The 144,179-nt window shown below is 38.2% G+C and overlaps 1 protein-coding gene across 5 annotated transcripts; it reads right to left on the bottom strand.

The window, feature by feature from the left end:
• Positions 1–46,394: 46,394 nt before the first annotated feature.
• Positions 46,395–127,834, bottom strand: HEPH (hephaestin). Of its 5 annotated transcripts, none has more exons than XM_081041660.1 (21): positions 127,767–127,834; positions 118,948–119,153; positions 117,058–117,302; positions 115,248–115,460; positions 113,950–114,132; positions 112,595–112,849; positions 110,225–110,393; positions 108,803–108,939; positions 94,285–94,416; positions 91,381–91,592; positions 90,276–90,426; positions 87,669–87,881; positions 80,245–80,458; positions 78,511–78,650; positions 77,587–77,718; positions 57,458–57,564; positions 56,112–56,337; positions 53,510–53,649; positions 52,331–52,493; positions 49,354–49,398; positions 46,395–47,327 (listed from the first exon to the last, which is right to left on the bottom strand). In XM_081041660.1, exons 2-21 carry the CDS (start codon positions 119,121–119,123, stop codon positions 47,095–47,097), a joined length of 3,486 nt encoding a protein of 1,161 aa, XP_080897786.1. In that variant the 5' UTR covers positions 119,124–119,153; positions 127,767–127,834; the 3' UTR covers positions 46,395–47,094. The 5 variants fall into 5 exon arrangements, with proteins under 5 accessions (XP_080897786.1, XP_080897784.1, XP_080897785.1 ...); XM_081041658.1 differs by having other exon boundaries at positions 118,948–119,127; positions 127,767–127,829; XM_081041659.1 differs by lacking the exon at positions 127,767–127,834 and adding an exon at positions 126,174–126,409.
• Positions 127,835–144,179: the final 16,345 nt, after the last annotated feature.

Below are 144,179 nucleotides of genomic sequence, written 5' to 3'. Positions count from 1 at the left end.
AATTTGGGGAACGTATTCAATAATGTTGTAAAGATTTTGTTGGGTATCCGATGGACATGGGTCCTATTTGGGAGACCACCTCAGAGATACTGTGGATGCCTGATCATGGCACTGTACACCAGAAGCTAAACATTAATGAATGCCAACTATAATTTTATATATATAATGTGATGGCTCAGTGCGAGGTCGGAGAGATAGTGGATAGGGGGAGGGGAGTTCACAGTGTGAGGGATATAAAGGATGAACGTCTAAGTATTACCTTGTCTTGTACACCTGAAAATAATAAATTAAAAAAAAATAAAAATAAAAGAATACTATGAAGGACTATATGCCACCAAATTTAATAACCTAGAAGAAATGGACAAGTTCCTAGAAACATATAGCCTTCCTAGGCTGAACCACGAAGAACTGGAAAATCTAAACAGACTGATCACCAGTAAGGAAATTGAATCAGTCACCCGAAAACTTCCCAAAAGCAAAAGTCCGGGACCAGATGGCTTTACTAGTGAATTCTACCAAACATTCAAAGAGGATCAATACCTGTCCTACTCAAACTCTTCCAAAACATTTAAGAACAGAAAATACTAACTCGTTTTATGAGGCCAATATTACCCTGATACCAAAACCTGGTAAGGACAACACAAAAAAGAAAACTACAGACCAATATCTCTGATGAATACAAATGCATAAATCCTAAATAAATTCTAACAAACCATATGCAACAATGTATTAAAAAGATTACACATCATGACCAAGTGGGGTTCATCCCACGGGCACAAGGATGTTTCACCATACACAAATCGATCAATGTGATACACCACATAAAAAAAGGACAAAAATCATATCATTATATCAATAGATGCAGAAAAAGCATTTGATAAGATACATCATCCATTTATGATTCAAACACTTAATAAAACGGGTATAGAAGGACAATACCTGAATGTAATAAAGGCCATATATAACAAACCCTTAGCTAATATCATAATTAACGGTGAAAAACTGAAGCCCTTTGCTCTATGTTCGGGAACATGGCAGGGCTGTTCCCTATCACCTCTGCTTTTCAACATAGTATTAGAAGTTCTAGCTAGAGCAATCAGGCAAGAGAAAGAAATAAAAGGCATCTAAACTGGGAATGAAGAAGTTAAACTGTCACTTTTTGCAGATGACATGATACTATATATAGAAAACCCTAAAGACTCCACCAAACAACTATTAGAAACAATAACAAATACAGTAAACTTGCTGGCTACAAAATCAATGTGCAAAAGTCCATTGCATTCCTATATACTAACAATGAAATCTCAGAAAAAGAAATAAAAAAACAATTCCTTTTGCAATTTCAAGAAAAAGAATAACATACCTACATACTGAAGTATGTGAAAGATCTATATACTGAAAACTATAAGACATTTTAAAAAGTAATTGAAGAAGACATAAAGAAATGAAAGACATTACATGTTCATGCGTTGAAAGAATCAACATAGTTAAAATGACCATATTACCCAAATCAATATACAGATTTAATGCAATCCCCATCAAAATCCCAATGGCATATTTTAATGAAATAGAAGAAAAAAATCATCACATTTGTATGGAAGCACAAAAGACCCCGAATAGCCAAAGGAATTCTAAGAAAAAAGAACAATGCTGGAAGTATCACATTTTCTGACTTCAGCTTGTACTACAGGGCAATAATTATCAAAACAGCAGGTATTGGCAGAAAAACAGACACACGGACCAATGGAATAGAACTGAGAACCCAGAAATAAACCCAAATAAATATGGACAGAGAAGTTTTCACGAAGATACCAAAAACACACAATGGAGAAAAGACAGCTTCTTCAATAAATGGTGCTGGGAGAATTGGAAAGCCAAGTGCAAAAAAGTGAAACTAGAGTGCTATCGGTTACCATGTACCAAATTTAACACAGAATGGATCAAAGACCTAAAGATGAGACCTGAATCAGTAAACTGCATAGAAAAAAACATAGGTACTAGACTGATGGACCTTGGGTTCAAAGAGCAATTTATGAATTTCACTCCAAAGGCAAGGGAAGTAAAATCTAACATAAATGAATGGACTATATCAAACTAAAAAGCTTCTGCACAGTGGGGGTGGATGAATTGTTCAGTTGGTTAGAGCCCAAGTTCTGGGCAGCAGGGCTGCCTGTTCGATTCCCACATGCACTGGCGAGCTGCACCCTCTGCAACTAGAATGAAGTTAACGAGCTGCTGCCTCAGCTCCCAGTTGGCCAGATGGCTCAGTTGGTTGGAGCACATCCTCTCAAACATAAGGTTGCCAGTTTGACTCCTGCAAGAAATGGTGGGCTGTGCCCCCTGCAACTAACAACGGGGACTTGGCCTGGATCTGGGCCCTCCACAACTAAGACTGAAAGGACAACAACTTGACTTGGAAAAGTCTAGGAAGTATACACTGTTCCCCAATAAAGTCCTGTTCCCCTTCCACAATAAAATTTAAAAACAAAGTAACTAAAAAAAGAAAATCTTCTGCACAGCAAAAGAAACCATCAACAAAACAAAAAGGCAACCAACCGAATGAGAGAAGATTTCTGCAAACAACGCCTCTGATAAGGGGCTAATATGTAAAACATGTAAGATACTCATACAACTCACCACCAACAACAACAAAAAAAGAAACTAATCCAATTAAAAAATGGGCAGAGGACCTGAATAGACATTTCTCCAAAGAGGACACACAAATGGCCAATAGACATATGAAAAAATGCTCAAAATCACTAATCATCAGAGAAATGCAAATACAAACCACAATGAGATATCACCTCACCCGAGTCAGAATGACTATCATCAATAAGACAATAGTAACAAGTGTTGGAGAGACTGTGGAGAAAAAGGAACCTTCATACACTGTTGGTGGGAACGCAGATTGGTGCAGCTGCTATGGAAGGTAGTGTGGAGGTTCCTCAAAAAATTAAGAATAGAATTACCATATGACCCAGCAATTTCCCTCCTGGGTATCTACCCAAAAAATCTGAAAACATTTATCCATAAAGCCATATGTGCTCCAATGTTTATTGCAGCTTTATTTCCAGTGGCCAAGATATGGAAGCAACCAAATTGTCCTTTGATAGGTGAATGGATAAAGAAGTTGTGGTATATATATACTCAGTGGAATACTATTCTGCCATAAGAAAAGATGAAATAGTACCATTTGCGACAACATGGATGGATCTTGAGATTATAATGCTAAGCGAAATAAATTAACCACAAAAAGTCGAGAGCCATATGATTTCACTTACATGTGGTATATGAAACTGAAAACAAAAAAGGAAGAAGACAAACAAATGAGAAACAAAAACTCATAGACACAGCCAATAGTTTAGTTGTTACCAGAGGGTAAGGAGTGTGAGGGTGGGAGATGAGGATAAGGGGGATCAAATATATGGTGATGGAAGGAGAACTGACTCTGGGTGGTGAACATACAATGGGATTTATAGATGATGTAATACAGAATTGTACACCTGAAATCTATGTAATTTTACTAACAATTGTCACCCCAATAAATAAATTAAATAAATAAATAAATAAATAAGTAAATAAACAAAACAAAAAGTCGTCCTACTGAACAGGAGAAGATATTTGCCAGTGATACATCTGATAAGGGGTTAATATCCAAAATTTATAAAAAACTCATACAACTCAACACCAAAAAAACAAACAACCCAATTAAAAAATGGGCAGAGGACATGAAGAGACATTTTTCTATAGAGGACATATAGATGACCAACAGACATATGAAAAAATGCTCAATGTCACTAATCATTAGAGAAATGCAAATAAAAACCACAATGAGATACCACCTCACTCCTGTCAGAACAGTTGTCATCAATAAATCAACAAACAACAAGTGTTGGCGAGGATATGGAGAAGTGGTGGTCTTTCTTTAGAGAATATCTGATGTCCCAAATTCCCCTTTGACCATCCACTGCTCCTATGAAACAAAGAGGCTAAATCTCACCTAGTTGTCATGGACATTGATCTAGCAATTCCCTCTCTCTTTGAGATGTTATCAATATTTCCTTCTTTATTAGATCATTCTCATCAGCATATCCAAGTATCTCTCATTTTAATATATAAATATTTATTCATATGCATATATGTATATAAAATGCACATATGTAAATGTACATGTGAATATATTTATATATTTAAGCACATGTAAATATATGTATAGTAAAAGATACTTTATATATATATATATATATATATATATATATATATATATATATATATATATATATATATATATATAGTACAGTATATATATACTGTACTATACTCCCACATTTTTTATCTCCAGCCTGGACATTTCCAATGAACTCTGTGCTTATCACCAACTGCATATTCTACATATCCCATTAGATATTTAATAGACATCTTAAACTTGCCATGTCAAAGAATAAAGTCTTAATATCCTCACCACCTCTTCCAATTGCCCTCATCTCAGTTAGGAATAATTCTAGCCTTTTAGTTACTTAGGGCAGAAATCTTAGAGTCATCTTTCACTTGTGTCTTTCTGTCACTCCTTATACCACAAACATTAAAAAAAATCAACAAATTCTGTCATCTCCACCTTCAAAATATCCCTCAAATTATATAACTTCTCCCTACTTTTACCAGTATCATCATCATGCCTAAGATATTATCAACTTTTTTGGACTACTGTAATACCCACCTTTCTGATCTAATTGCTTCAATACTTGCCTATATAATCTTCCTCCACATATGCACAGTCTCATTTTCTCATCATCTTTTATCTATGCTTAATTTTGTTATAAATTCTTTTTAAATTAGTTTCAGGTATACAAAACAACGTATTGATTAGACATTTATATACCTCACAAAGTGATAACCCCAACAAGTCCACTAACCATCTGACACTGTACATAGCTATTACAATACCATTGACTATATTCCCTATGCTGCACTTTACATCATATATATACATATATCTATCATATTTGACATACAATATTTTATATTAGTTGCAGATGTACAGCCTAGTTGTTAGGCATTTTTATAATTTATGAAGTGATCCCCCCTGATAAGTCTAGTACTCATCTGACACCCTATATAGTTTTTACAGTATTATTGACTATATTCCCCATACTGTATTTCGTATCCTCATGACTATTTTTAACTACCAATTCGTACTTCCTTATCCCTTCACCTTTCTCATCCATCCCCCCAAGCCCCCTCTTCCCATCTAGTAACCACAGGTTTGTTCTCTATATCTATGAGTATATTTCTGTTCTGTTTGTTCATTTATGCTGTTCTTTAGATTCCACATATGAGTGAGATCATATAGTATTCTTGCCTCATAAGAGAGGATTTCCATAACAACCCAATACCAAATAGTATCACCCAGTCACTCTCTATCTGTTTACCCTACTCTATGTTTCTCCAGTAGCACTTAATATCACCTAGCATAGTATATTTAGAAGAATATAAGCTCCAAGAGGGCAAGAACTTTGTTTCTTGCCTGTTTGTTTTCGTTTTTTTTTCACATCCTGCATCTGGAGAGTTCGGGACAGTGCCTAGTTCAGAGTGTTACCCACTCAGTTTTATGCTTTGTCTCTAGTTGCTACTGTGCAGGAGAAGGAGGAATTGCATTTTTCATAGGAGCTTAGGAGAGGTGGTTTCTTAAATTAACTGAATACATGTGAAAAATATATTGCTAAATGGATTTTATATTTCTCTTTTACATATTGAGCCTTGCCATTTCCCAGCTTCATTTGCACTGAAATAAATGAACTATTGACCAGAGGCCAATATTTCCCTGATACACAAACCTGGTAACGGTAACACAAAAAAAGAAAATTACTGACCAACAGCTCTGATGAATATAGATGCAAAAATCCTAAACAAAATTCTAGTAAATCAAGTACAACAATACATTAAAATGATTATACATCACGATCAAGTGGGGTTCATTCCAGGGGCAAAAAGATGGCTCAATATATGCACATTGATCAATGTGATACACCACGTAAACAACATAAAAGATAAAAATCATATGATTATATAAATAGATGCAGAAAAAGCATTCTACAAGATACAACATCCATTTATGATTAAAACAATGAATAAAATGGGCATAGGACCTTAACATAATAAAGGCCATATATGACAAACCCTCAGCTAATATCATAATTAATGGTGAAAAACTGAAGCCTTTTCCTCCATATTCAGGAACAAGACAAGGTTGATCCCTATAACAATGGTTATTCAACATAGTATTGGAAGTCTTAGCCATAGCAATCAAGCAAGAGAAAGAAATAAAAGACATCTGAATTGAGAATGAAGAAGTTAAATTGTCACTTTCTGCAGATTACATGATTCTTTGCATAGAAAACCCTAAAGACCCACACCTGTTAGAAAAAAAGCTATCAGAAACAATAAACCAATACAGTAAAGTTGCTGCTACAAAAGTCAACAAAAAGTCATACAAAAAACCATAGCTTTCCTGTACACTAACAATGAAATTTCAGAAAAAGAAATGAAGGAAACAATTCTTTTTGCAGTTGCAACAAAAAATAAATAAAATACCTAAGAATAAATTTAACAAAGTATGTCGATGAGCTATACACTGAAAACTACAAGACACTTTTGAAAAAAAAGTTGAAGAATACATAAAGAAATGGAAAGACATTCCATGCTCATGGATTGGAAGAATCAACATAGTTAAAATGGCCATACTACCCAAAGCAACATACAGATTTAATGCAATCCCCATCAAAATCCCAATGGCATTTTTTAAAGGAATAGAACCCAAAAAAAACAAAAAACTGTCAGATTTGTATGGAATCACAAAACACCTCGAATAGCCAGAGCAATCCTAAGAAAAAAGAACAAGGCTGGAGATAGCACAATCCCTGACTTCAATTTATACTACAAAGTGACAATAATCAAAACAGCTTGGTATTGGCAGAAAAACAGACACACAGACCAATGGAATAGAATTGAAAATCCAGAAATGAACCTGCATATATATGGACAAATAATTGTCGACAAAGGAAGCAAAAACATAAAATGGAGAAAAAATCCTGTTCAATAAATGGTACTGGGAACATTGGAAAGCCACATGCAAAAGAATGAAACTAGACCGCTGTCACCATATACCAAAATTAACTCAAAACAAATCAAAGAACTAAACATAAGACCTGAAACAATAAACTGCATAGAAGAAAGCATAGGTACTAAACTAATGGATCTTGGGGTCAAAGAGGATTTTATGAATTTTATCACCATATGTTTGATCCTTTGTACCCTCGTCTACCACCTCCCTTCCCCTTTACCCTCTGGTAACCACTGAACTATTGTCTGTGTCTATGAATTTTTGTTTCTTCATTTGTTTGTCTTGTTTCTTTGTTGTTTTCAGTTTTATATACCACATATCAGTGAAATTGTGGTTCTCAACTTTTTCTGTCTGATTTATTTCACTTAGCATAACAATCTCAAGTTCCATCCATGTTGTCTCAACTGACACTTTTCTAATTTCATCTCTTCTTATGGCAGAATAGTATTCCATTGTGTACATATACCACATCTTCTTTATCCAATATCACCTCACACCTGTTAGAATAGCTATCATCCAGAGAAATAATAAGTGTTGGACAGGCTGTGGAGAAAAAGAACCCTCATACACTGCTGGTGGGAACATAAATTGGTACAGCCACTATCGAGGAGGTTCCTCGAAAAATTAATAATAGAATTACCATATGACCCAGCAATCTCTATCCTGGGTATCTACACCAAAAAATCTGAAAATGTTATCTGTAAAGACATATGTCCTCTGATGTTAATTGCAGCATTATTTACAGTGGCCAAGACATGGAAACAACCAAAGTGTCCTTCAATACATGACTGGATAAAGAAGATGTGGTATATGTACACAATGGAATACTACTCTGCCATAAGAAAAGATTAAGTACTGTCATTTGCGACATGGATGGATCTTGAGATTATTATGGTAAGCAAAATAAGTCAAACAGAAAAAGTTGAGAACCATATTACTTTACTCATTTGGGATATAAAACTGAAAGCAACAATGGAACAAGACAAACAAAAAACTACTACTATTCACTAGTAAGGAGGATATTCAATTCCTCAGACATTTTTGAATTCCCACTCTGGGCCAGACCTTGTGATGAGCCCTAAGTGGAGAAAGAGGAGAAACTCCTGGTTACTTACAATATGCTGGGAGGAAAAAAAATGAGGTCACATAAGTTTAGCCATGAAAAGCACTTAAAGATGTAGTGACAAAGTTGTGGAATGAGGGAGAATGGTGATGTCATCTCAGTGCTGGGATGGTGTGGGGTTGGTAAGGAGATTTCAGGGATTGTTTTGCTACACACATGCCTGATGATGAAGGCAGGAGGGCAGTGCAAGCAAAGAGAACAGAAAGTGCAAAGGAGCTGATGCTGAAAAGTGGAAGCAGAAAATGCCATTGCCAGAACAAGTAGAATTTGAATATTACTGAAACATAGTGTCTGTGACAAAGAGTAATAGGTGAAACTGGAAATGTTGGTTGGGCCTGGTTTTGAATGGTTATAATGCCCAGCTGAATAATTTGGGCTTTATTCTATAGAAAATTCGATATTGTCTCTCACACGGCCTGAGATATTATATCTTATCATTTGATGAAAGGCAGTGGACCTGACCTTACTTGGACATGACCACCTGTCCATTTTGCTATTAGAAATGATGCTCATTGGAAGTTGTGAGCACTTTCCAAGCTGTTCTGAATTCTGTACCCAATGCTTAGTCCTAGACTGGTTTCACAACTTGCCTCGCTCCACTTCACAACTCTTGATAGCCATGTACTTGAAATATAGAGACTATGTGTAGAAAACATAATATATATGGAAGATCATAAACATTGAAGCCAGATATCCCTGTATTCAAACCTTGGTTCTGTCACTCACTAGCTATCACTTAGATAAATTACTTAACATCTTCAAATTTTATTTTTCATTTTTTTTTTAATTTGAAGGACAGCGTGAGAATGAAATATTATAGTGGATACAAAGCACATAAAAGAATGCCTGGCACATATTTGTCACTTCAGTGAATAGTTTCCTGATACCAGGGCCCAGCCCACACCGTTCTATTCTTCCCTCTGCTCCCTCACACTCCTTTGTCCTACAAACTAACAGTGGCAGTTAAACAGAAGGGGTTTTTTTGGATTTTTTTTAATGATAAAGAAGACTCATGCGATTGAAAAGTAAGATATTGTAAATTTATCCTCATTATAAATTTATAGTTTATCACAGGAAAAATGTACAATTCAGCAACAGTATTAAAGTAGAATGTGCATCAAATAAAAAGACGTCTCACATAATAGGTCTGTTGTGCCGGCTTCTATTGTCCTATCTCTGTAGGGATCCTGACTGCATTTCTCAGACCATGAGCCACTGACATATGCGATGAAACAGTGATCCAAAAATGATTAAGATTTTAAAATACTTTACTCATCACTTAGTTCTATTCGTGCTACATATACAGTCCCAATAGCAGAGGTCTCCTAGAATCTTGCCAAGACCAGGTGCAAATCATAAATATCACTCACCAATAAACAATACTGACAAGCTGGTACGAACTATACTGATACTGTTTGGGTCGTGGTTACAAAGCAACACTGTTGCTCAATATGTTTCATGCCTTGATACGGTGTCAGTGCCATGCAAGAACTTCAGAAAATAGCTCAAGTTACTTCCAAGCCTGCTGGAATTAATCTTCACAGTAACACTCTGAAACTCATTAGCATTAGTTTTGAGGATCTGAAAAGAGAGTAAAAAACAAGCAAATCCATTGTGCATGACTAACCCTTCTGAGCTCTGTGAGCCATCAGTTATTCTCCTCAGAGTGAGGAATGAAATGATTCCCATCAAATATCCCAGGAAGCAGAATCTGTACCTACTCTTTCTTCTTCCGTGGAGCCCCAGGCCACCTGCCACCTCCAACACTTCTTTCCTGTCCCTCTCTCACTTTTTTTTTTGTCATGGCTCTTCATTTCCCATACCTTTAAAGTCATTTTAGGTGCTAGGAGACATAAGACAGCTTGAAATTAGCCTTACATCTGAGAAATTTCCAACCTTTTCAAGGAGTAAGCCTTGAAGCCCTCTCCTTTCTTTAGGCCAGGGCAAATAAACTAAACCAGCCCAGCATAGCTGCCATTGGACTTTACAAGAACTTTGCTAAACTATTTATATGTTTCTCCTTTGCCCAGGGCTAGAGAACACTTCCCCAATCTTTTCTCCATCCATAGGGCACTTGAATTTACACTTTTACCAAAATGAGAAAGAGAATATCCTAAGGGTAGAAGTTAGAGTGTTCAGTCCAGTCCAGCACTAGACTGGAACACAGGCAATTTGCTGCACAATAGAAGTCACCACAGAAGGGTTTTCTCTAGACTTCTTGAGATTTGCTCCTAGTCAACAGGCTGAGGCTGGTTTGGCTCAGGGGAAAATAAAAGATGTGAGTACACTTTTCTCTCTTGTGCATGATTGTACCTGCACAGACCACTAATTTAGGAGTCAGGAGATATGGGGATATAATTAAACTCTATCATTTCCTGGTTGTGTGACTAGTTTCAGGGCCTGTGTGTTTCAGCAGCTCTGTTTACCCCTTCACAGATCTGCCCCGATAGGTAGGTGGCAAGGGCGGACTGTGTTGTGAGTGGTGGATCTGAGCAATGGCGGCAACCACCAGCACAGGCAGTCCTGCAACCAAGGTTCCCTCCCTTTTGCCAGAACTACTTGGGCTGTGAGTCCATAGCTGAGAGCAAAACAGCAAATATTCCGATCTTTTTATCTAACACTGCTGCAGTTCAGCTTCTAACACAGGAAAGGTCGGAGTGGGGTGCACTCTGGGAGGGTAGGGAGGAGGGGCTAGTCTCAGTGCCCATGGATTCCGTTCTCTGCTCAGCAGGAGGGCTTAAACCACCGGTTTCAGCCTTCTTCCCTCAGTCTTTCCTCCGAGGTCTCTGCTGTGAGCATTTGGTTCATCTGTGTTATATACTGAGCTTGCAGCTATGAGCTCTGGCCTGTGTCTGTCCTGTGGTCCGTTCTCTGCTTGCATCTGTGCAATTCACCCTCCCCTTATCACCCACCCCCACTCACCCAATTTGCCCAACTTTAGATGATTTCAGTTGTGTGTCTCTTACTCTTTCCTGTCTGCTGTAAAGGGAGTCTTTTTGTGGAATTATAGCTGTTCAATTTGTTGTAATTTCCAGGGCAGATTTCAAGAGTCTCACGTCACACTGCCATTTCTATGATGTAATCACCTAGTCTACGTGTCTTTTGATCTCTCCTCTAATTTTTTTCTTTGAGTCAGTCTTTTTAAAAGAATGTTTTTTTTTGTTGCTGCTTTTTTTGCACATAAACCAATATGTACCAATGTTTATTTTTTTTAAATTTATTGGGGTGACAATTGTTAATGAAATTACATAATTTCAGGTGTACAATGCTGTATTAGATCATCTTTAAATCCCATTGTGTGTTTATCACCCAGAGTCAGTTCTCCTTCCATTACCATATATTTCATCCCCCTTACCTTCATCTCCCTCCCCCCACCCCCTTTACCCTCTGGTAACCACTAAACTATTATCTGTGTCTATGAGTTTTTGTTTCTCATTTGTTTGTCTTGTTCTTTTGTTGTTTTAGGTTTATACACCACATATGAGTGAAATCATACAGTTCTCAGCTTTTTCTCTCTGACTTATTTCTTTTAGCATTATACTCTCAAGATCCATCCATGTTGTCACAAATGTTCCTATATCATCTTTTCTTACTGCCGAATAGTATTCCATTGTGTATATATACCACAACTTCTTTATTGATTCATCTATCGAAGGACATTTTGGTTGTTTCCATGTCTTGGCCACTGTAAACAAAGCTGCAATGAACAATGGAGCACACGTGTCTTTATGCATAAATGATTTCAAATTATTTGGGTAGATACCCAGGAGAGGGATTGCTGGGTCATATGGTAATTCTATTTGTAATTTTTTGAGGAACCTCCACAATGCCTTCCATAATGGCTGCACCAGTCTGCATTCCCACCAACAGTGTATGAGGGTTCCTTTTGCTCCACAGCCTCTCCAACACTTGTTGCTATTTGTCTTGGTGATAGCCATTCTTACTGGGGTGAGGTGATATCGCATTGTGGTTTTTATTTGCATTTCTCTGATGATTAGTGATGTTGAGCATTTTTTCATATGTCTATTTGACATTTGTAAGTCCTCTTTGAAGAAATGTCTCTTCAGGTCCTCTGCCCATTTTTCAATTGGGTTGTTTGTTTTTTTGTTGTTGAGTTTCATGAGTCCCTTGTGTATTTTGGATATTAGACCCTTATCAGAGGAACTGTTTGCAAAAATCTTCTCCCATTTGGTCGGTTGCCTCTTTATTTTGTCGATGGTTTCTTTTGCTGTGCAGAGACTTTTAAGTTTCATATAGTCCCATTTGTTGATTTTAGCTTTTACTTCCATTGCCTTTGGAGTTGAGTTCATAAAATGCTCTTTGAACCCAAGGTCCATAAGTTTAGTACCTATGTTTTCTTCTATGCAGTTTATTGTGTCAGGTCTTTGATCCATTTTGAATTAATTTTGGTACATGGTGACAGATAACTGTCCAGTTTCATTCTTTTGCACGTGGCTATCCAATTCTCCCAGCACCATTTATTGAAGAGGCTGAAAAGACTGCTTTTTAATGTCGACATATTTGTGGGTTTTCTTGCTTTCTTTTGGCAGTTAATGTCCAATTTTAAAGCTTTGTGATCAGAGAAAATGCTAGATATGATTTCAATATTCTTAAATTTGCTTAGGCTTGTTTTATGTTCCAATATATAGTCTATCCTTGAGAATGTTCCATGTACACTAGAAAAGAATGTATAGTCTGATGTTGTAGGATGAAGTGCTCTCTAAATATCAATTATGTCCCTGTCATCTAATATGTCATTTAGGGCTGATATTTCTTCATTTATTTTCTGTTTGGATGATCCATCCATAGCTTTTAATGATGTATTTAGGTACCCTACTATAATTGCATTTTGGTCAATTTCTCCCTTTAGATCTGATAGTAGTTGCTTTGTATATTTTCATGCGTCCTCCTTGGGGGTATATATATTGATGACTATTATATCTTCTTATTGTACTGTCCCCTTTATCATTATGAAATGTCCATCTTTTTCTCTTGTTAACCAAGGTATCATTTTCTGTTACCTTGCTTAATCATAGCAATTAATGAATTATTATTTCATTTCCTGTGCATCGACAGGAGTGGTTTCTGCAGCTCCTTGATATGAAGAAGTCTTTCATTTGCTTTCCAGTAGCTGTTGTTGTAATGCTTTATTTTCTTTCCCTCTGCAGCCTTTTACTTTCTCTGCACTGTAGTGTTTTATTATTTCTTGCACTGCTGTGGCTTCTCACTTGATGGGAGGTTATCTGGAAAGTGGGCTTCTCCTCAATGTTCAGGTCATCTGGTTCTCAGGGCACGCCCCCATGGGAGGATGTGTTGGTCAATGGAGATCTGAGCTTCTGAAACCCCAATGATGCTCCTGCAGCCTGACGCAGACTCTGAATCTCAGCAGCTCTGGTTGCCCCCACAGGGACACACAGAGAAATGTCTGGGCAGAGTGGGCTTTGAGTGGTTGCTGCTGTGTTTGTGGCTCCAAGAAATGGGGACTTCCAGCCCACAGCTCTCTGGCCTCTATAGTTCTTTTCCAATCCCTGGAACTCATCACATTGTGTGTCTGCAGCTGCTGGACTCTCTCTCCAGTTCTCAGGGCTCTAGATATTCTGTTCTTTAATCTGACACTGATACCATTTGTTCTGGGACCTGCTTCTAACACAGGGAGGGTGAGGAAGTGGGTGAGCTCTGGAAGGGTGGTGGGGAGTCGTCCAGGCTCAGTGTCTTTCTTTTTTGTTTTCTGCCTGGCAGTGATGGCTTAAACCACAGATCTCACCCTTCTGTATTCAGTCTTTGCTGAACAGACCAATCAACAGTAATGAAATTGAATCAGTCATCCAAAACCTTCCCAAAAGCAAAAGTCCTGGACCAGATGGCTTCACTAGTGAATTCTACCAAACCTTCAAACAGGATCTAATACCAATCGTGCTCAAACTCTTCCAAAAAATTTAAGAAGAGACAGTCCTCCCTAATTCATTTTATGAAGCCAACATTACCCTGATACCAAAACCTGGTAAGGACAACACAAAAAAAGAGAACTACAGATCAATATCTGTGATGAATATAGATGAAAAAATCCTAAACAAAATTCTAGCATATCGAATGCAACAATGCATTAAAAAGATTATTCATCATGACCAAGTGGGGTTCATCCCACAGGCACAAGGATGGTACAACAATTGCAAATCCATCAATGTGATACATCACATAAACAAAATAAAGGACAAAAATCATATGATTATATCAATTGATGCGAAAAAAGCATTTGACAAGATACAACATCCATTTATGATTAAAACACTTAATAAAATAGGTATAGAAGGAAAACACCTTAACATAATAAAAGCCATATATGACAAGCCCTCAGCTAATCTCATAATTAACCATGAAAAACTGAAGCCCTTTGCTTTACATTCAGGAACATGACAAGTCTGTCTCCTATCACCTCTGCCTTTTAACATAGTGTTGGAAGTCCTCACCAGAGCAATCAGGCAAGATAAAGAAATAAAAGGCATCCAAATTGGGAATGAAGAAGTTAAATTATCACTCTTTGCAGATGCCATGATGCTGTATATAGAAAACCCTAAAGACTTCACTAAAAAGCTATTAGAAACAGTCAACGAATACAAGTAATGTGGCAGGCTACACAATTAACGTACAAAAGTCCATTGCATTCCTATATACTACCAATGAAATCTCAGAAAAAGAAATAAAAAAACACAATTCTTTTTGCAATTGCAGCAAAAAGAATAAAATACCTAGGAATAAACTTAACCAAGGATGTGAAAGACATATTTGCTGAAAAATACAAGACATTTTTAAAAGTAATTGAAAACAAAAAATAAAAAATGGAAAATTATTCCATGCTCATGAATTGGAAGAATCAACATAGTTAAAATGGCCATATTACCCAAAGCAATATACAGATTTAATGCAATCTCCATCAAAATCCCAATGGCATTTTTTAAAGAAATAGAACAAAAAATCATCAGATTTGTTTGAAACCACAAAAGACCCCGAATAGCCAAAGCAATCTTAAGAAAAAAGAACAATGCTGGAGGTATCACACTCCCTGTCTTTAGCTTGTACTACAGGGCAACAATAATCAAAACAGCATGGTATTGGCAGAAAAACAGACACATAGACCAACGAAATAGAATTGAGAACCAATAAATAAACCCCCATAAATATGGACAGATGATTTTTGACAAAGAAGCAAAAAAAACATACAATGGAGGAAAGACAGCCTCTTCAATAAATGGTGCTGGCAGAGTTGGAAAGCCAAGTGCAAAAGAATGAAACTGGACTGCTATCTGTCACCATGTACCAAAATTAATTCAAAATGGATCAAAGACTTAAGCATAAGACTTGCCACAATAAACTGCATAGAAGAAAACATAGGTCCTAAACTTATGGGCCTTGGGTTCAAAGAACATTTTATGAATTCGACTCCAAAGGCAAGGGAAGTAAAACCTAAAATAAATGAATAGGACTATGTGAAACTTAAAAGCTTCTGCACAGCAAAAGAAAGCATCGACAAAATAAAGAGGCAACCAAGTCAATGGGAGAAGATTTTTGCAAACAGTGCCTCCCTCAATAAGGGGCTAATATCCGAAATATACAAAGAACTCGTGAAACTCAACGACAAAAAAAAAAACAAAACAAAACAAAAAAACAACCCAATTGACAAATGGGCAGAGGAACTGAAGAGACATTTCTCCAAAGAGGACATATAAATGGCAATTAGACATGAAAACATGCTTAACATCACTAATCATCAGAGAAATGCAAACGAAAACCACAATGAGGTGTCACCTCACCCCAGTCAGAATGGATATCATCAACAAGACAAATAGTAACAAGTGTTGGAGAGGCTGTGGAGCAAAAGGAACCCTCATAAACTGTTGGTGGCAATGCAGACTGGTGCAGCCAGTATGGAAAGAAGTATGGAGATTCCTCAATAAATTATGAGTAGAATTACCATATGCCCCAGCAATCCCTCTCCTGGGTATCTACCCAAAAAATCTGGAAGCATTTATGCATAAAGACACGTGTGGTCCAATGTTCATTGCAGCTTTATTTACGGTGGCCAAGACATGGAAACAACCAAAATGTCCGTTGATAGATTAATGGATAAAGAAGTTGTGGTATATATACACAACGGAATACTATTCGGCTGTAAGAAATAGGACCATTTGTGATAACATGGATGGATCTTGAGATTATAATGCTAAACGAAATATGTCAGACAGAATAAAAGCAGAGAACCATGTTATTTCACTGATATGTGGTATAGAAAACAAAAATTACAAAAGAACAAGACAAACAAATGAGAAGCAAAAACTCATAGACACAGACAATAGTTTAGTGGTTACCAGAGGGTAAGGGGGAAGGGTGTGGGAGGTGAGGGTAAGGGGGATGAAATATATGGTAATGGAAGGAGAACTGACTCTGGGTGGTGAACACACAATGGGATTTATAGATGACAGAATTGTACACCTGAAATCTGTGTAATTTTACTAACAATTGTCACCCCATTAAACTTTAAAAAAAGAAACTTGTCAGATTTTTTTTTGATGTGTCTGCCTTGATACTAAGCGAGACAGAGTTGAGTGCCACTAACTTAGACCTTTAAAATAGATGGTATCACCTATTCAAGAACCAGACATCCTCCACCTACCTTGAAATGCTGGAGTGGCGATAGGAGTGAAGAAATATACAACTTCAAACTCCAAGTGTCTTAAATCGTGAGCCTGTCCTGGGCCAAGTTAGGGGATAATATGAGATGTAAAATGGATATGAAATTATATTTTAAATTGCTGTTCACTTGCTATTAGCATCTTCAGGTAACCAGAACACTGTGGCAGTCACCTGAGATGTCGTCAAGGGACAGGAAAGGAGAATTCAAGAGAACATAGTTGAAAGTAGTGATTAAAGGGAAAAAAGAAATGAACCTCAAACATTTTATACTGACACTCCCACTGTTTAGACTGCTCAATAATCCAGTTTCACCTATAAAATAAAGACCAAACACCTTTAAAAAGCCAACAGGAGAGAGATCCATAATGGCACAGTAGATCAGTGCTGTGCTATCTACCTTCTGGAAACACATTAAAATTACAACTAAATTATAGAACAGTCAACTTGGAAAACCACCTGCAGTCTAGTTAAACTAGAGATATTAGGAAGAAGCCATGTTGAGACTTGTAGAATGGTCAGAGACGTGAAACAGTCCAGCCCCACACCTGCATATGGCAGTTGAGAATCAGGAGGGATATCTTGGCCGTAATTGTCACCCCAATAATTTTTTTTTTAAATCTGTAATTCTATATGAACTTTGAACAAATAGGATACCCTTCCTGAGCCTCAGTTTCCCAATCAATAAAATAAGGATGCTGTTATTAAACTGTTCACATTAGCTAGAAAGGATAAAAAAAAGAAAGTGCTGGTGAAACTGTCTTTCACCATTACTGCCTCAAAGTAACTGCTCAACAAAGGTTTAAGAAAATAGTAAAGACCAGTTTCTACTTCCTTAGCCAGTTTAGAAGCCCCTGTAAATCAGATTGACATTTTAAATTTCCCTTTTCCTCCAGCCTCAAAGCCCTCTAAAACACATAAACAATATCTAGTATGACGTTTATTACAACTCTAGATGACACTTGACTTGACAGGAGCAGCCTCTGTGAAAAATTTGTTAAGAGATTTGAGTGGCCTGCAATCTCCGGTTGAGTCATCAGTGAAAAGGGACTGCCATAAAAGCTAATATGATCTTATGTTGTATTAATAGAAGCCTAATGCCTTCAGCAGAGAAGAGATATCAGAGAGAGGCTTGCAAGCTGCTTCAGGCAGGAATACACATGGTAGCAAGAGATGGGGCTTGGCTTCCCATGGCTCCAAATTCAATTTCAACAGTTCACTCCAAGTTGAACAATCACAGAGGCACTGAGTCATGTTTACCAACGTCACTGGCACTGAGTGCAGAAAGCATAGCCAACTTATTAATGGACCCTGGGAGACATGGCTGGCTCAGCCCCTCATATGGGTCATTTATTCACAGTGCTCTGTCCTAAGGAAGAGTCTGCTCAGAAGAGAAAACTCCAGTTAGGGAAGACTGCTAGGAAAGTAAAGCATTAAGGAATAGGGGTTTGGAAACACTTATGGATAATTTTTCCAAAGCTCAAATATCTGAGTGAATGATGGTCACCAATTTTAAGGAGTTTTCTTTTTCTGTGTTACAAGTCAAGAGTAGATTCAGTAGCCTTTCAATCTGATCAGAGCCAGAGTCATGATGCACATTCTTTTGTCTTCTCTTTCTCTGTCCTCCACAAAGAATTCCTCTCCTTTCCCTCTGTTGCAACAACACAATAGTTACTATAGCCAAGTTTCAACACAACTGAATAGTGTTTCTGAACATCTTTTTTGGCTGAGGAGTAATTTGGACAGCAGGGATAGAAAGTCTGCCTCTGACTCCCAATTCTACCAGTTGGTGTTGATGGGGGAACTGATCTAAAATAGTGTCCCGAGTGAAAAGGGAAGTCCCTAAGCCCCAGCCCACATCCACATAACCTCCACCCCCAAGCCACATCCTGAGCCAATCACCAGACGACACCTACCCATTCCCTGACTCAAGGAAATCCCCAACCCATAAAAACCTGCTCAAAACCTTGCTAGGGGCTCAGTATTTGGGAAAGATCCCACTGAGCCCGCCGGCGTAATAAAGCTGACCTTCCTAACTCTCTGAGTGCCGCTTGGGTTCTTTCTGGTCCTTGTATCCTTAACAGTGTGACCTTGGGCAGGTAAGTGATCTGATGTATCTGAAACTCAGTTTTCTAATCCACCAAATAGGATTAACAATCCATGGCTTGCTTCTCCCTTATCATTGGAGTTAAAATCAAATCAATTAAAACATGGGAAGAAAAAAGATCTATCTAAGGACGTTATCGAAATGGTGGAGTGAGGTGAGCCTCTGTAAAACTCCTCTGGAATTTACAACAAATCGGACAACAATAACTCCACAAAGGACTCCCTGCACAGCAAACAGGCAAGACAAAGAGGCCCAATACTGAATTCACCTAAAGGTGGGAGAATCGCGTGAGCGAGAGAGGAGGGAAGGGAGAACTGCAGAGATGGAGCCGCTTGGGCGCAGGACACAGACCTAGCTCAGTGCTCTGAGTTCGCTGCATCCCTGAACTACTGCATCTGCGGGAGAGGGAAGAACTTGGAATGCTAGGTCTCCACTTGCGGCCCAAGGGCTGAGGGGGCAGCATATAACACGGCTGAACGCAACGCTCAAGGCAGAGACCTCGGAGAAAAGACTGAGGGAAGTAGGCTGAAAACGGTGGTTTAAGCCCCCACTGCCGAGCAGAGAACGGAAGCCTTAGGCACTGAGACTAGCCGCACCCTCTCTACCCTGCCAGAGCTCGCCCTGCCCCCACCTGCCCGGTGCTAGAAGAGGAACAGTAGCAGTGTCAGATCAAAAGAACAGAAAATTTGCTGTTCTGAGAACTGTGGACCACAGACACAGATTTGTAGCCCAACTAGTTCCGGCAAAGGGGAGGGAGCTGTGGAAGCGAGACTGGTTGTGGTGGTGGTCACCTCCATTGCTCTGAGCAACCTCTCACAACTCACCCCGCCCCTGGACCCACCTATCTGGGCGGATCCCTGCAGGAGTAAACAGAACTGCTGAAACATACATGCTCTGAATCTGGTGCAGAAAGAGCTTTGGAACTTCAAAAAATCTCCGCATAACCAGAGGGACGTGGTGCCCTATGAACCAGGCAAACTGTTAACACAGAGGAAGCCAATCTTCCAGGGAATCCCCCCATTGTGTGAGAAGCTGGAATAGTGCAGAGAAAACATAGCACTACTGTGTGAGAGAGAAAAAAAAAGGCTTCAGAAGGAGAGCAAATAAAACATTCTACCAAAAAGTATTGGAAAACAAAGAAAGAACACTTCTTATCAACCTGTTGCAGAAGCCACTCCTGTAGATATCTAGTATGAGAAATAATAAATCAGTAATTGCCATGAATAACCAAGGAAACAAGACTGCTCAGAAAGAAAGTGAAAAGTCTCCAGAAAAGGAACTTAAACATATGGAAATATGTGACTTAAATGACAGAGAATTCAAGATTGCAGATCTGAAAAACATCAACGAGATGCAAGAAAACACAGAAAGTCAGTTTAATGAACTCAGAAATGCAATCAAAGAACAACATGCGCATTTTATGAAAGAGATTGAAATTTTAAAAAAGAACCAAATGGAATTTCTGGAGATTAAGACCTCAATAGAAGAAATTAAGTATGAAATAACTAGCTTAGGTAGTAGAGTTGACCAGATGGAGGAAAGAATCAGTGACATAGAAGATAGAAAGCTGGAAATTACAGAGATGGAAGAAGAAAGAGACTTGAGACTTAAAAGAAATGAAAGAACTCTACAAGAACTTTCTGACTCTATCTGAAAGAGCAATATAAGAATAATGGGCATACCAGAAGGAGAAGAAAGAGAGAAGGGAACTGAGAATATATTCAAACAAATTGTGGATGAGAACTTCCCAAACTTCTGGACAGAACTGGATCCTCGAATCCAAGAAGTAAATAGAACACCTAATTACCTCAATCCCAACAGGCCTTCACCAAGGCATATTGTATTGAAGCTGTATAAAATTAACACTAAAGAAAGAATCCTCAAGGCAGCCTGGGAAAAGAAGACAGTAACCTACAAAGGAAAGCCCATTAGATTATCATCAGATTTTTCAGCAGAAACTCTACAAGCCAGGAGGCAGTGGAACCAAATATTCAAACTTTTGAAAGAGAGAAATTATGAGCCAAGAATAATATATCCATCAAAGATATCCTTTAGATATGAAGGAGGAATAAAGACCTTTGCAGACATACAGAAGCTGACAGAATTTTCTAATACACGACTTGCACTACAAGAAATACTAAAGGAGGCTATTCGACCACCATCAACAGGGACAATTTGTGGCAACATAAAAAGGGGGAGAGTAATGGCCTGAACCAGAATATGGGAATGGAGAAAGTAAGCATGCTGAAGAAAACGGAATACTCTAAATATCAAACTTTCTTTTACATAAACTTAAAGGTAACTACTCAAAAAAATCCAGAACTGAAATATGTACTGTAATAAAAGAAGAAACAGAGGGAAACATCATAGAATACCACCATACAGAAATAATAGACAACAACAAAAAGGCAAAGAAACAATGGAGACACAGCCTTACCAGAAACCTAAAGATACAATGACAGGAAATTCTCACGTAGCAATAATCACACTAAATGTAAATGGACTGAACTCACCAATAAAAAGGCACAGAGTAGCAGATTGGATCAGAAAACTAAACCCAACCATATGCTGTCTGCAAGAGACACATCTCAGCTACAAGGACAAGCATAGACTTCAAGTGAAAAGATGGAAATTGACACTCCAAGCAAATGGTACCCAGAGAAATCAGGTGTAGCCATAATGATATCAGATGAAACAGACTTCAGGGTGAAAAAGGTAACAAGAGACAAAGATGGACATTTCATCAAGAAATACAACAAGAAGACATAACAGTCATCAATATTTATGCCCCCAATCAGGGAGCACCAAAATATACCAAGCAACTACTAACAGAACTAAAGGGAGAAATTGACGAAAACACAATTATACTAGGGGACTTAAATACATCATTGACAGCTATGGACAGATCATCCAAACAGAAAATAAATAACAAAATAGCAGCCCTAAATGACACATTAGATGAAATGGACATCATTGACATACATAGAGAACTTCATCCTAAAACATCAGACAATACATTCTTTTTGAGTGTACATGGAACATTCTCAAGGATAGACCATATATTGGGACATAAAAGCAGCCTCAGCAAATTTAAGAAGATTGAAATCATACCAAGCATATTCTCTGATCACAAGGCTTTGAAATTGGATATTAACTGTGAAAAGAAAGCAAGAAAAAACACAAACACGTGGAGATTCTACAACATACTTTTAAAGAACGACTTGGTCAAAGAAGTAATTAGAGGACAGATCAAAAGATACATAGAAACAAATGACAATGAAAATACATCTTACGAAAAATTTTGCGATGCAGCGAAAGCAGTTTTAAGAGGGAAATTCATATCATTACAGGCCTATCTCAAGAAACAAGAAAAATCCCAAACACATAACCTCATGTTACACCTTAAAGAACTAGGAAAAGAATAACAAGTGAAACCCAAGGTCAGCAGACGAAAGGAAATAACAAAAATCAGAGCAGAACTAAATGAAATAGAGAACAAAAAGACAATAAAAAAATTAATGTGACAAAGAGCTTGTTCTTTGAAAAGATTAACAAATTTGACAAACCCTTGTCTAGACTCACTAAGATAAAAAGAGAGAAGACACTAATTAACAAAGTCAGAAATGAAAAAGGGGAAGTTATCACGGACACCACAGAAATACAAAGGATCATTCAAGAATACTATGAAGGACTATATGCCACCAAATTCAATAACCTAGAAGAAATGGACAAGTTCTTAGAAACATATAGTCTTCCAAGGCTGAACCATGAAGAACTGGAAAATCTAAACAGACAGATCACCAGTAAAGAAATTTTGTTGGGTGTCCGATGGACATGTGTCCTGTTTGGGAGACCACCTCAGGGATGCTGTGGATGCCTGGTCATGGCATTGTACACCAGAGGCTGGACATTAATGAATGCCAACTATAATTTTATGTGTATAATGTGATGGCTCGGTGTGAGGTCTGGGTGGTGGTGGATGGGGGGAGGGGGTTTCACGGTGTGAAGGATGTAAAAATAAAATAAAAATAAATAAATAAATAAATTAAAAAATAAAGAATATAGTGAATAATGTTATAATAACTATGCATTGTGCCAGGTGGGTACTAGACTTATCTGGGGAATCACTTCGTAAATTGTATAAATGTCTAACCACTATGCTGTACACCTGAAATTAATGTAATATTGAATGTCAACTGTAATTGAAAATAAAATAAAATTTTTAAAAGAAAAAAAAAAGGAAATTGAATCAGTCATCTAAAGCCTTCCCAAAAGCAAAAGTCGGGGACCAGATGGCTTCACTAGTGATTTCTACCAAACTTTCAAACAGGATCTAATACCAATCCTGCTCAAACTCTTCCAAAATATTGAAGAAGAGATAGTACTCCTTATCTCATTTTCTGAGGCCAACATTACCCTGATACCATAACCTGGTAAGGACAACACAAAAAAGAAAACTACAGACCTATATCTCTGATGAATACTGATGCAAAAATCCTAAACAAAATTTTAGCAAATCGAATACAACAATGCCTTAAAAAGATTATCCATCACGACCAATTGGGGTTCATCCCCGGGGCACAAGGATGGTTCTACATCCCCAAAACTATCAATGTGATACATCACATAAACAAAATAAAGGACAAAAATCATATGATTATATCAATTGATGCAGAAAAAGCATTTGACAAGATACAACATCCATTTATGTTTAAAACACTTAATAAAATTGGTATAGAAGGAAAATACTTCAACATAATAAAGGCCAGATATGACAAGCCCTCAGATAATCTTATAATCAACCATGAAAAACTGAAGCCTTTTACTCTATGTTCAGAAATACGACAGGGCTGTCCCCTATCACCTCTTCTTTTCAACCTAGTGTTGGAAGTCCTTGCCAGAGCAATCAGGCAAGATAAAGAAATAAAAGGCATCCAAATTGGGAAAGAAGAAGTTAAATTATCACTCTTTGCAGATGTCATGATGCTATATATAGAATACACTAAAGACTCCACCAAAAAGCTATTAGAAACAATCAATGAATACAGTAAAGTTGCTGGCTACAAAATCAACGTACAGAAGTCCATTGCATTCCTATATAGTAACAATGAAATCTCAGAAAAAGAAATGCAAAAAACAATTCCCTTTGCACTTGCAGCAAAAAGAATAAAATACCTAGGAATAAACTCAACCAAGGATGTGAAGACCATATATACTGAAAATTGTAAGACATATTTGAAAGAAATTGAAGAAGACACAAAGAAGTGGAAAGACATTCGGTGTTCATGGATTGGAAGAATCAACATAGTTAAAATGGCCATATTACCCAAAGCAATATACAGATTTAATGCAATCTCCATCAAAATCCCAATGGCATTTTTTAAAGAAATAGAACAAAAAATCATCAGATTTGTTTGGAACCACAAAAGACTTCGAATAGCCAAAGCAATCATAAGAAAAAAGAACAATACTGGAGGTATCGCACTCTCTGACTTTAGCATGTACTACAGAGCTACAATAATCAAAACAGCATGGTATTGGCTGAAAAACACACACATAGACCAATGGAATAGAATTGAGAACCCAGAAATAAAACCACATAAATATGGACAGACAATTTTTGACAAAGAAGCTAAAAACATACAATGGAGGAAAGACAGCCTCTTCAATGAATGGTGCTGGGAGAATTGGATAGCCACATGCAGAAACATGAAACTGGACTGCTATCTGTCACCATATACCAAAATTAATTAAAAATGGATCAGAGTCTTAAGCATAAGACCTGACACAATAAACTGCATAGAAGAAAACATAGGTACTAATCTTATGGACCTTCGGTTCAAAGAGCACTTTATGAATTTGACTCCAAAGGCAATGGAAGTTAAAGCTAAAATATACGAATGGGACTACATGAAACTTAAAAGCTTCTGCACAGGAAAAGAAACCATCGACAAAATAAAGAGGCAACTGACTGAATGGGAGAAGATTTTTGCAAACAGTGCCTCCAAAAAAGGGCTAATATCCAAAATATACAAGGAACTGATGAAGCTCAACAACAGAAAAAACAAACAACCCAATAGAAAAATGGGCAGAGGAACTGAAGAGACATTTCTCAGAGAACATAGAAATGGCAAATAGACATATGAAAAAATGCTCAACATCACTAATCATCAGAGAAATGCAAATAAATACCACAATGAGATATCACCTCACCTCAATCAGAATGGCTATCATCAACAAGACAAATAGCAACAAGTGTTGGAGAGGCTGTGGAGAAAAAGGAACCCTCATACACTGTTGGTGGGAATGCAGACTGGTGCAGCCGTTATGGAAGGCAGTGTGGAGGTTCCTCAAAAAATTACGAATAGAATTACCATAACACCCAGCAATCCCTCTCCTGGGTATCTACCCCAAAAATTTGAAAACATTTATACATAAAGACACGTGTGCTCCAATGTTCATTACAGCTTTGTTTACGGTGGCCAAGACATGGAAACAACCAAAATGTCCTTTAATAGATGAATGGATAAGGAAGTGGTGGTATATATACACAATGGAATACTATTCGGCGGTAAGGAAAGATGATATAGGAACATTTGTGACAACATGTATGGATCTTGAGAGTATAATGCTAAGCGAATTAAGTCAGACAGAAAAAGCAGAGAACCCTATGATTTCACTGATATGTGGTATATAAAGCAAAAACAACAAAGGAACAAGACAAACAAATGAGAAACAAAAACTCATAGACACAGATAATAGTGGTTACCAGAGGGTAAGGGGGTTGGGGGGAGGGAGATGAGGGTAAGGGATCAAATATATGGTGGTGGAAGGAGAACTGACTCTGGGTGGTGAACACATAATGGGATTTATAGATGACGTAATGCAGAATTGTACACCTGAAATTTATGTAATTTCACTAACAATTTTCACCCCAATAAATTAAAAAAAAAAACATGGGTAAAGTCCTTGTTAACTATGACAGCTTGTGCCCGTGTAAGACACTGTTACTCTTGTCATTTTTATAAAGATCTGTAAGTTACATTCCTTGTGTCTATACCCAAGGCCCTTTTATTCATTTTTTGAAAACATATTTATTGAGTTCATACTATGTGTCAGGCGTTATGCTAATCACTGGAAATATAGCAGTGAACAAACAAAACAAAAATCTCTGCCTTTGAAGGGTTTTGTTAAGGAGTAGATAATGAATGAAACAAATCCATGTGAATGAGGCAATTTCATATTGCGATGAGTTCTATGATTGAAAATAAATGAGGAATTATGATGAAGAATATGTGTGTCAATGTAAGAAGTGTTCAAATCCTCAGAAAATTTTTATGAGAGTCCATTTGAACCAAACTAATGTCATGCTGGGAAGCAAGATCTCAAATGCTCAGTGGAATGACCACTTTGCAATTTCTTTAGTCTTTTATATATTTGGAATTTAGGAGGGAACATAAAAATGATCACATAAAGGTGGGGAATTTGTATGACTAAATTATAGGAGATTTAACAAGATTGTGTGCTCTCCTGAGGGTGGTTATACCTCTGATGGGTCTGGAAAAAGAGGAATGCTTCTGGCATTTTAAAGGTGTGTTAAACTAGATGCACAAGAACAATGGATAGGGCTTGCTTAAGACAAAGGTAAACCTTTTATAAGTCTGGGACATGACTACCCACCAGGAACTGTATAGTGAGGAATTTATGAGCAGGTCACCCTGAGGTTTCTTTCAGTTACTAATCTTGTCAAATTGATTGCATAGCCTCTTTTTTGTTCACATGTGGAATGTGGAAACTAATTTATATTGGGAGGTCAGGAAAGAATTCAGTAAAATAGCATGCAATATAAGACCTGACTGACAAGAAGGAGTCAGACAGTTAAAGGTCAAAAGAGAAAGTTTGTTCCAATAGTCAACAGCAACTGCAAACACCTTGAGTAGGGTATGAGATTAGCATGTCTGATGACTAGAAAAAAAGTTAGTGAAGTCAGCAATTAAAAAACAAAAAGCAAAAAACTGCTGATACAAATGGCAACATCGATAAATTTCAAAAGCACTACATTGAGGGAAAGATCTCTTACACAGAAGTTTACATACTGTATAATTTAATATAAATGAAATTCAATAGCAGGCAAAACTAATCCATGAAGACAGAGTTAATATATTGGTTACCTCTAGGAGTGTGGTATGGGCATTGAAAGAAAGGAGTATGAGGGAACATTCTAGGATGATGGGAATTTATACCCTCTTTTAAGTGGTAGATACACAACTATATATATATATATATATATAGATAGATAGATAGATAGATAGATAGATAGATAGATAGATAGATATAGATATATCTATCTATCTATATCTATATATCACACACACACACACACACACACACACACACACACACACACACACGGTCTGAAAATTAAGTTAGCGAACTCATCCTAGAAAAAGTGCTACATACCTAATTGCTTAATATCACTATGGTCACCTTCAAATTACTCCCCTCTGGAAGCTATGCTCTGATGCCAGCGCCTAGTCCACCCTTCAAAGCAATTTTGGAACTTTTTCTGGAAGGGCCATCAGAGCTGTCATTGGATTACCCTTGATGTCCTGAATGTCATCAAAATGTCTTCTTATCAATATTTCCTTTATCTTTGTGTAAAGAAAGAAGTCATCGGGAGCCACATCAGGTGAGGAAGGAGGGTGTTCCAATACAGTTATTTGTTTACTGGCTAAAAGCTCCCTCACAGACAGTGCCATGTGAGCTGGTGCATTGTCATGATGCAAGAGCCATGAATTGTTGGTGAAAAGATCAGGTCGTCTAACTTTTTCATGCAGACTTTTCAGCACTTCCAAAGAGTAAAATTGATTGTTTGTCTAGTTGATAGGTACAAATGTTGTCACGCAGCAGCCTACCCATCTATCCCCTCGTACCTAACCCTAAAGAAAGGAGAGTCTGTGAGACTGATCCTTTCAGGGACTTTGCTTCACCTTTGTGCTTACACCTTATGTCTCCCTGTTTGGCCCCAAAAAATGGCTGGTTAATCAATGACGGGTAAGATTCCTCAAGGCAGGAACAACCTAAGATAGGCACAGTTGCAGAGGGGCCATCTGGAGAACTCACGGGGTTGATAGAGGTGGGCATAGACCCCCACTCTCCCCCGGCTAAGGAGAGCTTCTGTGCCCGGCTAAGGAGAGCTTCTGTGTCTGTGGCTATATTCCTTACCACAACCTGCTTGGGAAGAGATTTGATGATGTGATAACTCAGTTCTCCATCTATTCATATCAGTAAATTTCAGCATAAAGTTTTTGTCCCTTGGGAAGGTACATATAACAATTACTAAGACATCTTTGGACTTTCCATTCCACCTGCTTGCAGGCAAGGGTGATTGGTTTGAGTCAGTTTCCTAGTATAATGTATGAAATTCACAGACCATGGAGAAAAGAATGTTACTTCCTTGTTTATACATGAATAAAAGCCACAAGGTGGCTTGATTCGGGGCTCTCAGTCCTCTGAGGCTGTGAGACCCTTGGCCCCTAGTGCATAAATCACTTGACATCTGTTTCTTTCTTAACTCTTCGCTGTCCCTTCTCATTCTCTCACTGCTCGTGTTGTGCTGGATGTGACATACAAATTCATAATGAATACTCCCTCTGATATCAAAATGTTCAGCAACATCATTACAACAAGTTCGTGAACTTAATTGTCAAATGTCATATATCATATATAGTCAAAATTATTAAATGTACACTTAAGTTAAGCTCATTTTACTGTAAGTGAATTATACCTTTTTGTGATGTTGATTGTAATTTCTCTACTTTAATTTCTGATTTATTGATATGGGATATCTTTCTTTTTCTTAACAAGTCTGTGTAAAGGTTTATCAATTTTGTTTATTTTTTCAAAGAAACATCTCTTAGTTTCATTCATGTTTTCTTTTCTTTAAATTAAAGTTTATTGGGTGACAATTGTTAGAAAAGTTACATAGATTTCAGGTTTACAATTCTGTAATACATCATCTATATAACACATTGTGTGTTCACCACCCAGGGTCATTTCTCTTTCCATCCCCATATATTTGATCCCTTTTACCCTCATTGATCTTTTCTATTATTTTTAGTCTATTTCGTTTATTTCTACTCTGATATTTATAATATCCTTCCTTCTTTTAACTTGGGCTTTATTTGTTCTTCTTTTATAGTTTCCTTAGATGTAAAGTTAGGTTTTTCTTTTTTTTAAAGATTTTAAAAATTAAATTTATTGGTGTGACATTGGTTAGTAAACCTATATAGGTATCATGTACATTTCTATAATACATCATCTATATATTGAATTTTGTGTTCACCACACCACTCAGAGTCAGTTCTCCTTCTATCACCACATATTTCCCTTTTCCTTTTTCCACCTTTTCCCTCTTCGACCACCCCCTTCCCCTTTTGTCCTCCAGTAACCACTAAATTACTGTCTGTGTCTATGAGTTTTTGTTTGTTTGTCTTGTTCCCTTGTTGCTTTCTGTTTTATATCTCACATATGAATGAAGTCATAGCTAACATACAACATTGTATCAGTTACGGATGTACACCATAGTTATTCAACATTTATATACCTAAAGAAGTGATCACCATAAGTCCAGCAATCATCTGATGCCATACAACGCTATCAAAATATTATTGACTATATTCCCTATGTTCTACATTACATCCCCATAACTTATTTGTTTTATACCTGGGAATCTGAACTTTTATTTATTCCCCTTCACCTTTTCCCCACTTTTTAATTTTTTTCAATTACAGTTAACATTCAATATTCTTTTATATTAATTTCAGGTCTACGGAATAGTGGATATACATATGAATAACTTAATAAGTGATCCCCCTGATTAGTCTAGAACTCACCTTGTTATCAGGCAATACATTGTTCTTAGCATATTATTGACATATTATTGTAAAGTATTCCCTATGCTTTACTATAATTATTTACTATAATCATTTCCCCATAATTATTTTGTATTACCAATTTGTATTTCTTAATCCCTTCAATTTTTTCACCCTGTCCCCCATCTCCCCTCTAATCTATCACCCTAGTAAATCTAGTACCCTTCTGATACCATACATAGTTACAACATTATTGACTATATTCCCTTGCTGTACCCTACATTCTATGACTATTTTGTAACAATGAATTTGTACTTCTTAATTCCTTTCGATTTTTCATCTACCACCTCAATACCTCTCCCATCTGGCAACTATCGAAATGCTCTGTATCTATCAGTGTGTTTCTGGTTTGTTTGTTTCTCTATTTTGTTCTTTAGATTCCACATACAAGTGAAATCATATTGCATCTGTGTTTCTCTGTATGAAATACTCCACTCAGCATAATAACCTCCAGGTTCATCCATGCCACTACAGATGGCAAGAACCCACTCCCGTTCATTGCTGAGCAATAGTCCATTGTATATATGTACCAACTCCTCTTCATTAATTAATCCATCCATCAATGGATGCCCAGAATGCCTCCATATCTTGGCTATTGTAAATAATGCTGCAATGAACATTTGGATGTACACATCCCCTTGAAGTAGCATTTTGGGTTTCTTCGAATAAATACGCAGAAGTGGGATTACTGGGTCCTTCATTGTCTCTTGTTACAACATTTGTTTTAAAGTATATTTTGTCTGGTGTAAGTATTGCTCTCCCAGCTTTTGTTTTGTTTTGTTTTGTTTTACATTTTCATGAAATAACTTTTTTTATCCCTTTACTTTCAGTCTCTGTTTGTCTTTCAATCTGAAGTGAATTTCTTGTAGACAGCATATGTAAGGGTATTATTTTCTTATCCATTCATTCAGTCACCCTATCTTTTGTTTGGAGCATTTAATCCATTTACATTTAAAGTAAGTGTTGATAGATATATAGTTATTGACATTTTATCATTCATATATTTTATCTTTTTTTTCTGTCTTAAAGAAGTTGCTCTAAAATTCCTTGCAATACTGATTTGGTGGTGATGAACTCCTTCTGCTTTTTCTTGTCTTGGAAGCTCTTTATCTGTTTTTTAATTTTAAATGATAGCCTTGCCGTGTAGTGTAGTTTTGGTTGTAGATCCTAACTTTTCATCACTTTAAATATTTCCTGCCAACCTTGTGGCCTGCAAAGTTTCTGTTGAGAAATCAGCTGGAAATCTTATGGGATCTCCCTTAAAAGTTACTAGTTGCCTTTCTCTTGCTGCCTTTAGGGTTCTCTCTGTCTTTAACCTTTGCAATATTCACTGTAATGTTTGTTGGTATGGGCCGGTTTGGGTTTATCTTGTTTGGAACTCTGTGCTTTGAGTTTGTATGTCTATTTCCTTTACCAGGTTACTAATGTTTTCAGTTATTATTTCTTCAAATAGGTTCTCAATCCCTTGCTTTCTCTCTTCTCCTTTTGGCACCCCTATCATGCAAATGTTGTTATGCTTGATGTGGTCCCAGAGGTTACTTAAACTATACTCATTTTTTTTTTTTTACTCTTTGTTCCTCTTCTTGTTCCAACTGGGTGTTTTCTTCTGCCTTATCTTCCAAATCGCTGATTTGATTCTCTGTTTCATCTATTCTCTGGTGATTTCTTCTAGTGCATTCTTCATTCCAGCTATTGTGTTCTTCACTTCTAACTGCTTCTGTTTATGGTTACTATGCCTTTTTTATGTTTGTATCTCTTTGCTGAAGTTCTCACTAAGTTCCTTGAGCATCCTTATAAACATTGTTTTGAACTCTGTTTCTGGTAGGTTGCTTGCCTCCATTTCATTTAGTTCCTTTTCTGGAGATTTCTCCTGTTCTTTTATTTGGGATGTATTTCTTTGTTTCCTATTTTTGGCTGCCTCTTTGTGTTTGTTTCTATGTATTAGGTAGATCTGCTACATCTCCCAGTCTTGCTGGGTGGCCTTATATAGTAGGTGTCCTGTGGAGACCCAGTGGCACAATCTCCCTGGTCACCTGTGCTGGGTACTTCAGAAGTATCCCTTGTGTGTGTTGTGTGGGCTGTCCTGTTATATTTGAGCCTTGATTACTGTTGGCATGTCAGTAGTTGGATTGACCCTCAGGCTGACTGGCTGTGGGGCTTGGCCACATCCACAACTTACATGCTACTGGGTGGGGGGCTTAACACATGGAATGGGATTTGTCCCAGCAGGTTTGGGTGCTTGTTGAGATGGCCCTTTTTGTGTGACACTTGTATGGCTAATTGGGTGGTACTCTGCTCCGGTCTGAAGCCAACGTCCAAGTATGTTTTTTCTCAGGCCTGTTGGGATGGCTCTAGTATAGGCCCCATTCAGCCACTGCCTGTGACCAGTCGGGGACTACTAGTAGGAGCTACAAAGTGATCCATAGTTGGTTGCTGCCTGTGGTGGACCTGTTGGTACATGGGAGAGGCCACACTGTGCACCAAGGATGGCTGCCACTAGTACCGAATCTGGGGTAGCTCCACAAAAAAACAGGACACACCAAGGCCTACTGCCAGTTGCTGGTTCCTGTAAAGTTTTGGTACTGATAAGCCTCATGGGGCACATAGTTGGGTGTGGCAGGGTCTCAGTGATTCACCATCGTGAAGCAAGTGGACTCACCAGACCAATACAGTTTTAGATTTGGCTATGGGCATAGGGGAGGTCACAACACAGGAAAGATGTTGCCCACCTGCATGCTGGATGGGAGTAGGACCACAAACAGGGAAAATTGTGACTATCTTCCAGCTTACACCCTGAAGCTACACACCTCAGTCTGCCACATATATGTCTCTGAGATCCCCTAAGTCACTGTCCCTCCACTGGAGCCCAGGGTGAGTGCCTGCAAGTGAGTCTGTGGTCCCTTTAAGAGAATGTTTGGGTTTCTTGCAGACTTCCATCCCATGCAGATGGTCAGAATCCCCACTGTATTTCACAGCCAGATTGTGGGGGCTCCTCTTCCCAGCACCAGTACTCTAGTCTGGGGAGGCTGGTGTGGGGCTGAGGTCCCTTGCTCTTCTGTGGGGAACTCCTGTGGCTGAGATAGTCCTCCCTGTTTTCTTCCACTACACAGAGTTTTGGGGCCAGCCTGTTTCGCATTTCTGCCCCTTGTACCAGTCTCAATACAGCTTCTGTATATCCTTAGTTATAAAACTTCTGTTTAGGTAGATTTTAGATGATTCTCCAGGCTGATCACTCTATAACTTAGTTGTAATTTTGATGTGTTCATAACATGAGGCAGGCACAGCATTTATCTACTCCACCATTTTTTTTTAAAGATTTTATTGGGGAAGGGGAACAGGACTTTATTGGGGAACACTGTGTACTTTCAGGACTTTTTTTCCAAGTCAAGTTGTCCTTTCAGTCTTAGTTGTGGAGGGCGCAGCTCAGCTCCAGGTCCAGTTGCCGTTGCTAGTTGCAGGGGGCGCAGCCCACCATCCCTTGCGGGAGTCAAACTGGCAACCTTGTGGTTGAGAGGACGTGCTCCAACCAACTGAGCCATCTGGGAGCTCAGCTCAAGGTGTCTTGTTCAATCTTAGTTGCAGGGGGCACTGCCCACCATCCCTTGCAGGACTTGAAGAATTGAACTGGCAACCTTGTGGTTGAGAGCCCACTGGCCCATGTGGGAATCGAACCAGCAGCCTTCGGAGTTAGGAACATGGAGCTCTAACCACCAGAGCCACTGGGCCGGCCCATCTACTCCACCATTTTCAATCTCAGAGATTTTTCTTGTTTCTTGAGGTAAGTCTGTAATTGCCATGAACTTCACTTTAAGTAGTGCTTTGGCTGCATCCCATAAATTTTGGAGTTTTGTTTTTAATTTTCATTTATTGCAAGGTATTTTCAAATTTCTTCTTTTATTTCTGTTTTGTTGTTGACTCATTGGTTGTTTAATACCATGTGATGTAGTCTCCATGTGTTTCTTTTATTTTTCAGTTTTCTTCTTGTGATTGAGTTCCAGTTTCATGAAATTGTCGTTGAAAAAGATGCTTGCTATTATTTTCAATCTTCTGAAATTTATTGAAATTTATGATCAGCATGTGATCTATCCTGGAAAATGTTCCATGTGCATTTACAAAGAATTGTCTGTGTCTATGAGTTTTTGTTTCTCACTTGTTTATCTTGTTCTTTTGTTGTTTTTGGTTTACATATCACATATCAGTAAAATCATAGGGTTCTCTGCTTTTTCTGTCTGACTTATTTCGCTTAGAATTATACTCTCAAGATCAATCCAAGTTGTCACAAATGTTCCTATATGATCTTTTCTTACTGCCGAACAGTATTGTATTATGTACAAATACCACAAATTCTTTATCCATTAATATATAGGAGGACATTTTCATTGTTTCCATTTCTTGGCCACCGTAAACAAAGCTGCAATGAACATTGGCGCACATGGGTCTTTATGTATAAATGTTTTCAAATTTTTTGGGTAGATATCAAGAAGAGGGGTTGCTGGGTCATATGGTAATTCTATTTGTAATTTTTTGAGGAACCTCCACACTGCCTTCCATAACGGCTGCACCAGTCTACATTCCCACCAACAGTGTATGAGGGTACTTTTTTCTCCACAGCCTCTCCAACACTTGTGACTATTTGTCTTGTTGATGACAGCCATTCTAACTGGGGTGAGGTGATATCTCATTGTAGTTTTTATTTGCATTTCTCTGATGATTAGTGATGTTGAGTATTTTTTCATATGTCTATTTGCCATTTCTATGCCCTCTTGGGAGATATGTCTCTTCAGGTCCTCTGCCCATTTTTCAATTGGGTTGTTTGTTTTTTCGTAGTTGAGCTTCACGAGTTCCTTGTATATTTTGGATATTAGCCCCTTATCAGAGGCACTGTTTGCAAAAATCTTCTCCCATTCAGTTGGTTGCCTCTTTATTTGGTCGATGGTTTCTTTTGCTGTGGAGAAGTCTTTAAGTTTCATATAGTCCCATTTGTTTATTGTAGCTTTTACTTCCATTGCTTTTTTTTTTGAGTTTTTTTTTTTTTAGTTTTATTTTATTTTATTTTATTTTTACTTCCATTGCTTTTGAAGTCAAATTCATAAAATGCTCTAAGAACCCAAGGTCCATAAGTTTATGTTTACTTCTATGCAGTTGATAGTGTCAGGTCTTATGCTTATGTCTTTGATCCATTTTGAATTAATTTTGGTACATGGTGACAAATAGCAGTTCACTTTCATTCTTTTGCACGTGGCTGTCCAATTCTCCCAGTGCTATTTATTGAAGAGACTGTCTTTCCTCCATTGTATGTTTTTAGCTTCTTTGTCAAAAATTGTCTGTCCATATTTATGTGGTTTTATTTCTGGGTTCTCAATTCTATTCCATTGTTCTATGTGTCTATTTTTCTGCCAATAACATTTTGTTTTGATTATTGTAGCCTTGTAGTACAAGCTAAAGTCAGGGAGTGTGATAACTTCAGTATTGTTCTTTTTTCTTACGATTGCTTTGGCTATTCGGGGTCTTTTGTGGTTCCAAACAAAACTGATGATTTTTTTCTTCTATTTCTTTAAAAAATGCCATGGGAATTTTGATGGGGATTGCAGTAAATCTGTATACTGCTTTGGGTAATATGGCCATTTTAACTCTGTTGATTCTTCCAATTCATGAGTACGGAATGTCTTTCCATTTCTTTGTGTCTTTTTCAATTTCGTTCAAAAATGTATTATAGTTTTCACCATATGAATCCTTCACATCCTTGGTTAAGTTTATTTCTAGGTATTTTATTCTTTTTGCTGCAATTGCAAAGAGAATTGTTTTTTGTATTTCTCTTTCTGAGATTTCATTGTTAGATATAGGAAAGCAATGGACTTTTGTACGTTGATTTTTTACAAAATCTTTACTGTATTTGTTTATTGTTTGTAGCCAGCAGCTTTACTGTATTTGTTTATTGTTTCTAACAGCTTTTTGGTGGAGACTCTAGGGTTTTCCATATATAGCAGCATGTCATCTGCAAAGAGTGATAATTTAACTTCTTTATTCCCAATTTGGATGCCTTTTATTTCTTTCTTTTGCCTGATGGCTCTGCCAAGGACTCCAAAACTATGTTGAAAAGAAGAGGTGATAGGGAACAGCCCTATCGTGTTCCTGAACGTAGATCAAAGGGCATCAGTTTTTCACCATTACTTATCAGATTATTGAGGCTTGTCATATATGGCCTTTGTTATTTTAAGGTATTTCCTTTTATACCTACTTTATTAAGTGTTTTAATCATAAATGTATGGTGTATCTTGTCAAATGCTTTTTCTGCATCAATTGATAGAATCATATGATTTTTGTCTTTTGTTTTGTTTATCTGATGTATTCCATCGATGGATTTGCAGATGTAAACCATTCTTGTGCCCCGGGGATGAACCCCACTTGGTCGTGATGAATAATATTTTTAACGCATGGTTGTATTCGATTTGCTAGAATTTTGTTTAGGATTTTAGCATCTGTATTCATCAGAGATATTGGTCTGTAGTTTTCTTTTTTTGTGTTGTCCTTACCAGGTTTTGGTATCAGGGTATGTTGGCCTCATAAAAAGAGTTAGGGAGTACTGTCTCTTCTTCAATATTTTGGAAGAGATTGAGCAGCACTGGTATTAGATCCTCTTTGAAGGTTTCGTGGAATTCCATAGTGAAGCCATCTGTTACTGCACTTTTGCTTTCGGGAAGGTTTTGGATGACTGAAGTTGATGGGTCTATTTATATTTTCCAGTTCTTCGTGGTTCAGCCTTGGAAGGCGATGTTTGTAAGAATTTGTCCATTTCTTCTAGGTTATTGAATTTGGTGGCATATAGTCCTTCATAGTACTCTTGGATGATCTTTTGTATTTCTGTGGTGTCCGTGGTAACTTCACCTTTTTCATTTCTGACTTTGTTAATTAGTGTCTTCTCTCTTTTTATCTTAGTGAGTCTAGACAAGGGTTTGTCAAATTTGTTAATCTTTTCAAAGAACAAGCTCTTTGTCACATTAATTTTTTCCATTGTCTTTTTTTTCTCCATTTCATTTAGTTCTGCTCTGATTTTTGTTATTTCCTTTCTTCTACCTACCTTGGGTTTCACTTGTTCTTCTTTTTCTAGTTCTTTAAGGTGTAACATGAGGTTATTTATTTGGGATTTTTCTTGTTTCTTGAGATAGGCCTGTAATGATATGAATTTCCCTCTTAAAACTGCTTTCGCTGCATCCCAAAAATTTTGGTAGGATGTATTTTCATTGTCATTAGTTTCTACGTATCTTTTGATCTGTCCTCTAATTTCTTCTTTGACCCAGTCGTTCTTTAAAAGTATATTGTTTAATCTCCATGTATTTGTGTTTTTTCCTGCTTTCTTTTCGCAGTTGATATCCAATTTCAAAGCCTTGTGATCAGAGAATATGCTTGGTATGATTTCAATCTTCTTAAATTTGCTGAGGCTGATTTTATGTCCCAATATATGGTCTATCCTTGAAAATGTTCCATGTACACTAGAAAAGAATATATAGTCTGATGTTTTAGGATGAAGTGTTCTATATATGTCAATTATGTCCATTTCATCTAATGTGTCATTTAGGGCTGCTATTTCATTATTTATTTTGTGTTTGGATGATCTCTCCGTACCTATCAATGATGTATTTTAGTTCCCTAGTATAATTGTTTTGGTCAATTTCTCCCTGTAGTTCTGTTAGTAGTTGCTTGGTATATTTTGGTGCTCCCTTGGGGGCCGACATATTGATGACTGTTATGTCTTCCTGTTTTACAGTCCCCTTTATCATTATAAAATATCCATCTTTGTCTCTTGTTATCTTTTTCACCCTGAAGTCTGTTTCATCTGATAACATTATGGCTACACCTGATTTTCTCTCTGTACCATTTCCTTGGAGTGTCAATTTCCACCCTTTCACTTTGAGTCTATGATTGTCCTTGTACCTGAGTTGTGTCTTTTTGAACAGCATATGGTTGTGTTTAGTTTTTTGATCAAATCAGCTACTCTGTGAGTTTTTATCGGTGAGTTCGGTCCATTTACATTTGGCGTGATTATTGATATGTGAGGATTTTCTGCCATTCTATCTTTAGTTTTCTGGTAAGGGTGTGTCTCCATTGTTTCTTTGCCTTTTTGTTGTTGTCTGTCTGTGTGTTGTTATTCTTTGATATTTCCCTCTGTTTCTTTATTTATTACAGTATATGTTTCAGTTCTGGATTTTTTTGTTTAGTGGTTACTCTTATGTTTATGTAAAAGAAAGTTTGATGTTTATAGTATTCTATTTTCTTCAGCACGCTTACTTTCTCCTTTTCTATATTCCAGTTCAGGCCTTTACTCTCCCACTTTTTATATTTTGGTTGCCACAAATTGTCCCTGTTAATGGTGGTTGAACAGCCTCCTTTACTATTTCTTGTAGTGCAGGTCGTGTATTAGAAAATTTCCTCAACTTCTGTATGTTTGCAAAGGTCTTTATTCCTCCTTAATATCTAAAGGATATGGTTGCTGGATATGTTTTTGTTGGCTCATAATTCTCTCTTTCAAAAGTTTCAATATTTGGTTCCAATCCCTCCTGTCTTGTAGAGTTTCTCCTGAAAAATCTAATGATAATCTAATCTGATTTCCTTTGTAGGTTACCATCTTCTCTTCCATGGCTGTCTTGAGGATTCTTTCCTTGTCGTTAATTTTAGACAGCTTCAATACAATGTGCCTTGGAGAAGGCCTGTTGGGATTGAGGTAATTAGGTGTTCTATTTGCTTCTTGGATTCCAGGTCCAGTTCTGTCCAGAAGTTTGGGAAGTTCTCATCAACAATTTGTTTGAATATATTCTCTGTTCTCTTCTCTCTTTCTTCTCCTTCTGGTATGCCCATTATTCTTATATTGCTCTTTCTGATGGAGTCAGAAAGTTCTTGTAGTGTTCTTTCATTTCTTTTAAGTCTCAAGTCTCTTTCTTCTTCCATCTGTGTAATTTCCAGGTTTCTATCTTTGATGTCACTGATTCCTTCCTCCATCTGGTCACCTCTACTACCTAAACTGGTTATTTCATTCTGAATTTCTTGTATTGAGTTCTTAATCTCTAGAAATTCCATTTTGTTCTTCTTTACAATTCCATCTCTTTCGTAAAATGCTCATGTTGTTCTTTGATTGCGTTTCTGAGTTCATTAAATTGTCTTTCTGTGTTTTCTTGCATCTTGTTGAGTTTTTTCAGAACTGCAATCTTGAATTCTCTGTCATTTAAGTCACATATTTCCATATCTTTAAGTTCCTTTTGTGGAGACTTTTCACTTTCTTTCTGATCTTTCTTGTTGCCTTGGTTATTCATGGTAGTTACTGATTTATTATTTCTATTCCTAGACATCTACATGAGTGGCTTCTGCAACAGATTGATTTGAAGAGGTCTTTCATTTGTTTTCCAGTACTTGTTGGTAGAATATTTTATTTTCTCTCTGACTGTAGTCTTTTCTCTCTCTCACACACAGTAGTGCTCTGTTTTCTCTGCACTATTCCAGCTTTCACACAATGGGTGAATTCCCTGGGAATGGGCTTCTCCTCTGTTAATAGTTTGCCTGGGTCACAGGGCACAGTGTCCGTGTGGGTATGTGTAGAGCTTTTGAAGTTTCAAAGCTCTTCCTGCACCATATTAAGCGCCCGTATGTTTCAGCAGTTCTGTTTACTCCTGCAGAGTTTTGCCCAGATAGGTGGGGACAGGGGAGGGGTGAGTTGTGAGAGGTGGCCCAGAGCAATGGGTGACCTCCAATGAAGCCGGTCCTGCTTCTACAGCTCCCTCCTCTTTGCCGGAACTAGTTGGGCTGTGAATCTGTGCCTGAGTTCCACAGTTCTCAGAACAGGAAATATTGTGTTCTCTTGATCTGACACTGCTACTGTTCTGCTTCTAGCACCGGGTAGGTGGGGTAGGGCTAGTTCTGGGTGGGTAAGGAGCGAGTGGCTAGTCTCAGTGTCTAAGGCTTCCATTCACTGCTCAGCAGTGGGGGCTTGAACCACCGCTTTCAGCCTTCTTCCCCTAAGTCTTTTCTCCGAGGTCTCTGCCATGAGTGGTGTTCAGCTGTGTTATCTGCTGCCCCCTCAGCCCTGTGGGCCATAAGCGGAGCCCTAGCCTTCCGAGTTCTTCCCTCTTCCACAGCTGCCGGAGTTCCGGATGCAGCAATCTCGGAGCACTGAGCTAGGTAGTGTCCTGGGCCTGTTCAGCTTGTCTCCACACTTCTCCCTTCCTCCCTCCCCCGCTGGCGCAATTTGCCCACCTTTAGGTGAATTCAGTAGTGGGCCTCTTCATCTTACCTGTCTGCTGTGTAGGGAGTCCTTTGTGGAGTTATTGTTGTTCGATTAGTTGTATATTCCAGGGGAGCTTTACAGAGACTCACCTCATGCTGCCATTTTGATGACGTCTCCTCTCATTTCCATTTGCATGAAATATCTTACTCCAACCCTTCACTTTCAGCGTGTGTGTCTCTTTTGATCTGAGGTGAGTTTTTTGTATAGAGCATATGCAAGAATCTTGCTTTCTTAATCACTCCGGCACCCTATGTTTTTTGGGGGGGCATTTAATCCATCTACATGTAAAGTGATTATTGATAGATACACAGTTATTGCCGTTTCATAATTTATAGTTAGCTTCTTGTCATCTTTTTTGTATTTATAGAAGCCCTTTTAATATTTCCTGCAATGCTGGTTTGGTGGTAATAAATTCGTTTAGCTTCTTTTCTGGGAAGCTCTTTCGTTTATCTCTCCTTCAATTGTAAATGATAGCCTTGCTGGATAATGCAATCTAGGTTGTAGGCTTTTGTTTTTCATTACTTTTAGTAAGTCCTGCCACAACCTCCTCGCCTCCAAATTTTCTGTAGAAAAGTCATTTGATAGTCTTATAGGAGTTCCTTTGTATGTAACCCGCTGTCTTTCTTTTGCTGCTTTTAGGATTCTGTCTTTGTCTTTAACTTTTGCCATTTTAACTATAATGTGTCTTAGTGTGGACCTCTTTGGGTTCATCCTGATTGGAACTCTCTGCATTTCCTGGGCTTTTACGTCGGTTTCCTTCACCAGGTTAGGGAAGTTTTCAGTCATTTTTACTTCAAATATGTTCTCGATCCCTTGCTCCCTCTTTTCACCTTCTGGTATTCCTATTATGTGCATGTTGTTGCGCTTCATGTTATCCCACAGATCTCTTAAACCATTTTCATTGTTCCTTATTCTTTTTCCCTTTTGTTCTTCTGTTTGGGTGATCTCTGTTAACTTGTATTCTAAGTCACTGATTTGATCCTCTGCTTCAGCTCACCTGCTGATAATACCTTCAGGTGTGTTCTTTATTTCAGTTACTGTATTATTTTATTCTGTTCATTATGATTTCTCTATCCTTCTTTATGTCATCACTAAGCTCCTTAAATATTCTTATCATCAGTGTTCTGAACTCTGTCTCTGATAGGTTGGTTACCTCTATTTCATTTTGTTCCAATTCTGGAGGTTGTTTCTGTTCTTTTATTTGGGACACGTTTCTTTGTTTCCCCTTTCTGGCTGACTCTGTTTGCTTCAATATATTAGGTAAATCTCCTACAATTTTTGTTTTTTGCTGGTTATCTTATGTAGTATGTGTCCTTTCTATTTGACTTGCACCACTTCCCTATTCTTCTGTGCGTGCTCCAAAGGTTATCCTTGTGTTGTGTATATTGTCCTGTTAAAGTTGAACTTTAATTGCTTTTGGCTTGTCAGTAGGTGGGATTGACTCTTAGGTTAACTAGTTGTGAGAGTTGGCTCTGCCCACAGTCTATGGTCTGCTGCAAGAGGATTGATTGCTCAAATGAAGCTTGGCCCCTATGGGCTCTTGTGCCTGTGGAGAATTCCCTCTGGGTGTGTCACTTGTATGTCAGACCCAGTCATACTCTGGTTTGTTCTGGAGTTAGCCTCGTGCCTTTTGGGCTAGGCCCTGGTGTAGGGCAATTTTAGAACAAAGCAAATCACCAAGCACAACAACAACAAAGAAAAAGCCAAATATACTCACATGTAAAAACAACCAGTAACCCACACTCAACACAGGCAAAAACATAAAAAATACAAAAACAAAACAAACAAAACAAAGCAGCACCAGTCTTGGCTTAAGCCCACCAAGTAATCTGCAGGTTGTTGTCTGCTGTACCAAAGTGTCCTCTGTGTCTTGTGCAGGCAGATCTGGTCACCTGGTGCCCAGATTGACCCTGGGCACCAGTTCTAGATGAGTGGGGCTATGTGTTCCGATGGTAGTTTTTACAAAGTCAGTGCAATTTCTGCTCTTGGCTGCACATATTTGCACTGAGATTAACCCAGCCAGCCCTGTGCCTAGGTCTCCTGAGTCTTAGCGCACTTCTTCCATGGGTGTGTTAGTGTGGAGGGAGTGAGATTTCTGAGCTGATGAAAGCCTGGAGTTCCCTCTGCCACCTGCTGCTGACCCCTGGGAGTGTCACTGCAGTTTTACTTGCCCTGCCCTAGGCAGTCCAGAAAGAGTGGTGATGGGGATGGAGGAGTGTTCTCTCTCCCATCCCAGCAGTGTCACACTCTTCCCAGCCTCTTCCCTGGGTCACAGCTGCAAACCAGGTCTTCCCAAATACTGAGCACTAGGGCTCCTCTGTAGTCTGACACTACTCATTTCAGGGGCTATCTTGAGTATCTGGAAGGGCGGTGGAAGGATTTGGTGAGTGGCGGGAGGTGCCCAGATAAGGTATTTATGTCATTGGTCTGACCTAGGGCGCAGATGGAGGTCTCAGCTGAGGTTACTGCCTCAAAGGCTGCATATGCTGCTCTCTCAGCAGGAGAGATCAGCTGTGGGATGCTGGGAAAGAGCCCACCTCCTGGCTGTTGTGGTCCTTGTTCTGTCCTGGTACTCCTGCATCTCTGCAGCCAGGGTTGCGGGCTGCATCTCCACTCTGCTCCCTTTCCTCTTCCCCTGCTTGCCCAGTTTTCCTACCTTCAACGAATCCTCATAAGAGTCTCTTAGCTGTTTTGTGTTGTGAGCAGAGTCCTTTGATGGGTTATAGATGTTCAATTTGTGATAAGTTCCGGAGGAGAACTCAAGAAGAACACCTCACTGCCGCCATTCTTATGACATCCTACTCAACTATTAGTTTGAATATACTCTGTTTTCTTCTCCCTTTTTTATACTTCTGGTATGCCCATTATTCTTTTATTGGTTTTTCTGATAGAGTTAGAAAGTTCTCTTTGAGTTCTTTCATTTCTTTTAACTCTCAAGTCTCTCTCTTCTTCCATCTGTGTCATTTCCAGATTTCTATCTTCCATGTCACTGATTCTTTCCTCCATCTGGTCATCTCTGTTACCTATGCTGGTTATTTCGTTCTTCATTTCTTTTATTCAATTTGGTTCTTTTTAAAAATTTCAATCTCTTTGGTAAAATGTTCATCTTGTTCTTTGTGTTTCTGAGTTCATTAAACTGCTTGTCTGTGTTTTGTTGTAGCTTGTTGAGTTTTTTAAGAATGGCAATCTTGAATTCTCTGTCATTTAAGTCACATATTTCCATGTCTTTAAGTTCATTTTCTGGAGCCTTTTCATTTTGTTTCTGAGCTGTCTTGTTACCTTGATTATTCATGGCAATGAATGAATTATTTTTTATCTTCCTAAGCATCTACAGGAGTGCGTTCTGCAACAGGTTGATAGGAAGAAGTCTTTCTTTTGTTTTGCAGTAGGTGCTGGTAGAATGTTTTATTTTCTCTAACTGCAGCCTTTTATTCTCTCTCTCACTGTAGTGTTATATTTTCTCTGCACTGTTCTGGCTTCTCACTTAGTGGGGAGATTCTCTGGAAGGTGGGCTTCTCCTCTGTGAACAGTTCACCTGGGTCACAGGTACTGCCTTTGTGGGGGTATATGGACAGTTCCTCAAGTTCTAGAACTTTTCCTGCAAAAGTTTCAGAGCCTGTGTATTTCAGTGGCTTTGTTTACTCCTGCAGGGATCTGCTCAGATAGGTGGGGAAAGGGGTTTGGTGGGTTGTGAGAGGTGGCCCAGAGCAATGGAGCACCAGTGCAGCCTCTTGTGTACCCAAGACTTCCTCCCTTTCACTGGAACTAGTTGAGCTGTGAGTCCACGGCTTTAGGCTACAGTTCTCAGAACTGCAAATATTCTATTCTTTTGCTCTGACACTGCTACCATTCTGCTTCTAGCCCTGGGCTAGTGAGGGTGGGGTGAACTCTGGGAGAGGCGGGAGGGGTCAATTAGGCTCTGTGCCTAAACCTTCCATCCTCTACTGGACAGTGAGGGCATAAACCGTTTTCACCCTTTTTCTGTCAGCTTTTGCTCTGAGGTTTCTTCCTTGAGTATTGGGTTCATTCATGTTATATACAGATCCCTTAGGCGGGACTGTGGGCCATAAGGAGAGCACTAGCATTCCAAATTCTTCCCTCTTCCATGACTGCAATAGCTATGGAATGTAGGGAGTTTAGAATTCCAAGCTTTGTCCTGCTTCTGCGCCCATGTGGCCCACATCTCTGCACTTTCCCCTTCTCTCCTCCCCATACTCACCCAATTGCCCACCTTTAGATGATTTCAGTGGTGCGCCTCTTAGTCTTGCCTGTCTGCTGCACACGGAGTCCTTTGTGAAGTTATAGTTGTTCAATTTGTTGTAAATACTGGGGGAGACTTCAAGAGGTTCACCTCATGCCATCATTTTTATGACCAGAAGTCTTTTTGTGTCTTTCTATTGTTTCCTCTTTCATTATTTCCAGCGTATATTTATCTCCATGGAGAAGTATGTCTGTGGCCTTTAATCTTAATTGGAAGCCTAATTTATATTTTAAAAACCTCACTTTTCTGCATGGAGAATCCATGGTATGGGGCTAGAATGAATGTGAGGATAGTAAGCAGGAGGCTACCACACTAGTCCAGGTAACAAATGGTTGTGTTTTAGAATCAGGTGGTAGAAATGAAGATAGAAACAAAGGAATCAGTTAAAGATACTTTGGAAGTAAAACAAACAAGACTCATTGATATGTTGACTTTAGGAATTTCTGGCTTGGGCAATTAAATGCATGGAAGTGTCACACTTAATTGTCAAAAACATCTTCTACATCCTCACTGGGAGCAAACCCAAGACACACAAAAAATACATCTCTTTCTGAAATACATGGGTTTGAGCTTACATTCCCCAATCCAGAGGAGAACTACAAACCAAAGACATGTACCCTCATCCCAACCACCTCTTCTTATCTCAGATTCATGACCAAGCTAACAACCTCCCAGTTGCATGCAAATTATAACTATTGACTGGAGTTCCCAGGGTGCACTGGGTTTTCAAAAATTTCCACACTAACAATAGGCCAAACGAGTTCTTCTGTTAAGTGCATTAATTGTGCAATGGCTTAAATACTCCAACTGTTGATTTTATAACCAGCAATCTAAACCTTCCCCCACCCCCTGCTATATTTCTGATATTTCCAGTGAAGCTCTCCAGAAAGCCACTCACCACAAATAAACCAAGATGAATGATAGTCTTTGGCCTGTGTTTACTCCTTAAAACTCCAACATTATATGGCAACTGAACACCAGCCCTGTGGTTTCTACATTTGATGTGCAAGGGGTTGCTAGCTATGGAGACAAGTTGGCCAGGAAGACAGGAAAGTTGGAGTCAATATCCTCTAACACAAAGGACAGAGATTAGTATAAATTTCCATGCTATAGCAGAATGGAACAGGTATTTGGAGACAAATAGATGAAGGCTTGAATTCCTGCTCAACTTCTAGCTGAATGTCCTTATATAAAATCACTTATTCTCTCTGATCCTTTGTTCAAATGCAAAATAAAATAACACCCTGATAGAACTAAGGTGAGTCAAATGCAATCAGATATTAAATCAGATATCAGATAAAGCACTATGTAGTTCAGTTGTCATCTTAACTGTGTGTGATGCCTCTTCTGTTCTCCATTTGCCATGTAAAATAGTAATATGGATACTATAGCCAGTGTGGGCCATCTTATCTCATATCTACTCTATATCTTGTCTATGCTATGTGACCAAGGTTTCAGATAGGCTTGAACTTGCAGATGACAAAGGAATATTGTTTTATGTTACCACAGGGATGGACTCTGTGTTATAAAGAGGACCCCAAGGAGGCCTCTCATACCCCCAACTCCAAAAAGAGCTCTGTGCCCATCTTTTCTTGCCCAATGGACAGGTTTGTGCCCGATCTCAGACTTCTATTTTCCTCTGCCAACTTTTCTTTTCTTGGCACTCAGAAGACTTTTGGCATCTATGGGCCAAAAGATGGTACCCACTGCTCTGACTTTGAGACTTCCTCTGGGACAGGTTTTAATTTCCAAAACACAAACCTGCAGGCTCCACAAAGGATAGGTAGACCCATTCTACACCCACCCACCCCCTCCACCACTGAGTGCTCTTTGTTTCAATCACAGTCACAACCTTCCAGAGGCCACAAGAATCATCAAAATCACCAAGTTCACTCTTACAGTATTCTAACAAGAACTTTAATGGACAGGGATATCTGCATAATATATGGAAAAGACACTCAGCATTCCTTTCAGCATGACTGTGCCAGGAACTTGGAGGAATGGCTGGCTGAGGAGTTTCTGGATTCAGAGGTTACCAGTGCTCATGGCAACAACCATCCACCTACTTTTCCAAAGTAATTCACTTCCAAGAAGAATCAAACTACAATTTGGATCTTCAAATCTCACCCCACCCTTTCCCCCATTATGCCCATGTTCTTAGTCCTTAGTTCAGATGTGGAGTATCTTCACAGCTCACTTAAGCTTGGTTCAGAGTGAACTTGCCTAGGTCATAGAAAGCAGTAGAAACCTAATTAATGTGTTTTACTCTTGGTATCTACTTTGTGAAAAGAATCAGTTTGCTAGGAATTTATAGAACTTCCAAATGTCACTGGTGATATAATCTAGCTGTTGAAATTTGTGATATAAAATGCTAGGGGACACATCCCCAAGTGCCTAAGTAGAGCAAATAAACTAAAGAATAAGAGAAACTACACCATTTCCATGTAAATAAATAAGTGAAAAAGTACCCAGACAAGTTTGATTCCCTCCTCTGCCTCTCTACTACCCATGCTCCTTTGACTGTGGGGTCAGCTTCTAGTCCTCAGCCTACTGGGAGTGTATTCCAGATGTGCAGTTCTAGGATCCAGATGTTACTTCTTGAGGGACAGAAGCTTAAAACTGTCATCCAGGATTGACCTCCTGTTGCGCCGTAGCTGTTTCTGCCGATGTTGGTACCAGACTACACCACCAAGAGCAAGAGCAACAAACAGGAGAATGACACCGATGGCAATCAAGACTGAAGCCAGTATCTCGATATCCTTTACAGGGATCTGTATGCCCAGCATCCTCACATTGCCTTCTCCAATGTCTCTGGGGATTGTTGCTGAAATGGAACAAAAAGAATATGGGCACCTTGTGCTGGAATGTACCCCAAATGGGCACCTTTTGCAGTCAACTCTTGGAAGAGGAAAAATAAGTCCATCAAAATAAAACAGAGGAACTGTCCCTATCCCTCAAAATACTAGCTGATTAAAACAGATTCAGAAGTTATGGGGAATTGGAGTAACAAGATTTCACAGCTCAGAAAGTACTTAGCAATCATTAAGGTCCCAATCTCCCTGTGAAAAGAACTAAGAATCAGAGTAGAAATATATATTTCTTTAAATATATAAAGGCCTATGATGTAGAAAAAATAATAATAACAAAAGAATTGGTTTTTGTTGCATGGTTCCAGAGTATAGAATTGAGAGCAATAAGTAGAAGCTCCAAGAAAGAAGTTTGACAAAATGATCTAGCTTATCAATGCTCACTTGGACTATTGGACCATGACAATAGCCTGCCACTGTGCTGTCTGGTCTCTTACCTTTTGAGCCATGGTAAATACTGATATTATGGTGTTTTCAGGTGAAATACTTGATTGTATTAGTTCCTTGTATGCAAGCTTTTGATGATCTCCAATTTACCTATGGAGTAAGGCTCGGACTCAAGCCAGGAACTCCAGGCTCTAATGTACTTTTCTAGTCTTATCTACTACTCTTCAGTTATAACAATTCATTCTTTGTTTCCCAGAATAGGTGTTCCTTTTTAAGGCCTCCATGACTTCCTCATGCTGTTTGCTTTGCCTGAACATACTTTCTTCCTACTCACTATTTTCCTCCAGCTTAAATGTTATAAGTCTCTAAAGATTTATTCAATTCAGCTGGACAGTTAATGAATGGTCTTTTCTTCTGTGTTCCCAAATTTCTGTACTGTTTGTATTCCCACAATTTACTTGCTTGGGCTAAGTGACCTAACACCCTCTTACTTCTGCATTTCAGTCACCTCTTTTTTAAAAAGGGAATAATAACCATACATAATTCAAAGGTTTATTGTGAGGTTTAAGTGAGTTAATATTCATAAATATTTAGCATAGCACCTGAAACATAGCAAATGTACAATAATTGATAGCTGTTATTATCATTTGCCTTTTTTACAACATCCAGTATTCAGCACTGCAATAATTGCTTCTGTGTCTCATTTCATTTTTAGAAACAAATTTCTTGGCAAGTAGTATCTATGTCTTACTTGTTTTTGCATTCCTGACACTCAGCACCTGTTTAATGAATGTATAACTGGATGAATATATGTTCTTACAGAACTGACAGAAAATGAAATACATACATATGTATGCATGGTGCTCCACTCTTTCAGCCTCACCTTACCTTTTCCCAACCCTTCTAGGATATACTGAGTCCCCTGGTTGACAGTTTATAAGATATTTAGGAAGATCATTAGGAATTTTCCAAACACAGCTTAAAAACCTCCAGACTAAACTGATGACCTCTAATGTCTCTTCTAGCTCTCATAACTTTCTGAATCTTTCTCAGTTCAGGTACAAATGGGGTGGATAGCGAAAGCACTATTTGGATCTAGGCTAGATAGAACAATAATCTGTATGTTATTGAAGGGTAGAAATGGCTGATTCCAAAGAGTCAAGTATTTGGTATTCCATAGATGCAAAAATAAAAATACCTTGTGCCAACACTATGGTATTTGTTCTAGTTTCACAGTGTCCCTATGGAGAATTCATGTCTGTGCTACAGCTTCTTCATGTCCAACCCAGCAAGACCTTGAATTTTCTTCCCACTCACACACTAGATGGGAGACTACGATAGCAGCCTTCAACTGGGGATGAGGCTGTTTTCCTCAAAGCAGGAGGCTGGGGGGTGGGGACCAGAGAGAATAAACTTACTGAGGGAAGCTGAACCTTAGATTCCTGGCTTCTGAAATCTTGCAGTCATCTCAGGATGTTTCCTGCTAGTATTGTGGCCCACGTTTCAGTCATGTGAATCCCATATTTTAGAGATACTGCACCTCCCCACAAATGCACACCACACATAACTACCCATTCTGTTCATTACTCACCCTACCTTTTCCAACCTTGTTGTAGATGGTGGTGATAGTATTTAAGTGTTCTGGGGAGAAAAAAAAAGAAAAGACATTAGTCCTATTATTCTTCCTATCAATCCACAGGCTCACTGTTGGAGTTTGGCATTGGTTGGAGGAATTTCCCTGTGGTATAGTAACCAAAATGAAGGTGCCTAGAATTAAATAACTTATGGTCAAAGTCAATATTGGTATGTAAATTTGATTTTGAGTAGTGACACAAAATATGAGCAAGAGCATAGGCTTAGGAAAACAAAAGATAAGCCATACCGCTGCATCATTTGCATATTTATTGTCACTTCTTCTATCCCCATTCTTCTATCCCCTTCTTGCCACCCTCCATTCAGGAATCACCTGCTCCTTGTCAAATTTACATCCCTACATATTCAACCTCTTCTCAGAATACTTCTTCCTCTTCTTGCTTTAATGAGGATGGGTTCTTCTCTGAAGACTATGCTTCTTTTACAGCCTCTCAATAGTGCTTTAAGATTATTATTTCTCTCCTTTTTGTAAAAGTCTATCTCTTTTGAGGTTCATGTTATTTGGCTAGAAAAAAAACACAACCACTTCTTGTCACTGTTACCCTGCGGTTCTTTTCATTCATATCTGGTTCTGTCTTCCTCTTCCTCAGTTCTTACCATTTCCTCAATATTGACCCATCCAACACTCAAGCCTCACAATTTCTGGAACTCTTAACTCCAACAATTTTTACATGTACTCCAATTCTATCAGCCATTCCTATGATCACAGAGGACTTGTTATGCAGAACTGCTCCATCTCAGAAATCTAAAATCTAAAAACAGCCTTCTACCCTTTCCATGCTCTAATGCTATCTATTCCATTTCACCTGCTTTCTCTCTCATGAAGACTGTGAAACCTGTACCCTTCCATTTTCTCCCCAACCTACCAGCTTTATCCTATCACTTCTTCCATTCCAGGTCAGGCTAAATTCCATGGTATGTCACCTCAACTACTGACTTACCAGGAGTATTATAATCATCTACAAAAAACCCAGTAACTATAATTTTCCTGTGTTTTGTCTGATATGCTGAATGTTGGTGGAGAAAAATCATACAACTGTGAAGATCAGTATTTTTTGTGTACAACATTAACTAAGCTCTCATGCTGCTGGCAATAATGAATTTATTTCCCATCACTAAGAGTAAACTTTTTTCCCATTTCCCAGAGTGATTATTTCAAACCTTTGGCCACTTTCTTCAAGCCCCTTACCTGACCACCTATCCTTCACGCTCTTCAGATGACTTTGGCTCCTCCATCACAGATGAAACAGAGATCATAAGACAGAAATGTTTTACCTCTGGTAAGCCCCACACCAAAACCTATACATTGATCCTTTTATTTTCTGTTAACTCTCTTCTTTTAGTAGAAGCAATGACCTTACTACAGTCTAATCTTTCTTTTTAGCTCTTGTTTTCATCCTATGCCTCCTCACTAGGAACCTTCTTCCAACAATTAGTTCTGTCTTCCCTGTCTCTCTTCAACCTTCCCTCTGGTTGGCCTGTTAACACATATGTGGTTGGAACAATATCGAATTTGGCCACAGTGGGGTACAAACAAACAAAAAGTGAAATAGGTAAGGTTTATAGGCTGGATTGGTGTCATAGAGAGATATGAGCTATCATTGTTCATGGAAGTTCCCTGATTATAGGAATTGAGATAGTCTCTTATCTATTAAATGGCCCATATTTGAGATGACCCATTATTACACATGGAGACAACCTGTTATCTTAGATTTACAGCACCTTGATGACACATCAATTCATCACTTGACTTGATTCTAAGGACTGACAGAAAATAGCAAAGAATTCTGTGTCCTTACGTGGGTGATGGGGAATAGTACTAGAATAGTAAGTGGAAACCACATTCTAGCAGTATGGATTACCAAAAAGAAAGCTTTTCAAAACATACAGGAAATAATGTACAATTATTTGTTTCCCTTGCTGGGGGTAAACAGCAGAGTTGTAATCTCTACCCTGGTTTGCTAAGCCTGTTTGAACATCTGAAGACATTCTACCACTATTTATTCTTGCTGACAGAGTGCCAATGGCTGGAATTTGCAGAATACCTTTTTCAATACTACCACTTTCCAAAGCAGTATGACATTTTTTTAAAAAGCACAGGAGAAAAAATATTTCTGGATTCCTATGGGCTCCAGGAAGTTTCACATGGCTTCTTGGAAGGGGGATAATGCTGTAGATTGGACTCAGGTCAAAGGCTTAAGAAGTGAGACACTTAACCCTTTAATGAGTCAAAAGCATAAAATCCAACACAGCCATCTACATTCTTAGTGACTAACAAAGATTCACTGGTAAATAAACTATCCCCCACCCCCAAGAAACTAACCCAGCTATTCTCTCTCCATATTAAAAAACAATAATAATAAGGAAAAACCTTGTTTTACTCTTGGTAGCAACTCTGTCTGGGATAAGCTGTAATAGAAGGCCAATATCTATTTTTAGCTTTAGACAGTGTTGTTCCAGGAAAGAAAGAACTGCCTTTCATAAGTCCCACAAAACAAATCAATTGAGGAGTGACTGTTACAATTATTTCTTCTTTTTCATAAACAGATTCATTAGCAAAATTCCTTGAAATAGTCAGTGACTCTAATGAGTTCTAAAATAATAAGTTTTTATACAGATTAAATATATTTGAAAGGAAGCAAATCTACACTAAACATTGATGACTGGAGTCCAACCACTTTCAGGCTCGTTCAACTGAAGTGAGCTCAACAGGTATCAAAGAAATTAGAAGGGGGCAGGAGCAAGGAAGCAATGGAGAATGAGAAATATTGGATGGGAGAACACCTAGGGGCATGCTCTGTCTTAAATCCTGGTTATTCTGGGATTAGAAGGACAGGTGAAAGACTTCTTGGGATTATCTGGTTTCTATAGGCAAGACAAAGTGCTAGAAGATGGCACATCTTGGGTAGTTAGGCCTTACCTCTTTGGGATAAGACAGTAAAGAGGGTTTCCATGCCAGCATGGACATGGTCAGTAACATGGCAGTGCATCAGCCATGTCCCAGGGTTGCTGGCCACCATCTCCACAACCTCAAATGTCCCCGGGAATAGATCCACCACGTCTGCCCGGTAGCTCTCTCCATTCTGCAAGAGAGATTGGGGGTAAAAGAGAGGACGTGAAGGGTATAAAGGACATTTCAGAGTGTATAGAAATTAAAAGGCTTGGATGTCCACATCAGGAACATGGGACCGATTCATAGACCAGAGAGCAGCTTAAAGAGTCCACCTTACCACCTTATCCATCTTCCCTATGAACCCCCACCCCCCCCCCCACACACACACTGAATCAGTAGAGTGGACTCTCTCTCCTATTACTTATTTTTAAAATGTCCCAAAGTAAAAAACATTGCAACTTCCTTTAGGGGTCTAAAAACTAGTATCTTCGCACTTTTCAGCAGGCTGAAATCGGGGTAATTCATCTTAAGCCTTGACCCCTGGGAAGGAGCCACATATTTGCTTTAGCAATGGAACTCAAATTAGCTTATCTTTCTTGCCCTCACCTTCATCAGCACTTCTAGATCTTCATATTTATATGAATGCCTCCAATTCTGAACCCTTTTCTAAGACTAAATCTTCTTCAAAACCTACGTTTTTTCATGTAGCTCCTGAATTCAAGCTCTTCTTATAATGGATTAAGGAATTTCAGAGATTCTGAGACACCCTCTGAAATTCCCATACATTAGGATAACTGCTCACTGTGTCTCAAGTCCTTGATTGAGACTCAGTTACAATGATTCCTTCAATATTCTTACCCCATAAACAAGCCACTTGTTTCTTCTATATCAGAGGTGAAAGCTAAAGCCTAGAGAGAAGTGACCCTGGGATACACAGACAAACTAGAATTCCCAGCTCAGTGCTCCATGTACAAGACCTCTCCTCTTTTAACTGAGTTTTTAAAATTAACGTTTATTAGGGTGACAATTGTTAGTAAAGTTACATAGATTTCAGGTGTACAGTTCTGTAATACATCATCTATATCTCACATTATATGTTCACCACGACTGATTTTTATCTTGTTCTTTGCTATTCCCTTCCTCCTCAATAGCTGTTAAACACTCCTCTAATCACCCCTAAGGGACTCAGTCCTCTTTTCAGCTCACCCGATAGAGGAAGCTCTCTGCATGGAAGTGGACAGTGTGCAGGTCAATGTCTTGGCCCATGGCCAGCATGTACCAGGCCACTCGTTCTCCTTGGTACATAGTAAGACCCTTGAGGTTGGCATAGAGCTTTCCATTAATGGCTGTAAAAGAATAAAAAGTCTCATATCTCTCATTTTGACTTCCCATTGCCACTGCCCTAAGACTAGTCCTTATCATTTCTGATGATACCAATAGTCTCCTAACTTCTCTCATTTTTATTCCATTTGTCCCCCTCCAGTCTACTTTCCACTTTGGTGTTATAAGAGTGGTCTTCTAATTAACAAATGTGACCATGTCGTTCTGCTGCTTAAAATATTTTACTAGCTCCCTCCTGCCGAAAAGATCAAGTCCATGGCTCAGCCAACACGATCCTTCAAAATATAGCTCCCAAACATTTTCCCAGACTCATCTCCCATTATCCAACACACTTATTCCAATTAGGGTGATTTATTCACCACCCCCTATATAGCCCAATTTGTATGTTCTTTGTGTCCATCCTCATGTTTTTAATTTTCCCTCCCAGAAATCCTGCCTCCTTTCATTCATCTTTTCAAAGGTCAAACTTTCACCTCCTTCAAGAACATATCTTTAATTAGCTTCCCTTAATATCTCTCATTCTCTGCATCCCCTTCCACCTTTGAACTTATCTAGTACTTTACTTTAGCAATGGAACTCAAATCCAATGGAACTCTTTGGAACTCACCAGAAATTGCCTTCTAGATTTACCTATCTTTTAATTTGTGGGCTCTCATATCTCCAATCAGACCCTAGGTTCCTAGTAAGCAGGAAATGAGTGTATATACTATAGCACTATAGTTCACTTGTATTATTCAGAACACTCAACAGATACCTGAGCCTAAAATAAATGTTTCAAAAAAGACTAGTCACTTATCTGGAATTAATCATGGTATTAATGCATGGGCCTCATCATCTGCCTCGTCGAAGGCTATATCCTATGCTTTAAAGACCACAAACTACTCATTGCCATGATAATTAACACTGCCAGGATTATGGCCAGGACATAATCCTCCACTTCTCATGTTCTCGTAGAGGGAAGGTCATTTCTACTTTACACCATGAGGGGAAATAATGGAAAGAACATTTACAGCATATCTCTGTATTTACCTCCACCAAATTATGAATTTGATAAAAGGAAATAAACATGCACAACTCAGTCTTTTCTGAATCTGCTTTCTCTTGGATCAGTCTGACCACAGAAAGGGGTGCAAACAGATTTACTATTCCATTGTGGTAAAGATCCTGCCCACTTTGTCAATAACAAAGTGGAAAATCTATCCATTACAGAAGGAGTATTAGCAAGCCTATTTAATTGCAGAATTAAACTCAGTTTTCCAATTAGCCTTCTCAGTAAGATCACATTTAATCTCTTTCTCTTTCTCAATTGGTTTAGGATTCAGGAAGGGAAGAGAAGGTTATTATTTATTTGTCCTCAGACCTCAACATTATTTAACTTTTTATCTCCAGTGCCAGCACTCAGAAAGTGCTCAACAAATATCTGACAGATAGGCAGGTAGATGGATTAATACCCAAAAACTTCGGATAAATGAACATATAAACAATCAGATCTGGAGATGGGCATTAGCCCAAGCCCTGCACTAGCAAGATCTAACTGCACTCACTCCCTTTTTGTCCTGGGAAATTTATTTCTCTGGTTTGACAGGAGCTAAATAGGTCACTTAATAAAGTTTGTGAATCGTGTTCCAGTGTGAACCACTCATATCTCCATCAAGGGGGAAATAACTTGAATCTGTGTGACAATGAGATATTACTTTTGAATTTCATTAGAGTCACTATCAAAGTCACACCTTATCTTCAGATCAAAGAAATATGTTAGAAGGGATAGTGAGAAATCATTTCATCCATTCCACTGCACTTAAGTTCTCCCTCTTATTTGAGATTTTCTCTTGTTTTTTGAAGAGATACACATATCTTTATAACAAAGGAAGGCTTGAATGTGCAATTTCCCTCCAAAACCTATTCAAGAATCAAAAAACTCTTCCTTTTATATTATATAAACCCAATATACTACTCTTTGAGTCTCTCTTCTCCAATTATTCCATCTGTAATTTGAACTTTGTTTTAAAAAATAGACTAAAAGACAAGCTGTCCATCTGTCTATATTGAAAAAATACACATCAGATCTAGAGTAGTAAATAAATAAGATGATATTGAAAGGCTAAACTCAGGATTTTGAAGCAGAGGAGCCCTAAACAGCTAGCTAACCAAATACATTGAGGGTCATTAAATACATTGAATGTCCACCTTGCCTCTGTAATATGTTAAAATGTGCTGGTGTCACCACAGCAACTTTACAGAGTCAGCTTTCTATTTTCTGGGTACCTGATCTAATATGGACCAAATATATATTTTGTGTATATAAACAAATGTACAATAGTTGGAGACATTTATTTTAATTTGTCCTTATTCCAACTTTCTACCTTCCCATCTTTTCTGGAATTATGCTCCCTCATATAGTAATGGGTCTATCAGATATCCCTATGTGGGATTTCTATGGAAGGTGGGTAGATTATTTTCTACAGACCATGCATTTTATTACTCTCCAAGAAAGTCTCATCCTGTAGATTAACATGTCCTTGCTCCTGGGGCCCGTGGGTTGCCACATTCTCCTCTAGATACCATGACTGGTTCTCATCAAAGATCAAGAATAACAAGGCAAATTCTTGGTCCATGTCACTCCGTCTTCCATGGGGCTCCAGGATTCCCTTCCTGCAGATGGTCAAGGGCCCCACCAGGCCACTATACATGTCCTGAGAATGGGAGGAAGGGGGAGAGAGTAAAAAATATGAGGTTGACTTGCATGCAGTGTTCTACGGGAAGCCAGGCTGACATCGAAGCCCACTCTGCCCTCAGAATTTCATCATAATATCTTATATTTATAAGCACCTCCACTATGTTAGCTGAATTCATCTTCACAACCATCTTGGGACACAGGTAAGATGTGTTATATAACCTATGCTTTAGCTAGACTACTCATTGATCTCAAAATCCACCAAGAACGTTCACAATCCAGTGCCTTTCTCATGCCATTTCTTCTTCCTGTAATGTCCTCCCCTCCGCCATATTCCTTATCTTATGGCATACTGCTTTTCATCTTTTAAATCTCAAAATATATGTAACTTCCATTTATTGTGAGGCTTTCTCCTGCTTCCCTCTCATTCATACCCTTATCCAAGCAGAAGTAATCACTCTCAAAGACCCCCCCATAGAACTATTATGTAGTTTTAAAGAACTGCTAACATAGATGAATAGAGAGATAGATGATAGATAGATAGATAGACAGATAGATAGATAGATAGATAGATAGATAGATAGACATAACATTATGTTTATAGTTATCTGTCTCCCCAACTAGATCATACTCTTTGAGGATGGGAAATTTATCTTACATTTGTATCATCTAAAGAACCAAGTGAAATGCCAAAAGTATAGTAGGCACTCAGTAAATGATTGCTGAGATCTGGTTGTGGATGGCTGGATAGAGAGATAAACGAATTTTCCAGATGACAAAACAGAAGCAGAATGACTTGTCTGAAGTTACTCCAAAGGTAAAATAAAACCAAATTTGGGACTAGAACCCCAATCTCTTGACAACCAATCCTAGGCTTTTAAAATGAGAGCATATTGCCTTATAGGATCTAAGAAGAAACAAGGAAGAAAATTCTTAGGGCAAACAAGTGGTGCTACCTATTTCCTTCATTCCTTGTCCTGTCTATTAAAATAAGTCAAGTATTTAAGAAATTTTCCCAAAATCCTAGGCTTTAGTATTTCAAGGATGGGCTTCTTATTACACCTATTTAATAGGTTATTTTTGCTGATCATTCTGCTCACTTTTTAGACTTACCTCCAGGAAGTCAATATTATATTTACCTTGATGGGATCTACTGCAGAATAATAAATCCAGGAAACACAAGCAGAATCATTGGGTCCAGGGCCAGATCTCTCTGGGATGTTCCATTTGTAAGTGAGAACTTCACCTAAGAAGGGTGACAGGGATCTCTAGTTGGACCAAATCAGAAATTTCTACCAACTACCAGGCCTTCCCAAGATACTGTGGTGGGTGATTCCTAAAACTTTTAAGATCATTCCTCATCACTTTCATACCAGTCTCCATTCTGTTTTTGTGACTTTGTTCTTCTCCTTTCTGGGATACCCTCAGCCTTCTTCTACTAACCCTATCATTAAAAGTCCAGGTCCAATCCTGTAAGGCAGCTCTGCTACTGTTTTCTCTGTTTTTAATGTACTCCCTTCCTTGGTTCTGTTTTGTTCTTTTCCTGCTGCTGCCTCCTATATAGAGCTGTTTTCCCAAGGCTCTGTCTCCAGTTCCCTTTTCCTCTTTGTCCACACTCTCTCCAAGGAAGCTTTCAGCCACCTTTCTGATATCAATTATATTCTACATATTCATGATTCTTAAATATTTAGCCAGACTTCCCTTTTCACTAGGCTCCAATCTGACATTTTCAGTTAGATACTTGGGCATCTTTTGAAGATTGTCCTGACAGCACATCAAAAACTAAAATTGTTATGAACTCACTTCACAGAATTCTGTTACTCATTCTGTGCTCCCAGTGTGTAGTAAAGACATCAAAACCATCTTAGCTACCCAGAGTTAAAATTTTAGTCTTCTTGTCTTACTACCTTCATGCATAAATCATCCAACCAAATGGAAAGTCCTACTGATTGTACCTCTACAATATATATTTTTAGCTATACTCTTCTTTTCAATTCCTAATATTCTTGCCCTAATATAGACCTTGTTTTCTCAACTGGACTATTACAAAACATCCTAACATGTTTCTCTGCCTCCAAGTTTTGCCCTCTCTTATTTATCTTCTGATTGATGCCATATTAATTTTTATAACAGCTTTATCAAGATATCATTTGCATACCATAAAATTCACCAATTTAAAGTATATAATTCAATTCTTTAGTATATTTACAGAACTTAATAATCATCAACACAATCAATTTTAGAAAAAATCATTGTCACCAAAAAAAAAGAAAAATCCCTGCACTCCCTAGCTATCATTCCCTAATCCATACACTCACCCAAGCCCTGAGCAACTACTAATCTACTTTATGTCTCTGAAGACTTGCCCATTATGAACATTTTATACAAATTGAATACTACAGGAGTAACATAAACAAGATGGCAGACTAAGGCGGTCCCAATGCTCATTTTCTCCCACAATAACAACAAAAATAAGAAATAAATTATATGCCCACAAAAATAGCTCTGAGAGCACTCCAGATTAAAATAAGGAACCTATAGCAAACCAGTGGAGTGAAAAGAAGAAAGAAAGAAAGAAAGAAAGAAAGAAAGAAAGAAAGAAAGAAAAAAAGAAAATGAAAATGGCCATATAATAAAGTGTAGGAAGTATCTTACTATATCACCTCAATCTGGCACAGCTAGGTACTAAGAGGGAACCCCCATAGGGGAATAGGACAGCAGGAGGATCCCAGCAGCCCTCACCACCAGGAAGTCTTTCTTGATGCCGACTCCAGCTGATTGAGCTGCCTGGAGTACATGCTCCTCTGCCAGCTCTACAAGGAGCCACCACAACTTTTCCCCAACCCTAGAAGAAGCTGTAGCTGCTTTGCCTTCCCCAAGAAAGAGCTGCCATCACCTTGCTCACCAAAAAGGATTCTCCACTGCCCTTGCCCCTCCCCAAGAAGGAGCTACTTCCCTGCACCTTACCCAAGGAGCACTTGCCAATCTTCTTTTCCCCACATGGTGCCACACGTGCTCTGCCTTCAGATCAAGGATCCACAGCTGCTGTGTCATCCCCTCCCCCTGCCCCTAGAAGGAGCTGCCACCATTCTACATCCTTAGAGGGAGCCACGATCACTGCATCCTCTTCAGAAGGAGCCAATGCCAATCCTTGCCTCCCCTACCAAAAAGCAATTGCTGTCCCTCCACACCCTCCTCATGAAAAGGAACCATCAATGCTGCATTTTCCAGAAGAAGGAGCCATTGATGTTTTGTCCTTCCCCAGAAGGAGCTGTGACTGTTCCACACACACCTGAGAAGGAACTGCTTCCATTCCCCAACCAGAGAGCCATTGACACTTTTCCCCAGAAAGAGTTATCAACACCCCAACCTCCCCAAGGAGCTGCTGATGCCCCCCCACAAGGGGCCACCACTCCTCTGTTCCCCCAGTGAAGGAGCCACTGCTGCACTGAACCCCCATGCACAAGGAAGTGGTGATACTCAGCCCCCCCAAACAAGAGCCAGTTCTGATCTAGCTCCCCTATTCAGAAAGAGCCACTGTTGCTCCTTCCCCATCAGAATTAGCTGAAACTTGGCACCTCTCCCCCCAACAAGTGCTGTCCCTCCCTCAAGATATTAGCACCACTGAAAGAGTGAGTGGGCCCACACCACAGAATTCTGGAGCTGCTGATATTTTATGTGCATCCTACATGTTAACCAGAGCTGCTGCGTGTGCACCCACATATTAGACATGGTGCCAAAGGAATACACTTAGCCCTATGGGGGAAAAGTGAACAGGAGACTCCAAGTAACCTTCACCACTGAGGACTCCAATAGCCACTGTGGACACCTTCAGACTTGGACACTGAGGACCACTGCAGTATTCATTGACACTGACCTCAGCTGATGGAGGTACATGGAGACTATACCACTGTGCCCTCCCTAGAGCCAAAATCAATGCTGAACACCTACAGGGCCAAAGCTGCTCTTCCCCTACCCAGCTGGCACTCTTACACCCAATCGTAGGTGAAGGTCTTTCCCCATGGAAGCCAGTCTATAAAGCCTGGAAAAGGTGACTAATCCTTCAAAAGTGGAGACATTAATGCAAGGTTGTAACAAACGTGAATAATTAAGGAAACATGACACCGTCAAAGGAAAACTATAATTTTTTAATACCAATCCCAAAGCGATGGAGATCTACAAATTGCACGACAAATAATTCAAAATAGTTGTTCTAACATAGTTCAGCGTGTTACAAGAGAACACAGACAACCCGATGAAATCAAGATAACAATACGTGAACAAAATGAAAAGTTCAATGAAAAGATAGAAATAATACAAAAAGAACCAAACAGAATTTCTGAAGCTTAAAATTATAATTAATGAAATGGAAAATACAATGCAGAGCTTCAAAAGCAGACTTGATCAAACAAAAGAGAGAATCTGTGACCTTGAATACAATTCATTTGAAATTATCCAGTCACAGAAGAAAAAAGCAGAACAAATTACAGAGTGAAGAAAGCCTATGGGATTTACATGATATCATAAAAGCAATCGATATATGCATTATGGGAGTTATAGAAGAAGAAGAAGGAGAAGAAAAAGGAGGAGGAAGGGGAACAAGGACAAGGAGAAGAAGAGAGAGAGAAAACATAGCTGAAAGCTTATTTAAAAAATAATGGCTAAAAATTCCCAAGTGATAAAAATGGAACAGACATACAAATTCATGAAGCACAATATTTCCCAAACAGAATTATCCCAAAGAAGACTACACCTAGACATATTATAATCAAATTTCCAAAAGTCAAGTACACAGAGAGAGTATTGAAAGCAGTAAGGAAAAAGTGACTTGTCACATATAAGAAAACCTTAAGACTATCAGCAGATTACTCAGCAGAAAACTTGTTGGCCAAAGAGAGTGGGATAATATACATACCTGGCAAAATTATACTTTAAAAATGAAGGAGAGATAACATTTTTATAAGACAAACAACTAAGGAAATTCAACATTATTAGACATGCCTTATAAAAAATGCTTAAGGAAGTTATTCAAATTGAAATGAAAACATGCTAAACAGCAACACTAAAGCATAAGAAAGTTTAGACATATATAAATAACATGCTACTGTAATAATGATGTATACATTACTTTTAACCCAATAAAAGGTTAAAAGATAAAAATTTGTTAATGGATACACAACATGAAAAGAAGTAAACGTTGGCAACAGAAAAATAAACTGTGGAAAAGAGGAGTGCAAAAGTGTACTGTTTTGTATGCAAATAAATTTAAGTTGTTATCAACTTAAAGTAGAAGATTATAACTACAAATATGTTATGTATAAAATAGCCATAAAGAAAAAAATCAATAATAAATGCACAAATGATAAACAGAGAAGAACCAAAGCAAATCACTACAAGAAATCATCAAATAATAAAGGAAGATAGCAAGAGAGGAAGAGATTGACCAACTGAAAAACAGGCAGAAAACAATTAACAAAATCGCTATAGTAGGTTCTCAAATTTCAATAATTACCTTAAATATAAATGGATTAAACTTATCAATCAACAAGAATAGATAGCTTACTGGATAAATAAAAAATGATATCCAATTATATGCTGTCTACAAGACACTCATATTAGATTTACAGACACACATAAGCTGAAACTAAAGGGATGGGAAAATTATATTCCACACAAATTGTAACTAAAAGAAAGCAGGAGTGCCTATACTTATATCAGATAAAAAAGATTTTAAGTTTAAAACTGTCTCTAGAAGTAAAGAATGTTATTCTATAATGATAAAATGGTCAATTCAATAAGAATATTTAACAATTATAAATAAGTACATGCCCAACATCAGAGTACCTACGTATATAAAGCAAATATTGACAGATCTGAAGACATAAACTCACAGCAATACAATAATAGTATGGCACTTCGATATCCCACTTAAAATAATAGCACATTCAGATGGAAACCCAGCAAACTCCTGACTTGAAAAATACTATACCCAAATGGACCTAACAGACATATACAGAACTTGGCAAACAACATCAGAATAATATACATTTTTTTCAAGTGCACACAGAACATTCTTCAAGATAAATTACATGTTAAGTCACATAACAAGTCTTAATAAATTTAAGATCTAAATAATTCCAAGTATATTATTAATATTTTTCCACAATGAAATACAACTAAAAATCCATAACAGCAAGAAAAATGGATATTCAAAAATATGTGAAAACTGTACATTCTCTTGAATAGCCATTGAGTCAAAGAGGAAATCAAAAGAGAATTTTAACAGTATCTCAAGACAAACAAAAACTAAAACACAATTTGGTGATGTCCAAAGCATGGTGGTGTAAGGGGTCCCCATGCGATCTCCCCTTGAAGTTACAACAAGTTTAACAGCTATAATTCAACAAAGGATTCCCTGTGCAACACCCAAACATGTCTGAGAGACCTACGCATCAAAACAACTGAAGGTGGACGATCAGAGCAAACAGGGGAGGAGGAAAAGGAGAAGAGCAGAGACACTTGCTGTGGACACAAACCAGTGCTCACTGCCAGTTGTGGGAGAGGGGAGGATTCAGGCTACAGGTGCACTCTTTGTGGTCCCCAGCATTCCTGCCTGAATGACCAGCATATAATATGGCTGAACTCAGTAATGGGCAGAGGCCTCTGGGCAGACACGGAATACAGAAGTGTAACAGCTGTATTCTAGTAGCAGTCAATGCCAAGCAGAAAACAAAGAGACAGAGCATGGCCGCCTCCCTGCACTCTCCCAGAGTTTGCCTCCCTGGACCCTCCCAGAGTTAACATAGGACCCCCAAAAAAACTGCAGCTAAGATTGTCAGGTTTCAAACAGAATATCTACAACCTGAGAACTAGAGAGACAGTTCCTGAGCAGCAGATGCACACTGTGGCTAATCCCAGTGACAAAGGTGGAGATACACAGGCGAGGCAGCTGAGGTGTGGCAATCGCCATTACTGGGGGGAGAACAAAACCACAAACACACCAGTTGCTTCTCTCAGATGACCCTACCCCTACCCTTCATGGCTGATCCCAGTGGGGGTACCTGGAACACCTCAGGCAGCACAGCACTGTATCTGGCTGCAGGGGAAGCACTGGGATTTCAGGGCCTCAGAACCCCATCATCCACCACATTCTCCCACAGGAGTAGTGCCCTGAGACGGAGGTGACCTGGTCACAGAGGAGACAGCCTACTTCCTAGGAAATACAAGGAATTTCTCATTTCCCAGCAGAGATACATAAAGCTGGAGCACTGAAAGAGAAAATAAAATGCTCCAGCGCCACCTACTGGAAAACAAAAGAAAGACCTCTTCTTATCAACCTGTAGAGTTCACTCACATACCATATACCTAGGCAGAAAAAGAATCCATCAAATACCATGAACAACAAAGGTAACAAGGCAGCCTAGGATAAAATGAAAAATCTCCAGAAAACAAACTTAAAGACATCGGAATATATGACTTAAATGGCAGAGAATTCAAGATTGCTGTTCAGAAAAATACTCAATGAGCTGCGAGAAAACTTAGATACGCAGTTTAATGAACTCAGAAATAAAATCATCAAACAAAATATTTTACCAAACAGATTATAAATTTTAAAAAGAACCAAATAGAAATTCTGGAGCTGAAGAATTCAATAAGAGAGATGAAGAATGAAATAGTTTAGGAAACAGAGCTGACCAGATGGAAGAAATAATTAGTGATAGTGAAGATAAAAATCTAGAAATGACACAGATGGAAGAAGAGACTTGAGAATTAAAACAAACAAAAGAACTCTACAAGGATTATCTGACTCCATCAAAAAGAGCAATATAAGAAAAATTGGTATACCAAAAGGACAAGAGAGGGAAAAGGGAACAGAGAGCCTATCAAAAAACAAATAGTTAATGGGAACTTCCCAAACCTATGGAAAGAACTGGATCCTCAAATCCAAGAAGCAAACAGAACACCCAATTGCCTCAACCCAAAATTACCTCTTCCAAGGCACATTACATTAAAACTCTCCAAAATTAACAGCAAAGAGATTCTCAAAGCAGCCAGGGAAAAGAAGATGGTAGCCTACAAAGGAAAGCCCATTAGGTTATCATCAGAAATTCTACAAGCTAAGAGGGAGTAGAATCAAATATTCAGACTATTGAGAGAAATTACCAGTCAAGAATAATATATCCAACAAAGTTACCCTTTAGAAATGAAGGAGTAATAAAGATCTTTTCAGACATATAGAAGCTGAGAGAATGTTCCACCATAGGGCCTAAATTACAGGAAATATTGAAGGGGGTTATTCTACCTGAAACAAAAGGAGAAAGGATACAAAACTATGAGTAAGATGACTAGCAGACAGGCAGAAATTGAAAATTACAACTATTATTCAGAACAGTGCAGTATACACTTAAATATAATAAAAAGGTTAAAGGAGGAAAAAAAGAGAAGAAGACAATAACTACTGCAACTCAGAAATGAACTCATAGCATAAATAGGGATTATTTGTAATAACAAAAAAAAAGAAGGTAAGAGGATAAATGTCTGAATTTGCAATGGGAAATGGACATAAGGTGAATTCAGAAGAAAAAGGACTACTGTATATGAGTATATGAAACTTTCTTTTATATAAACTTAATAGTAACCATTAAAAAAAAGGGCACTGACTGGAATACTCTAAATATCAAACTTTCTTTTATATAAACTCAAGGGTAACCACTCAAAAAACATCCAAATCTGAAATATATACTGTAATAAAAGAAGAAACAGAGGGAAACATCATAGAATACCACCACACAGAAATAACAGACAACAACAAAAAGGCAAAGAAACAATGGAGACACAGCCTTACCAGAAAACTAAATATAGAATGACAGGAAATCCTCACATATCAATAATCACCCTAAATGTAAATGCACTGAACTCACCAATAAAGAGACACAGAGTAGCAGATTGGATCAAAAAATTAAACCCAACCATACGCTGTCTACAAGAGACACATCTCAGCTACAAGGACAAGCATAGACTCAAAGTGAAAGGGTGGAAATTGACACTCCAAGCAAATGGTACCCAGAGAAAATCAGGTGTAGCCATAAGGATTTCCGATGAAACAGACTTCAGGGTGAAAAAGATAACAAGAGACAAAGATGGACATTTCATAATGGTAAAGGGGACTATACAACAAGAAGACATAACAGTCATCAATATTTATGCCCCCAATCAGGGAGCACCGAAATATACCAAGCAACTACTAACAGAACTAAAGGGAGAAATTGACCAAAACACAATTATACTAGGGGACTTAAATACATCATTGACAGCTATGGATAGATCATCCCAAACAGAAGATAAATAACGAAATCGCAGCCCTAAATGACACATTAGATGAATTGGACGTAATTGACATATATAGAGCACTTCATCCTAAAACATCAGACTATACATTCTTTTCGAGTGTACATGGAACATTCTCAAGGATAGACCACATATTGGGACACAAAATCAGCCTCAGCAAATTTAAGAAGATTGAAATCATACCAAGCATATTCTCTGATCACAAAGCTTTGAAATTGGACATCAACTGCAAAAAAAAAAGCAGGAAAAAACACAAATACATGGAGATTAAACAACATACTTTTAAAGAACGACTGGGTCAAAGAAGAAATTAGAGGAGAGCTCAAAAGATACATAGAAACAAATGACAATGAAAATACATCCTACCAAAATTTTTGGGATGCCGCGAAAGCAGTTTTAAGAGGGAAATTTATATCATTACAGGCCTATCTCAAGAAACAAGAAAAATCCCAAATAAATAACCTCATGTTACACCTTAAAAAACTAGAAAAAGAAGAACAAGCGAAACCCAAGGTCAGCAGAAGAAAGGAAATCACAAAAATCAGAGCAGAACTAAATGAAATAGAGAACAAAAAGACAATAGAAAAAATTAATGTGACAAAAAGCTGGTTCTTTGAAAAGATTAACAAAATCGACAAACCCTTGGCTAGACTCACTAAGATAAAAAGAGAGAAGACACTAATTAACAAAATCAGAAATGAAACAGGGGAAGTTATCACGGACACCACAGAAATACAAAGGATTATCCAAGAATACTATGAAGGACTATATGCCACCAAATTTAATAACTTAGAAGAAATGGACAAGTTCTTAGAAACATATAGCCTTCCAAGGCTGAATCATGAAGAATTGGAAAATCTTAACAGGCCGATCACCAGTAACGAAATTGAATCAGTCATCAAAAACCTTCCCAAAATCAAAAGTCCTGGACCAGATGGCTTCACCAGTGAATTCTACCAAACCTTCAAAGAGGATCTAATACCAATCCTGCTCAAACTCTTCCAAAAAATTGAAGAAGAGTCAGTACTCCCTAACTCATTTTATGAGGCCAACATTACCCTGATACCAAAACCTGGTAAGGACAACACAAAAAAAGAAAACTACAGACCTATATCTCTGATGAATACAGATGCTAAAATCCTAAACAAAATTCTAGCAAATCGAATACAACAATGCATTAAAAAGATTATTCATCACGACCAAGTGGGGTTCATCCCCGGGGCACAAGGATGGTTCAACATTCACAAATCCATCAATGTGATACATCACATAAACAAAATAAAGGACAAAAATCATATGATTCTATCAATTGATGCAGAAAAAGCATTTGATAAGATGCAACATCCATTTATGATTAAGACACTTACTAAAATTGGTATAGAAGGAAAATACCTCAACATAATAAAGGCCATATACGACAAGCCCTCAGCTAATCTCATAATTAATGGTGAAAAGCTGAAGCCCTTTGCTCTACGTTCAGGAACATGACAAGGTTGTCCCCTATCACCTCTGCTTTTCAACATAGTGTTGGAAGTCCTCGCCAGAGCTATCAGGCAAGAGAAAGAAATAAAAGGCATCCAAATTGGGAATGAAGAAGTTAAATTGTCACTCTTTGCAGATGACATGATGCTATACATAGAAAACCCTAAAGACTCCACCAAAAAGCTATTAGAAACAATCAATGAATACAGTAAAGTTGCTGGCTACAAAATCAACGTACAAAAGTCCATTGCTTTCCTATATACCAACAATGAAATCTCAGAAAAAGAGATAGAAAAAACAATTCCTTTTGCAATTGCAGCAAAAAGAATAAAATACCTAGGAATAAACTTAACCAAGGATGTGAAGGATTTATATGCTGAAAACTATAAGACATTTTTGAAAGAAATTGAAGAAGACACAAAGAAATGGAAAGACATTCCGTGCTCATGGATTGGAAGAATCAACATAGTTAAAATGGCCATATTACCCAAAGCCATATACAGATTTAATGCAATCCCCATTAAAATCCCAATGGCATTTTTTAAAGAAATAGAACAAAAAATCATCAGATTTGTTTGGAACCACAAAAGACCCCGAATAGCCAAAGCAATATTAAAAAAAAAGAACAATACTGGAGGTATCACACTCCCTGATTTTTCCTTGTACTACAGGGCTACAATAATCAAAACAGCTTGGTATTGGCGGAAAAACAGACACATAGACCAATGGAATAGAATTGAGAACCCAGAAATAAAACCACATAAATATGGACAGATAATTTTTGACAAAGAAGCTAAAAACATACAATGGAGGAAAGACTGCCTCTTCAATAAATGGTGCTGGCAGAATTGGATAGCTACGTGCAAAAGAATGAAACTGGACTGCTATCTGTCACCATGTACCAAAATTAATTCAAAATGGATCAAAGACTTAAGCATAAGACCTGACACAATAAACTGCATAGAAGAAAACATAGGTACTAAACTTATGGACCTTGGGTTCAAAGAGCATTTTATGAATTTGACTCCAAAGGCAATGGAAGTAAAAACTAAAATAAACAAATGGGATTATATGAAACTGAAAAGCTTCTGCACAGCAAAAGAAACTGTTGACAAAATAATGAGGCAACCAACTGAATGCGAGAAGATTTTCGCAAACAGTTCCTCTGATAAGGGGCTAATATCCAAAATATACAAGGAACTCATGAAACTCAACAACAAAAAAACAAACAACCCAATTGAAAAATGGACAGAGGACCTGAAGAGACATTTTTTTTTAATTAGTTAATTTATTTATTAGTTTCAGGTGTACAAAAACAGGTAATACTTAGACGTTCATCGTTTATATCCCTCATACTGTGAACCCCCCTCCCCCCATCCACTATCCCTCCGACCTCACACTGAACCATCACATTATATATATAAAATTATAGTTGGCATTCATTAATGTTTAGCTTCTGATGTACAATGCCATGATCAGGTATCCACAGTATCCCTGAGGTGGTCTCCCAAATAGGACGCATGTCCATCGGATACCCAACAAAATCTTTACAACATTATAGAATACCTTCCCCAAATTAATTTTCAAAAGAAAAACCCTGAGGCCATCTTGTGGTTACCAGCTGCTTCCGAATCCCTTCACCTTTCCCCTTATCCCCAACCCCCTCCCACACACCCATCTAACCACTCTCGGTTTTTTTCTCTGCGTCCCCAAAACTGACTCTGATTAGTTCATTCACATAGTCTTTTCTTTAGATTCCATATATAAGTGAGATCATATGGTACTTGTCTTTCTCTTTCTGACTTATTTCACTTAACATAATGTTCTCTAGATCCATCCATGTTGCTGCAAATGATAAGATTTCTTTCTTCTTTATGGCTGCGTAATACTCCATTGTATAAATGTACCACAGCTTCTTAATCCAGTCATCTACCGATGGGCATTTCGGTTGTTTCCATATCTTGGCTATTGTGTAAAGTGCTGCAATAAACATAGGAGTGCATACAGATTTTTGAATTGGAGTTTTGGATTTCTCCGGGTAGATGCCTAGGAGTGGAATTACTGGATCATAGGGTAGTTCCATTTTCAGATTCCTGAGATACCTCCATACTGTTTTCCATAGTGGCTGCACTAATCTGCAGTCCCACCAACAGTGCACTAGCGTTCCCTTTTCTCCACATCCGCGCCAGCATTTGTTGTTTGTTGATTTATTGATAATAGCCATTTTGACTGGAGTGAGGTGGTATCTCATTGTGGTTTTTATTTGCATTTCTCTGATGGTTAGTGAGGTTGAGCATTTGAAGAGACATTTTTCCAAAGAGGATATACAAATGGCAAATAGACATATGAAAAAATGCTCAACATCACTAATCATCAGAGAAATGCAAATGAAAACCACAATGAGATATCACCTCACCCCAGTCAGAATGGCTTTCATCAACAAAACAAATAGTAACAAGTGTTGGAAAGGCTGTGGAGAAAAAGGAACTCTCATACACTGTTGGTGGGAATGCAGACTGGTGCAGCCGCTATGGAAGGCAGTGTGGAGGTTCCTCAAGAAATTACGAATAGAATTACCATATGACCCAGCAATCGCTCTCCTGGGTATCTACCCCAAAAATATAAAAGCATTTCTCTATAGAGACACGTGTATGCCAATGTTCATTGCAGCTTTGTTTACGGTGGCCAAGACATGGAAACAACCAAAATGTCCTTCGATAGATGAATGGATAAAGAAGTTGTGGTACATATACACAATGGAATACTATTCGGCGTTAAGGAAAGATGATATAGGAGCATTTGTGACAACATGGATGGATCTCGAGAGAATAATGCTAAGTGAAATAAGTCAGACAGAAAAAGCAGAGAACCCTATGATTTCACTGATATGTGGTATATAAACCAAAAAGAACAAGACAAACAAATGAGAAACAAAAACTCATAGACACAGACAATAATTTAGTGGTTACCAGAGGGTATGGGGGTGGGGGGTGGGTGATGAGGGTAAAGGGGATCAAATATATGGTGATGGAAGGAGAACTGACTCTGGGTGGTGAACACACAATGGGATTTATAGACGATGTAATACAGAATTGTACACCTGAAATCTATGTAAATTTACTAACAATTGTCACCCCAATAAAATTAATTAAAAAAAAAGGGCACTGAGACATAACATGGAAAAGAAGAAACAGAGGAAAAATCACAGAATATGACCAAACTAAAATAACAGACAGAAACAGAAAGACAAACAATTGAGACACAGAGCTACCAGAAAATAAAAGACAAAATGGCTGTAGGATAAGATCATATATCAATAATTACCCTAAATGGAAATGGACGGAACTCACCAATGAAAAGGCACACAGTAGCAAATTGGATTAAAAAAAACCAACCATATGCTGCCTTCAAGAGAAATATCTCAGCTGCCAGGAAAAAATATAGACTCAAAGAGAACGAGTGGTGAACAATACTCCAAGCAAATGGCATCCAGACAAATGTGGATATAGCCATACTTTTATCTGATGAAACAGACTTCAGGATAAAAAAATGTAACAAGAGATAAAGATGGACATTTCATAATGATAAAGGAAACAATACAACAAAAAGACATAACACATCAATATGTATGCTCCAAATCAAGAACATCAAAATACATAAAGCAACTACTAACAGAATGAAGGGGAGAAACTGACCAAAAACACTATTATAGCAGGAGACCTACATATGCCACTGACAGCTATGAATAGATTATCCAAACAGAAAATCAACAAGGAAATATCAGCCTTTAATGACACATTAGACAAAATAGACATAATTGACATTTACAGTGTACTTCATCCTAGAACACCAGACTATACATTCTTTTCTAGTCTACATGGAACATCCTCAAGGATATATCATATGTTGGGACATAAAACTAGCATCAGCAAATATAAGAAGCTTGAAATCATACCTAGCATATTCTCCAACCACAATACTTTGAAACTGGAGATCAAATGCAAAAACAAAGTGGGAAAAACCACAAATATGTGGCGATTAAACAACCTGCTACTAAAAAATGACTGGGTCAAAGAAGAAATAAAAGGAGAGTTCAGACGATGGATAGAAAGAAATGGGAATGAAAAGACAAGATAACAAAACATCCGATCTGACTTATTTCACTTAGCATTATACTCTCAAGATCCATCCATGTTGTCACAAATGTTCCTATATCATCTTTTCTTACTGCCGAACAGTATTCCATTGTGTATATATACCACACCTTCTTTATCCATTCATCTATCGAAGGATAGTCAGACAGAAAAAGCAGAGAACCACATGATTTCACTGATATGTGGTATATAAACCAAAAACAACAAAAGAACAAGACAAACAAATGAGAAACAAAAACTCATAGACACAGACAATAGTTTAGTGGTTACCAGAGGGTAAGGGGGGTAGGGGGTGGAAGATGAGGGTAAGAGGGATCAAATATATGGTGATGGAAGGAGAACTGACTCTGGGTGTTGAACACACAATGAGATTTATAGATGATGTAATACAGAATTGCACACCTGAAATCTATGTAATTTTACTAACAAATGTCACCCCAATAAATTAAAAAAAAAACATTCGGGATGCTGCAAATGCCATTATAACAGTGAAATTTACATCATTACCAGCCTATCTCAAGAAACAAGAAAAATCCCAAATAAACAACCTAGCTTTACATCTTAAAGAATTAGAAAAAGAAGAGCAAATGAAGCCAAAAATCAGCAGAAAAAAAGACATAATAAAAATTAGAGCAGAATTAAATGAAACAGAGAAAAAAAGAAAATAGAAAAAAATCAATGCAACAAAGACCTGTTTCCTTGAAAAAATTAATAAAATTGACAAACCCCTGACTAGACTTGTCAAGGAGAAAAGAGAAAAGACAGAAATGAAAGAGAAGTTATGATGGATACCACATAAATACAAAGGTTCATATGAGAATACTAGAAAGGACTATATGCTAGCAAATTTAATAACCTAGAAGAAAAGGACAAGTTCTTAGAAATACATAACCTTCCTAGACTGAATCATGAATAACTGGAAAATCTAAATTGAATAATAGCAAGGAAATTGAAACAATCATCCAATCCTGCCACCACCACCCTCACACACACACAAAAAGTGAAAGTCCAGGGCCAGATAGTTTCACTAGTGAATTATACCAAACATTCAGGATGTTTGGACAGGATAATACCTGACCTTCTCAAACTGTTCCAAAAAAATTGAAGAGGAAGCAATACTTCCTGACTCATCTTATGAGGCCAGCATTATCTTGATACCAAAACCTGGTAAACGTAACATACGAAAAAGAAAACTGCAGACCAATATATCTGATGAATACAGATACAAAAATCCTAAACAAAATACTAGCAAATCAAATACAACAGCACATTAAAATTGTACATTATGATCAAGTGAATTTCATTCCAAAGGCAAAAGGATGCTTCAACATATGCAAATCAAACAATGCGATAAACCACACGAACAAAATAAAAGATAAAAATCACAGTATTATATCACAGGATTATATCAATAGATGCAGAAAAAGCATTTGACAAGATACAACATCCATTTATGATTAAAACACACAAGAAAATGGGTATAGTAGGAAAGTACCTAAACATAATAAAGGCCATATTTGACAAACTATCAGCTAATATTATAGTTAATGGTGAAAAATTGAAAGCTTATCCTGTAAGATCAGTAACAAGACAAGGATGCCAACTCTCATCACTGTTATTCAACAAAGTACTGGAAGTCCTTGCCAGAGCAATCAGGGAAGAGAAATAAATAAAAAGGTATCCAAATTAGGAATGAAGAAGTCAATTATCTCTTTTTGCACATGACATGATTCTTCATATATAAAACCCTAAAGATTCCACCAAAAAGCTGTTAGAAACAATAAATACAATAAAGCTGAAGGATATAAAATCATTTTACAAGAATCCACTGTGTTCCTATATACTAACAATAAAATTTCAGATAAATAAATGAAAAAAAAAATCCTTTTGCAATTGCAAGAAAAAGAATAAAATGTCTAGAAATAAACTTAACAAAGGATATGAAGGACCTATACACTGAAAGCTATAGTACATTATTAAAATAAATTGAAGACACACAAAAATGGAAAGATATTCTGTGTTCATGGATTGGAAGAATTAACATAGTTAAAATGCCCATATTACCCAAAGCAATATAAAGATGTAATCCCCACAAAAATCCCAATGGCATTTTAAAAAAATGTATAACAAAAATTATCACACTTGTATGGAATCACAAAGACCCAGAATAGCCAACGCAATCCTGAGTAAAAAGAACAAGGCCAAAGGTATTACACTTCCTGGATTCAAATTATACTACAGCGTGACAATAATCAAAAAAGCATGGTAGTGGCAGAAAAATAGACACACAGACCAATGGAATAGAATTGAGGTCCCAGGAATAAACCCACATATATATGAGCAGATAATTTTAATAAAAAGAGCAAAAACATACAATGGAGAAAAAAATGTCTGTTCAAAAAATGATGCTGGGAAAATTGGAAAAGTATGTGCAAAAGAATAAAACTAGACTGCTGTTACCATACACCAAAATTAACACAAAATTGATGAAAGACCAAAATTGATTAACATAAAATTGATGAGACCTGAAACAATAAATTGCATAGAAGAAAACGTAGGTACTAAACTTATGGGTTCAAAGAGCATTTTATGAACTTGACTCCAAAGGCAAGGGAAGTAAAAGCTAAAATAAATGAATGGGACTATATCAAACTATAAATTTTCCGCACAGCAAAAGAAACCATCGACAAAGTAAAGAGGCAACCAACTGAATGGGAGATGATTTTTGCAAACAGTGCCTCCGATAAGGGGCTAATATCCAAAATATACAAAGAACTCATGAAGCTCAACAACAAAAAGACAAACAACCCAATTGAAAAATGGGCAGAGGACCTGAAGAAACATTTCTCCAAAGAGGACATACAAATGGCAAATAGACATAGGAAAAAAATGCTCAACATGACTGATCATCAGCGAAATGCAAATAAAAACCAAAGTGAGATATCATCTCACCCCAGTCAGAATGGCTCTCATCAACAAGACAAATAGTAACAAGTGTTGGAGAGGCTGCGGAGAAAAAGGAACCTTCATACACTGTTGGTGGGAATGCAGACTGGTGCAGCTGTTATGGAAGGCAGTGTGGAGTTTCCTCAAAAAATTACGAATAGAATTACCATATGACCCAGCAATCCCTCTCTGGGTATCTACCCAAAAAATTTGAAAACTTTTATACAGAAAGACACGTGTGCTCCAATGTTCATTGCAGCTTTGTTTACAGTGGCCAAGACATGGAAACAACCAAAATGTCTATTGATAGATGAATGGATAACAAAGATGTGGTATATATACACAATGGAGTACTATTCGGTGGTAAGAAAAGATGACATAGGAACATTTGTGACAACATGGATGGATCTTGAGAGTATAATGCTAAGCGAAATAAGTCAGACAGAAAAAGCAGAGAACCCTATGATTTCACTGATATGTGGTATATAAACCAAAAACAACAAAAGAACAAGACAAACAAATGAGAAACAAATACTCATAGACACAGACAATAGTTTAGTGGTGACCAGAGGGTAAGGGGGTTTGGGGGTAGAGATCAGGGTAAGGGGGTTCAAATATACGGTGATGGAAAGAGAACTGACTCTGGGTGGTAAACACACAATGGGATTTATAGATGATGTCATACAGAATTGTACACCTGAAATCTATGTAATTTCAGTAAGAATTGTCACCCCAATAAATTTGAAAAAAAAGAAAGAAAGTAAGATAGCTATATCTTTAGTGCAGGCATTTTTCTAACTCACATATCCACTTCACCGAGTTACAGGCACAGGTCCACTCACCACATGGATGTCTTACAGGTACCTCACATTCAAGATGTTAAAAAATAAACTTAATATATTTCCCCTCTAAATAAACAAACAGAAACACACCCTACTCCCTGCATTTCTTATCTTTTTTGTGAGTGTTACTAGCATCCAGGTGCTTAATCCAAAAATTTGTTTGTTATCCTTAATCCACAATCTCTCTTATATCCTACACACTTATTTAATCATCATATCCTATTGATTCTCCCTTAACATCTCTGAGACTTATCTATTTCTCTCAATCCTCATGTCCTACCACTTTTTTATTATCATCACTTTTATGGATTACTACAACAACTTTTTAACTGGTTTCCTTGCTTCCAATGTATCCCTTCTATGCTTTTAGTAATATATTGATTATTTTAGTACCTAAATCACCATATTATTTTCCACCCCAATCTCCCCCATTCTTCTGAGTGACATCAAAGTCTATGTGGATGACTCATCCAACACTCTAGCCTATAAGATCCCAGTACCAGTGTAAAGCCCCAAACCTTTTCATCACCTGAAATTGTTCCCCCTAAATCTTAAAATTAAACCACACTCACTGTTTCTACTCTCACATCTTCCAATTACTCTTTGGTCCATCTAACCCATCTTCTATTCCCACCAACTTATTAAAATTGCCAGCCACTCCCCTGTTGCAATATACAATGTGAAATGTTCCCTTGCTGCTATGTCCAATGGGAAATATTTCATTCTGATTTTATTTAACCTCTCAGAAGCAGCTAAAACTGTTGACCTCATTTTTGAAATGATCTCCTTTTTAACATTTTTGATATCATATTCTTCTGGTTTTATTTCTAACATATTGCTTACATTTTCTCAGGCTTACTTTTCAATGAGTACTTCCCTTACATATTGGTCTTCCTCAGGATCTTATCCTAGGATCTTACTGCCTCATTTAGTATACTCTTCCAAGGTGACTGCGTTCATTCCTTTGCCTTCAGTTACTACTTAAATGTTGATGTTTCTTACATCATTCCTTCAGATCATACCTTTCTCCTGAGCTCCAGAGCTTTATATTTGTTAGATATCTATATTTGATTGTCTTACAGACATCTCAAATTCAACCAATTCAAAAGTGAACACATCATCATCTGATCTCCCCGATCTCAACTCAGCTCCCTCCCATGTTCTCTATCTTGGTGAATGGCATCACTATTTACATGGTTTTCCAAGCCAAAAACTGGGGCAACATTTCAGAATTTTCCTCCAAATCCATGGGTTTTATTTTAGAATTATTCTCTTTCTCACATTCAATACCCAATTAATCACCAAATCCTGTTGATTCTACCTCATTGATCTTTTTAGAACCTATCCCCTTTCCTCTACTCCAACTTTCACCTCTCTTTCTACTGAGTCTTTTCACATTGTGTTTCCTACATGTGGAACTTCCCTTTCTTTGCTTTCCCTTCACAGGATCCCTTTACCTCTAGGCTTCTTTCTCAAACTTTAGATCAGTTTTTCTCAAAGTGTACTTCCTGACCCAGCAACATCAAATGACCTGGGAATTTGTTTGAAATAGCAAATTCTTGAGCCCCATTTCACACCTACTGAATCAGGTGTTCTGGTGTTTGATCCAAGAAATCTGTTGTTTAACAAACCTTCTAGGTGATTCTGATGCATGCTAAAATTTGAGAACTGCTGATTTAGATCTTAGTTGAGATATCACTTACTCTGGGAAGCCATCCTTGACCATCCAAACATTATATTAAGTACCCTTTTCTACACCTCCCTAGCACACTTTAAAACCCTTGTTTAACACTTAAAACACTGCATTATAATTACCAGTTTACTTGTCTCTCTATGGTAATTGCCCAAGTTCTTTAAGGGTAGGAAAAAGTATTATTTCCTACTGCATCCATACATTCTAAAATTATTCTTGCAACCATTAGGCCTCCAGTAAGTATTTATTCAATGAAGAATGAATGAATTAATGGATGAATGAATGAATGAATGAATGGAATAACATGTGGTCAAGATTATGGTCACTCTAAATTTAGTATCAGGAGCTTAGTATGTGACTGGGGTTAGGGTTTAGTCTATACTAAGGGGACAAGAACTTTATCTACGGCTGGAGTTAGGGATCAGTTTGTGGTCTGAGACAGGTAACTCTCTATCCATGATTAGGAGCTCATACTATAGCCAAGGTTAATTTCAGATCTGGAAAGGGTTAGAAGCTCAGTCTCTATTCAGAGTTAAGACTAGTATAAGCCTCCATGTGTAACTAGTGTTAAAACAAAACAAAACAAAAAGAGTGTTTGAAACAAAAAACATAAAACCTAAGGTAGCCCGTTCTGAAACTGAGCAAATGAGTATTTCATAGAGACAAACTCAGCGTGTGACTTAGGCCTGGATAATATTCCTGTTTCAGTCCTCTAAGAGCAATTTTTTTAAAGGAGCAAGACGGAGGGCTGAAGAAGAAGTACTGCAAAACCTTTTTCCCCTTCACTGAGTATTCTCACTCACCCGGCTCAGCAGCCAGTGGCCAGCCAGTACTAGATTCTAGCACTCCATGGGCATGCACAGAGTAGGGGCGGCTGGCATTATTCTTGAACACCACAGTTAAAATATCACCAACCTCTCCTCTGAGAAGTGGACCTAATATATGCAAAAGAAGGAAAAGTCTCATTAGTGGAGTAGTGGAACAGGGACATAAAAGGCGTCAAAGAAAGAGAAATACATAGGAGCTCCCTAGAGTTAGGGGTTTGCCCTGAGAAAGCTTCCTAATGAGACTGAAAGTCATGATTGGCTTCATTTTTAAATTCAGAAGCCCTTAAACTAATAATGCTACCCATAGGATGAGGGTACTTAAACAATAGGATTATACCTCCAGTTACCCCCACTTTCTCTAACCCAATACTCTCTATATAATACCCCCAGGTTCTAGAGAATCATGGCTCTGTATAGTAATTGTTAATAAGAAGTTAGAGTTTGACACAGAGTACAGAATTGTTGGGCTCTCTTAAAGGGCCCCAGTGGATCCCTTCTGTGCAAAGACAAGAATGAGGAGATTCATTGGGCCCTACCAAAGTGAAGAAACAGCAGCAATAATTAAACTGAAGTGCAAGGGTAATACTGGTTCCCTGTATAATTTTTCCCACTCTTTGATGTTCCTACATTCCCCTGCCTTTAGCATTAAAAAAAAAAATCTATCACCTTCAGAGATTCCTAGATATAAAGGCCTGGAAAAACTTGGTTCAGATTGCAAGATAATTCATTAATTCCTCCACTTTGACTGCTTATTTTCATGGCTTATTTATAAAATATTACTATAATTCCAGTATATCATAAGGAAAAACTGGTAATGGGGAATGGGAAGTCTTCTTGATATGACATAGCCTCTCTAGGAGGAGCACAGGAGACACTAGGAGAGAAGTGGAATTCCCTTACCTAAGATTCCCAAGTGTTCCTCTGGTCCAGTCCTTGGCCGAGGGATCCTGAACGTACCATCAGTGTATTCCCTGAATACAGCTTTCTTGTATCTGGAACCTAGGAGCCCATTCTCGTTGCTCAGGAAGATGTGACCATAACTAGAGGAATCCAAAGAATGGTATCAACACCTGGCCCTGAACTACTCATTTTCAGATATGAGGAAGCTACATCAGATTCAAGCTCATGTCACAGATAGAAGGAGGGTGTCTATACCTTATAATGTCAGATTACTCACCACATTGGCTGCATACATGCAATTATACATGACAGATTTCAATATTTATTTGTTTTCTTGTTTGCCATCATCCAGATAGGAAGTTTTAGTACAATTTATATGGAAAGAGCACTGGGATAAGAATCAGAAGCCCTTGTCTCTAGCTCCAGCATTCATGTCTTAGATGGAATTCAGTTGACAAAATGATAATGTACAAAGTGACAGGAGAGTATTAACTGTTTCTTCTCCTGGAAGGTAAGGGATGGGGAGAGGTAGGGAGAAAATGGAATCGTAAAGAATTCTCTTTATGGGATGCTTTTCTGTTTTCAAAAAGCTTTATTATTCATTTTATCATTTGCCACTCCCGATGGGCTGATAAGGTAGGTATGCCCCAGAGATAGAATCAATCAGTGGTTCACAGGTGACAGGATATATCTTCATTGATACTGTCAGCTAGAAAGGAGGCCAGACCTTGGATTCAAGTCTGTTGTTTCTTCCCTATCTCCTTCTAGTCAAGTTCTTTGAACTGTACTACCTCACTTTAAAGAAGAGTAAACCAAGGCCCAGAAAAGGAAAGTCACTTTTTCTAGGTTGCAGAGAAGTTAGCAAGTAGGCTTCAACCTTCAATAACCAACATAAAGGGCAAGGATTGACAAAGGGTTGTGAGAATACCAAAAATAAACTATAGTGGAAAATTGCTAAACTGTACCTCAGTTTCTATTCTCCACTCCTTCCTTTATAGTAATAGAATCACCTAGGATTTAGCTGAGCATATCGCAACCTAACCAGAAATTACACTTCCCAAAATTTCTAGCAGCTAGGTATGACCATATAAATAAGTTCAGGATAATGGGGTATGAGAGAAAGTGGTGTATGCAACTTATAGGTCATTGCCTTACAGACAATGCTGTTTGCCTTGGACTTCTTTCTCCTTTTTTATAGCTGGGAATCATTACAACTGGAGTATTCATCTTAGTTCCAGAGATGAAAGCAAGTGTTATGTGTGATTAGTTCACCTACCAGCCCTGGACTGTTCATCTTTGTACTATTATGTGAGCAAGAAATAAAATTCTAAGTTATTTAAGCCACTCTATTTTTTTTTCTGCTATACAACTTAGCTTGTACCTTAATGACATTTTGTCAAGGGACAGCTGACCTTGAGGTATTCAGTCCCTTGAGTAAGTTCTCTATAAAATTGAAGTGACAGTATAGGTGTTTGGGGCTAACCAGAAGAAAGGAGGCAAAGATTATGAACATGAGGGTGTGGATAAGGTCTTTTACTTCAGCCCCACAGTATAGTAATGTAGAAGAAGCACTGAATTCCACTTTACCTGCATTCTACCTGAGCCAGACTTGTTGGTATCTTGTTAGGTGACTTTAGATAAGTGCCTCCTTCTTTCAGAATTTAAATATCCTCCTTATCTGTAAAGTGGTCCAGAGTCTCTGAAAGTGTTACCTCTTTTTTTCTGAAGCCTTACCTGTTCTTCTCAGATTGGTTGTGCCATTCCAGTTCCCAGCTCCTGTCAGGGCAATAGTCCCACTCCACTTCTTCTGCCATGATGTAATAGATTCTTGCAGCCTGGTAGCGTTGGCGAGGGGTGGTTTGGCGACCAGGACATTGGGAGACATTATAGATTGCCCTCATTCCTGCTTCTCTATGGTTGCCTTCCTGGCAGTAAATCTCAAATATCCCTAAGAAAGGAAGAAAGAGCAAAATCTAAATCAGAATACCCCTGTGTAGTACCTGGGGGATTTCCTGCCTCTCTCTAGGCATACTTCAGAGAGGGTAGTTTCAGATAAGATTCTCCTATGCATTATATATAAGATTATTACGGGTTTATTGAGAGCAATGAGCACAGAGTTTAGGGTTCTAACTCCAAAGCTGTCTAACACTAAACTCTGCCACTAGGATGACCAACTCCTCCCTTTACCCAGGGTTTTCCCAGTTTTAGCACTGAAAGTCTCATATCTTTGGAAACTCCTCAGTTCTGAGCAAACTACAATTGTTGGTCACCCGATTTGACACATTAGCTATGTAACCTTGAGGCAATTTTTAAGCCTCTGTATGTTTCAGTTCCCTCATGGTAAAATGAGGATAATTTTAGTTACTTCATTAGTTAGTTTAGAATTAAACACAATAATATATACACATTTCTTAGCATAGTATATAGTAAACTTTCAATAAGTGAAGCTATAAATAAACAAAGCTGTAATAATTATTATTCCAAGGAAGGCATTGACCAGTTGTCTGCCTTTCTTACCATGTAGCAACAAAATAAAGGTGGCCTTCAATAGATATATTAAAAAGGAACTTCTTGCTAGATGAAATGTCAGATGGAAAAGGATTTGAACTATATGATTTCACTCATATATGGGATATAAAACAAAAAGCAACAAACAAAACAGACAAACTCATAGAACAGACAACAGAGTGGAAGGGGTGGAGGGAGGATAAAGAGAGTAATGGGGATCAAATACATGGTGACAGAAGGATACTAGACTTTGGGTGATGAGTACAGAATGGAGTATACAGATGTGGTATTATTAAGCTGTACACCTGAAAATTATATAAAGTTATTAACCAATGTTACTCCACTAAAATTAATTAAGATAAAAAAGAACTTCTTGATCACAAAGATGCTAACTTCAGAGAGGTTTGAAATGGCCTTCTCGAGCTTTTCACAATGAAATATTTGGATATAAGTCTTAAATATTTGAGCTGTGGAGCTGCCTGGACCTGATCTCAAGCCCCAGGTTTCTATGTCAAGGACACTAAGGCTCATAGAATGTTAATCAGAAGAAATTAACTTTCTTAGAATTTTTTTCATCACTCCTTCCCTTGCTGACCACTGCTTATCTCATGACTACAAACTACTCTTCCTGCCTTTTAAAGGCCTCTACAAGCTGGCTCCAAACTATAAACCCAATCCCACTGCTTGTTGTGTTCCAGATTCAACCAGGGCTACAACTAAATTTTTCCCTGACTGCCCTTCTTACGTATCTCATTATTGTTGGAATTTTTACTTATGTTGTTACTACCTTTCTGGAATGTTCCTGCCTATACCAACTAATATCTATGAGACCTCACTCATTTTCAAAGACCAACCGTTGTTTCTTCTCTTCCAGGAAGCCCTCTCTGGCTATTCTAGCCTACATTGACCTCTACATTGTTGACCTCTTTATTCCTAACATACTTTACATCTAAACCATATAGCTAAGCATTAAGTGCTCCTATCTTTATTTTTCCTCTATTTTTTATTTAAGTATAGTTGGTATACAATATTTTATTTGTTATATTAATTTCAGGTGTACAATATAGTGATTTGACATTTTTATACCTTAAAATATGATCACCCAACTAATTCTAGTAATCATCTGTCACTGTGTAAACTTATCACAGTGTTATTGACTATATTCCCCTTATCTTTTTCACCCATTCCCCTATTCCTCTCCCTTCTGGCAACCATCCTTATGGTCTCTGTTTCTATGAGTCTGTTTTTGTTTTGTTTTGTTTGTTTGTTTGTTTTGATTTTTAGATTCCACAAAATGGTCCTTTCCGCTAGTTTATAGACTCTTGAAGGAATCTACTCTTTTTCTTTCCATATCTATTTCCCAACTCTTCTATTTCCCTTACCCCCACATCTATTCAATCATTAAATTCTGTCAGCTCTTCCTTCACAATTATCCTTTCATTTTCACTCTCATTTCCCTAGTCAAAGCCACCATCACCTCTTACCTGGAACATTTCAATAGTCTCCCAACTGTCCTCTCTGCTTCTTTTCCTTCCTACTTCAACAATTTTTCACACAGGATCCAGGATCCTCTTTAACAAGTATGATCCAGAGCACATTGCTCCTTTGCTTTAAATGTCCCAGTCATATTCAGAATACAATCCAAGCTCCTGACTATAGTCTACAAGACCCTGCAACCTCTTGACAAGGCTCTCACCAAACTCTTTGACCTCATGCCATGTCAGTCTTCTGCTATCTCACTACATTCCAAACATACTGGCCTTGTTTCTCACCCATGAGCAAGCCGGGCTTATTCCCACCTTCGGACATTTCCAGTTTCTGGTCTCTCTATTTGGAATGTCTGCTCAGAGATCTTCATATACCTATTTTCTCCCTATTATTCAGGTCTCTGTGAATGTTACATTCTCAAACAGGTATTCCCTAAACAACCTCTCAAAAGTAAAGCCCCTATTAATTTTATCACATTGTTGTATTTTATTTCCTTCTTGACATATGTCATGATCTGAAATCACTGTATTATTTTATGTATGAATTTTATGTGTTTATTGCAGATCTCCCCTCAGTGTAAAGATCATGACTATCTTTTCCCCCTCTCTACCCTTGTCTTAGAATATGAACAATGTACAATAAATATGTATTGAGTGAATGAATATGCATGCAAATGAATGATTATATACATCCAAAAGTCATACCTTATGGATTGACGTGGAGAAGAAAACATTTTCACTGGAAGGGATAGAAACAAATAGAAGACATTCTGGGAGAGGCATGTGAGTTTGGATTAGAAGATTATCTGAGTTTTCTCATATGGACATTGTTGTCCAAGCGATTTCCTTTTTAACACTCTTTTGCCCTTAGTGTCTGAGTCTCCTCCTAACTCCTTGACAAATTATTTTCTGTCTCCTTATTCTGGCTACTCGTCTTTCTTCTACCTCTTAAATGTTCATTTTTGCCTTAAGTTTTCTTTCCTATCACTTTACATGTGTACGTACTTGAACTATGAGAACATCCAAATCTCTCTTTGTTGCCTGGACTTCTCCAAGCTTTACATTTCTAACCACAACTATCTAATGTGAAATCCACCCACCTGGATTTCAACAGGAACTTAAAACTCAACATACCCCCCAAATGATTGCTTTCTACTAAAGCCTTACTACCCTGCCTGCTCTTGCTTCTGTATTTGCTCACTTGGTTAATGACACCACTGTCCACCTAGTAGACAAGCTGGAAACCTCAGGCATCCTTTCTTCTTGCACAGCATTTCAGCAAAGTCCTGTCATTTCTCTCTTAAATATCCCTTAACTCTGCCCCTCCTCACCATCCCTATTGCTCCCATCCATTGGAAGAGCTCTAATCAACTCTTGCAAGAGCCTCCTGTTTTGCCTCCCCTTAAACTTCCCTTCTTGATGTTCTTTAACAGGGCTGCTATTAGAATTTTGCATTAGATTATTCTTCATTGCTTAAGACTGTCTTACACATTGCAGAAAGTTTCAGCATCTCTGACTCCCACCCTCTAAATGACAGTATAACCCTCTTCGTATTCCTAGTCATATGACAACTAAAAGTACATCCACACATTTCCAAACACATTTTAGCATATTACCTTGAGTTGAAAAAACATTGAATTAAATACATTTACGCAATATTCTTCAGGTATACACTGTTTCCAAATCACTGTCTATATGTTTTTTACTGCTTATTATGCCCTCTTCACACCCATCCCCTTTTTTTGCCTGGTGACAGTTTACTCATACTTAAAAGGTCAGTTTGAAGTCTGCTTTCCTAGGAAAGCTTCACTCCACAAGTCAGGAAGAATTTAGTACAGCTTCCTATGTGTTTCCATCCCTCTTGGCAGATAGCATTATCATAACCTTATGAATATTGCTTACATACGTACCTCCCTTTCACACTGTTAGCTGCCTCATTCATCCTTACATCCCTAGCATCTAGATCAACAACTGAAAGAAAACAGATGTTTACTGTGTTTTGGGAAAATGTAATTGTAACAGAAAACAAAAATAAAAAGAAGGAAAAACAGAGAGAAAGACAATGGGAGAGGAAAGAAAATATACAGATTGGAGGACAAGAAAGAATAAAAGAGGAAGGGAAAAGGAAAAGAAGCTAAACATTAATGAATGCCAACTATAATTTTATGTATATAATGTGATGTCTGGGTGTGAGGTCGGAGGGATAATGGATGGGGGGAGGGGGGTTCACAGTGTGAGGGATAAAATAAATAAATAAATAAATAAAAAGAAGTAATGAAAAAATGAGAAAAGAAGATATACAAAAATAAAGAAGGGAGGGGAATGAAAAAGAAGAAAAACCAAGGGTCAAGATGGGAAAAAAAGACATGAAAGGAAAAGGAAAGAAGAGGAAAAAGAACGAAGAGAAACAAAAAAAAAGAGGAAAGGATTAAAGAGGGAGAGGAAAAATGAGAGACCAGAGGAAGAAAGAGAAGGAGAAAGTATAGAGGGTGGGAAAGGGGGGTTGGAAAGAGGGGAATAACGAATAAGGAAAGAGCTCTAATGGTGAAAGAGGAAAAAAACCCTGAGAGACCAGTGCAGTCATAAATATTCTTCTCTTTGCTGCTGAGAAATCTAACATAAATTTGGTAGAAAATAACACATTGTAGCATTTTTATCTGCCACATTTCCTGGCTATTAAAGCTCTAGTATCAATAGTTCTATTGGAAGAGTTGAAGTATATTATGTAGGATGATATTTTTATTTTTTGTTGTTTTTTATTTTATTTATTTATTTATTTATTTATTTATTAGTTTCAGGTGTACAAGACAAGGTAATACTTAGCCGTTCATCATTTATATCCCTCACACTGTGAACCCCCCTCCCCCCATCCACTATCCCTCCGACCTCACACTGAACCATGTAGGATGATATTTTTAAATACAATGTGTAATTTCTGTTAAATGTAATATAGGCTTATTAAAACTTAAAGCACAACAAAAAGAGGATAAAAATTACCAATAAACTCACATGAATGAAGCACTCCTAACATTTTGCTGTTTTTTTCCTGGCATTTGTTTCTCTATTTTGTTAAAAATAATTATAAGCGTCCAGCACACAGTATGTTGAATCTCCCTAGTAAAGCTTTTTTAAAGTCATTCACAAAGCTGCCTAATTACATATGTATATTTACCAATTCCCATTACTACTACTCTCTCTACAATCCCAAAGACAAATTCTAGTCTTGACTTTTCCATTAACTCAGCACTTTTGCCCTGTGCTTTGGAGAGCTACACACAATTGTCTCTCTCAGTATTTTTCCCCCCGTAGATTTATTTATTTATTTATTTATTTATTTATTTATTTATTTATTTATTTATTTTCAATTATAGTTGACATGCAATATTATTTTATATTAGTTTCAGATGTACAGCATAGTGGTTAGAAATGTATGTAATTTGTTAAGTGACCCCCCACAATTAGTCTAGTACCCACCCGGAACTATACATAGTTATTACAATATTGTTGGCAAGCCCCCAGAGGCAGAATGAAGGATGCTTCAGATTCAAGGTATCATCGAAGAGTAAGAATCAATAGGAGTTTAAGGAGAATGGGCAAGTGGAAAAAGAAGAAAGAATAGAGCCAACATGTGCAATCTGAACAAAGCATTTCCCTGCTTCAGGACTCTATCTCTTCCTCCCATTAGGAAAATAAGTGAATTGAGATTATCTCAAAGGGGCTCTGCAAGCTCCAACAGTCTATGACTTTAGAAATCTTCAGAAAGAGAAAAGGGTTTGAAAATTCTGGAAAATGAAAAAGCAAAATGAGTTTGGACTTTTGCTAGTAAGAAAATTCAGGAAACTTGAGGCAGAGTAACTTTTCAAGCTTTTATTCATATAAACCCATTTACTCCCTCTCTTCCCATACCAGATTAGAACGTTTTAAAGCCATCTACAGTCACCCTCCTTTGGACTCAGTGTGGCACAAAAATAATTACATTTTTCCAAAGTAAGGGTGAACCCTGGGGAAGCACATAGACATCGCTGGGGAGCCTGGCTAATTTTGTAGCAAGAAGATTAAACCTAGGTTTTGGCTTTGAGACCAAGGCTAGAGTAGAGAGAAGGGTCCTTTTTATTCAGAAATTCCCTACCTGAGGTCTCTTGAAAAAACACTTGTTTCTGTTGTTCCTTTTAGCTCCATTAACTGTTGTTTCTACTTTGCTAACAACTCTCCTGTGCCCAGTGTCAATCTGAAATTATTAAATTGTCAAGGAGACTTATTTAGGGATATTTTTTTCAAATATGAATGAGATTTACAGAACTGAAATAAAGTTTAGTGGGAAATACCTGGAACTGACAGACTTTTTTTTCTTACAAACACTATTGCCACCTACTGCCTAGAAAAAGAATATACACTAAGATCTTCAAAGAGAAATTACTGCTATATTATGAAATCTGGAGAAACATTCTAGTCAAATTTCTTCATGAAAGGAAGACAGGGAGGAGAAAGAGAGAGAGAGAGAAGCAGAGACAGAAGGAGAGGGAAGAAAGGAAGGGAGAAAGGGACAAAAAGAGGAAAGAAAGGGGAGGGAGGGAGAGAGAAGGGTGGACAGAGAAAGAAAATAAGAAAGAAATCTAGACACAGAGATGGGGGAGTGATTAGACCAAAATTAAACAGCAAGTTAATGAAAGAACCTGGACTAGAAGTTTCTGTGTCCCAATTCCTGCGTGAAACTGTTACAGCACATCCCTACCTCACTCCCACCAGAAGTTTGCAGAAATTCTCACAGAATATCAGAGTTGGAAGTGCTTATAGGTACATCTCATGGGCTTCCCTCCCCATGCAAAGACTGTACTTATAGAATCTCTATGTGGCCAAAGGGTTATGTGGCTAAGTCCATCCTGTGCCTATATAAGAGTTTCTCTGATCCTGGGAAACATCTTTGTACCTCTCCTGTTTTTCCAGAAAAGAGCTTCCTCAGCTTTTCATTCTATTATGCCTGTAGCTGAGAAGGGAATCTAAATAACCACACATGGAGTGCACATTAAAGCGGAAAAGACAAGTGTTTTGAAAATTTCCTAAGTACCCTCAATACGACTCTTCTTTTCTCTTCATCAGCCACCTTCACCCAGTCCTATACCCAACAAAGCCTCTTAGTTTAGGGCCAGTTGCTAAGGCACTTACCGGGGTTGTCGGGCTGCATGATGGCCGTGACAAAGGTGTGAGGAAAGAGCATGGCTGCACTCTTTCTCATGCCGTGAAGCTGCACAGTGTTGCCCTGGAACATGACCCCATGTACGTCAGTCTCAGTGCCCAGGCCGAGCAGGTGCCAGGCCACTGTGTCACCCTTGCACATGTCCAGCCTGGGCAGGTTAGAGAACAGAAACCCATTAATGGCTGGAAAACAAAAACACAAGACAAAATGGGGAGATGAAACCAGACTACTCAGGCACTGGCCAGCAGCATGGCATCAACTCTGAACTATGATTTCCCACAACTTGAAATTTCTGAGTCATCCTCAACTCCTCAGTCTTCCTCCCTAATCCAATTTAGTTCTATATATGAAGATCTGCCTCTTTGGGATGAGGGCCCATCTAGCCTTTCTGGCCTCACCTACTGCCCCTCCTCCATCACACCACACATTCTTACAAAACTGAATTACTCTCCATTACCACAATTCTTCACAGACACACAAAAGTACCGACCTCTCCCATTCCCACTCCCTTGAAGCTCTTCTCCCTTGGCTTCTGTAGCACCACATTTTCCTGGTTCTCTTACAACCTCTTTGTTTCTCTTCCGTCTTGTTCTTATTCTCCGTCCCTCTGTAAAGTGTTTAAGTTTCCTAAGGTTTCATACTCTCCTTTCAATCTGTTTCCTCCTCTTCATCTTCACTGCCACTGCCCTGGCTCTACCCCTTATTATCTCTGGCCTGAACTCCTGTAAAAGTCTCTTTCCTGGTACCCCTGCCTGCAGTTTATCCTCCCATCCTCTCTCTCTCTCTCTCTCTCTCTCTCTCTCTCTCTCTCTCTCTCTCACACACACACACACACACACACACACCATTATTCTGTGAGCTCTATTTGCCTCTGCAAGCCCACAGCCTTAATCATGGTAGGTACTTATAATACACTTGTTGACTTCACATGCTGTTCCCTTTGCCTGGAATGTACTTTCCACTGGTCTCTGTTACAGTAAATTGCTACTCATCCATCATGCTCCAACTCGAATGTTACCTCCCTTATGAAGCAGATTTGTTATTCTATCTCTGGTTTCCATAAAACTTTTCACAAAATTCTGCCATATCACTTACCACAGAATCCAGTGATTTAGTTACAAATCTATCACCCATAGTATGCCGACCTAGCAGGAAGCATTTTTTTCCTGTTGTTGTTTTCTGTATATGTGTGGCTGCCCAAGCACCTGACATGTTGCCTAATACTAATCAGGTGCTCCATAAATTCACACTGGAATGAACTTGGTCTGCAGGAGTGTCTTACTTTTTCCAGCTGATATAACTGACTGGTGATTGGAACCAAGACATGGAGCCAAAAGACAACAACACACTTGTACCCTCTACACTCTCTCTACACTCCCCTCAAAAATATAGGGAGGCCTGCTTGAAGCTGATCTCTCTTCAATGTCCCCACATCCAATGGAACTATCTTTAATGTAACCCTATTTGGTAATTCCCTGGAATGCTAATGAGAACATTGCTGACATCCTGATTCTGCTTCACCTGCCTATGTCTGATTACAAAACTATTCAGCCTTCAAGCCCCAGCTCAAACCTTCCCTTCTTCCAGGAATCCTTTAATTGGATTGCTCATTAATCTTCTCCTCCTTTGAACTCTATGTCACTTAAAATCTGTTCCACACAATTTAGTACTTAATTATAGTCCATCTTGGATTGTTCTATAACTGTTTCATGGGTGTTATTAGTCTCATCTCATTGCAAAATGCTGGGAGAGTCTTGCAAACTGGGACCGTGTCTTTACATTCATTCACTCACACACCAACCCACCTCATTAATTTGGTAGTTCACTAGTTCATAAGCATTTACTGTGTATTAGACAGTGTAGAGGATGTAGAGATAAGCAACAAACAATACTCCCTTTTAAGGATACTACACTTTACCTGAAGTCCAAAGCAATGTGTAACAAATAACAATAATATTGGGGAGTGTATGGAACTTCCTATTAAAATAGTCTGATAAAAATGCAATAGTAGTAGTTCAGAAGAGGGTGTCATAATCTTGGGTTTAGGTGATAAAAAGTGGTTACATGGAAGAAATAACTTTTGAATAGGGCCTTAGAGAATGGAAAGAATTTTCCCAGGCTGGGGGCAAAAATGTAGGGAGGGGCATTTTAAGTGGAGGGTAAAGCATTGCAAAAGCATGAAGTTAGAAAAGCCAAATCCACACAGAGAAAAGTAGCCTTTTTTTGGCTGGAGTATGGGGTTGTGGGGCAAGGGTAGTAGGCGATAAGGGAGGAGACAAAACTGGAAAGATGTCATGCCAGCTTACTCTTCTCAATCTATAGTGGATTCCTTGTGTGCAATCCTCATTTCACAGTACCTTTATCTAGTATCTCCCATACAGTGTTAACACAGGACACCTCACTAGAAGGTGCTAAGTATGTTTTGTCAGATGTAATCCCTCAAACTAGCTCATCCCTTGGACAGAGCTGAACAGTGGAATCACAGTTTTCAGGAATGGGTCATGATTAAGTTTAGGTTAGATTTTATTTATAACCTCTTAGTTGTAGCTGAGAACAAAAGCACTCAGTCCCCATACCATGCATTTGATTGGAGTCTTGGAAACCCACGGCATCCTCTGAGAGTAGTCGGGAATCCAACATAGCAGCTACTTGATTGGTATTGCTGTACCAGCTCTTGTTCTCATCCAACACAGTGAAAAGGAGAAAGAATTCTTTATCCACCCCTTTCTGTAGGCCCAGTAGAAGAGAAGAGAGATATAAATGACAACAGTTTCAGCAATTGTAGACTGTGATGCTCCAGACACAATGATCCCTGATTCTTTCCCATTTCCTTTTCCAGACACAGAGTTGAGCCCATATCTCCTGCCTAGAACTGCAGTTGTCACTAGGCAGTTTTTCCTCAGGTAACCTCAAATTGCAGTAGGTTCAGGAGGTCCAAATAAAGTGACAAGAGTTGGGGGGAGGAATTGTGAAAGGGAGCAAGGAAGAACCACAAGATGAGGATTACGAAGAAGAGTTACAGAGTATGATAATGTAGAAGAGAGCCTATAATCACTTGGGGAGGAGTGAGGAAAGGTGGCTAGGAGATCAGGGGAGGACTCTGATGGGATTAGAAAATAAGAAAAAAGTAATTACAATAATTATTAATTTGCTATTTATTATTATTATTACTGCTAACATTACTGAGTGCTTACTAAGTACCAGACACTGTGCTAAGCACCATATGGATTATTTTAATTAATCCTCACAGAAACCCAAGATATCTTCTTCCATTGTGAACCCTTTACTACAGATAAGGAAACTAAATCAAAGAGAGATTAAGTAATTTACACAAGGCTACACAGCTAGAAATGGTGAGCTGGATATGAAAGAAGACAACCAAATATTAAAGCAGATTTAGGAATTTGGAGCAAGGGTTAGGGGCCACTGAAACAAAAAAAAATGAGATGATGAGAGGATACAAAATAGAAAGGAACAGAGACTAAGGAAGATGTGTGTTTGTGAGTGAAAAAATAACATGCAAGATACCATGAGGTCACCAATTACTAATATCTGATTCAAACATCAGTTATTTTTTTCTATTCCTTCATCTCTAGAACCCAGTTCCATGTTTAACTCCTAGCAGCAACCCAGCTTTATCCTCCCCTCAACAGACTTTCTAGCTAGAAACCCTGCCAATACCTGTTTGCCATCTGCACCCAAAGCACCAGACTTGCATACTAGCAGGGGGCCCACCAGACCAGAATTTGTATCCCTTATGGGATCCACAGCAGAAAAGTACATCCAGGTGAGACAGGAAGGATCCTGAGCAGTAGGGCCGGCGTGGGGGGGTACTGTCCAGTGGTATGTTACTTTCTCAAAAGGCTTGGCCAGTAAGCCAGGGTGGGATGAGCCTGCAGGGGAAACATGGACTCATTACTCACATTGGCTAAAGTGAAGATCATAAGTTCCAAACAGTGAGGTAAAGATCTTAGACTACAAAGGCATTTTGGAGCAGCAGCAGGAACAACAGCAAAATGGAATATTAAATATTGGAATGTATCCCGGGTAGGAGTCAAGACACTAGAGTTTGTTTCCTGGTTCTGCCACATCTTGTTATATGAACTGGGGAAATTTAAACTTCCCCAAACTTTTCCAAACTCATAGGACCTAAGGGCTATGAGGCCCTAAAAGGGTCTTTAAAACTTATTTGGAATACCCCTCATTTGAAAACATATATTTATCTGCTCTTATATTCCTACCTCTGTCAAAAAATTTCCAGAGATGGGAGATTAACTACCTGTTATCATAGCCTGTTTCATCTTTTAATAGTTAAGATTGTTGAACACTTTTTCCTTCATATATATATTATGGACGTATATGTGTGTATATGAAAAACACTAAGGCTATAATTTCTTAAATGAACACAAGTCATGGTTAAGCACATAAAAATTATTTTAAATTTTCAAACCTATCAGTAATCATAGTAGTACCAATAAAATAGCTAGATAACTTTTGCCTGTCAAATTAGCAATACTTTACAAATTAAAATAGTCAGTGTCAGTGAGAAATGATTCAAATGGCACTTACCTCTCTCACTCAGTTATAAAAAGGGTACATGAAAATAACCCTTTTGGGGGAAAAATGTTGGAAAAATGTATCAAAAGCCTTAAAAAGTTTCATATCCACAAAAACTGTTAATATATACAATAAATACTAAAAAGAATATTCAACCTAATGCAAATCAAAACAACAGGGAGTTCTGTTGTTGTTTGCCTACAAGACTGACATTTTGACCAAGATTAAAATGGCTGCCCTGTTTTGGTGAGGTTGTAAGAAAATGGGTCTTCCCTCTCAGTTACTAGTGATGGAAGTCAAAATTGATGGGACCACAAATTTGGATGTATTTACCAAAAATTTTAATGTGTGTACCCTCAGACACAGTGATTCCACATCATAAAAATATATTCTGTTTTTTTAAATTAAAGTTTATTGGGGTGACGTTTGTCAGCAAAGTTACACAAATTTCAGATATACAATTCTGTATTACATCCTCTATAAATCACATTGTGTGTTCACCACCCAGAGTCAGTTCTCCTTCCATCACCATATATTTGATCCCCTTTACCCTCATCTACTACCCCCTACCCCTTACCCTCTGGTAACCACTAAACTATTGTCTGTGTCTATGAGTTTTTGTTTCTCATTAAAAAAAAATTGTGTGTGTGTGTGTGTGTGTGTATATATTTGAAGAAATAATCATAAAAGTGTGCAAAGAAGCATACACAAGGATATTTGTAGTATAACCTGTAACAGGATGGTATAATTTAGTATGCTATTAACTTACCTTTCCTTATTCACTCATTGTTCACTCTTGAAAATTTCAAACATACAGAAAAATTTAAAGGTTAGAACAATAATCACCCTACCACCTGGAGATGATTGTTAATTTTCTGCATGCTTTAATTCATCTATGTCTATGTGTATGTATATCTACACACACATATATACACACACATAGTTTTTGTTTGTTTGCTTTTGCTAAATAATTTAGAAGTAAAATGCAAGCATCATGATATCTTATTTCTAAATATATCAGTAAGCATCTCCTGTATTACCACAATAACATTACCACACCTAAAAAATACCCTAATATCATCTAATATCCATCCTATATAAAAAAATTTCTAAATTATTTCCAAAATGTCTCTTAAGGATATTTTTTATAACTAGAATAAGACAAGTTTTTCATGTTGCCCATGGTACTGTCTCTTTAATTTTTTCCCCTATGACATTGACTTCTTGAAGAGACTAGATCAGTTACCTTGTAGAAAGTTCTTTTAGTCTAGACTTGACTGTAATTTTGCCCTTTATGCTTTCAGTATTTTTAATACTTGAAAGTATTTTTAATACTTTCAGTATTTTTGGCTTGGGATTAGCATGTGTTAATATTCTCAGAGAAAACAGAAAAATAATTACCCAATAATCCCACTTTAGGATTCCCTCCAGAGATAGAAATTCAAACCATATGTGTGTATTCATTCATTGCAACATGATTTACAATATTCTAAAATAATGGAAACTAATTTACCTGTACAAACAATACAGCATAAGATAAAGAAATTATGGCAAATCCATGTGACGGAGTATTATATAGTCATTAAAATATTTATAACATTATTATGTAATGGGAAAATGGACAAAATATAATGGTAAGTGAAAATAGTATGATATAAAACTATGCAAACCACATGATCACAAATCTATAAATATATACATTTTATAAGCACAGATAACATATTAAAAGGTATATAAAATGTAAGGGCATTTTATCTAGGAATGATGTTTATTTATTTTATAATTTTCCATGTTTTTCAAAATACCATAACATATATATGTTATTTTTATAATCAAAATACATTTAAAAGTGTTCTCTTATTGAGTCCAGCTCTGCCTTGCTATAATATCATATATTTATTCAACAACATCCACACATGGCTGTTAATTCTATTTCCTTCTCCCTCCTTCCCTCCCTTATTTATTTGTCCTTTAGAGCTACCTGCTATTACCTGCAGCCCACATTAGCTGGAAACCCTGCCTGCTCACCATCATTGTACACAGTTCCCTCGTAGTCTTTCTCATAAAAGACCCCATGAGGCTGTATGCTAAATGCTTGTGAGGCACGGTTGTAGAAGATCACCTGGATGGTGTCACCCACCTCAGCCCGGATCACTGGCCCTGTTAAATGGGAAAGAGAGACAATAAAAATGAAAACAGGGATAGCAAGGGAGGATGGAAACAGAAAAAGAGGGAGGGAAAGAAAAGGGAAGTGAAAAAGAGAACTGTCTTTGCAATGATAAGAATAATCGTTTGCAAGTATATTGCAATTTATAGCTATAAAAAACACATTAAAATGCATTATACCATTTTGATCCTCAAATATCATTCTAAGGTATACAGGGCAGGGGGTATCTTCATTTTACAGATGAGGAACGTGCAGCTCAGAGAGGTGGAATTGATCTGCTCAAATTCGAATGACTGATTAGGGACAGACAGGGCCTAAAGCCAGGGCTTTCTCCCATCCCACTGCCAGGTCCAATTACATTTCCCTTGCCTTTATTGCCCCAGTTCCCATAGTTTCATTTCCTAGTAGGACTAATCTAAATATCTGAGTTTGCCTTAATCCTAAACCAATTCTGAACAGATAAAATGGATATCTTCTATCCAGGCTCTGAACTAGGTAGTCTAGCCATGACTACTGTACTTTTCTTGCTCCACTACCCACCACCTCTGACCTAGATTAGGTCACCTTTGAGACCAACCAGAACTACCAATACAATATCCTCAGCACTTATGCTGATTCTAACCCTAGCTCAGTGTTTCTGGCTTGGTTTCCACTCAATGCCCACACCTAATGACCCACCTCTGTTCAAGGCTGGTAACCAATACCCCACTCATAATACTGGATGAAACAACCAGACAGGAAATGAGTAAGGAAATAGAAGATTTAAACAACACAATAGGCCAACTAGATCTAACATATAAGAACACTGTACCCAACAACAACAGGGTACATATTCTTCTCAAGTGCACATGGGAAACTTTCCAAGATAGACCACACATTAGGCTTCAAATTAAGCCTCAGTAGATTTATAAAGATACCATATGAATCGTCTTCTCCAACAACAATGGGATGAAGTTAGAAATCAATAAGAGAAGGAAAAATGGATAATTTACAAAATTGCACAAGTTAAACAATACATTTTTAAAGTACCAATTGATCAAAGAAGCAATCACAGGCAAATTAGAGAATACTTAGAAGCAAACAAAAATGAAAAAGAAAAAATAAAACACCATATGCCAAAATATGAGATGCAGTGAAAATAATGCTAAGGGGGAAATTTATAAACACTTACATTAAAAACAACAACAAAGGAAAGATATCAAATCAACAACCTAACTTTACAACTTAAGGAATTGGAAAAGAAAAATAAACTAAACAAAAAGTAGCAGAAAAAATAGTATATGAATGATAAATGAAATAGAGAACAGTAAAACAATAAAGAAAATCAACAAAACCAAAAGTTGATTCTTCAAAAACATTAACAAAATTGACAAATACTTAGCTAGATGAACTAAGAAAAAAATAGAGAAGACTCAAATTACTAAAATCAAAAATGAAAGTGCAAACATTAATACCAATCCTATGGAAATAAAGATTATAAGAGAGTACTATGAACAATTGTGCACCAACAAATTGATTAACCTAGTTGAAAATGGACAAATTCTGAAAACAGAAAACCTACTTAGCCTCAAACATAAAGAAATAGAACATCTGAGTAGACCTATAAGTAGTAAGGACACTGAATCAGTAACAAAAAAATCTCACAAAATTTAAAAGCCCTGGAACTGAGGGCTTCACGGGTGATTGCTACCAAACATTTAAAAACTAATACCAATTATTCTGAAAATTATCAAAAATATTGAAGAGGAGGGAATACTTTTCAACTCATTCTATGAAGCCAGCATTATCATGTTATCAAATTCAGACAAAGACATTACAAGAAAATTACACACCAATATCACTTAAAAACATTGATGCAAAAATTATTTTTTATTAAATTTATTGGGGCGACACTGGGTAGTAAAATTATATAGATTTCAAGTGTACATTTCTATATAATACTTCATCTATATATTGCATTGTTTGTTCACACCCAGAATCAGTTCTCCTTCCATCACTGTATATTTGATCCCCTTTTCCCTCTTCTGGCACCATTCCTCGCCATGTCCCCTCTGATAACCACTGAGCTGTTGTGTCTATGAGTTTTTTATTGTTTTGTTCCTTTGGGTTTTTTAAAATATTTTTTATTAAAATACAGCTAACATACAATATTATATCAGTTTCAGGTGTAGATCATAGTTATTCAACAGTACCCATCTAGCTCTATACAGCATTATTACATTATTGATTTTATTCCCTATGTTAAATAAGTGATCACACAATAAGTCCACCAATTATCTGACACTGTACCACACTATCACAATATTATCTTCCCCCATCATTTTTGAAATTTTCAATTAGAGTTGACATTAAATATTATTTTATATTAAATTCAAGTGTACAGCATAGTGGTTAGACATTTATATAATTTAGGAAGTGATCCCCCTAACTAGTAACACCTGGTACTACACATAGTTTTTACCACAGTATTGATTATATTCCCTATATTTTACATCCCCATGACTATTTTGTAACTACCAAATTGTATTAATGTCTTTACCTTTTTCACCCTTCCCCAACTCCATTCCCATCTATCACCCTGATAGATCTAATACCTATCTGGCACCATACATAGTTATTACAATATTATTGACTATATTCCTTATGCTATACTCTACATCCCATGACTACTGTGCAAGGAACAATTTGTACTTCTTAGTCCCTTCCCCTTTTCACCCATCGCTAACCACCCTCCAAACTTAAAGAAGTCCCTCTAAGATTTCTTGTACTACTGGTTTGGTGATGACTTTGGTGATAACTGGTTTAGCTTTCTCTTATCAGGGAAGTTCTTTATCTGTCCTTCAATTCTAAATGATAGTTTACTGGGTAGAATAATCTTGGTTGTAAGTCTTTGCTTTCCATCACTTTGAATATTTCCTGCCAATCCCTTCTGGTCTGCAAAGTTTCTGTTGAGAAATCAGCTGACATACTTATGGGGCTCACTTGTAGGTAACTGTTTTTTTCTTGCTGTTTTTAAGATTCTCTCTTTGACTTTAACATTTGGCATTTTAATTATGGTGTGTCTTGGTGTTGGCCGTTTTAGATTGATCTAGGCCTCTTTAGATTGATCTTGTTTGGCATGCTCTGCACTTCCTGGGCTTGTATACCTAATTCCATCACCAGGTTAGAGAAGTTTTCTGTCGTTATTTATTCAAATAGGTTTTCTTTTCCTTTTTCTTTTTTTAATTTATTAGGGCCACAATTGTTAGTGAAATTACATAGATTCCAAGTGTACAATTCTGTATTATATCATCTATAAATCCCATTTTATGTTCACCACCCAGAGTCAGTTCTGCTTCCATCACCATATATTTGATCCCCCTTACCATTATCTCCCTCCCCCCACCCCCCGTACCCTCCGGTAACAGCTAAACTATTGTCTGGGTCTATGAGCTTTGTTTCTCGTTTGTTTGTCTTGTTCTTTTGTTGTTTTTGGTTTATATACCACATATCAGTGAAATCATAGGGTTCTCTACTTTTTCTGTCTGACTTGTTTTGCTTAGCTTTATACTCCCAAGATTCATCCATGTTATCACAAATGTTCCTATATCATCTTTTCTTACCGCCGAATAGTATTCCATTGTGTATATATACCACAACTTCGTTATCCATTCATCTATCGAAAGACATTTTGGTTGTTTCCATGTCTTGGCCATTGTAAACAAAGCTGCAATGAACATTGGAGCACACGTATCTTTATGTATAAATGTTTTCAAATTATTTGGGTAGATACCCAGGAGAGGGATTGCAGGGTCATGTGGAAATTCTATTCGTAATTTTTTGAGGAACCTCCACACTGCCTTCCATAACAGCTGCATGAGTCTGCATTCCCACCAACACTACATGAGGGTTCGTTTTTCTCCACAGCCTCTCCAACAATTGTTAATGTTTGTCTTGTTGACGATAGCCATTCAGACTGGGGTGAGGTGATATCGCATCGTGGTTTTTATTTGCATTTCTCTGATGATTAGTGATGTTGAGCATTTTTTTCATATGTCTATTTGCCATTTGTATGTCTTTGTTGGAGAAATGTCTCTTCAGGTCCTCTGCCCATTTTTCTTTTTTTTTCCCATTATTATTATTTTTTTTATTTATTGGGATGACAATTGTTAATGAAATTACGTAATTTCAGGTGTACAATTCTGTATTACATCATCTATAAATCCCATTGTCTGTTCACCACCCAGAGTCAGTTCTCCTTCCATCACCATATATTTCATCCCCCTTACCCTCATCTCCCTCCCCCGACCCCCTTGCCCTCTGGTAACCACTAAACTGTTGTCTGTGTCTATGAGTTTTTGTTTCTCATTTGTTTCTTGTTTTTGGTTTATATACCACATATCAGTGAAATCATAGGGTTCTCTGCTTTTTCTGTCTGACTTATTTCGCTTAGCATTATACTCTCAAGATCCATCCATGTTGTCACAAATGTTCCTTGTTGTCACAAAATTTTTGGGTAGATACACAGGAGAGGGATTACTGGGTCATATGGTAATTCTATTTGATGTTGAGCATTTTTTCATATGTCTATTTGCCATTTGTAAGTCCTCTTTGGAGAAATGTCTCTTCAGGTCCTCTGCCCATTTTTCAATTGGGTTGTTTGGTTTTTGTTGTTGAGTTTCATGAATTCCTTGTATATTTTGGATATTAGACCCTTATCGGAGGAACTGTTTACAAAAATCTTCTCCCATTCAGTCGGTTGCCTCTTTATTTTGTCGATGGTTTCTTTCACTGTGCAGAAACTTTTAAGTTTCATATAGTCCCATTTGTTTATTTTAACTTTTACTTCCATTGCCTTTGGAGTCAAATTCATAAAATGCTCTTTGAACCCAAGGTCCATAAATTTAGTACCTATATTTTCTTCTATGCAGTTTATTGTGTCAGGTCTTATGCTTAAGTCTTTGATCCATTTTGAATTAATTTTGGTACATGGTGACAGATAGCAGTCTAGTTTCATTCTTTTGCACGTAGCTATCCAATTCTGCCAGCACCATTTATTGAAGAGGCTGTCTTTCCTCCATTGTATGTTTTTAGCTTCTTTGTCAAAAATTATCTGTCCATATTTATGTGGTTTTATTCTGGGTTCTCAATTCTATTCCATTGGTCTATGTGTCTGCTTTTCTGCCAATACCATGCTGTTTGATTATTGTAGCCCTGTAGTACAAGCTGAAGTCAAGAAGTGCGATACCTCCAGTATTGTTCTTTTTTCTTAAGATTGTTTTGGCTATTCGGGGTTTTTTGTGATTCCAAACAAATCTGATGATTTTTTGTTCTATTTCTTTAAAAAATGCCATTGGTATTTTGATGGGGATTGCATTAAATCAGTATATTGCTTTGGGTAATATGGCCATTTTAACTATGTTTATTCTTCCAATCCATGAGCATGGAATGTCTTTCCATATATTTGTGTCTTCTTCAGTTTCTTTCAAAAATGTCTTGTAGTTTTCAACATGTATGTCCTTCACATCCTTGGTTAAGTTTCTTCCTAGGTATTTTATTCTTTTTGCTGCAATTGCAAAGGGAATTATTTTTTGTATTTCCTTTTCTGTGATTTCATTGTTAGTATATAGGAATGCAATGGACTTTTGTACATTGATTTTGTACCCAGCAACTTTACTGTATTTGTTGATTGTTTCTAACAGAATTTGGTGGAGTCTTTAGGGTTTTCTATATATATGCAGCATGTCATCTGCAAAGAGTGATACTTTAACTTCTTCATTCCCAATTTGGATGCCTCTTATTTCTTTCTCTTGCATGATTGCTCTGGCAAGGACTTCCAATGCTATGTTGAAAAGCAGAGGTGATAGGGGACAGCCCTGTCGTGTTACTGAACGTAGAGCAAAAGGCTTCAGTTTTTCACCATGAATTATGAGATTAGCTGAGGGCTTGTCATAGATGGCCTTTATTATGTTAAGGTATTTTCCTTCTATACCTATTTTATTAAGTGTTTTAATCATAAATGGATGTTGTATCTTGTCAAATGCTTTTTCTGCATCAATCGATATAATCATATGATTTTTGTCCTTTATTTTGTTAATGTGATGTATCAGATTGATGGATTTGCAGATGTAGAACCATCCTTGTGCCCTGGGGAAGAAACCCACTTGGTCGTGATGAATAATATTTTTAATGCATTGTTGTATTCGATTTTCTAGAATTTTGTTTAGGATTTTTGTATCTGTATTAATCAGAGATATTGGTCTGTACTTTTCTTTTTTGTGTGTTGTCCTTACCAGGTTTTGGTATCAGGGTAATATGGGTTTCATGAAATGAGTTAGGGAGTACTGTCTCTTCTTTAATTTTTTGAAAGAGATTGAGCAGGATTGGTATTAGATCCTCTTTGAAGGTTTGGTAGAATTCACTAGTGAAGCCATCTGGTCCGGACTTTTGCTTTTGGGAAGGTTTTGGATGACTGATTCAATTTCTTTACTGGTGACCAGTCTGTTTAGATTTTCCAGTTCTTCATGGGTCAGCCTTGGAAGGCTATGTGTTTCTAAGAACTTGTCCATTTCTTCTAGGCTACTGAATTTGGTGGCATATGCTCCTTCATAGTATTTTTGGATGATCCTTTGTATTTCTGTGGTGTCCGTGATAACTTCCCCTATTTCATTTTTGATTTTGTTAATTAGTGTGTTCTCTTTTTTTATCTTAGTGAGTCTACCTAAGAGTTTGTCAATTTTGTTAATCTTTTCCAAGAACCAGCTCTTTGTCACATTAATTTTTCCTATTGTTTTTTTGTTTTCTATTTCATTTAGTTCTGCTCTGATTTTTGTTATTGCCTTTCTTCTGCCGACCTTGGGTTTCGCTTGTTCTGCTTTTTCTAGTTCTTTAAGGTGTAACATGAGGTTATTTATTTGGGATTTTTCTTGTTTCTTGAGATAGGCCTGTAATGACATAAATTTCCTTTTAAAACTGCTTTCGCGGCATCCCAAAAATTTTGGTAGGATGTATTTTCATTGTCATTTGTTTCTATGTATCTTTTGATCTCTTCTCTAATTTCTTCTTTGACCCAGTCATTCTTTAAAAGTATGTTGTTTAATCTCCATGTATTTGTGTTTTTTCCTGCTTTCTTTTCGCAGTTGATATCCAATTTCAAAGCCTTGTGATCAGAGAATATGCTTGGTATGATTTCAATCTTCTTAAATTTGCTGAGGCTGATTTTATGTCCCAATATATGGTCTATCCTTTAGAAAGTTCCATGTACACTCGTGAAGAATGTATAATCTGATGTTTTAGGATGAAGTGCTCTATATATGTCAATTATGTCCATTTCATCTAATGTGTCATGTAGGGCTGCTATTTCGTTATTTATTTTCTGTTTCGATGATCTATCCATAGCTGTCAATGATGTATTTAAGTCCCCTAGTATAATTGTGTTTTGGTCAATTTCTCCCTTTAGTTCTGTTAATAGTTGCTTGGTATATTTCTGTGCTCCCTGATTGGGGGCATAAATATTGATGACTGTTATGTCTTCTTGTTGTATAGTCCACTTTACCTTTAAGAAATGTCCATCTTTGTCTCTTGTTATCTTTTTCACCCTGAAGTCTCTTTCATATGATATCATCATGGCTACACCTGATATTCTCTGGGTACCATTTGCTTGAAGTGTCAATTTCCACCCTTTCACTTTGAGTCTATGCTTTTCCTTGTAGCTGTGTCTTTTGGAGACAGCATATGGTTGGGTTTAGTTTTTTGATCCAATCTGCTACTCTGTGCCTTTTTATTGGTGAGTTCAGGTCATTTACGTTTAGGGTGATTATTGTTATGTGAGGATTTTTTGTCATTCTATCTTTAGTTTTCTGGTAAGGCTATGTCTCCATTGTTTCTTTGCCTTTTTGTTGTTGTCTATTATTTCTTTGTGCTGGAATTCTGATTTTACCCTCTGTTTCTTCTTTTATTACAGTACATATTTCAGTTCTGGATTTTTTTTTGAATGGTTACCCTTTACTTTATGTAAAAGAACGTTTGATATTTAGAGTATTCCATTTTCTTCAGCATGCTTACTTTCTCCATTCCCATATTCCGGTCCAGGCCTTCACTCTCCCTCTTTTTATGATTTGGTTGCCACAAATGTCCCTGTTGATGGTGGTCGAAAAGCCTCTTTTAGTATTTCTTGTAGTGCAGGTTGTGTATTAGAAAATTTCCTCAACTTCTGTATGTCTGGAAAGGTCTTTATTCCTCCTATATATCTAAAATATATCTTTCCTGGATGTATTATTCTTGGCTCATAATTTCTCTCTTTCAATAGTTTGAATATTTGGTTCCACTCCCTCCTGGCTTGTAAAGTTTCTGCTGAAAAATCTGATGATAATCTAATGGACTTTCCTTCGTAGGTTACCGTCTTCTTTTCCCTGGCTGCCTTGAGGATTCTTTCTTTGGCGTTGATTTTAGACGGGTTCAGTACAATGTGCCTTGGAGAAGGCCTGTTGAGATTGAGGTAATTAGGTGTTCTATTTGCTTCTTGGATTCGAGGATTCAGTTCTGTCCACAAGTTTGGGAAGTTCTCATTAACAATTTCTTTGAATATATTCTCTGTTCCCTTCGGTCTTTCTTCTCTTTCTGGTATGCCCATTATTCCTATATTGCTCTTTCTGATGGAGTCAGAAAGTTCTTGTAGAGTTCTTTCATTTCTTTTAAGTCTCAAGTCTCTTTCTTCTTCCATCCGTGTAATTTCCAGGTTTCTATCTTCGATGTCACTGATTCTTTCCTCCATCTGGTCAACTCTACTACCTAAGCTGGTTATTTCATTCTTGATTTCTTCTATTGAGTTCGTAATCTCCAGAAATTGTATTTGGCTCTTTTTAAAAATTTTAATCTCTTTTGCAAAATGCTCATGTTGTTCTTTGATTGCTTTTCTGAGTTCATTAAACTGCCTTTCTGTGTTTTCTTGCATCTCGTTGAGTTTTTTGAGATCTGCAATCTTGAATTCTCTGTCATTTAAGTCACATATTTCCATATCTTTAAGTCCTTTTCTGGACACTTTTTGCTTTCTTTCTGAGCTGTCTTGTTGTCTTGATTATTCATGGCTATTACTGATTTATTATTTCTTTTCCTAGACATATACAGGAGTGGCTTCTGCAACAGGGTGCTACGAAGAGTTCTTTCTTTTGTTTTCCAGTACTTGTTGGTAGAATGTTTTATTTTCTCTCTGACCTCAGCCTTTTTTCTCTCTCTCTCACACGGTAGTGCTATGTTTTCTCTGCATTATTCCAGCTTCTCACACAATGGGAGGATTCCCTGGGGACGGGCTTCTCCTCTGTTAATAGTTTGCCTGGGTCACACAGCACAGTGTCTGTGTGGGTATGCGGAGAGCTTTGGAAGTTTCAAATCTCTTCCTGCACCAGATTCAGAGACCATATGTGTTTCAGTAGTTCTGTTTACTCCTGCAGGGATTTGCCCAGATAGGTGCGGCCACAGGCAGGGTGAGTTGTGAGAGGTGGCCCATAGCTGTGGCGGTGACCACCACCACAGCTGGTTCTGCTTCCACAGGTCCCTCCTTTTTGCGGGAACTAGTTGGGCTGGGAATCTGTCTGTGGTCCACAGTTCTCAGAACAGCAAATATTCTGTTCTTTTGATGTGACACTGCTACTGTTCTGCTTCTATTACTGGGCAGGTGGGGTCGGGGGAGCTCTGGGTGGGTAGGGAGTGGGCAGCTAGTCTCAGTCCTAAGGCTTCCTTTCTCTGCTCGGCAGTGAGGGCTTAAACCACTGTTTTCAGCCTTCTTCCCTCAGTCTTTTCTCTGAGGTTTCTGCCATGAGCGTTGGTTTCAGCCATGTTATATGCTGCCCCCTCTGCTCTGTGGGCCATAAGCGGAGCCCTAGTAGTTCTAGTTCTTCCCTCTCCTGCAGCTGCGGTAGTTCCGGGATGCAGCAAGCTGGGAGCACTGAGCTAGGTCTGCGTCCTGCACCCACGCGGCTTTGTCTCCGCACTTCTCCCTCCCCTCTCCCCAGCTTGTGCGATTCACCCACCTTTAGGTGAATTCGGTCGTGGGCCTCTTCGTCTTGCCTGTGTGCTGTGCAGGGATTCCTTTTTGTAGTTATTTAGTTCGATTAGTTGTAAATTCCAGGGGAGCTTTACAGAGGCTCACCTAATGCCGCCATTTTGATGAAAAATCTTAGTATACTTGATGTTGTCCCAGAGGCCCCTTAAACTCTCCTTGACTTTTTTTATTCATTTTTCTTTTTGCTCTTCTGGTTGGGTGTTTTTCGCTACCTTGATTTCTACATCACTCGTTTGATCCTCTGCTTCATCTAATCTACTGTTGATTCCCTGTAATATATTCTTCATTTCCATTATTGTATTCTTTCTTTCTCACTGGTTCTTTTTCATGTTCTGTCTCCATTTTTATGTTTCCTTTCTCTTTGTGAAAGTTCTCCCTGAGATCAGTGAGCATTCTTATAACCAGTGTTTGGGAGTGCAATTGATAGATTGCTTGATTCCATTTTGCTTAGTTAATTTTCTGGAGCTTGGCTCTGTTATTTGTTTTGAGACATGTTTCTTTGTCTCCCCATTTTGCCTGTCTCCCTGTGTTTATTTCTATGTATTCGGTAGGGCTACTATGTCTTCTGGTCTTAGTAGCGTGGCCTCATGTAGTAGGTGTGCTGTGGGGCTCAGTCTCTCTGATCACCTCAGCCATGTACTGCAGGTGTATTCCTTCTGTGGGTCATGTGTGCCCTCCTCTTGTGGTTGAGTCTTGGTTAATAACTGCACATCAATGGAAGGGACTGACCCTTGGGCTCACTTGTTGTGAGGACTGGCCTGAGTACAGTGGAAGAGTGGTTGTGCAGGGGTTGACCCTACAGAGCAATATCTATCTCAACAGGACTCTGGTGCCTGCCCAATTTGCCCCTTGGGTGTGTTGTACTTGGAGGTGGGTAGGTGATGCTCCAGCTTGTTTTCAGGCTGGCCACTGGGAGTACCAGCCCCAGGACAATCTTGGAAGGGATCTGCTATAGGTTAAGTTCAACCACAGCCTGTGACCCACTCGAGGCCACCCGGCAGGAGCCACAAAGAAATCAGCAGATAGCTGCCACCTGTGCAGTGCTTGGATTTGCCTTGAGAGGCCAAGACACAAACCAAGGCTAGCTTCTGCTAGTGCCAAGCAAATGGCTGCTCAACTAGAGGTACAAGATATGCTCAAACCAGATGCTACTTATCTGGATTCTACGAACCATTGAGACACCCTAGGAAAGTGTGCAGCTTGAGCTAAGGCTGGTGGTTTGTATGAAAAAGCCACTGGAAATGGCTTGGGCATACCTGAAATTTGGACAGGGCAGGGTCTCAAATTGCCAGGGCATGGCGAATGTGCACCGTCTGAATCTGCATGCCAGGAAGGGGGAGGGCCCAACAAAAAAACAGTGGCCTTCACCAGTTCCTCCATCTAGTAGAAAACCGCCTGTCCAGCCCCCGTCCCAAGTCAGACAACTCAGTTTCCATCATATGTCCCTGCCGCCTTTCCAGCAACTGCCCCAGAGCTGGAGCTCAGAGCAAGTGATTCCATTGGTGGGTAAATCTGCATTCATCGTCCCTTTAAGAGGAGCACCTTGGAGTGCAACCACCCTCTCTCTCACTCAGTCACAATCTCTGCTTGTTTTCACAACCAGAAATTATGGAGAGTTCTCTCCCTGGCGCTGTAACCCTGGGCTGGGGTGGGGCTTGGACCTCTCGCTGCTCTGAGCAGTGGGGGAGGGGACCTCCACAGCCGAAATATCCTTCCCGATCTTTAATGGTCTCACGCCAATGTGGGACCAGCCTATTACATGCCTCTGCCCCTCCTACCAGTCTTGAGATGGCTTCTTTTGCACGTCTTTAGTTGGAGAACTTCGGTTCAGTGAGATTTTAGGCAATTCTCAATGATGGTTATTTTGTAGTTTAGTTGTAATTTTGATGTGTTCGTGAGAGAAGGTAAGGACAGTGTTTTTCTACTGTGCCATCTTGATCTAAAAGCCTGTTTTATTCCTTTGTTAGTTTCAGTTTTATATCCCACATATGAGTGAAGTCATATGGTTTTTGCTTTTCCTGTCTGGCTTATTTTGCTAAGCATATTAGTTTCCAGATCTATCCATGTTGTCGCAAACGGAAGTATTTATTTTATTTTTTCTTATGGCTGAGTAGTATTCCATTGTGTATATATACCACATCTTCTCTATCCAATCAACTATCGAAGAACTCTTTGGTCGTTTTCATGTCTTGGCCACCATAAATAATGATGCAATGAACACTGGGGTACATATACCTTTATGGATAAATGTTTTCAGATTTTGGGAGTAGATACCCAGGAAAGAGATTGCTGTGTCATATGGTAAATCTATTCTTAATTTTTTGAGGAACCTCCATACTGTTTTCCATAGTGGCTGTACCAATTTACATTCCCACCAGCAGTGTATGAGGGTTCCTTTTTCTCCACAGGTCCTCCAACACTTGTTATTATTTGCCTTGTTGATTATAGCCATTCTAACAGGTGTTAGGTGATATCTCATTGTGTTTTTGATTTGCATTTCCCTAATAGCTAGTGAATTTGAGCTTTTTTTCACATATCTGTTGGTTGCTTGTATCTCTTCTTGGGAAAGTGTCTGTTTAGGACCTGTGCCCAGTTTTTAATTCAATTGTTTATTTTGTTGTTGTTGAGTTGTTGAATTCCTTATACAGTTTGGATATCTGTCCCTTATCTGAGGCGTTGTTTGTAAATATCTTCTACCATTTGGTTGGTTGCCTTTTTGTTTTGTTGATGGTTTCTTTTGCTGTGCACAAGCTGTTTAGTTTGATATAGTCCCATTCATTTTTTTTTGTTTGTTTTGCTTTTACTTCCCTTACCTTTGAGGTCAGATTCATAAAATCGATGTACAAAAATCTATTGCACTCCTACATACTAACAATTAAATTTTAGATAAAAGAAATAAAAAAAAATTCCTTTTGCAATTGCAACAAAAAGAATAAAATACCTAGGAATAAACTTAACAAAGGATGTGAAGGACCTATACACTGAAAACTATAAGACATTTTGAAAAGAAATTGAAGAAGACACAAAGAAATGGGAAGATATTCTGTGTTCATGGATTGGATAAATCAACAGAGTTAAAATGACCATATTACCTAAAGCAATATACAGATTTAATGCAATCCCCATCAAAATCTCAGTGGCACTGTTTAAAGAAACATAGCAAATGATCATCAGATTTGTATGGAATCACAAAAGACCCTGAATAGCCAAAACAATCCTAAGAAAAAGAACAATGTTGGAGGTATCACACTCCCTGACTTCAATTTGTACTACAAAGCAACAATAATAAGAACAGCATGGTATTAGCAGAAAAACAGACACACAGACCAATGGAGTAGAATTAAAAACCCAGAAATATACCCACATATATGTAGCAGATAATATTTGATACAGGAGCCAAAAACATACAATGGAGAAAAGACAGCCTCTTCAATAAATGGTGCAGGGAAAACTGGAAAGCCACACGCAAAAGAACTAAACTAGACTGCTATCTATCACCATTTTCCAAAATTAACTCAAAATGGAACAAAGACCTAAATATAAGACCTGAAACAATAAACTTCATAGAAGAAAGCATAGGTACTAAACTTATGGACCTTTGGTAAAAAGAGGATTTTATGAAAAAATCTTAACAAAATACAAGCAAACCAAGTTCAGCAGCATATTAAAAGGATTATATACCATGACCAGATGGGGTACATTCCTGGAATGCGAGGATATTTCAACATATGAAAGTTAATCAATGTAATACACCGAATTAACAGAATGAAAGAAAAAACACACGATCATCTCAATTGATGCAGAAAAAGCATCTAACAAAATTCAACACCATTTCATAATAAAAACATTTTTAAAACTAGCAATAAAAGGGGACTGCCTAAACATAATGAAAACCCACAGCAAGCACCATACTCAGTGCTGGAAGACTGAAAGCTTTTCCTCTGAGATCAGGAAAAAGGCAAGGTTGCCTGCTTTCACCACTTCTTTTCAACATACACGTATTACTGGAAATTCTAAGGTGCTCACTGAAAAAAGATTCAGTAGTAACGTAAGTATGCAAAATGCTACATATTCTTTTGGAGATTCATGATGATCAAAAATAAATCCAAATTTCTGAGTAACCCTGCAGCAAAGAACGTTATTTGACTATGTTTAACCTAGAGTTTTGTAAACACATTCAAACCCATTATCCTTCTTCACAAAACACTCATCTCTTGGTACTCATTTCGGGAGATGCTGATCTAGAGTGTGACTCTGAGCTGCCCCCAGGCTCCAGTTTCTAAGTCCTCTCTAGTTCTCTGGCTCTAGTTAATGAATGCCATAAGTTAAAGATTCCTCACCCAGGATTCCAAGATGGCTATCTTCCTCCAGGTGAACTTTTTCCTGGAATGTATCATCTTGAAAGGCTTCATATCGGACTTTCCAGTAAGTGCCCCCAATTCGGCTGGAGCTCTTCTTGAAAAATTTTTCTGAACCACTGGCATACAAGGAGGCAAATGTCACATGATATAATGATGTATCAAACGGACTCCCATCTCACCCTTGGTCTCATCAAGTTATGGATCTTTATGGTTAGAAAAGACCTCAGAGATCATCCAGGGTTAGCTTCCACCCAGTGAGGTTATCTCCTCTGGTGACACCACTAATACATAATATGGAGCTTGTGCTTCAGCCTTTCCAAGGTCATGGAACTAATTTTCAGAGAAACCAATCCCTCTTACAGTTGAATAGTTTTAATGATTGGAGTTTTTGTGTTTTTTTTTGGTTTTGTTTTGTTTGTTTGTTTTTATCGTTGTTTTTTTTAATAATAGGTTGAAATATTCTTGCTTGTAAGTTCCAGACACTAACACCGGTTAACGCCCTCCTGAGTTACTTAGCCTTACGTCTGTCCTGAATCATCTTTAGGTACTCAAGATCCTTTCTCCCCCTACTAAAAAGTACCATTAATTCAAAAATGAAAGCTCACTAACCTAGCAAAACCAGCTGGAGATTCTAGAAACCATGGTGATACCCAAGTGCCTACTTTCTTATGTTTTCTGCAAATTCATTTCATTATTTCTTGCTGGAAGAATAAACATGATGGGTGCCGTAGGATATTCCCCCAAACTTTCTTAGTCATCTACCAAATGCCTCATCTACCAAATGCCTCGTCTGCCAAAGACCTGAAATCACTGATAGGCCAGTGAGTAGGTATAACTTAAGGCCTAGCAACTGAATAGGGTACTAACTTGCTCTGCCTTGCCCAATCTGACTCACGAATGAGAAAGGAGAATTTGGAGAAATTCCTCCAAAAGGATGGGCTTGGAACAGCACAAGGCAGGTTGCTTCCTGTCTTCCCACATTTCTGAGAGTGCTTTTTACACTCCTGTTTCAATGCCTCCTTCAGAGTATGGGAAAGAAAGAAAGAAGCAAGGAGGTGAATAATGGGTAAAATAAAGAGGAGTTTGAGAAATGCCATTTCGGCTGATCTTGTCCCACCCAGGCCTCTTTTTCTGGATGTTGCTTGGGATTATAGAAAGACTAATTTCAAACACTGTTAGAACCCTTTGCTGGGGATATGACATAACCTTACAGTAAGCTTTGTAGCTCCCCAAAAAGAAGCTGTTCAGGGGGGCAAAAGAATTTGGTTAACAGTTGTGTCATGTAACTCCAGTCAGACAATGATTGTGATACCCAAGTAAAAGTGAAAGATTTCTGAGAGGGAGTAATAGATATTTGGGGCTGGGCCCAGGAGTAGAAAAATAAAGCCCAATACTTCTTACCTGCCTGGTTCCCTCAAATTCTTCCCAGTATTCCCGTCATGCCCCATTGGGCCGTAGTCCCATTGAATCTCATGGGCCGCAATGAAGTACTGCCGGACTTTTCCTGTTAGTACGTTCATGGGGGGGGCCATGGAGCAAGACTTGACATTGTAGAGTGCTTGCATGCCATCTGGAGGAAGAACATCATGGCTGGCCCCATTTCATTCAACAGGTCTTCTACAGACGTCCCACTTTCCTCCTTCTCCTAATGTTTCCTCGTCCCATCCTTCACTAGGCCCTTTACCCCTGCCTCCAAATGGACCATTTTCTCTCACTCCTTAAGAGCCTGACTGGGACAGAGGGAGTCCCAGGTAAAAATTCAAGTACCTCCACCTGTTCACGAGCACTGACTCATTTACCAGATCTTTACTTCTGCCTCTGCAAAAGGCTTACATTGTAAAGATATCACAGAGCTTGGAAGTCTGAATACCTGAGTACAAGTCCCATCCTTATCAAAAGGACGTTAGGCAAGTCAATTCCTAGATCTGAACTTTAATCCCTGTTTTGTACATGAGGAGAATAGGAAATCTACCACACTGGGCTAGTGGGAGCATCAAATGAAATAAAGAGGAGTAAGTGATTTGTAAAGAGGAACTCTCCCCAAATAATGGAACATATTCTATATGTGGAAATTGAGCTTCAGACTTAGAAAGAACTGTCAGGAAAACATCGATTCTAAATAGTGTCTCCAAAATGTGGAAAATGTTACATTGAGGTATAGTGGTAATTGATGATACTGCCTTATATTGGCTTGGCAACTTATAGATGCCATTTAAATACATTATCTCATTTGAGTCTCACAACATCTCAAGGATATTTGAAATTGTAAAATAGAAATCGGGGATATGAAAAAAGATGAGGAAAGGATATTCATTTTTATTGAATATATGTATATATATACCTGGTATATACATACATGTATATATGTATATATACCAGGCCCTGTGTCAGGTGTTTCACATATGTTGTCTCCTTCAATCCTCATAATCACCCTGTGAAATAGACTTTTAATATCTTCTTTCTCAGGTGGAATAAAACTAAGGATCAGAGAGGTTAAGTATCTTTCCCAAGATAACACAGCTAGTAAGTGGTGCAGTTGAGACTTAAGCTCCTATCTTTTAACTGCAAATTTGAGTGCTCATTTTCTTCTCTGATATCTACTACTTTGGTCTCATCATTCTTCTGGTCTCTAAGGTTCAAAATCACATTATTGCTCTGAAATTCTATTACAACTTAATGAGGTAGGAATTATTTTTGTAATCTTCAGATGAGGAAACAGACGCTTAGAGAAATGATATGACTTACCAAAGTTAACTCAGCAACTGGTGGGACCAGGATTTGAATCCAGGATTGTCTGGCTCTAAGGCCCATACTTGTTCTACTATTGCACTGGATTCCTAACCTCCATCTGGATTCATACTCACTTACCTAGGTAACTTTGGGACCAAGGGAAGACCCTGGTTATGGAGCATGGGTAACTGGCCCCTATTGGGAAAAACCTTTCACCCCAGACTCATTATCCCACAAGTCTATAACTGCTTGTCTACTCAAATTCATTTTCACATACTCACATATCACTTTCCTGACATCCACCTACTTTACCATATGTCAAGTAATTCTAGAAAGGGAGAGCTGAAGAGGATCTTAGAGACTATTTAGACCAAATCTCCCATTTCATAAATGTGGCAAATGAGGCCTAGAAATGGGAGGGACTTTTCCAAAGTTATTACAGTGAGTTTTTCACAGAGCTGAGATAACAACTGTAACCATCTACTCACCTATCAGCTCTTTCCATTGCCTCATATGTTCCTCCTCTCTGCTGACGCTCCTCAACGTGCTATGCCATTGCTCCAACCATTCTCCCTCTGAAAACCAAACCTTCTACCCCTATTTCTACTGGATCCCCCAGAGTGTCACCACTTGCCCACAATACTCCGTGATCCCCTGCAAAAGCCTTACTCTTCACTAACTGATCTCTTCTTTACTCCCTGTTCAGTCAGCTGCAAATAGCCTCACATCTTAATTCCTTAGGATTCTGATAAAATAAACAAACAAACAGCAGCTTAAAAGTCCACTTATCCTTCCCTATACTGTCTTATGTTAGAGATGAAGAAGATGAAACACTGAGAGATATGCCCGAGGTCTCCCTACAATTTAATGGCGGATCCAGGAAAGAACCTGGGTCTCCAGAAGTCTAGTATTTCGTCCTTTATTCCTAGCTGTCTCACCTGAAAGACCTATCTTATGACTCCAGGCCAGAAGCCCAGACTCCTGTTGACCATATTGCCACCTTCCTCCCATACCTCAAGGGTCAGAGATGTTGGATCTCACCTTGCAAGTGACTATTCACTTGACAGCTAATTAACCATATGCCAACTTCCTGGGGTACCATCTCAGCAGTCACAAAAGTGGCAGGAAAAATGTGAGCCACATCAGTGCGGTGGCCCCGGATAGTCAGCATCTGTCCATGAAAGAAAGCTGTGTGGACATCTACTTCATTGCCCATGCCAAACAAGTGCCAGGCCACACGCTTCTGTGCACACATGTTCAGTTCTGGTAAGTTCCCAAATACAAAGCCATTGATTGCTGAAAAATAAAACCCGAAGAAAATATCAGAGTTAGGGAAAGACAGCCCGAAGGAAAAGCCTTAGAATTTGACAATAATAAAATATAACATTTAGATGAGGTTTTAAAGTGCACACTGTGCTGACAATATGCATTATCTCATTTAAATTTCACAAACAACCCTGGGAGATAGGCAGATACCAACGGTATCATGCAAAAAATGAGAAAAGCCTGGCTCAGAGAGGTAAAATTACTTCTCTCTCAAAGTCACAGAGCTATTAAGTGGTAGAGCCAAGATTCCAACCCAGCAATCCAAGGAAGCTTTCTAAGGAATGGGGTTTATTTTGTATGCTATTCTTTTCTTCCAGGACAATTTCCTTCTAAAATTTCCACAGGACAAGTGTCAATTTAGCTGACTTAATGACTATGGTTATTGTAAGCAATTGGTATAAAATTCAAGAGAAATTTGAGCTATCCAACTCATTCCTCACAGTAAGCTTCCCTCTGAGTTTTTACTTCCCTTTGGAACTGTCTGGCCTTGAGCCCACCTTTGTTACCAAAGGTAAGTAAATCACTCCTTTAATTAAACAAAAGCAAAGTCAACTTGTTTCTATCCCAAAATCACTTCTCTGCCCATGCCTCAGGGCTTTCGTACGTTTAATTAGTTCATTTTAAATTTAATTAAGATGATATATTATAGGCAATATTTTTTTCTCCACAAAGTGGATAATTCTTCCAACTTGCACCCTTTTTAGAAAAAAGAAATGTTAACTAATTATATCAGTGGACAACCCTCACCAGTGATTGAGCATATAGTATATAACTTTGGAATCAACAGTCTGGGGTATTCCACATTGAGGAGGCATAGCACCTAATGACAAGAGCAAAGTACGCAGTCAGACAGCTCAAGGTTGGAATTTTAGCCGTGCTGCTTATCTGCTGTGTAATCCTGGAGCCTCAGTTTCTTCACAGGTAAAAAAGGGTAAAGCTACCTACTACTCCTGGTCCTCATGAGGATTGAAAAGGACCAGAGATGTGAAATGACCCACCAAATGCTCTGCCCAGGGGAGACCCTTCATCAGTGTTCACTGTCACGGTGTGGCCCCCGCCTCCCAGCTCACCATGCATTCTATTGCTCTCCTGAAAGGCCTCATCTTCTTTGTCCACTGAGGAAGGGTTTGAGCAGTAAGTGGCAATGTTGTAATCAATATGCCAGCTAAGATTCTCATCTACCACACTGAAGAGCAGGAAGAAATAATTGTCCACATCTTGCCGCCGAGGAGGAGAGTTACCATCCAGGGTTCCTAGTGCAAGTAAGAAAGGTGGGCTTGAGAACCTCCTATCCTTAGCAAGAGTGAGCTGCCAGGGGTACTCATAAAAAAGATATAGGAAGAGAGAAGGCCTTAAGAGTCTGTCAGCAACAGAAAAGCAGATGGAACCTTTTGCTACTAATTTATATTTCCAAACTCTTCAGATAAAACCATCAATTCAGTTGAGCCTAGGACTTGAAGGTAGGCACATAGGATCTAAAATAATTCCCTCCCACCATCCCTGCCCATGTCTTCAACCCAGGGCCTTAAACTGATCAAACTATTGAAACACCCAGATCTTCAGGCCTGACTGTACCTAAAACATACCCTATCTCCAACCAAGTCCCAAATCCTGATGGGTATACTTTTAAGCCTATTCACACTTAAACTCATCACATATCTTACTTTTCTATTAAAGTTTATTGGGGAGACAATGGTTACTATAGTTACATAGGTTTCAGGTGTACAATTCTGTAATGCATCATCTATATATCACTTTGTGTGTTCACCACCCAGAGTCAGTTCTCCTTCCATCACCATATATTTGATCTCGTTTACTCTCATTTACCACCCCTCTCTCCACTTACCCTCTGGTAACCACTAAATTATTGTCTGTGTCTATGAGTTTTTGGTTTTTTTTGTTTGTCTTGTTCCCTTGTTGTTTTCAGTTTTATATCCCACATATCAGTGAAATCATATGGTTCTCGACTTTTTCTGATTTATTTCACTTTGTATAATAATCTCAAGATCTATTCATGTTGTTGAAAATGGCACTATTTCATCTTTTGTTAAGGCAAAATAGTAGTCCATTGTGTATATATACCACATATTTTACTTTTATGTGACTTGACTCCCGTCATTAATAATTAGAGTTTTTTTAAGTGAAATTAGAAAACAAAATTAAAAAGTAGAAAACAGATTTTTTTTTGTAGAAAAAATAGAAAAATAATAGTGTAAAGGGAGGTTGGCAGGGTTTATTCCTGCTAATAAACAAGGTTCTAAATTAACACTCCTCAGGCTTCTGCTCAATATGTAGGTGGTTTAACTATATCATTACTTCCCATAGATATCCCAAACTACATCTCATAGTTCAGCCTTGGGGCCTGTACCTCTTTTACAGGTGATAAGAGGTCCAATGAGGCCAGTTGCAATGTCTCGTGGAGCATCTACATGAGAATGGTAGATCCAGGTGAGGCATGCTGGGTCAGCATCAGTGGGTGCATGGCCTTCTGGAATGGTCCAGTTGTAGATGTGGCTGCCTCCCGGGGGAACAGAATCATCAGCTTTCAGCCGACCAGAAGAGCCATCAGGGTATAAGGAGCCTAGAAAATGAAATTGCACATCCCAGTCCCAGGGTGAGAGAGAGGGAACCAGGACGATATAGAAGCCAAAATAGGGCTAACACCCTGTTCGAGAAAAGCATCCGAGGAGCTGCTTTGGGAACGAGGGTTTGACTACTTGATATGCTAATCATCATTTGAATTTCCCAGCCCCTTCTGGCCTGCTCGCTTCAAACTGGCCAGAACCCACTAGCCAGATTGACACATTCCATTTCTCACACAGGGATTTTGTACAACTGGGAATTTTCACTTCAATGTATTCTGCAATGGCTAAGAAAACGTAAAATAAAGTGAAGAGTATCCCAAAAAAAAAAAAAATAGGGCTAACATAGAAAACATCTAGGTCCAGTCTTATGGAAGATAAAGTTGTAAGGTCCATCACAATGTTCTTCACAACTTGAGGAGGGCACAGATTCAAGTAATATCTAGCCAAAGAACCCCACACCTCACATCAACAATGGGTGGAGAGGTATCAGCCATCAGGGAAGGAGCTGTGGCCATGAAAACTGCTCCACAGCCTGACTTAGTAGTGTCTTAGTGCAAAGCCAGTGGCATGGAGGCAAGGGAGAGTACAAAATTCCTTCTCTTCAAGCACTCACTTTGGAAAACAGAAAGCAAACAATCGCAGAATTTCAGTTTAAAGGAAACTTAATGATCAGTTGGTCTACTTCCCCATTTTTTGGAAGAGAAAACTGAGGAAAAGTAACTTGCCAAAAGTATAGAGAGTTAGTGGCCAAGTCAGGACTTTCTGTTTTCCCTCTCTATTCCCCTCAGTCACTGTTGTGTCAATATTATAGGCCATAAGGGATAATGAGAGATACAGATGTGTAAACTGAACTCCCTCTTAAGGAAAAATAAATGGACCTTTTGGAAGACTATGACACCAGAATGATGTTCCCTTATATTCAGAGAACACTCTTCTCTTTTCAAAGCACAGTCAAATATTTTATGGAAATTCCATTCAAGTAATTATTTGTCATAAAAGGTAGATTACTTTTTTATTTTTCAATGATAGTTAACATTCAATAGTATATTAGTTTCAGGTGTACAGCATAGCAGTTAGACATTTACATAACCTACAAAGTGATACCCCCAGTAAATCTAGTACCCACCTGACATCATACATAGTTATTACAATATTATTGAATATATTCCCTATGCTGTACTTTATATCCACATGATTATTTTTTAACTATTAATTTGTATTTCTTGATCCCTTCACCTTTTTCACCCAGCCCGCAACAACCCTCCCATCTGGCAACCATCAATTGGTTCTCTGTATTTATCACAGAACAAACAAATGGAAACAAACCCATACATAAAAGGCAGATTGAATCTCCACATTACTAATGAAGAATCTGAGGCCCAAAGTGGAGCAGTGACTTGCCCAAAGTCACACAGTATATGAATAGCAGAACTGACAATACCCAGCCATGATTTCTCTGAGAAGAGTCCCTGCTACCTCAGATCAATAAGGAAGAAAAGACTGTCCTTGATCCCCGCTCCTCTCTCTCATCTGGCAGTAAAGGAAAACTGATATATGTTGTGGGCAGGAGAAAGAAAGGGTGGGCTGTTTTACCTTCTGAGTCCTTCTCATAGAAAACACCATGGGGGTGGATGGTATAGGGACGAGTGGCAAAATTTTTCAGGTGGATAAGGATGACATCTCCCACCTCAGCCTGCAACACTGGTCCCAGGAAGCCCAACCAGGCAGGCTGGGCCATTTCATGCATGTATGAGCCATCCCTGTATTCTTTGTAGACAGTCTTCTTGTAGCTGCTCCCTATCCGGTTCTTGTCAGACTTTAGGAAGCTGGAAGCTACTCTGGGAAGGAAGGAAAGAGAGAGTCACAATTTTGCCACAATCTTCAAACCTTTGGAGCATTATTTTCCAGGGGAGCCTGACAAAAAAGTATTCATCATTGTTTAGAGTGAAACAAGAGTAAGTGCGACTCTACTGTTCAAAACATGAAAGCTTTAGGCTAGAGTCTAAGTGTTAGACAATGGGAACTATTAAGTTAAAGCATATGAAATTGCTGACATTTGACCACTTCTAACCTAAAAAAAGGCAATTTTAGGTGGTTCAACCTAATGTATAGTAATGGGGAAACAACCAACAATGGACTGGCTCTTTTTAAGCAATCAACTTTCTACCCACATGGCCTGACTTAGCATGGTCCTGCTATATGGGAGGTTTTATAGCATAGTGGATAAGTTCTCAAGCTCTGGAGCCAGGATGGTTCGATTAAATGCCAATATTGCCACTTTCAAATCTGTAGAACTTTGAGCAAGTTATTTAACTTCTCTGTGCCCAATTTCCCCATCTGTAAAATGGAAATAAACACAGTATCAAACTTGCACAGTTGTTACTGGTGGCTAAAATAATTAAAATATAAAGGGGTTAGAACAGTGCCTGGAAAATAGTAAAATCTTAAATGTTAACTACTACTTCTTCCAAGTATTGCAGGTGGGGGATAACAAAGTTATCCCTCAAGGAAACTTTTAAGACAAATACTTCAGTGACTCCAAAATGAGATGGGTAGGAAGATGGTTTGTCAAAATAAAAAAGGTAGCTGTTTATCTTACTTTAATTCTTCCTAGTGAGCTCTGAGATGTTACAGTCAACTTTGGAAAACTCTGAGGCTTTTGAGCGACAAAGTGATTCATGATCACAAAAGATCCTTTAGTGTGTTAATTCATTTTTAACTGCTGTTCGTGGGACATCTACAAGGCTCTAAGATCAAGAAAGGTTAATCCTGTGGGATCTGTGAGAGACAAAATGGTGAGAAGAGCACCAGTTTTGCATCCACATTACCCAGGTTCAAATCCTACCTCTTCAATTTTCTAGCTGTGGGATTTGAGCAAATTACTTGATCTCCCTGACCCTCGGTCTTCTCATCTAAAAGATGAGGATATTCAGACTCACCTCCTAGAGCTTTTATCAGAATCAGGTGAGAGGAAATATGTAAATTTCTAGTATGATGCTTGTCGCAGACAGAGTGTTATATAATTGATGCCTATTACTGTTATTTATTTGATTTTAAGACTTACCTTATTTTTTCACATTTTCACATATTTGAAATTGTTCCACTGAACTATAGGAGCATAATTCCCCACACACCTCTTACAAACACTGTATATATTTCATATTTCTTTCTTTTTGTAAAGCTAAACAGCTGTTATTAAAACAGCATTGTGTATGTCATCTTAGCATAAAGGGAATATGGAATTACCATTGGGACCCTAACAATGTTGAGGCACCTCAGTGTAGAAAAGCAGAATCCATATAGAATGCTGTTTCTTAAGTCAGCTAGCCCTATTCCCACCAAAGGTGCCACTGGGTATATGGTCCAGAGAGATCAGGAACTGGTTGCTACCAAACCGTGGGAAAAGCTTTTCAAGAGGCTACCTCCTGACTTCAAGTGTGCCCCACCAACTGCAGCAATAATTCCACAAGAAATTAAACTTACGTGTCATTATCCAGAGGCTGGTTTGTGATGACATTCCTTCCCTTGGGAGCATAGTTCCACTGTACCTCCTGGATGCCCAGGTAGTAGACTCGAATGGCCCCATCAGTCAGTCGGGTCCACAAGGGTTGCATGAACAGCAGAGCCCAGAGAAGATGGCCTGGCTCCATGGCCCACATTACACTGGGAAACAGGCAAATGAATAGCTGCTGGTATGGAAGAAAGAGAACAAAAGGGCTTTGCATGTGTCTGGAAAACTGAAGGGACAAGAGCCAGACTGAGTGACTGAGAAAGTAAGAAATGAATTAGCCTAGAATCTCTACCTTACTGATTCCTTTCAATTCAACAAGCATTCATTGATCTATACACATTGGACTCTTGAGGGCAAAGTTAAAAAGTCACTTGCACTGATAATTACGTATCACTTCCTTCAGAAGAGAAATCTGAATCCAGTTCCTTCAGCTGTGTAAGAAGAATGTACGCTGGGTCAAGAATCAGGAAACAGGCAACAGAAACCTCTGATTGTGCCACTGACTCACTTGGTACCTGAGTCAAGTCACTAATTTTCCTCTGTTTTCATTGTTGCCACTTTCCATCCTTGATGAATTGTATTTGAAAGCAAATGAGAAATCACCAAAAGACATTTATTAGAATGTTCATAGACCCAAAATGGAAACAGCAAAATTGTGGACGATGAACACACAATGTGATATATAGATGATGTATTACAGAATTGTACACTTGAAACCTATGTAACTTTACTAATCATTGTCACCCCAATAAACTTTAATTTTTTAAAAAATTGTCCATGAACACTAGAATGGATAAGTAAATTGTATTTTATTCATACAATGGAATTTTATACAATGATAAAGAACAAACTACAACTACACACGAAAATATAGATGCCTCTCATGAACGTAATATTGCAGAAAGAAACCAGACACAAAAGAGTGCATACCCTGTGCTATTATTTATGTAAAGTACAAAATCAGGCAAAACTAATCTATGCTTTTAGTAGCCATGACAGTATTTGCCCCTGAGGTAGGGATCAGTGACTGGGAAGGGAAGAGGAGGAATGCTTCTAGGTAAAATGTTCTGTTTCTTGATCTATTTACTGGTTACATGGGTGTATTCAGTTTGTGAAAATGCGTTGAGCTCTGAACTTAGCATTTGTGTACTTTTCTATGTGTTATACTTCAAAAAAAGTAAAAAATGAAAAAAAATAAGAATATGTGAGGGAAATACTAACTTCTCAGAAGAAATGTTCTCTGCTGGTTCTCTGCTATGCACAAACCCATTTCCCGGGTCCAATCCTGAGTCAGAGTCAGAACTAAGTCTGTAGCCTTGCATTCCAGTATATCAGCCAGGAGGTTAAACTTCTTGGGGCTGTGATGAAGCACTTAATCGTACAATACACAGATACAGTCAAACTTAGAAACACAGACAACACAACATAAACACACATATACGCACATACACATAGGCACATGCTGTCTGATCTAAAAGCAGAAATGGACACACTTGCATCCACACACATATAGAACCATATTGTCATACAGAGTCTTTGTCACTTTCAGAATAATAACAACAATAATAATAAATCAATATTTATGGTGTGTACATGGCATGCCAGACACTGTTCTAAGCGTTTTACATAGATTAAATGACTTAATCCTCACAACCACACTATGAAACAGATGCCATTGTTATCCCCATCTGATAGAAGGAAGAACTGCAGAGCAAGTGTAAAGTAATTTGCCCAAGTTCACATAGTTAACAATTGGTAGAGTTGGGTTGTAAGCCCAGGAATTATGGCTCCAGCATCTATATTCTTAATCACCATGCTTTATTACCTTCAATAAAACATACTTGCACACTCATGTGAATATATAGAGAACATGTATTGGTCCATAATTATAACCATATCTGAGAAAACCCCATACACTCTGAAATATGCAATCATGTGTAGTTGTGATCACTTCTAGAAACAGACACACACACACTCATATAGGCAAAGATACACCTAATCAATGTAATTCATAATGCTAACAATGGTAGCTACCATTCATTGAGAAATCACTACATACTAAACACTATGTTCAGTGGTTTATATAAATTATTTCACTAAATCCCCATCCTAAGCAGATGAGATACAGATGATTAATCAAAAATAGAAAATCAAAGATAGGCACAGACTCACATATGGATAAAAAATCCCCAGATATTTACATTGGCTGGACCTGGGTATTTACCCTGATTGATAAACATAACTATAGACTTCCCTACAAAATCTCAGGCCCCTCCACACACAGCAGTAGTGAAAGTGTTAATCCCCAATTTCCATATGACATTTGGCAGAAAGCCCTTCTTGATATAGGGGAAAACCTGTACTTGAGTTCCTCTTCCAAAATGTGGATGTCCTATTGACCAGTTGTATAGCCTTGGGTAATACTTAACTACTCTGAACCTGTTTTCTCATCTATAAAGTATGTATAATAATATCACCTTGGAGAAATAAGTTAGAAAACTTACTTGAAAAGGATCCAGTACAATTAATGTTTAGAACGTAACAGTAACTGTTGGTGTCCTTCCTCTTCCTTTTCCCTCTTAGCTACAGTCTGTTAATTTATCCTTTCTGTCTCCCAAACATCATACATTCTATATTTCTACTTTAAGGGCTAACTTAAATCCTAACTGCCCCATAAGGTCCCCTGTAGCCTCTCCATATTACTGTCTTCTGAAGAACTATTTACTCTCTATCGCATCCAATTTAATTGTCAGAGTTTGTATTATTACTTTTATGTCTCATGAGCTGCCTCATGAACTGTCTTTATTTTCCAGATTGGACTATAAACTCCTTAATGGTTGATGTCATATCTCAGAAGTTTCTGTGCGTCTATTGCCAGATATAGTAATGGGAGCCCTATAGATGTACTATAAATAGCTACTGCTAAAGTGACATGAAGTGACAAAAACATACATTTTCCCACCTGTAGGCTCTAGTTCAAGTTTGCCACTGGTTCACAGAGTGACTTTAAGGAAGTTACTTCACCTTAGTGAGCCTCAATTTCCCCATGCATAAAATAATAGACCTGGACTACATAGTTTTTTCTTAACTTTTTGGGGGCATAGATGTTTGAGACTACAATAAAATGCAAAAATGTGGAACTACAAAAGGTGTTTTATATAAAGAGCTCTCAAAACAGCTTTCTAGCTTTCATACTTTGCCAATACTCACGTTCATTGATGAAACACAGGTGCATTCACATGCACCTACATATAGTACCACATATGGGCAAACAAATAGCCATGACTTGGAACCTTCAACAGGAAGGAAGTATCCTTAGTTCAATGGAAGTCTGAATGCAACATGGACCTCCTTCAAACTTCCTTCTCACAGAAGTGCCAACAAGGCAATTGTACCTTAAACTCACTTACCTAGGGAAAAAACTATCTCAGGTAAGTTTCACAATTGGAGAAACGCGGTAAACTTGGAAATATTCCCAGAAGAGATTAGCACAGACCTTAAGTATACAATGAATAAGCATTCAAAGGTGGTGACTAATGACCAAAAGAGTTAAACAATAGAATCTGGCGGGGTGGCGGGGGAGTACTACCTAATGTTTGCCTAGCACTTTCCACTTTACAGTGTGTTTTTCATATCTTCCATCTTATTTAATTCTAAAACTCTTGTGAGATAAGTATTGTCTTCCCCACTTTGCATCTAGGGCATAAACTTTGGAATCAGACTATATAAACAAATCCTGACTCTACTTTTCCTAGCTGTGTGACTTGATAAATGGCTTCACTGCTCTAGCCATAGTGTTTTCATCTTTGAAACGGAATTAATACTATTAGCTACATCTCAGAGTTGTGTGAGGATTAAATGAACTAAGATATGTAAATGCTAGGTGGGTACTGTTGAATACGTATAATGTACACCTGAAACTAATATAATATTGAATGTTAGCTGTATTTTAGTAAAAATCTTTAAAAAAGCAACTGTACTCCACCTCCTGTGAATATATATGTATATATACATATATATATTTTCTTATAGTTGACATACAATATCACTCTACTTCAGCTTCAGTTGTACAGTGCATTGGTCATGCATTTGCACAGTCTATGAAGTGATCCCCTTGATAAGTCCAGTGCCCATCTGGCACCTTACATAATCTTTACAACATTGTTGATTGTATTCCCCATTCTGTATTTCATATCCCCATGACTATATTGTGTCTACTAATTTGCTCTTTCTAATACCTTCACCTTCCCCCCCATCCCCTCCCCTCTCCCATCTAACAACCAACAGTTTTTTTTCTGTATCTCTGAGTCTATTTCTGTTTAGTTTGCTCATTTATTCTGTTCTTTAGATTCCACATATAAACGAGATCATATGGTATTTGTCTTTCTCAGTCTGAATTATTTCACTTAGCATAATGTTCTCAAGGTCCATCCATGTTGTTGCAAATGGTAAGATTTCATTCTTTCTTATAACCAAGTAATACTCCATTGTATAAATGCTTGTAGTTGTAATAATTGGTTTTGTAATAAAAAAATTTAAAAAGCAACTGTAATTGAAAATTAAAAACAATTAAGAAAAGAAAAAAAGATCTGTAAGTGCACAGAACACAAATAGGTGTTCAAGTGCACAAGTGATCAAAAAGTATTAGTGGCTATTATTATTACAGATAAGAAAATAGTTTTAGAAATGAAACTTGCCAGGATCCCAAAGTTTTAACATTTTGTGGATAGCCACAATATGTACACACTCATAAGTTCCTGTATACAGTAACACATAGTGAGCATAAAGGCACATGCATATGGCTCAGATTAGTTTCTTTGGAAGAAGTATGATGTAATGAAAGGAACCAGAACTTTTGACTCAGATAAACTTAAGTTTGAGTACTCTTTTCAGTTGTGTTTGAAAGAGATAGCATCAGGGCACTTGATAAATATTTGTTTTCTTTCTTTCTAACTGCATTTGTTGTTGCTATTGTTGTCATTATTGTTTTGTTGTTTTTAATTTAGTTTTATCATAAACTATTAAAACAGAAGAAAGGAAAACCCATAAAAGTCCTTTAGATTCACTTGGCTATTTCATGGTAAAATTGAAAGACTTCAGACCCTAGAAAAATAGGTTCTAGCTCTAGATTAATCATTTATTAGTTGTATGACATTGAGCAAGTCACCTAATTTCCTAAGCCTCAGTTTCCTCATCTTGTAAGTGAAGATAATCTCTGCTTTGGAATCCTCGTTAGTTTGCTATGAAGATCAAATGAGATGAAGGATGTGAAAGCCCTATGTAAACTTTTCACTTGAGTAGGGATAATTTCTTTCAGCTGAGCCCACAGGAATAAGTCTTAGAGAAAGGCCAGACTGAGGAAGAAAAATAAAAGGGGAAGGTAAAAGGACAAATTAAATAGGTAAGGTGAGCCAGAATACTCGGAAAAAGTGAAAATAGAGAAGACAGAAGGAAGAGGTGCTCAAGGAGGGAGGGGGGAGAGAGAGAGAGAGAGAGAGAGAGAGAGAGAGAGAGAGAATAAAGAATGAATGAATGAATGAATGAATGAATGAATGAATGAATTTCTGCTCTACATAGTTTAGTTAATATACACTGAGACTAGCCTGGGGAGAAAGTCAGCTAACAACAAATGAAGCCTGCCCCACCTTTACCTTACCGTCCAGTCATCTGAACATCCATGACAATTTGCATTACTGTTTTCCCTATAATTTGAAAGTCATTCCTTTAATGTGACAATGCTCTTTTCTTTCCCTCCATCTTCCTTATCTCCCTTTCTGAGTTGGGTTAAACTGAGCTGGACAGGCCCATCCTACGCAAAGGATTGCTCAACTGAACACAAGAATGCCGAGCTATCTTTGGGATCCTGTCTTCAATCTCAACATAATAAAACCCTCCATCTATTTTGATCCTCTGCTTTCTTAATGCATTTTGGCTCTTTCTTCACCCTGTGACTCAAAAATAGGTCCCAAACGGGGATTTTCTCAGCTTTAGTGAGTACAGGCCTTTCTTTACTGGGAGGGAAAATAGCAAGAGTGTTGAAAGCCCCACAAGACTTCAGATAATACAAATGCAATTTATATTATTCTTTAATCATTATCACTGTATTCTAGCACATCAGAGATGATGAAATTGAGGCCCAGAGAGGAAAGGACTCACTTAAAGTCCTTAAGGTTAGTAATAGAATCTAACTCTTGATCCCCCAGCCTATCGATCATGTCCATCATATCATCACCATACCATTCCTGGGACAATATGATTTTACTACATATTTTGCATTTGCATTTGACTAAGAAAGCTGATCTATTTCCTCACACCCCAGTTGTGGTACCATAAAAAGCATATTAATTTGAAATTACAAGACCCGAATTCAAATGCTATCTCTTACCTGTAGTAGTTATGTGACCTCTCAAGTCATGTTTACCTATTTAAGCCTCATTTTTTATCCCCAAATGATATGATATTTATCTCACAGAATTGTTTTGAGGCTCAAAAAAAATGGATATTTGAGTCCCTAGCAAAGGGCTTGGAATGTAATAGATGCTTAGTAAGAAACTGAATGCATTATAGATGTATACATCCATAAAAACCTTTAGAAATCATCTTTTTTTCAACTTTTTAATGTGATGTAAAGAAAACTGATGTCAGAGGGGTGGAGGGGTTTACTCAAAGTCAAGCAGCCAGTTACTGGAAAAGCCAGAATTTGAACTGATGTTTTCTAAAATATTTCTGTTATTTAGACAGTGTGAAAAATAATTTAGATTTTGAGTTGATAGCTTAGTTCATCTATCATTGATTTGCTTTCTCTATGCCAATCTGGATCTCAAAAACATGAAACTAAACTCAGCGGTTGCTTTAAAGTGTTTGAACCTCCCACTTATGTAGTCCCCAGATCCATCACCTCAACAAACCATTCAACCTGTGAAATGGAATATGAACACATATTAACTACTCTCTACAACTTCAGAATTGTTCTTGAAGCAGTGAAGCCAGTGTGCTCCTGGCCATTTTGGAGAGAGGAACAAAAGAAGTCTATTGTCCACTTTAACTTCCCTGCACACCCAGCCAAGCTTCTTCTAATTTCTCAGCAGCTGAATTTCTTTCCCAGTGGTCCAGGACTCCCCAAAAGCCAGATGAATAAAGACTTTTACAGAGAAAATAAGGTGAGGTAGGGTTTGGAAAGAGAGGAAAGAAAGCTTACCTTTGCTAGAGAAAACCCTTCCATATTCATGTCAGCGGCTTAGTGATGCTGAATTGCAGACCCCAGCATGAGTCTGCCAGCCCTGCTCAGTCAGTATCCTGGGTTACAGGGCCTTTCTCATAAATTAAGTCCAAGGCTCCAATCTGGCGGGTGTTCCTGGGACAGGGTGAATGGAGGAGGGGGCAGTGCTAGGTGCCTTCCTTTCCAGAAACTAAACTACTGGAATGTCTTGTTCCGGCCTGGTTTGGTACAAAACCTGGGATGGTTCTTTGAACACAGCCGGGTGTTTTCCAAATCCTGGTTAGGATCTCAGGAGGAATTACAAGGGGGTGGGCTGCATTTTCTTATCGCAGCTTTCTAGTTGGCTTTTGCTGAGAGGGGGAGGAGAATGCACTGTCAGCGGGGCCAGTCAAAGCTCACAGATGGATTCCAACAGCCCCATTTCCGAAATGGGGCCCTTTGCAAGGGTTAGTAGACATGAGAGGAGCCCCCATCCCCAATTTCTTCCCTTCTTGCTGTGAAGCACAGTTATCAGCCTTGCCTGTTATCCTGAAGCCATGGTTGCTTGGTGACAAAGAAAAATAAAACTAGGAATAAAACAAAGAACTTTCTGCATGCCAGGCCCTATATTAACCACTTAACATGCATTCCCTCATTTAAGTCTCCTGATCTGCTGTGAAATGGACACTAATTTTTACTTTACAACTGAAGAAAACCAGGCTCTAAGAGAGAAGGTAACTTATTCAAGGTTGCATAATTAGGGAGTTAAAAAGGGGGAAATTATATTGGGTTTGTCTAGACTCTTAGCTACCACACTACCACACTGTGCTGCTCAGGGGAGAAACAGAGAGCTCTTTTGAGATTAGGGAAGCGACTTCACAATTATCGAGTGCCTGCTGTTCACCTGTTAAATATATTTTTAAATGTATATTAACTCTGCTTCTGCCATTTCAACAGCTTCTAGAGTGAAACTCCAGGGCTGTATTACCAATATTTTCCATAGAGGAGACTGGATTCAGCTAGAAGATAGCCTGGATTAATATAGGTCAGCATCCTGAAAACTAAGAAGACCCAGAAGAATTGGAAATACTAAATTAAAAAAATTTTTTTAAATGGGCACTAAAATTTCTAGGGAAACTGGAGTCTGGGTTTCTTTAAGACCAAAGGCCATCCTTGTTTCTGCTGGAAAGAGAGGGTAGTAAAAAAAGAAAAAAAAATCACTGGCCTGAGTCAAGTGACCTAAGTTCCAGCCCCAGCTTGCTCTGGCAGTAATCAGCTATGTGGGTTTTTCTCTTTTCAGGGCAAGTGTCTTTTCATTTGTAAGAGGGCCTTGAACTAACTAGCTATGGACCCACTTGGCTGTATAAATTTACATATATAGCATTCCGTGAAGAAGACACATTCTTGATATTAAGAGTGGAAGAGAAATAGTTTTCAAATATACAAAGTACAAGGAAAGAATGAGTGCAGAGTAAATAGTGGAGAAAAGATGGAGAAATCCACACCTCTTTGGAAAGGACTACATCTACCCACCAGACCCAAGCATAAGAAGGAGACAGGTATGATGGCGGTTCTACCACCTAGAATCCTTACTTTGTGGTGAGGAGATCTTGGCTTGGAGCAGATACTGTTCTCCACGCAGACTCAACACATTTTTCTCTGCTGAATTTAAAGTGTCTGGGGCAGGGTCCAGGGAGGAGGACTTTCAAAGACTGAGCTGGTGGGGCAAAGTCCAGGTCATAAACCATTGGAGGTGCTTAAGGGTGCCTAGACACTTATGAGCTGCCCCACAGACTGCACTCCAGACCCAGCCAAGTAGAAGAACCAATAGGGAGAAAGGAGAAGCCACCAGCCTCAGCTCCCTCAAAAATGCTCAGTGATCAAGGGAAGCTGGATCAGGATATAGCACCCTCTGCAGTTATCTGCCCTTTTCCCCCCACTTGGCACAGATGTGGACCTTGAAGCTAGAAGGGGAAGGTGGAGACCAAACCCACTAAGCTAGGATCTAAGTCCAGGCTCTAAGGCATTTATGACAGGGAGGGGAAAGGATAAGGTCTCTGCTCTGACTCATGAAAGGCAACAAGAGCCAGGTTGTGTAGACACACTTGAATCAACACAGTAAAAGCTGCAGGAAGCCCGCTAGGCCAGTTTCGGAGTTTGTATTATTCATTCAGCAATTCACTGAGAGGACACACAGTGTCTTCCTCTTCTGCAAATCCTAGATATATTTCTGATGACTTTCATCAGGCATCAACCCAAAAAAGTTTAAATTGCCACCCACAGACCAGGGGTTGGTAAACTGTTTCAGTAAAGGGCTAGTTAGTAAATATTATATTTGCAAAACATGCAGCCTCTGCCATAACTACTAAAATAGGCCATTTTAGCATGTTGGGCATATCTATGTACCAATAAAAGTTAATTTACAAAAATAAGCAGCAGGCCAGATTTAGCCCACTACCTGTAGCTTGAAAACCTTCACTATAAACTGTTTTTGCAATATAGACATTTACAATATGGTAATGTTATTAAGAGCATGGAAACTAGAATCAGACATCCTGGATTGAAAAATATCAACTCTGACACTTCCTGATTCTGTGACTAAAAAATTCTTTCAATCCTTCTAAACCTCAGTTTTGCCATTGTAAAATGTGGATAACAATAGTACCTATTTCATAAGGCCATTATGAGGACTGAAATAAAATTATTCATATGAACTATATTTGGCACAGTACCTGGCACATAGTAAATGCCCAAAAGCAGTAATCACTTTTTAATTTTCAATAAAGAAATACTTTTAAATTCTTATTTCCTCATTCTTAGAAAATAAGTTGTATTCATTCATGATGAAGAGAAGAATGCTTGAAGAATCCTGACTCTAAGTTCTAGTTATGCTACTAAAGAAAACACAGTATTTTTGGACAAGATAGTTTGCCTTTATGAAGCTCAGTTCCCTCACCTGTAAAGTGGAGATGATTGAGATTTATCATTTTTCGAAATTATTTTTGACAGCAAAACTATTTCCCTAAACAGAATCTTACAGTAAACACCCACTATGTATGGAAAATGAAAGTGGTGCTCTTCTGGTAAGGCTATGAGGAAGAAAGGAAATGAGCAGGACGGAGGGGACCTGTGTGCCTGCCCACCCAGACAATGTGGTTAACCCTGGAATACCATCATAGAACCTCAATGTCAATGAAAGGATGTTTGAGAAGCACAAGACCAGAATGTGCTTAAGAGTCCATCAAGACTTAAATTTTGTCACTAACCCATCTCTCCATTTATTTATGTACTCAATTAATATTTCAAGGTTATCTGTGTATGGACAATCTCAAAGGTATGGCCCTGGGAGTGCTGAGATGAGAGGATCACAAGTACCCTCAGGTTAGGGGCAATGCTGTCTAGTGTGAGAAGCATTGGAATCAGAAAGACCAGGATTTGTATCCTTCTGAACTGTGTGACGTTGGGCAATTCACTTAAGTTTTGTGAGTCTCTGGTTCCTCATCTGTAAAACAGGAACAATAATAGTTTCATGACTGGAATATTATGAGAATTAAATAAGCTGTCATTTTTTGAATACTTAGCACAGTGCTCAATACTTTAGGGAACTTCAATTAATGTTACTTTCCTTCCCATTTTCCTAACTGAAATTTAATGACAGTATCAGGTACCTGGTGAAAATAAAAAGCTATGGGCAGTGCCCTGTCATAGCTACTCTACATGCTTTATTTCAGGACCCTCTGATGAGCTTCCCTTAGCAGTTCTGAAAAAGTAGTCTTCTGGGAAAGGGTGGACGGGTGCAGGGAGGAAGAGATTGTCCCCTAGAGATCACACTTCTGAAGCCATTGCCCTCCCTTTTCATTCCCCACCACCACTCTGACCAGGAGGCTTCATCATGCCTTGCCTTGAAAGTATCATTATACACTGCAGTGATGTGTGATTGTTCTGGGCTGGCTGGGGGGGACACTATCTCATTCTTGAACTCTGTTTCCTGAATTCTATTTGCTGCTTTCTTCAGTCTTTCAAGGTAATGGATTTCATACTTGGATTTCATGCACCAGAATCCCTTGGAGACAATAAATCCCTTGTTTCAATAAATCTCGGGTGAGGCCTGATAATTTACATTTATGACAAGTTCCCAGGTGATGCTGATGCTGCTGGTCTGAGAACTGCACTTTAAGAACCACTGCTCAAGTCTAAGGGACTCTTGTTCTGAAGCTCACCCCCTGTCAGCTAACTTGTATCTGCAGACTGATTCTTGAGCTCTTGCCACCACTGGCCTTCAGGTATCCAATCTTTGGCCCAAGGTCAAAAGTATATTTATTTCCATTGTGTATATATACATCTTCTTTATCCAATCATCTATCAGAGGACACTTTGGTTGTTTTCATGTCTTAGCCACCATAAATAAAGCTGCAATGAACATCAGAGCACATATATCTTTATGGATAGATGTTTTCAGATTTTTGGGGTAGATGCCCAGGAGAGGGATTGCTGTGTCATATGGTAATTCTACCCTTATTTTTTTGAGGAACCTCCACTCTGCCTTCCATAGTGCCTACACCAATCTGCATTCCCATCAACAGTGTATGAGCGTTCCTTTTTCTTCCACAACCTCTCTAACACTTGTTGTTATTTGTCTTGTTGGTGGTAGCCTTTCTAACTGGTGTGAGGTGATATCTCATTGTGGTTTTTATTTGAATTTCTCTGATGATTAGTGGTGCACAATGGAATACTATTCTGCCATAAAAAAGATGAAATAGTGCCACTTGGGACAACATGGATGGATTTTGAGATTCTTATGTTAAGCAAAATAAGTCAGACAGAAAAATGTGAGAACCATGTGATTTCACTGATATGTGGGATATAAAACTGAATACAACAAAATAACAAGACAAACATATGAAGAAACAAAAACTCATAGATACAAACAACAGTTTAGTGGTTACCAGAGGCTAAGGGGGAAGGAGGGTGGTAAATGACGGTAAAAGGGATCAAATATATGATGATGGAAAGAGAACTGATTCTAGGTGGTGAACACACAAAGTGATATATAGATGATGTATTACAGAATTGTATACTTGAAAACTGTGTAACTTTACTAAGAATTGTCACCCCAATAAACTTTAATTTAAAAATATATATTTATTTCAGTCTCCTGGTACCTCATTCATGTGGCAGCTACCTGAGCATCCTCCCAACACTTTTTGTCCTCTCCCTTGGCTCCGGACCCTTCCTGCCTACCTCACTGATCCTCCCTTTACCCTCCATGCTCAGTTAACATGTATTCCTTGAACAGCTCTATGAATGGCATCAGCTCTTCCTTCCAACTCTCCTCTACATTCTCATGTGGCTTTCTGATTGTGAGCTCTGGGCACACACAATCTGGGTTTGAATATTGACTCTGCCTTGACTTAAAGTGTGCAATGTTGGGAAAATCACTTGGTTTCTCTGAGACTCAGTTTATCATCTATAAAGTCAGGCTGTGAAAACAAAGTGAATGAATGTACATAAAAAGGCCCAGTGCAGCACCTGTCACATAATAAGTTATCAGTAAATGCTAGTGTCTTTTTCCTTCCTCAAATTTCTTCATCCCTGCCTATCTCCACTCCTACTACTAAGGAGCTGGCAGCAAATAAGAAACATAACACAATGTAGAAATCAAGTTTTTCACTAGTATAAAAAGGCATGGTAAGTGAGAGAAGGGAGATCCATACAAAGTGATATAACATTTAAGAGAAGGGAGAGGTCATTTTTAATGGGTGGGTGTCAGGATCTTCATGAATGACAGAATGATATCATCTTCCCTCCCACTCCTATATCTTGAGCCACAAACCTGAATGTCATCCAAGATTTCTGCCTTCTCTCTTACTTTCCACACCCATTCCATTGTCAAATCCTGTCATATTTATATTCTAAATATCTTTTGAATCCACCCACTTTTCTACATCTCCACTGCCATAGCCTTGGTCTGAGCCATGCTCATCTCTAAATTGGATCACTGTAATAACCTCCTCACTATTCTTTTTGCCTTTATTCTTGCTCCTCAATGTCTGCTTTTCAAACAATGGTCAAAGCTAGTTTTTTCCCCAGGGTTAGTTATATCTCTAGCTTTTTCCCCAAGGGGTAGTTATATCTCCCCCTCCATACTTAAAACCCTCCAGCAGTGCTTGCCTTATAGACTGCAAATAGAGTAATGCAGAGATTAGTAGGGCCTCTGGGTAAAAAAGACATTCAAACTGGTGAAATGTTCCGTGTGTGTGTGTGTGTGTGTGTGTACACACAAATGGAAGTATCTCCAAGATATATCATTAAGTTAAAGGCAAAGTACAGAAGAGTGAGCATCTTGTATTTGCTATACACACACACACACACACACACACACACACACTTATTTGTATATACTAGTATGGCAGGATAAAATTTTTTTTCTCCTGGAAATCATCACAAAAATATTTTTAACTGGTTTCTTTAGGGAAAATGGTCTGGTGGGGAGGAGAATGGAGGGTGACTTTAATTTTTCATTTTGAACTGTTTGAATTTTCAAACCTCATACATTCTTATTTGAAAACAATTATTAAGAAAGTGCATATAAATTCACTTTTGTTTTTTTCTGTGTATTTCTATGTGTGATGGAAAAAACTTATAGCTGCTATATTAAGAAAATTAATGATGCTTCATTGTCACTAAGATAAAGGTCAAACTCTTTAACATGGCTGATATGGCCCTTTGTGATCAGGTCCCTCTAATCTTTCTAGCTTGTAGCTTGCCCTTCTTTTTTTGAAAAATATTTTTAAAGATTTTATTGGTGAAGGGGAACAGGACTTTATCGAGGAAAAGTGTGTACTTCCAGGATTTTTTTCTAAGTCAACTTGTTGTCTTTTCAATCATAGTTGTGGAGAGCACACTTCAGCTCCAGGTCCAGTTGCTGTTGGTAGTTGCAGGGGGCACAGCCCACCATCCCTCGCGGGAGTCGATTCTCACTGGCCCATGTGGGAATCGAACCGGCAGCCTTTGGCGTTAGAAGCACGGAGCTCCAACCGCCTGAGCCATCGGACCGGCCCCTTTTTTCAAAATTTTTATTTTAAGTGTGTTTTTCCAGGACCCATCAGCTCCAAGTCAAGTAGTCGTGGAGGGCACAGCTCACAGCAGCCCACATGGGGATCAAACTAGCAACCTTGTTGTTAAGAGCACTACGCTCCAACCAAATGAGACAACCGGCTGCCCCACAGTTTGCCCTTCTTCACCTCATACTCTGTACTTCACCCATGCCAGAGTTCTGTCAGTCTGTCAGTTTTCGAGGGCAATATGTTGTTCTATCTGGCTCAAACACTCTACCCCCTATTCTTCCGTTCACTCACTTTTAGGGTCTCAGTTTAGAATTCCCTTCCTCCAAGAAGTCTTCCTGGACTTCCTGTGTTTCTCAGTTAGGTGCTCCTGCCATGTGCTCCCAATGCACCCTGTATATTTAACCACAGTTTACTGAAATTCCTTCTTTAACTGCCTGTTTTCACAGTTTATAATGGAAGCTTTGTGAGATCAGGGGTCACATACTTCTTGCTTCCCATTGTAGCTTCAAAACTTAGCACAGCTCTTGATACAGACTTGGTGTTCAATAAATATTTGCTAGGTCAATAAATTATGAGCAAAAGAAAGAATAAGACAATCTTTGAGCTGGGTTTCATGGCCTGCAAAATCCTGCTAGAAAACAGCTGTATTTGTAAACTTCATGTTTGAGAAGATGACTTAGATGGGATTCTTCTAGTTTTAAGGTTGACTTAGTTGTACCTAATATTTTCACTGTTTGACCAACAAGCCTCTCCCAAAAGGCCTGAGTGTATGTCACTGCCAGGCTCTCTCTATATATGACCCATTATAACTGGCCCAGCCCTGTTCCTCTAAACACTTGACCCCTGAATCCTTCTGGGTTACCTCGTGTTATAAGAACAGTGAGCAAAACGAGGCCCCAGAAAGCATAGAGGGTTTTTGCTTCCAGATTTGGTTGATTTACAGGGCTCTATAGGAGCCGCAATTACCTGTTTTAAATTCTGTTTTAAGCAGCCATGTAGACTTTCATTCAAAGAAAGAGTTCTTGGCAAAATAAACCTGAAAACTCCCAATACAACATTCTTTCCAAATGACTATACAAACTCTGCTTGGATACCTCCAATAACTGAGAGCTCATGATCTGCCAAGGCAACTCTGGGTGACACTTTTTTTTATATTCAATAACCAAACATCTGCATTTTTCTGTCTTATGTTCATTGGTTCCTTTGTTTTTATTATTATTTTTTAAATTTTTTACTAGGGAATATTGGGGAACAGTGTGTTTTTCCAGGACCCTTCAGCTCCATGTCAAGTCGTTGTTTTCAATCTAGTTGTTGGGGGTGCAGCTCAGTTCCAGGTCAAGTCATTGTTTTTTTTCAACCTAGTTGTGGAGGGTGCAGCTCACTGGTCTATGTGGGAATCAAACTGGTGACGTTGGGGTTATGAATACTATGCTAAAACCACTGAACCAACCAGCCGTCCCCCTTTTTTTATTATTGAATTCAGGACTCCTGAGCAAAAATTCTAGTCAATGCCATTTCACCCATTTTTAACTGCAAAAGAGCAAGCTCTCTTGTGGAGTTTTCTACTCCTGAGCACCTATAATTCAGCGATGGCTCCCAAAATCCATTTTTATTGTTGTTCTTCTCATGTCAATACTTTCTTAATTCCCAGAGAACTGTGTTGGAAAACACTACAATGGTTGCTGGCTTAACCACTGGCTGGAGGAAGTGGTGATCAACATAATATGATTTAAGAGACACAAAAAAAACCCCAAACCTTCCCTGCCTACAAAAATGACAGCTTATCTCAGTAAAATTAGACTCAGTATTGAGAACCCACACTACAACATAATCCCGTGTGTCACCTGGAGTGGGCTATTTTACTTCTTTGACCTAAGTCTTCTCACTTGTAAAATGAGAGCTTTGTATTAGGTGGATTTTGACACCCCTTCCAGCTCTCACATCCTATATTTCTACGATTCAGGTTTTTGGATTAAATCCCATCAGTATCCAGAAAAAATGTGCAGATGTCTGAACATGACTACTTTGTGTTTGAATGGCTTTCTGAAGAAATGGCTTTGTATGAATGGCTTTCTGAAGAGTTCACCATTTGGAAAAATGAACTGTGTGCAGCTTCAAACACTGGGTCTCTATTAGTATACAGAAAACACAGGTATTCTCACAATAAAACTGGTCTTCCAGGAAATGTGAGCATAATCAGAGTTCAAGGTATAACCCAGGCTGTGCCAGATGGGTCCCTTCTCAGCCTTACTTTCTTTTTTTTTTTTTTTTAATTAATTTTATTGGGGTGACAATTGTTAGTAAATTTACATAGATTTCAGGTGTACAATTCTGTATTACATCGTCTATAAATCCCATTGTGTGTTCACCACCCAGAGTCAGTTCTCCTTCCATCACCATATATTTGATCCCCTTTACCCTCATCACCCACCCCCCACCCCCTTACCCTCTGGTAACCACTAAATTATTGTCTGTGTCTATGAGTTTTTGTTTCTCATTTGTTTATCTTGTTCTTTTTGGTTTATATACCACATATCAGTGAAATCATAGGGTTCTCTGCTTTTTCTGTCTGACTTGTTTCACTTAGCATTATTCTCTCGAGATCCATCCATGTTGTCACAAATGTTCCTATATCATCTTTCCTTAACGCCGAATAGTATTCCATTGTGTATATGTACCACAACTTCTTTGTCCATTCATCTATCGAAGGACATTTTGGTTGTTTCCATGTCTTGGCCACCGTAAACAAAGCTGCAATGAACATTGGCGTACACGTGTCTCTATAGAGAAATGCTTTTATATTTTTGGGGTAGATACCCAGGAGAGCGATTGCTGGGTCATATGGTAATTCCATTTGTAATTTCTTGAGGAACCTCCACACTGCCTTCCATAGCGGCTGCACCAGTCTGCATTCCCACCAACAGTGTATGAGAGTTCCTTTTTCTCCACAGCCACTCCAACACTTGTTACTATTTGTTTTGTTGATGAAAGCCATTCTGACTGGGGTGAGGTGATATCTCATTGTGGTTTTCATTTGCATTTCTCTGATGATTAGCGATGTTGAGCATTTTTTCATATGTCTATTTGCCATTTGTATATCCTCTTTGGAGAAATGTCTCTTCAGGTCCTCTGTGCATTTTACAATTGGGTTGTTTGTTTTTTTGTTGTTGAGTTTCATGAGTTCCTTGTATATTTTGGATATTAGCCCCTTATCAGAGGAACTGTTTGCGAAAATCTTCTCCCATTCAGTTGGTTGCCTCATTATTTTGTCAATAGTTTCTTTTGCTGTGCAGAAGCTTTTCAGTTTCATATAATCCCATTTGTTTATTTTAGTTTTTACTTCCATTGCCTTTGGAGTCAAATTCATAAAATGCTCTTTGAACCCAAGGTCCATAAGTTTAGTACCTATGTTTTCTTCAATGCAGTTTATTGTATCAGGTCTTATGCTTAAGTCTTTGATCCATTTTGAATTAATTTTGGTACATGGTGACAGATAGCAGTCCAGTTTCATTCTTTTGCACGTAGCTATCCAATTCTGCCAGCACCATTTATTGAAGAGGCTGTCTTTCGTCCATTGTATGTTTTTAGCTTCTTTGTCAAAAATTATCTGTCCATATTTATGTGGTTTTATTCTGGGTTCTCAATTCTATTCCATTGGTCTATGTGTCTGTTTTTCCGCCAATACCAAGCTGTTTTGATTATTGTAGCCCTGTAGTACAAGGAAAAATCAGGGAGTGTGATACCTCCAGTATTGTTCTTTTTTTTTAATATTGCTTTGGCTATTCGGGGTCTTTTGTGGTTCCAAACAAATCTGATGATTTTTTGTTCTATTTCTTTAAAAAATGCCATTGGGATTTTAATGGGGATTGCATTAAATCTGTATATGGCTTTGGGTAATATGGCCATTTTAACTATGTTGATTCTTCCAATCCATGAGCACGGAATGTCTTTCCATTTCTTTGTGTCTTCTTCAATTTCTTTCAAAAATGTCTTATAGTTTTCAGCATATAAATCCTTCACATCCTTGGTTAAGTTTATTCCTAGGTATTTTATTCTTTTTGCTGCAATTGCAAAAGGAATTGTTTTTTCTATCTCTTTTTCTGAGATTTCATTGTTGGTATATAGGAAAGCAATGGACTTTTGTACGTTGATTTTGTAGCCAGCAACTTTACTGTATTCATTGATTGTTTCTAATAGCTTTTTGGTGGAGTCTTTAGGGTTTTCTATATATAGCATCATGTCATCTGCAAAGAGTGACAATTTAACTTCTTCATTCCCAATTTGGATGCCTTTTATTTCTTTCTCTTGCCTGATAGCTCTGGCGAGGACTTCCAACACTATGTTGAAAAGCAGAGGTGATAGGGGACAACCTTGTCGTGTTCCTGAACGTAGAGCAAAGGGCTTCAGCTTTTCACCATTAATTATGAGGTTAGCTGAGGGCTTGTCGTATATGGCCTTTATTATGTTGAGGTATTTTCCTTCTATACCAATTTTAGTAAGTGTCTTAATCATAAATGGATGTTGTATCTTATCAAATGCTTTTTCTGCATCAATTGATAGAATCATATGATTTTTGTCCTTTATTTTGTTTATGTGATGTATCACATTGATGGATTTGCGAATGTTGAACCATCCTTGTGCCCCGGGGATGAACCCCACTTGGTCGTGATGAATAATCTTTTTAATGCATTGTTGTATTCGATTTGCCAGAATTTTGTTTAGGATTTTAGCATCTGTATTCATCAGAGATATAGGTCTGTAGTTTTCTTTTTTTGTGTTGTCCTTACCAGGTTTTGGTATCAGGGTAATGTTGGCCTCATAAAATGAGTTAGGGAGTACTGACTCTTCTTCAATTTTTTGGAAGAGTTTGAGCAGGATTGGTATTAGATCCTCTTTGAAGGTTTGGTAGAATTCACTGGTGAAGCCATCTGGTCCAGGACTTTTGATTTTGGGAAGGTTTTTGATGACTGATTCAATTTCCTTACTGGTGATCGGCCTGTTAAGATTTTCCAGTTCTTCATGATTCAGCCTCGGAAGGCTATATGTTTCTAAGAACTTGTCCATTTCTTCTAAGTTATTAAATTTGGTGGCATATAGTCCTTCATAGTATTCTTGGATAATCCTTTGTATTTCTGTGGTGTCCGTGATAACTTCCCCTTTTTCATTTCTGATTTTGTTAATTAGTGTCTTCTCTCTTTTTATCTTAGTGAGTCTAGCCAAGGGTTTGTCGATTTTGTTAATCTTTTCAAAGAACCAGCTTTTTGTCACATTAATTTTTTCTATTGTCTTTTTGTTCTCTATTTCATTTAGTTCTGCTCTGATTTTTGTGATTTCCTTTCTTCTGCTGACCTTGGGTTTCGCTTGTTCTTCTTTTTCTAGTTTTTTAAGGTGTAACATGAGATTATTTATTTGGGATTTTTCTTGTTTCTTGAGATAGGCCTGTAATGATATAAATTTCCCTCTTAAAACTGCTTTCGCGGCATCCCAAAAATTTTGGTAGGATGTATTTTCATTGTCATTTGTTTCTATGTATCTTTTGAGCTCTCCTCTAATTTCTTCTTTGACCCAGTCGTTCTTTAAAAGTATGTTGTTTAATCTCCATGTATTTGTGTTTTTTCCTGCTTTCTTTTTGCAGTTGATATCCAATTTCAAAGCTTTGTGATCAGAGAATATGCTTGGTATGATTTCAATCTTCTTAAATTTGCTGAGGCTGATTTTCTGTCCCAATATATGGTCTATCCTTGAGAATGTTCCATGTACACTAGAAAAGAATGTATAGTCTGATGTTTTAGGATGAAGTGCTCTATATATGTCAATTATGTCCAATTCCTCTAATGTGTCATTTAGGGCTGCGATTTCGTTATTTATCTTCTGTTTGGATGATCTATCCATAGCTGTCAATGATGTATTTAAGTCCCCTAGTATAATTGTGTTTTGGTCAATTTCTCCCTTTAGTTCTGTAAGTAGTTGCTTGGTATATTTCGGTGCTCCCTGATTGGGGGCATAAATATTGATGACTGTTATGTCTTCTTGTTGTATAGTCCCCTTTACCATTATGAAATGTCCATCTTTGTCTCTTGTAATCTTTTTCACCCTGAAGTCTGTTTCATCGGAAATCATTATGGCTACACCTGATTTTTTCTGGGTACCATTTGCTTGAAGTGTCAATTTCCACCCTTTCACTTTGAGTCTATGCTTGTCCTTGTAGCTGAGATGTGTCTCTTGTAGGCAGCATATGGTTGGGTTTAGTTTTTTGATCCAATCTGCTACTCTGTGTCTCTTTATTGGTGAGTTCAGTCCATTTACATTTAGGGTGATTATTGATATGTGAGGATTTCCTGTCATTCTGTCTTCAGTTTTCTGGTAAGGCTGTGTCTCCATTGTTTCTTTGCCTTTTTGTTGTTGTCTGTTATTTCTGTGTGGTAGTATTCTATGATGTTTCCCTCTGTTTCTTCTATTATTACAGTATATATTTCAGATTTGGATGTTTTTTGAGTGGTTACCCTTGAGTTTATGTAAAAGAAAGTTTGATATTTAGAGTATTCCAGTTTCTTCAGTACGCTTACTTTCTCTATTCCCATATTCCAGTTCAGGCCTTTACGCTCCCCCTTTTTATGTTTTGGTTGCCACAAGTTGTCCCTGTTGATGGTGGTCTAATAGCCTCCTTTAGTATTTCTTGTAGTGCAGGTCGTGTATTAGAAAATTCCCTCAGCTTCTGGATGTCTGGAAAGGTCTTTATTCCTCCTTCATATCTAAAGGAGATCTTTGCTGGATATATTATTCTTGGCTCATGATTTCTCTCTTTCAGTAGTTTGAATATTTGGTTCCATTCGCTCCTAGCTTGTAGAGTTTCTGCTGAAAAATCTGATGACAATCTAATGGGCTTTCCTTTGTAAGTTATCGTCTTCTTTTCCCTGGCTGCCTTGAGGATTCTTTCTTTATCATTGATTTTAGACAGCTTCAATACAATGTGCCTTGGTGAAGGCCTGTTGGGATTGAGGTAATTAGGTGTTCTATTTGCTTCTTGGATTCGAGGATCCAGTTCTGTCCACAAGTTTGGGAAGCTCTCATCGACGATTTGTTTGAATATATTCTCTGTTCCCTTCCCTCTTTCTTCTCCTTCTGGTATGCCCATTATTCTTATATTGCTCTTTCTGATGGAGTCAGAAAGTTCTTGTAGAGTTCTTTCATTTCTTTTAAGTCTCAAGTCTCTTTCTTCTTCCCTCTGTGTAAATTCCAGGTTCCTATCTTCGATGTCACTGATTCTTTCCTCCATCTGGTCAACTCTACTACCTAAGCTGGATATTTTATTGTTAATTTCTTCTATTGAGTTCTTAATCTCCAGAAATTCTATTTGGTTCTTTTTCAAGATTTCAATCTCTTTTGTAAAATGCTCATGGTGTTCTTTGATTGTGTTTCTGAGTTCATTAAACTGCCTTTCTGTGTTTTCTTGCATCTCGTTCAGTTTTTTCAGAATTGCGATCTTGAATTCTCTGTCATTTAAATCACAAAGGTCCATATCTCTAAGTTCCTTTTCTGGAGACTTTTCACTTTCTTTCTGAGCTATCTTGTTGCCTTGGTTATTCATGGCAATCACTGATTTACTATTTCTCTTCCTAGACATCTACAGGAGTGTCTTCTGCAACAGGTTGATAGGTATGCGAAGAGCTTTTGGAGTTCCAAAGCTCTTTCTGCACCAGATTCAGAGCCCGTTTGTTTCAGCAGTTCTGTTTACTCCTGCAGGGATCCGCCCAGATAGGTGGAGCCAGGGGCGGGGTGAGTTGTGAGAGGTGGCCCAGAGCAATGGCGGCGACCACCACCACAGCCAGTCCTGCTTCCACAGCTCCCTCCCCTTTGCCGGAACTAGTTGAGCTGCGAATCTGTGTCTGCGGTCCACAGTTCTCAGAGCAGCAAATATTCTGTCCTTTGATCCGACACTGCTACTTTATCGCTTCTAGCACCGGGCAGGTGGGGGCGGGGCGAGCTCTGGGAGGGGAGGGAGGGGGCGGCTAGTCTCCGTGCCTAAGGCTTCCGTTCTCCGCTTGGCAGTGAGGGCTTAAACCACCGATTTCAGCCCTCTTCCCTCAGTCTTTGCTCCGAGGTCTGCCGTGAGCGAGCGTTGGGTTCAGCGGTTTTGTATGCTGCCCCCTCAGCCCTGTGGGCCGTAAGCGGAGCCCTAGAAGTCCGAGTCCTTCCCTCTCCCGCAACGGCGGTAGTTCCGGTAGTTCCGGGAGCAGCGGGCTCCGAGCACTGAGCTAGGTCTGTGTCCTGCGCCCGCGCGGCTCCGTCTCCGCACTTCTCCTCTCCCTCCTCCCCCGCTCGCGCGATTCACCCACCTGGAGGTGAATTCAGTAGTCGGCCTCTTCGTCTTGCCTGTCTGCTGTGCAAGGAGTCCTTTGTGGAGTTATTGTTGTCCGATTCGTTGTAAATTCCAGGGGAGCGTTACAGAGGCTCACCTCACGCCGCCATTTTTTTCCCCTCCCCAGCCTTACTTTCAAAACCAGTTGATCTTCCCCTTTGGCTACTTGTTACTCTGTTGCAGTGGAAAAGACAATGGATTGGGTGTATGAGGTAGGCAGAAGAATGCCTCCCGCAAAGATGTTCAGGTCCCAATCCCCAGAACCTAGAAATATGTTACATGACAAACAGGAGATAAGGTTACAGATGAAATTAAAGTTGCCAATCAGCTGATTTTAAAATGAGATTATCTTGGAGAAATGTCTTTGCATGTCCTCTGCCCATTTTTTGATCTGGTTATTTTTTTTGTTATTGAGTTATATGAGTTTCTTATATATTTTGGATATCAACCCCTTATCAGATATGTCATTTACAAATATACTTTCCCATTGAATATATTCTCCCATTCAGTAGGTTTTCTTTTTCTTCTGTTGATGCTTTCTTTGCTGTGCAGAAACTTTTTAGTTTGGTGAAGTCCCATTTGTTTATTTTTGTTTTTGTTTCCTTTGTTTGAGGGGACATATCCAAAGTGATATTACTCAGACTGATTTCAAATAGTTTCTTTTCTATGTTTTCCTTTAAATGGTTTTAGGCCTTATGTTTAAGTCTTTAACGTATTTTAAGTTGATTTTTGTATATGGTGTAAGAAAGTTGTCCAGTTTCATTTTTTTTGCATGTATCTGTTCAGTTTTCCCAGGACCACTTCTTGAAAATACTGTCATTACTCCAGTATATATTTTTACCTCCTTTATCATAGACATATCGATGGCCAACAGATACATGAAAAGATGTTCAACATTACTAATCATCAAGGAAATGCAAATCAAAACCACAAAGGGATACCACCTCATACCAGTTAGAATGGCTATTATCAAAAAGTCAACAGATAATATGCATTGGTGAGGATGTGGAGAAAATGGAACTCTTGTGCACTATTGGTGGGACAGCAAATTGGTGCAGCTCCTTTTGAAAACTGTGGTGATTCCTCAAAAAAAACAAAACTAAACTAAACTAAACTAAAAGTAGGTATACCATGTGACCCAGCATTTCCACTTCTGGGTATTTATCCAAAGTAAATGAAAATACTAATTCAAAAAGATATATGCACTCCTTTGTTCAATGCAATACTATTTACAATAGCCAAAATATGGAAGCAACCTAGGTGAACAATGATAGATGAATGGATAAAGAAGATGTGATACATATACATATACATACAATTGAATTTACACAGCAATAAAAAGGTATGAAATCTTTCCATTTGCAACAATGTAAACAGATCTAGAGGATATTATGCTAAGTGAGATAAGTCAGGCAGAGAAAGACAAATACCCTATTCTTTCACTTATATGTGGAATCTAAAACTAAACAAAAACCAAAAACAGACTCACAGAAACAGGGACTAAAGGAATGGTTACCAGAAGGGAGGGGGTGGAGGAATGGGTGAAAAAGGGAAGGGGAATATAATCAATAATATTGTGATAAATTTACACTGTGGTTGATGATTACTAGAATTAGTGGAGTCATCACACTGTAAGATATAAAAATGTTGAATCACTATATTGTACATTTGAGACTAGTATAACCAATATAAGATTGTATGCCAACTATGTTTAAATTAAAAATAAATTTTAAAAATGAGATTATCCTGGATTATCTGGGTGGGCCCAGTGTTATCATAAGAGTCCTATAAAGTGGAAGAAGAAAGCAGAGGAGAAGGTCAGAGTGATGAAGTGTGAGAAGGTCTCAACTGGCAGTTGTAGGCTTTGAAGATGGGGGAAGGGAGCCAAGAGCCAGGAAATCCAGTCACTGGAAGGTGCGAAAAATAAATAAATGGACTCCAAAAAAAAAAAAGGCATCCCTGTGAGACACTTCGGTTTTAGCCCATTTTAGACATCTAAGCTATTAGAATTGTAATATAACAAGTATGTATGATTTTAAGCAACCAAGTTTTGCTAATTTGTGTGATATTGGGCGGATTTTTTTACCTCTCTAAGATTTAGAGTCCTCATCTGTAAAATGTGGAATAACCACCTTGCTTGTTAATATCACAAGAAGACTTGAAGATCAAATAAAGTAAAAGTGCCATAGAAATGTAAGCTGGAATAGTTCTGTACAATAAAACCATCATAAGAAAAGTGGAAAGATGAGCAATATAACAGGAACAATAACTGCCACATATATAACAGGTAATGAATTACTATCCAAAATGTATACAGTATAAGAAAATTCAAACACACACACACATACATACACACACACATACACACACACATGAAGTCGGACAATTAAGTTCAAGAACTCATCCTAGAAAAAGTGCTACATACCTCATTGCTGAATATCACTAGTGTCACCTTTGAAGTACTCCCTTTGGGAAGCAATGCACTGACACCACTGCCTAGTCCATGCTTCAAAGCAATTTTGGAACTTTTTTTCTGGAATGGCCATCAGAGCTGTCATCGTATTACTCTGGATGTTCTGA

Source organism: Rhinolophus hipposideros (assembly GCF_964194185.1).
Source record: "Rhinolophus hipposideros genome assembly, chromosome: X".
Classification (NCBI taxonomy): domain Eukaryota; kingdom Metazoa; phylum Chordata; class Mammalia; order Chiroptera; family Rhinolophidae; genus Rhinolophus; species Rhinolophus hipposideros.
This window is presented reverse-complemented; position numbering and strand designations above follow the sequence as displayed.

Coding starts and splice junctions, on each gene's coding strand:
- HEPH (XM_081041659.1), bottom strand. CDS start 126,203: ATGAATATGGAAGGGTTTTCTCTAGCAAAG. Junction 91,593..94,284: donor GGGAACTGTGTACAATGATG/GTGAGCAGGCAG, acceptor TTTCCCCTGCAG/GCTCATCCCACCCTGGCTTA. Junction 77,719..78,510: donor GGAACACTTGGGAATCTTAG/GTAAGGGAATTC, acceptor TGCATATATTAG/GTCCACTTCTCAGAGGAGAG.